This window comes from Leptosomus discolor, chromosome 2 (assembly GCF_034619465.1).
Source record: "Leptosomus discolor isolate bLepDis1 chromosome 2, bLepDis1.hap2, whole genome shotgun sequence".
Lineage (NCBI taxonomy): Eukaryota > Metazoa > Chordata > Aves > Leptosomiformes > Leptosomidae > Leptosomus > Leptosomus discolor.
Window position 1 is genome coordinate 122,394,675 of NC_141392.1, and position 102,165 is coordinate 122,496,839.

The following is a 102,165-nucleotide window of genomic DNA, read 5'->3' on the forward strand; positions in this document are numbered from 1 at the left end:
AACTGATTTCTCTCTCTCATGGAGGATGGCTAAGCATTTAGGACAAAGATGCCCTGAAAAGGCTGTGAGTGCTACTGAGCCCTGTGCTGTACGTGTTGTGTCGCATGTACTTGGTTGCTGAATTAAACTCCTCCAAGTCTTCAGTGAAGGGATCCTTACCCTGTAAATCTCAGACAGCTTCAGCAGGGAACAAGCACACAGACATGCAGCAAAGCCAAGGTGGCAACGTATCTGTGCATGGCCAGTGTTGCTTTCTGGTGAAACTCAAAACTTTTAAAGTCTTCCGATTCCTAAGGATTTCAGCATTTGGGCTGTTACTGCTATACTTAAGCACCTAAATTCCACCTGGATTGCACATGAGATGCCTACATGCTCTTGGGGATCTTAAAATTCCCTGTGTCTGAACAGAGTAAAATAGGCCAAGCAGAGAATGATGCTAATGCAGCTTAGCATATTCAGGTACTGGAATTAAATAATTTAGAATAGATCAGCTCTTCCATGTGCTGGCTGGGTGCTGCCCAGGCTAAAAGTCAAGTTTATGCCATTGCAACTACAGACCTGTAAACTGCATGCACCAAAATCAAGACCTGTGTATGTAAATTGGTAGAGGAGCCTGTAACATACATTTGGAGCCTGGAGCAAAACAGCATTTTTTGTAAAGGCTGAGAGAGCGTTATGATGATTTCAGGCCCAGATAATATAAGGAGAAGGTCAGCTTGGATGTGAGGTGTTGCTCTGGTTGCTTGCCAGGTGAAAACACTGGAGTGTCACTAGAGTGAACTCAGAGCTTGGTTCTGCTGTGGTGCTCTGCGGCTGTGTGTGCCTCAGACTGAGCATCCTCTGGTTCTGCCCTGGAGCGGCTCCAAAAGTCCTGCCTTCAGTGGGGTGACTCTGACCCTTCTGAACCCCTGCAGCAAACAGTTTTCCTCTAATACTTCAACACAGAGATCCCCCCACCCCAACCTCATATTTCCCATACACAGCATAAAGCTGGAAAACAAAACTCCCAACCTTCATTCCCCTGCCTGATCCTTCAGCCTGGATTTATTTCCCAAGGCTGCTGATGGTTGAACGACAATTGTTTTTGCTCAGCCGTGGCAGTCTGAAGGGATTTGCATTGTGAAGTCGCTTGACAAGCCAAGGAGCAGAGCGGTGTGAGAGGAGGGGGTGGGTGGAGAGATGCTCTGCCAGGCAGGCGGGATCGCTCTGGTACCAGCTCTGCCTGGCTTTCACTCTGTCTCCCCAGGGAGGGAGCCTTTCCCTCACTCCAGGCTTCTCCCCCACCACACCAGACAGAGGGAGAGAGGAGAAAGCAGAAGGGTCCCTCCTTCACACTGACAGCACCCAACTGCCTCGCTCACATCTGCAGCAGGCAAACCATGAGGAAGGGTTTCTTTGCCCCTACGGTCACTTCACCTTTGATTTAAAACTTCCACCCGCTTCCACAAGGGACAATGGAGGAGCACTACATTTCCAAACTCCACCCGGTAGTGGATTATGGAGCTGGGGTCTTTCTTCTGATCGTAGGTGAGTTCTGCCTTCACAGCCTGCTTGTTTGCTTCAAGCCCAGGAGTGGACATGCCGGGGCTGCCCTGTCTGTGCTGTGGTCAGCACTGGCAGCTCCAGAGGAAGCTGGAGGGAAATGATAGAAAACCTGTTTCCACACAGGTTCCTGCTTATTGCCTTCGAGTCGGTTGGATGCCAGGATTAATCTCCTCTCTCAGATTTGCAGCCTGTCTTTTTGATGCTGAAAACTTGCCAGCATAAGTTTGCCTCTGCAGTGTCACAAGTATTCAAAATCAGTTGTCTATCGCTTATCCTGGCATCTCAACCCTGTGAATTGAGAGACAAGGCAGCCTGTTTCGTGAGACTGATCGGGGGAGAGCAACTTTGGTCTGACCCTTGCTGGGGGAATGTTCATTATGCATGAAGAACAGCTGTGTCTTGGTGGGATAAAGTGGTATAAAATAGTGAAGGGTTTCCAAATAGCACTTCTGGTTTTTGGGAATGGCCTGTTTGCCCAGCTGAAGGCAGATATACAATGAAATACAAGTGGGGATCTGTACCAGTCTGCTCCAGCATGGCTTTAGCTAAGCGTTTTCTTCCTTGTCTCTTTGTTGCATGTACCCAGGTGATTTGCTTACTACTGATGTAGATTTGGAGAGGAGCTGAATAGGTTCAGGCATGCAGTCCAATTGAATTTTGCTAAGATGCAAATACCTCCCTCCCTTCAGCTCATTTGAAAAACCCTGGTTGCAATGCATTTAAGAAAGACAAACATACATTTTTATGTGCTTTAATAGAGAGCCTTCAGGCAGCAAAGGTGGGCTTTAGGCTTCACATCTCACCCCTGTTCCTGCACACTTTTCCTTGCACTGCACTGTGCTGTCCCCTCAGTTGTGCTGGCAGCAGAGGGTACAACTCAGGGTGAGAAAAATCACTATCTGCAAAGCAACGAAGGATTTTTCTTCTAATGCAAGCCAGGGCGCTAGCTGTTTCCTCACACACAAGTAAGTATATAGCTGCAGTTCTCAGTTCTGTCCCATGACATCCAGCAGCCTCACAGGCAGCAGGATGGAGTGCAACAGCATCTGTCAAAGTAAAAGAAAGGGTGGGCCTGGATGTCCACCCCGATGATGAGACTAAGAGCTACTTCCTACCTCTCACGCAGCGGCTAGAGCTCACACAGAAGAAAGTGAACTGGGTTAATTTTCCTCCTGAAGCCTGAGGACGCCCCAGTCATTTGGCAGCAGGGTGCTCTTCCCACCAAGCCTCAGGTTGCTATCTGTCAGCAAGCGGTCCCCTGCCAAGCCACCCCAAGGGGGCATCTCTGTGTGTGCAGCCGTACAGCTCCTGAGAGCTCAGGGAACTCTTCGAGCACACCCAGAGGCGCCAAGTGAATGCATGTGGTCAGAAAGTGAATGAATGAGTGATGTGGGGGCTCAGATTTGTACCTCTGTTCTCTTTAAGGCTTTCTCTTGGCGTCTCTGCCCGTTCTTGGATTTAGGCCGATGTATTTATTCCGTTTTGTTGCATTTGCCTTTATTAATTCCTCTGTGGGCGCTTTATAATGGGGTATCTGTGAGCGAATGCAGCCTTTCTGCTTTCACAGAGACAAGGGAACATGACAGAAGCTTTTTCTGCTTCCCTATTTCACTTCTGACTTCAGAGAACACCTTCTCAGGAAAACCTTTGATCAAAATGCAGCTCCAGCATGATGTTCACTCGAAAGAAAAGAGAACACGGGTTGTTTGCTACGTGTACTTTTGACACTGCTGTCATGAAGGCTTTGAAGCCCCGTCTGAATAATGTATGTCCAACAGGGCCTTTTGCAAAGCAATCTCTGGTCTGTTGCATGCCTCTGGCTACACCATGTCTGCGGTCTGTCTCGCTGCACTCAGAGACCACCAGAATAGTGGGGGGGTCTGAACAGCAGCACACAGTCATTCTCAGCTGCTTGACCAGCGAGGACGCTGAGCTGCCCGGCCAGCACATGTCGACTGTCAAGGCAGCTCAGAGTCCAGGAGGCTTGTGCTGGGGCTCCAGACACATTGTAAAGAGGGAAGACTTTGGGAAATAGAGGATGCCAGATGAGAGGAGGGAACAAGCAGGCAGGGCAGATGGAGTTCTTCAGTAGGAAGGAGAAGTAAGTGAGGATATTATTGGGGAAAAATGAAGGTGGATAGGCCCATTTTACTTGGTAGTGTGTTGTGCAAGATACTGTAAGAGAGGGGAGCGAATGGGTGCGGGCTATTCGGGAGGTAGGAGCCACAAGGGAATAGCTGTGCATGAGGAGGGAAGTGAAGAGCTATGGTGTCATGATACGAAGGGGCGAGATATGGTCTACTTTTCATCTGACAAACTTCCCCCCAGTGGGTAAGGCTGGCCAGCGCTACAGGAGGCTGTGAACAGAAACCTGCAGTGCTCTTTACTCTAGCAGGTCCATAGTGGAAACACAGCCTGACTGGGAAATCCCTGTCCAGCAGGGAGGTGGGAATTGACACCCAAAAGCTGGGTGAAGCCAAACAGTGGGTGCTGTGGTGAGGATGCTGAGCTGTGTAGAAGCTCTCAGAAATGCCATCCAGGTGGCATTTCCTATCTGCTATCTAAGAGCACAAGTTTCCTCACCATGAGCTGAAGAACAACGTTTCATAGCAGGGCTTAGCAGAATCAAACCGACATGTTTTCAAAGCATTAGCACAGTCCTGTGTTGGCTGGGAGGTGCTGAATTCTGGCTAGCCTCCCAGTCCGCCTCGTCTTCTAGACTTTAGTCCCAGGCTAACAACCGGCATTTTTCACATCCTTGGCATAGTCAACAGCTTTTACAGGTGTGTTTACTATGTGATGTTACTGTCTGTACTGATTCTTCTCTTTCAGCCATCCTGACAATCTTTGGAAATTCAGCCGTCCTTGCTACAGCTCTGAAACGCTCTTCCCTCCTGAAGTCACCGGAGCTGCTTACGGTCAACTTGGCGGTAGCAGACATTGGAATGGCAATCAGCATGTACCCGCTGGCCATTGCATCCGCCTGGAATCACGCTTGGCTGGGAGGAGATGCGTCCTGCATATATTATGCCCTGATGGGTTTTCTTTTTGGTGTCTGCAGCATGATGACACTGTGTGCCATGGCCGTGATTCGATTCCTTGTTACCAATTCATCCAAATCTAACAGTAAGTAATCATGTTTCGGGTAACCTTGTAGTGGTGCATTTGGGCTATCACGTTCAGAGAGGTAATCTGTGGAATATGGTGTGGAGTACCAGTTCAGTGACTGTAGGAATAAGCCTCAACTTTTAGTCCAGTATCATACCCTATTCTTCCTAGAAGGATCTGATCAAATTCCTTATTAAACAATGCGATTTCTTACTTCTCAGTAATACCAAGTGAAAATACCTGAGAGTGGAGAGCCCAAATGTTTTGCTGGACCAGACTGTCTTGTCTTCCTATTTGTGTGCAAGCAGACACACTGGAATTTGACAGGAAGGAGTATTCTCCTGGCATTCCTGGGCTGGGAGTACAGTACATTTGGAGTTAACTGGATCTTGTAAAGCTCCCTGACTCACTAAACTTTAGATCAGTACTGAGGGCAGCACTCAGGTCTCACCCAGTCCACGGACACTCTCTGTTATGTTTCTCAAGCAGACCAAAGGTTAGGGAAATGCAGCAGCAGCCCAGGCTGCCACCATCCTTCTGTTTGAGAAGAAGTTGTGGCAAAAACCGTGTGGCTGAGATGAGATCCATATATGAATGCTCTTTCTCTTTCTTGCAGGTAACAAAATCACCAAGAACACTGTTTGCATCTTGATTACTTTCATCTGGCTGTACTCTTTGGTCTGGGCCATTCTGCCTTTGGTAGGCTGGGGCTACTATGGCCCGGAGCCATTTGGCATCTCTTGTACAATAGCCTGGAGCAAGTTTCACAACTCCTCCAGTGGCTTTTCGTTCATCCTGAGCATGTTCCTTCTGTGCACAGTCCTGCCTGCACTGACCATCGTTGCCTGTTACTTGGGAATCGCCTGGAAGGTTCATAAAGCGTACCAAGAGATCCAGAATATTGACAGGATCCCTAACGCAGCTAAGCTGGAGAGGAAGCTGACATGGGTGAGTTATCCCAGTGGCGAGAAGACTCTGCAGTAACCAGGAGCTTGCAGAGAACTGGCTCTGCGCATGCGTGGCTCACGATGACCCTTCATTGCTTTTGTCTGGTATTGACCAAAGATGGAGATGTGGTTCCAGTCTTACCCATACTCTGCACTCCTCAGAGGGGCAGGGGGCTGCTGAAAACCTTGCCGTTTCAGTGGCTTGATCAGGATAATACAGCTTAGGTACAATGCAGGTTGTTAGGTGGTTGCATCCAAGATTTTCATGGACATACAGATTTCCAGTCATGCTGGAATTGCTTTTGAATCATTTCATGCTGTAGCTGGGGTGGAGGTCTTGTTCTGTCATCCTAGGTATCTTTAATTGACTGAGTAGCTGAGTGAGTGCTGCATAGAAATTCTGTATGGAAACAGGATTTTTTAATATCACATTTTTTCAAATAAGCCCTTCGATTTCCCATTTCTGTGGAAAAGCAGAACTGACCCAAGCTTTCTAGAGGCCAGACTATTGATAGGCTATACTGTCTGGTTGGGCTCTGTCTCCCGTGACATGTTGCAGCCAGAGCCAGGGAAGGAAATGAAAACAACTGCCTCACAAGAAACCCACAGTGTAGATCTGCTCGGTGGGAGTAAAAGCCCATGTGCACTGTGCAGTGTTACCTGTGCTCACATCACAACGTAGCAAGCATCCATTTTCAGGTATTTCAGCTGGTTCAGGTGGGGTTTCATCCACACGCCATGTGCCTGAGTATCAGACCCTGTCAGTGCAAGCTGAGAACTGAAGCCCTCTTTCCCTTTCAGATGGCTGTGCTCATCTCAGTCGGGTTCCTGAGCTCGTGGACACCGTACGCAGCAGCCAGCTTCTGGTCCATATTTAACTCCAGCGATTCCCTGCAGCCCGTTGTGACACTGCTGCCCTGTCTGTTTGCCAAATCTTCGACAGCGTATAACCCTGTTATCTACTACATCTTCAGCAAAACTTTCCGTCGTGAAATTAAACAATTGCAGTGCTGCTGGGGTGGCTGGCGAGTTCATTTCTTCGGCACCGACAACTCCACCGAAAATCCGGTGTCAATGATGTGGAGTGGGAGAGACAACGTGCGTCTCTCTTTGGCTGCAAAGGTGGAGAACCAGGGAGCTGCAGCTCGCTGAAGTGCACCGGTGGTTTCACAGCAGAGGTTGAAATTTGGGCTCACTCATGGGTCCAAATGAGTAGGAGTGCAGCACGCGGGGTTGTTACTGCGTATCTTATGTCAAATACAGAAGTTTAAGTATATATTTTTAAGCAACTCTCAAATATTGTCTTTAAGCTACACAACAAAAAAAACAACGCTATTTTTTTCAAGAATTTCCACTTTAGAGGAAATAATAGATAGATTTATGTATTAACCATAAAAACATGTAAACTATTTTCAGGGAAACAGTTATAGTTAAAAGAGGATTTATTATTTTTGTTGGGTTTTTTTTCTTATACTGTTGACTTTTTAGTGCAATCTATCTGCAAACTCTTGGCTCTATCAGTAAAACAGCCATCAGAGAAAACCATAGGTTGAACAGAAAATGTTACCAAATAAATGCAGCTGAGAGTGCAGCTTTCCAGCAATACAGACAGAAAACCATGTGGGTAGCAAGAAATATTCACTGCCAGGAAAAGATGATAAAGCGGCTGCTATCGAAACGTCTTGTAGAGATCTACAGTTCCTTGCTCTGTCTGAGGTATAGTTCCAACTCCTCAAAACACAACCTTGACAGGGAGTCGAGCAGCGTTAGCCTGAAGAGGTTAGGTGGGAATGTGGCAGGCAGGGAAGGATGCCTTCTGCATATCACAAACAGCACGATGAGAAGTGAAAAGAGCTCTTAGCAAAAGGAACCGGATGCTCGCTGAGCTATAACAGCTTTTCTACCGTGAAAGCTGTTGGAGCGTTTGTTTGCTGGCAGAGCACTCTGTGTAGCATGCCCAAAGGCTTCCCCAGGAGAACCTGCCCTGTGTCAGGAATCCTGCAGATGCAGTCCTGGCTCTCGTCACCTCAGTGGGAGCTCTTGAGATACGGAGTTCCCCCCCTGGCTGGAGCACTGACACTGCTGCAACTGGGAATTCAGCCTACGTATGTTTAAAGCAGAGAATTCCAGCATACGTTTAAAGCGTATGTACACTCGTGACATCATCATCCTGCTAGCCAGTTTTAACAAAAGAGATTCTGAGGCAGAAATGATGGGCTCCTACAGTTCAAATCTCTCTCTCTCTGACATACTATTTGTGATTTTAAAGGGCATAGACACGTATCTTTAGGGCTTGAAATGCTGTACAAAATCTGGCTTGATAGCTGCAGCAGTTCTTGCTTCCCCTGCTCGCTCAGCTGACCACATCTCCCTTTGCATTAGGTTTGGTGAAGACAAGAAGAGTGAAGTCACGGTCAGATTTGGCACAGATTTTAAATGACAATCTAAAACAATAGGAAATGGATTTTGAGTTCTTGAAAACCCTCAAACCCTAATAGCTTCATTTTATAAACTACAGCGAAGGCCAAGATCAGGACTAAAAGACAGGTTTAACCTCTTCTGTGGCTAAGAGAATTTCTGTTACTGTGGAGTGTGGATTACAAAAGAACAAACATAATGAGACACGAGCTGTAACATACGCCGAGGCACAAATTAATTACCAAGCCGGGGGTCAGGAGACTTTAAGGAGCTTGCCTTCCCCTGAACTCCTGCCACTGGCAGTGTTGGGAACTCTCATACATATTCCACTAGATTCAACTAGGTTTATTTGTAAAAAGTTGAATTGAAAAAATTGAAAAATTCCTAAATTAAGTTGGCCTCCAGGGTGACATTATCTTGTCCTGGCTTGTCACTCACAGATGCTCCACAATGAGCCTGTGCTCAGCCTGCTGTCCCAAATACAAACAGATGAAGCATCCTCTGGGAAACAGTCACCTCTTGACAGCCCGTGACCCAGGAAAAGAAGAAAAGAGGAAAGAAGCATGAGGAGCAGGAGAAAACACCAGTAACTGAGAGGGGAAAATATTTGGGAAGAGGAGAAGATGAAGGAGAACGTTATACAAGTGTGTTTGTGGGAGGTCGAGGAGATGGCAGAGGGAAATGCAAAAGGGACGGTAGTGTAAAACAAAAGAGGGGCCAGAGGAGTGTGTCAGTGGGTGGAGAAAACATTAACATGCTGGAAAGGGACTCGTTATGGTAAATGTCAATCAGCCTTTTTTCAGGTTTAAAAACTAATCTGATAGGGAAATTAAAAACTCTTTTCCAACCTGAGTGATTCTATGATTCTATGAATATTCTTCCACCTCAGAGTTTTTGCTTTCACTTGCTCAGCTGCTTCATCTTTAAAATAAATAGCAAAATATATATTCCCGTCTGCAAATTGCGATTTGTGAGCAGAACAATGAGGTGCACGTTAATAATGTAATGTAACACAAGCTTCCTCTGCGAAAAGCTTAGGAGCAGAACAGGTCCACATCCACTTGTAAATGCTTTTAAAGTGCATGCAATATGAAAAATATGCCACTCTACAATACAGACAAAATCTCTGTAAAACCAAAAGATCTGTATGCTGTTAATGTTTAAGTATAATGCTTTAATAGCCTCATTTATTACCTGTTTATGTACTTCATTTTTAAAAATCAAGGTCCAGGCCTTTGTGTACCAAATATGGCTCAGATTTCTTCTTCAGATTCAGTGAGAAGCAAACAAAACTTCCCCAGTAGAGACTCTGAATTTGAGGTGGTTTTATGTTATATACAGAAAATTTAAAAAGCAGGGCTGCCCTTGGCCGAAGAACTAGGACAGCAAGTATAGCATTAACGTCAGGGGACTAGTTGTTTTTTCTTAAGCTTCGTGAAGTTAATTTATGGTCAAATTATAACTCTAATTGCACAGTATTGCCTATCCAGCCCTGGACTGCGTTGTCAACTGAGTGATCTTCTGAGGCATCGAAGCAGAACGCAAGCACTCACCTCAGGAGTGAATCTGGGCATCTTATGTGTGCAAGCACCAGCGCAGTCATCCCCACACAAACAAGTATTTCGGGTACAAACTCCAGCAGCCTCTAACCCGCTCACATACTAGGAGTTATCTCACCAACCTGTGGAAGTTTACAGTGCAGACATCCACCTCTGAGCGAGCTACCTTCGGCCCCTGTCTTTCCATTGAGGCTAAATGGAGCTCCCTACTCAGATGGCGACATCATACAAATAACACAATGGGCGCCTGGATTTGCACTAAAATAAATTCGAATTTAGTGTCTTACTTTGAAAAACCTTCTAAGCAGTTTGTCCATCTCAGCACAGGAATAACTTACAGAACTAGATCACTTCTATTAACGGTCAATTCTCTGTCTGTAAAATTAAATGCCATTCATATCAGAACAAAGATTAATTAGTTGAGGGAGATCATCGTTCTAGCAGTTAGAGCATGAGGCTAACACTGCGGAGACCTGGGTTCCACCCCGTTACTCTGCCAGTATACTGGGCAGCCTTGGGGAAATCACTTAAACTTGCTTTTGGGTTCTTCTCTTATTCACACAGTAGAGATGGTCTTGCCGCTCATCACTGTAAAGCGCCGATGGTTTGATGAACAGCCTAATTCAGCTGCAAAAGCACCCACCCTGAAGGCTGTGAAACGCTCAGAACGGCAGAGGGATTGCCACTCCCTTACAGAAGTTTGTCCTCTGTAGGATCCATCTACCATGCTGGGGAGGTTCCTTTACAATGGAAACTCAAGTGGGAAGTTTTTTTCACAGTTTGGGCACTGGCCTGGGACTGGGTGCTATGCTCAAGTTCTTGCTTCAGCAAAGCTTCTTTCATGAAAGATAATGCATTGCAGGAAGTCAGCTCCTGCGCGTAAATCAGCATCTCCACATCTCCAGCCATCTGTCCTATCTGCATTCCTTGGGTCTTTGCAAAACAGAAACCGCCTCAAAGAAAAAAAAAAAAAAATCTACTATTTTGGAACTTCCCAAGGGAAATTAGTCATGCAGTAACCTGCTGCTACCTTGCTTGTTCCTGTTGGAAAGACCCAAGTGCCTAGTCCCACAGTTTATAGTTATCACTTTGTCCTGGAATGTATGAGGAAGATGGGGGCAATCTTTGCAGCAGGGCCTGTTGCAGTAAGACAAGGGGTAATGGCTGTAAACTAAAAGAGGGGAGATTTAGACTAGATATGTGGAAGAAATTCTTACAATGAGAGTGGTGAAACACTGGCACAAACTGCCCAGAGAGGTGGAAGATGCCCCATCCCTGGAAACATTCCAGGTCAGGTTGGACAGGGCTCTGAGCAACCTGATCGAGATGAAGATGTCCCTGCTCACTGCAGGGGGATTGGACTAGAGGACTTCTAAAGTCCCTTCTAACCCAAACTATTCTACGATTCTATGCAAAAAATACTCGAAACAAAATGTTTCAGTATATTTGCCGAGTACCTACTTGATTTCACACTAACCCAAGTTCTCACTAGCCCGCACAGCAGCGCAATTCCACAGCAGCCAGGATGGTGAGGAGCATGGGCAGGATCTGAGATTTTAGCTGGCAACCACTCAGCAGCGAGGGCTGACCACCTGCCATCACCTCGTCCGTAGGCACTACGCTCGTTGTCGTGTGCTGCGCCAGCAGCAGGGGACGTATGGGAAAAGTGTGTTTCATCTGAGCTTGCCATCCCACAAGACATCTCTGCTTAGGCAGTGCACTGACGATTCGCTTGGAGGAAAGTCTGTTTACTTGAGTATTTTCTTTCCTTAAAGGATGCTGGGCTGGAAAACCATTCTTTCCTTAGACTCACCATTTTGTTTTCCAAGCTTGACATGACAAGAGAGAATCAGTGTACATTAGGCAGTCCCAAGCTAGAGCTTTAAAGGGCTCGTCTTCAAGCATTAAAGGCCTGGAGCAATTCCAGTTGAAGTTGGAGGGGATTTTTTATTGAATTCAAAGGGACCAAGATGCAGATTTTAAAGATCATGAGAGTTAAAAAAAAAAAAAAAGAGGAATCTGTAAGGCAAACACAGGTAGATGACATACATTATCAAAGAGCAGAGAAACCACAGATAGAAATGAAATGATTGTCAACACAAAGTTTAGAGGTCACCGACACTTTGACTATGTATTTTCCCAGTTGGCAAGCAAGGCTTGTGTGGGAAAATAATGGAAGATTGGCAAGGAGGATTGTAAACAAGTGACTTGCAGCTGAGGTGTTGAAAAACACATCTGTCATTCTAACTGTTGTTTGGCTTTGTGTGTTGGACAAGCAGAACATCCGTGTTTAGATACCATAGGGCTGTGATAGACTTAGAGGCACCTGATGGAACGTGCTTGAGATTCCTGCCCCGCCGTGGGAAGATCCAAGCACGGTGGGACATGACGCCCGCGTGAATCCCTGATCAACAGGCAAAACCAGGAGGTTTGGCGATCCTCGAGCACAGCCCGAGCTCCGCAGTGCCTGTGTCCCCGCCGGGGTAACTCTGCCCTGGTGCTGCTTCGGGGATCCCTCGGTTCATGAGGTAATGAAAATAAATTTACTCTTTGTATTTCTTCCGTGGTTTTGTGGTTGCTCCTGCGGCCTGCCTGTGCCGGCTCACACACTTGTGAAAAGACATAAAGGAGTATTTTAATTGTTGTCACTTTCTGTATTTCCCGGTTTGAACCATACCAATGCTTCCAGGAGGGAATCAGATATTTATAAATAGTTGAGGATAAACCCCCAAGGACCTTTCAAGGCAAAGGTTTGGTTTGGGATCAGAATTTTAAACCTTGATTAAGAAAGAGAGAAGAAAACAGCAAGTCAGTTAACCTTGTTTCTAAGCAGTGTGAGACTACGGGCATGTGCCTCGTTAAACAAGCTTATTTTAAGTAAAGAGCTCATCAGCTGCCATCTCTGAAGTGAGGATACAACGCTGCTAGTTGGACCTGCGACTTCCAGCCAACTGCAGAAAATCTCATTTTGAATAAAGTACGACGGTGCTGAACATCTTAGAAGTGTGCTGCAGCCTCTTCCACCATGACACAGGCAGGAGCACTGTCCCAGGGAGGCTGTAGTCTCACCTTGTGATGGGATGCGATGAGCAGCAGGGATAGCGACGTGGGATAAGGCCATAATGGTAGAGACTGCCCCTCAAAACCCCTCCCACCCCATTTGCCCTGTATGGATTCCCCCAAGGACTTTTCACATGTATAAATCAAATTCCTTCTGGAAGGGAGAAAAAGTGGCGAGAGTTTAGCATAAATTTAGCTGAACAAAGTCCAACTCCTAAACAGACAGGGATAGCGAGAACAATACTGGACAAAAATACAGAACTAAGTGAGGGAGAAGGAGCACTGGAATGAACTTCATTTGAGAAGTAGTGGAGTATGGGGGAAGGGCAGTGATGTAGGGGTGCAGAGCTGCTCCCATACAAATCCTGTATCTGGCAGTAACCTCTATCTTATTAAACAAACCCTGAACTTTGAAAAATTATGTTTTATCTACTTCTGTGTTTCTAGAGTTAATCCAGATTAACGTTAACATCAACGTGCTGCTGGATTCAATCACATCTGTGCTGAACTGCAGCGATTTTGCCTAAAGACTTCTAGGTCTGAAAGGCCTGCCCAAAAATTCCAAAGAAGTCCTCTGCATGCGAAAGAGATCACCCGAAGAGCTGGAACGGCTATTTTATTTATCAGTGTATCTGAGAAAAAAACCCAATCCCACCTACAGCATTCCCTTCCTTCCCTGAAGCCACAGTTCGAGAGAGAAAATTTTCTTGTGGGTACATATATAAATAATCCTCAAACAGAACAAGCAGAGAATTTACAACTTTCTTAGAAAGCACAAAACACCAGGCCACAGGGCAGTGGAAGCCAAGGTGTGTGGCTGGCCACCCCTTCCTGATGATTGCGTTCTGTAAGCGATTAGTCTAAGGCTGGTGGCGGCGTGCGACATTTCAGCGTCACAGAGACTGCTGCCTCTTCTCCAGGCACTTCTCAATATCATCCAACACCTGGACAGCTGCTTTTGGAATACGAGTCCCCGGACCAAACACATTGGTCACGCCGGCTTCGTACAGGAAGTCGTAATCCTGTTTGGAAAGAAATTGAAGAGACGCAGTTAATAGTGCAACAGCAAACTGGTGACTGATTTGTAACTGGTGTATGCTGGGCCTGAGAAAGCATAGGCAACCAGGGTCAGAGAGAGGCAGCACAGCATCAAGGGAAATTGGAAAAATCTGGCAGTTAGGAGGTAAGAAAGAAATTAAAAAAAAGTCCATGGGAAAGGTTTTATTTCTTTAGAATCAGACTAATGTCAGATCCTTGGAAAATACGTTCAGAAGTCCACTGGATGTGACCCTGAATAACCTAATCTAAACTTGATCTAACTTCTAATCTTGAAAATACTGCTTTAAACAAGGGCTTGGACCAGATCACTGCCAGTGATCTCTTGCCATCTAAGTTACTCTAATTTTATGATTGTCCTGAAATTTCAAAAAGACCTGGCAAGTGGTTATGCAGTCTCTCTTACTTCTATACAGGATATACTATACCTTTTCCAACCACAGGCTAGCAGAGACTGGACAGAACACAATTTGTATCTTCAAAAAATACTACGAGTTTTGTTTGTTCACTTTAAAAGTCTGTCATTCCTCAACACTTACCTAATTGGCTAGAAAAGGAAGAAGTCTGGGAAAAGGGAGTTACCTAAAGGTAACAGAGCCAGGCACACTGTGGATGAACTAAGGAAACTTTAAAGACAAAAGGGCAGATCTGACTGCAAGGGAATTCAACAAACTGTCCCACAGTTTAGGAGAAACAGTCAAGCAGGGGGAGTGAGAGGCAACACTGAGGCCTGATGACAGGGAACATCGGGCTAAATGGGGATTGACAGATGTAGCCTATAGGTGTTGGGACCTGCCTCGTGTCTTAGTCACTAGCTGTGTCTCTTCCAAATTATTATTTGAAGTCACAAAGTCTCTGTGGAGCTAGCCTTTACCAGGAATATGCAAGGTACTGGTAATTGGAAACAACAGAGCATAAAGAACACCTCCCTTGAGGCTATTCTTTTCACAAAACAACTTAATATTCCATCCAAGAAACACAGCAAGTTAAACCAGAACAGGGTGCAGAGCAAATCAGATCAGTGAGCCCTGACAGCACTCTGCGACCATCCTGTGCTGACCCTGGTGACAGTACAAGTAGCCTCCAGCGCTGTAAATCACCTCTGACATCAGCAGAACACAGGAAACAGCTAAAAACCAGCACAGACAGAAACACAGCAGTCTCCTAGCCTTGATGGAAACGATGTTGACCCGTACCTGAGGTGGGATGACACCTCCACATATGACAAGGATGTCTGGCCGGTCAAGGGTGTTGAGTTCTTTGATGAGTTCAGGCACAAGAGTTTTGTGACCTGCTGCAAGCGTGCTCACACCAACGCAGTGCACATCCGCGTCGACCGCCTGCTGGGCCACCTCTTGAGGTGTCTATAGGGAAAAGAGGATTATGTGACAAGTAACAGCCCCAGCCTGGCTGCTCAACGAGCATTAGAGGGGAAAAGCGGTGCCTTTGGAATATCCTGGGCACGGCTCAATCCGTCATACCTGGAAGAGGGGACCTATGTCCACGTCAAAGCCAATGTCTGCAAATCCCGTCGCAATAACTTTGGCTCCTCTGTCATGGCCGTCTTGACCCATCTTTGCCACAAGTATACGCGGCCTGCGCCCCTCACGGTCCGTGAACTGGTTAACTCTGATTGAAAACACACAGTGTTATCACCGTGAGGCACTGAGATGCGCTAGAAGTTTTTCCACAAATAAAAAAAAGCACTAGCTGCAACTGTGGCATAATTTCTGTACATCAAATAACAAGATCTTCTAGAGTCTATGTAGTCTGCATGCTATGTTAGTATTCATGCTTTATGATTACTAACTGATTCCTTGTATTTACCAGACTCAACAATAAAAAGTTCCTTTTTAAAGAAAACCGCTCCACTACTTTTCTGCTTTGTAACGGACAAAGTACTGAATACTCCGAGGGTTTCATGAGCTGAATTACAACTAACTAAAACACCGTCTTTAGGTCTTAAGAAAAATTATGATGAATTATTTCAAAAGTACTTGCACGGCAAACAGGCTACAGAGGTGGGTCCTGGACATCACGCTGTGCCTCATCATTCCACTGGGCACAAGTCTGTCCAGAAAAGGATGACCGTATCCCCCGTTCTGAGCACTCGTTGCAGTGCCTCCCTTCTGGTTAGTGGCAGTTCCTAGTTCTGTTGTATTAAAGTGACTGCGTAACCACAGCCTCACCTATTAATCTTCCATCTTACCACCTTATCCACGTACCACCAGGATCTCTCTTGAAGTGGGACACTAAGATTACTGCATCTCAGAAATAAAAACTGGCTTTTTTTTTTTTTTTTTTAAATATTATACTGTTCTGAGCACTCTGTTAATGCTGGGAGTTGCATGGATTTGGTGTGCCTTTCACTGCATGAATCCAGTGGCTTAGTTTGGGGAAAAGAATGACTCCAGATAAAGTGTTTATCAGCACAGATTGGAACAGCCTCAGGAGACGATTCCAGGACACGAATACGTATCATGCAAATAATAACAAAAAGGAACTTGGACAGCTTAAAAAGGAATTACGTCAAGACAACCTGAAGCAGCAGATTGACAAAGCTTCTGCTCAAGGATGTACAGGAGCTGGGCCTGCCGTCTCTGTTCCTAAGGACTGCCGAGAGTATCAATGAAGTAGGCATCCGAATTGGTTTATGGTACCTTTAAATCCTTTTCTCTGTATCGTTTTCTAGTTACATACTCTTGTTTTCTTACTGCCCCACCCACAGGCTCCCTCCCAACAAGGACAGCTCTAGCTGCTCCAAGGCTGCCAGGCTGAGACCACCTGCGTCACTACAGCTCTCAGCTCAAGCGCAGGGCAAGTGTGAAATGACGCTTTTGAAGGCCCACGCCAAGGCGACACGTAGTAAATCCAGTTTCGTTACCGTGTTTACGAAGTGGCACATATGACCTTGGACATAAAGGCAGGTATGTAAAAAGGAATCAGTTCAGTTTCACGTAAATGCACAATTACAAACACTTAAACTTAAAAATAAATATTAAAAAAAAAAACAACGGTGACATCCCCCAGCACAACCACTTTCAAGTCAGGCTAAACATCACCATTCTGAAGCCATCAAGTAACTCCTTTCAAGAGAGTCTGTAACTCTTTCATGTGTCAGCCCCAACACAGCAGGGAGCATTGATTCATATTACGTCACCACCCACTACAGGAATTCAGTCTCTTCACCCAAGAGGACAGCAGCAAAGGCAGAAGCTGGCAAAAGGCACGGAGAGGCAACCGTTTTCACACATACTACCACCTTCTGAGGTTTTCTCCCTCGTGATATGAGTAAGTAACACCCAGAGGCTGGAAGCTGCATGTGGATATCCAGAGAGATTTTAGCCTTACAGTTCCAGAAACAGTAAGGGTGAAGTTGCAGGGACAACTTCTGGGCAGATCAAAGCTAGGTTTTGTAAATATGAATTGCTGGAAATATTTTAGAGACTACTATTACAGAGTCCTCAAAAGAAGCAATCCAACGTATGGGGATTTCAGGCAATGTTTCTCAGCTTCTTAATCCTAGGGCCGCATAGTCGATTTGAACCAAGTCCTCAAAACCTAACATCACCTCAGTGGTTTTTGTTTGCAAGCAAATATACGTTCAATTAAGTTTTGACCATCCTTTTATTGCACTTGATTCTTCTCATTCTGCTTACCGGCTTACAGGCATGAGAGTGCCTATGCAGGTCGTTGTGCCTATGCAGGTTGTTGTTTTGTCCTGGGGATGTCATTCAGATTTGTGAAACGCTTTTTTAGGGCGCCGTGAGTAGCACATGTATCTCATGGATTAAATGTGAGGCCGTGTTTGGCTTCCTGGGAAGCAGTTCTCACCTATGGATGGCGTGAAGAATTTCATCACTCTCTCCAAACTCCTGGCGATAAGCTCCGCTCACCATTCGGTCACTGGCTTTATGCTCCCCAAACACCTTCTTCATTGCATCAGTTATTTCTCCGACAGTGCACCTAAGACACAAACACCAACTATTAATACTACCAGGAGGCTTACACGAGGACAGAATACAGAAATCACGGGCAGTGGCACAACGATTTGCCTTGCTGCAGGACCAATTCATTTACACTCACGTCCCCTTTGGTGCTACAGCTCTGAACATCTGACTCACCCCGCTGCCATCCACTAAAAGAACATGCAAGAGAATTTTTAAGAAAATACCGTTTCGCTGACGTGAGAAGTGACTTTACAAGTGACAAGGCAATGGGGACCACTGCACAGCAAAATATTTCAGGAAGTTGTATCAAATTTTCTCAACTGGGAATTTTTTGGGCTCCAACTGCAAGATCTTGCATTTGGACTCGTACTAAAATTCAAATTATAAATCAAGAGGAAAAAAAGGGAAGAACACGCAGGAAAGACTGCAGCCTAACTTTTTAACTGGAATTTGTTTGCCTTTCCCTTGATGTTTATATTTTAGTGTTTATTCTTCTTTTCCTCTGCTCCTGACATAGCTCCTGTATCCACTGAGATGCAGAAGAATCTGGAAAATCCATTTACATGCAAGTTACAAGCTGTTTGCTACTGGAGACACTGTGCCTGTTCAAAATAATACACATTTTACTGCTGTAGCACAAGTGCTAGATGCAAACCAGGCTGTGCTGCTGTCTTGTACAAACATCAGAAATTACAGCGTTTGTCCCAAAGCATTTAAAATTCTCAGGCTGAATGGATCCCACCTTTCAGCATAAAATCTATAATGCAGGCTGTACCAAAAACCCCAATGCTCTGCTCTAATTACAGCTGAGCCCACAACCAAATACTTGATGAAAGGAACCCACTTAGAAGGGAAAAACAACTCCTATATGGAGGAAGGGCAGTTCAGCTAGTGGCTCCATCACAGCGAGCTTCTTACTTCTGGTGTGTAGTTCACTGGGATCCGGTACTGTGTAATGATTTTGAAGGTACGCTACTGAGCTCTTGATGAAATCTTTCAGCAAAAATATTTTTATGAAAATATTTCAGTTCATTCTTGAATAGGAAAAGACTAAAGAATTTGTGTATATTAAGAAATAAATACAACTTGCTGCAAGCTTTGTCAAAGAAAGAAAAATACTACTCTTATAAAACACTTCAAAAGTGACCTTACAAATACAAAGGCCAAACCCCATCCATTCAGCTACTGCTAAGCATATTTCAAACCCCTGGAATTCACATTTTCACCAGTCATAATTGCATTTCAGTGTAAGCTACTCAGGCAAAATTAGGTTAAGCATCCTCTAAAGCTTTTATATAAAATGCTCGAAGGATGTTTGGACAAGAAACAACTTCTTGTCCACATACTTTCAGAAGGGGGTGGCCAAATGAATTGTACTCAGCTTCCCTTCTGCTGTTTGCAGTTTCAGTAGTTATTATCTGAGCCCTACCTGATGCACTCTGCCATGCATCTGATGTAACAGAAGATGGGTTTCTGCTGTATTAATTGAGTCCTTCAGAGAATTTCAGAGATATATTTTACTTCCTGTGACCCCCCCAGCTAATTTGCTCTTTTGCTAGCTCATGTTTTTTACACTCAGAAACTCAACCGTAAACAGTAACTATGCTAATGTAAAATGGCAGAAGTCCTATCTTGAGCATATAGACAAGATCTGTATGATGTATACGCCTGAAGCCGGCCTCTTATCCCTAGGCATCTCCTTTCACAGTTAGCCTGCTTTCTCTAGAAGCATTACGCTGGAACACACATTTTTAACTCACATTATTGACACAGTTTTGGCCATTTTTTGTCACACCACATGCCCCTCCCCCCTCCAGCTTTCTGGAATTACATTTTTTAAGTTCTCTGCTTTCATGCATTTTCTTCCTCAGCACACTAAGGACTTCTTATCTGGATTTATGAGGATCACCGTCTAGAAAAGCAGGTAACGCAAAGTAATAGCAAATTTATAGTAATCTGTACGGATTATGTGTGAATGTGACTTAGCCTTGATACTGTCTTTGAATTTATTTATTAACAGTAATTTAAAAAGCACGAGTTATAAAGCAATCTGTCCACAGCTGCATCAGGACCCACTGACACCGCTATGCAATGGGCTTCAGTGTTACAGCGCCTGCAGGATCCCAGGAGGCTTGGCAAGCACTGCCTGGGTCACAGCAGTTCTCAGACTTTACTCACGGATATAACCAGGTTTTGTTTTTCAGGACACCTAAATGAACTCACTGATATTACTGCTACCTGATATTACTAACAAAAAGCTGAAAAGTAATCTGCAGAAGTGCCAGATTAAGTGGCTTCCCCAGGTTAAAAAGCAAGTTTGCAGCAGACTTAAAGTATCTCTGCATATCAACTCCCTCCCAGAGTGCCAGACATCACAGATTGCAGCCTGATGCAGATACATCCCATGCATAAACATGGACGACTTACTCCTGTGTAAACACTGGCAGTTTGGTGAAGGCTCACAGTGGCCTAACGTGTGTCTTTTCTCCTAGAGAAAACTGTAAGCTTAGATAAATCCTTCTCTTCCTTCTCCTTTGCAGGAGCAGCACCTGAGTATAACTTCAGTATTAAATCAAAGCACAGCACGTGTAGATGCAGTTGTGGTGTGCTCCTCTGTTCTTCCTATGTAAAAGCCTGAATGAAAGTTTCATGTAACAAGTGGAAAATAAATGGTTTGGACTATCAGTTCTTATTGAAGTACAATCTGGGATGAAGTTTTTTTGTGCGCTACACAAAGAAATGAAACGCGTTTCTTTCTTCTGTAAACACTGCTTCTGAAATCCCTTTAGAGTATCTTGAAAATTCTGCCTCAAGTCTCTGCAACCCTTTAAATCTAAAGTTCCTAAGGAATCCCTAATAGGAATTTTGCTTTTAAACTGCTCATAAATGCTTTCCTACTATTTACCAATAAACATGTCTTTTAAATCTCTGCGTAGTCCTTAGTCCTGCTGCATCGGTGGGTGCCATCTATGCACCCACGTTGGAATAGCTCTGTCTGGAGCCAGGACTACAGCTTCATTTCTTAACAGGAGAGGAAATCCATACTTTTCATGACAGTTACACTTTTCTTTAATCAGCTAGCCATAACATTGGACCCCTCCCATTTCTGTTTATCTTTGCAGCAAAATTTGGTTCTGGAGACAAAAAGTTTTCATCTCACTATTAGAAACTTGAGCAGTGTAAGCAACAATTCTTATCATTCACTTACAGTTTTCAGTGCATGCTGATAAAAAACTACTAGACAATTACACAGAATTGACGGAACAGAAGTCACTTTGCCTTTATTGTATAAACCTCTATTTCCTTCACAAGATTGTCGTTCACATGTGCCTTGTGCGGAACCGCATGTTTTGGCAGCACCCTTTGTTTTGATGAATAACAGGTATTTTATAACCTACTCTGATTTCAAGTAAACTTAAAATTTTGAAGTGGCGATCAAAAGATAGCTATATTCTCTGGTTTGTGTTTTATTAGCCTAGAGCACTTACGTGTCTTGTGGCAAGGACAGCACATTCGTACGTAAACTGTAGCCTGCACCCTGTGAACTTCTGCACGGCTCAGAATTACTGTTGGCTGCTCTATCAGAGCCCTCGACTGTCCAGAGATTCCCTGAGCTTCCTCAAAAGCTGGGTATTTCCACATAAGAGGAGCTTGGCTCTTCGCTAAGCTTCTGGGCAATTCAGCAAGGTCCGTGGGATAAAATCAAACCACAACTGCGATGGACAAGAGAGGATATCGTTCAATCCAGTGTGTCCTACCAGGCACAGGATCTATCCCCCTTAGCAGTTTGTGCTGTGACTCTCTCCCAGTGGTTCACAACTAGCTGTGGAGGCTGTGCTGCACAAATAGGAATTTGAAGAAGGAAAGTCAACGACCATAAAGTGCCTGTTAGGACTGTGACCTTCTGTCTGTTCAGTCTCACACTGCTCTCGCTGCCTCTCTGCATTTCACCAGTCACGAGCGGTAGCACGGTGTCATCAGGTGACAAAGCACCGCGAGGACAGGCTGGGCAGACAAAGAAGCAGCACGACATGCTACATCGCACTTCATGCCTGCCTTTTCCAGCACCGCCAGCTGGCACAGCAGGAACTGCAAGCCGGGAGAGGGACAGAAGAACAGCCCCGCAGATGAAGGAGACGAGAAGGAGCTCAGCACAGTCTGTCTCCCAGCCCTACCTCCCTACACCCATTCTCCTGCACCGTGGCTTCTCAGGAGAAGCGAGGCACAGAACGGAGGCAGTGCTGCTCCCATTCCCTACCACCTTTGGCCTGCCTTAGTGCTTTGGTTACAGTACTCCAATTACTTTTCTACTTGTGTTTGTCAGGACTGACATCTCCATGGAGTCTTTTCCATAGTCCAATGCTGAAAATTCTGCGCTAATCCTTTTATTTCAATTGAATTACATTACTTGCCTTTAGGATCAAACTCCACCATTCTCCATTCGGTGGGAGACAGGCATCTGTCACTAACATGCTGGTGATACTGGCCTACTTGTCTACTACTTCTGAAGGATTAACGGGCTCATTTGAATATCCTTTCCCATGTTGCCCCTAACAGAAGGGCTCCCCCTAAATGTTCACAGAGCTCACAATCCTCCTTCAAACACTTTACCAGATGCCACGACAACTTCTTTCTGAGGTCACGTCCCATATATAGTTTCGGGGCAGAGGTTAAGTTTCGTGTTTGCAACTCACAAGGTGGATCTGCAGTCCATTAGGGCTTTTACAAGTAATACAAATGAGGTCACCCAGGCCAGTTAACTAGCAGTTAAGTGGTCAGTTTTGGTACAGAAGACATGAAACCCTGGTAAATCTACACTTGTTCAAAGACAGGTGTAGACATGCCGCTGGCAGAGTTGTGACAAGCTCTGTGGGAGAAAATGTATTCAAAATATGGCTGTTAGGTGTTCAAGGAAAGGGAATGAAGGAATTTGAGACATCATAGTAAAAACAGGACAGTGCCTCAATAAGGAATGAATTTGGTTTCCTCATTTCTGTGGCATTTAGTTGATTAAGGAACAGACAGATGTGACCCTAGAGATTGATGCTTACTTTGAAGCAGGAAAAAAAACAGCCTTAAAAGCACCTTAGGTGAAAAAAGTAAATGTTCCTCTGGACTCTAAAGCATGCCTCACTGCTCTGCTCAAGAGCAGCTTTTACATCTTTGCCTGGCTAAGTAAACTTATTTCTCTTTCGACCAAAAAATGTTTTCACACCAATCTGTGGTGCAAGGAAGGATGAAGCAACAGACCATGATAAGATTGTGAATATCCATTTTCACATCTCAGACACTTCTTAAGCTCCCTGACCTATGAAACAGCAGGGTGACAGAGAAACCCAGTTACATCCTGAGACTGGTAAGAGTATGAGTTGTAAACAACACAATGTGTATGACCAACATCATTTCATATCAGAGTCTTTGTATCCATATTCTTTGCGAGAAATTAAAGCACAGCCTTAAGACACTGTAAAATGTAATGGTCTATCTTATGCCAAACTTCAGACATCTTTTACTTCCACCTTGGAAGAAAAACCTAAAACATCTCAAGACACCAACCTCACTCACACCATATCCAACAACAGCTGAAAGATGAGAATGAACCAGTGATTTTTAGACAGCAGCTGGATATTCGCCCCCACCCCCATACCTTGAACGTGCTGCTTCCACCGCAAGCTCTAGTAAGTTGCCTTCCCCAGTGGCCGCACACTGTGTCAGAGCAGCGAGACATCGCTGGGCTGCTGCTTGATCTCTACTAGCCTTCACCTAAAGTGGAGGACAAAAACGTTAAGTTAAAACAAACTGGAAGGTGAACTGGGAAGTCGAGTGTGTAAGACTTTCTCATTTCAAATAATTCTGGAGACATGCAATTGTCAATATATGCTATATATGCCAAAAAGATTGGAAGTAAAAAGCTGCCTCGGACCTTAAAACATGTGTAAAAGTCCATTAAATAACTCTAAAGCTATTTTATCTACATTTCTACTAATTATGAAAGTGGATGTTGATTACTGGTTCCCTAATGCTGTCCTTTAATAGCCCTTGGTGAGCTGCACCAAACAGTCTGAGCGATTAAGTAACACTACATACCTTCAGAGCAAAAACATTGCTGTTTTCTACCTTGTTTTCAGAAAATGTAAAGTTCTCAAAGGTTAGACATATTCATAAGACTATCTCAAATACAATGATTAAAACCAAATGAACGTATCAAAACCGGTTTTGTTTGGATTCTAAAACTGCATTTCTTGGGATTTTCCATCAGCCTTCACTGAAGTTGAACAGAAATCCAGCTTCTCCGCTAAAGACTACAGTGGTTTCTCAGAAATTTGAGAGTCAAGTTTCCGGAAGGCCACCTTTCCCCACTGTTACTCAAGTTCTATCTGCAATTACAAGAACTTCCATTTTTAAGAAGGTTGTTCCCACCTTATTAATCTTCTCGATCTGCTTGCTACGGACTGAAGTATTATCAATAGCCAGAACTTCAACTGTCTCCTCTTTTTCTAGCTGATGCTTGTTTACTCCAACAATTACTTCAGACCCTATTTCCAGTGGAAACACCAGAAACTCAGAATACATTTGCAAATTACTGTGGAAAGACACAACATTAACAGGACAAGAAAATGTCGAGCAATATAATGCAGCACTTTATAACTACATACATTTCAAATATTTAAAAATTGTTCTTATAGGAAGGACTTAAGACTGTATTTTCCATATTTTATGATGAGAGATGATTACACGCATCAACATTCAAGTCAGTGAACACTGGGCCAGAAAAGAGATTTGATATAGAACAAAATTTATCTTAGCAACTGATTCAGTAATGACTCACTAATATACATCAGCTATTTTTCTCTTTTTCAGGTTACATGACTGAATCTTACAGAATTAAGCAGAAGTGCTGGGATCCTGTGCTGCTTTGCATTTACTTTTCTGATTTACCAGATAAAGACGAAAGTGAAATTACTACCTAAAACTACTGTGAATAAAAATTAATTTATCATGTTATAAAACTGTATTTTAGCTTGCAGCCAGCGTGGGCCATTTTTATTTGCAGTGCCTGATAACATTACTGCACTCTTCAAAGCAATATGAAGTAATTTACCTTGGGAGAGAAAAGACAGAACTTTATTGATTATTCTTTATTGGTCTTAATTAAAGACCTGCTTCAAATTTATCTTCCAAATACAAAAGTTTATACGACTTCTTTCCTGTTTGAGTTATCCCTAGTTTTTCTTACTGGACTGCTGCTGGAATGCACACTACAAAAAGCAGAACAGAGCTATAAGCACACATGTATACACATCTCCACATATCCTTAATACGTGTGCCTATGTATATACATATGTATCTATATCACAAACAAAGAGCTGCATCATCCTCTAGTCTGAGAGGACTGCCTTTTTTCTGGTCTTTAGGAAAAACGGGCTGTTCTCAAGCAAAACCAGGAATTTGGTCAGATCATTCCCTATCGCCATCTGCTGGCAGTCATGCCTTTAAATTCAGGAATGGGAGTTTAAGGGTACTATGAGAAATTAAGAGAAATTAAGGCCCAAAATATTCCTTTAAAACAGCCTTTCTAATGCTTTGCTTAATCTAGTCTTAAATACGTCAAGGAAGACTGTTTTCTTACTGGTACTGCATTTCACACATATTGCTATCTCTTTCCAGAAGCTTTCACTGACGTGACTGTTACCATTTTATCACTCACGATTTGCTACTCCTAAACTAAGAAGGAAAAAAAAAAAAAAAAGAAAATGTATGTAATAAATCTTCATACAAAGGTATTCTATTGGCAGTTTTCCCTTCTTTCATCTCCCTGCTCCCTACCAGAGTCAATCCTGGCTTGTCTTCGGGCTGCACACTCTTCGATACGAAGTTTGGGAATCCCCTCAGCCACAGCTTTGGCCATTCCACCCATTTCTTCTACCTCCTCAACAAGCTGAGAAATGAAGAGGATTGAGAAAATGAGTAGTAGCAAGGTTGACAAAAGGAGCTTTGCGCTTGTACTACCATCCAAATTTTTATTATACCTATATATATAGTCCTGTGCCCTAAAAGTGCGTTTCCTATCTCTGTGTCTCTGGTTTTGGTATAAATTAAGACATCTCAAACAAAAAAGTATTTTTATTGCCAAAACTCCACGAATTCAATAACAGAGCATGGCATATAGTTCAATCAGTAACATCCATGGATGAATGAAAAGGATTAACATTTAAGACCTTGACTCTGCACTGACTTCTGCCTGCCAGCCAGCCTTTATGCACACACGTACACAAATACCGATAAATACACACGTACACACATACTAATGAACTGAAAAAACCCAGGGACAGTTCTCTGACCCTGAAGACAAGTGGCATGGCATGGGTCAGCTCTCACACAGCAGAAGCCTATTCAGCTCCAAAACAGAATCACAGAACGGTTTGGGTCAGAAGAGACCTTAAAGACCATCTAGTTCCAACGCCCCTGCTATGGCCAGGGACACCTCCCACTAGACCAGGTTGCTCCCAGCCCCATCCAGCCTGGCCTTGAACACTGCCAGGGAGGGGGCAGCCACAGCTTCTCTGGGCAACCTGGGCCAGTGTCTCACCACCCTCCCAGTGAAGAATTTCTTCCTAATATCTAATCTAAATCTATGCCCTTTTGGTTTGAAACCGTTACCCCTCATTCCATCTCTACCTTCCCTGTTAGACTTCAGCATGTTGACCTCACCACACAGCTTAGTGTCATCAGCAAACTTGCTGAGGCTGCACTCGATACCACTGTCCACACCGCTGACAAAGATGTTAAAGAGCACTGGTCCCAATACCGACCCCTGAGGAACTCCACTCACCACTGGTCTCCACTCAGACATCGAGCTGTTGACCGTGACTCTTTGGGTGCAACCATCCAGCCAATTCCTGATCCACAGAGTGGTCCAGACATCAAATCCATGTCTCTCTAGTTTAGAGAAAAGGATGTCATGCGGGACAGTGTCAAATGCTTTGCACAAATCCAGGTAGATGACATCAGTTGCTCTTCCCTTACCCTCCAATGCTGTAACCCTGTTGCAGAAGGCCAACAAATGTCAGGCACGACTTGCCCTTAGTGAAGCCACGTTGGCTGTCACCTATCACCTCCTTATTTTCCATGTGCCTTAGCATAGTGTCCAGGACGATGTTCTCCATGACCTTGCCAGGCACAGAGGTGAGACTGACTGGTCTGTAGTTCCCTGGGTCTTCCTTTTTTTTCCTTCTTAAAAACAGGCGTTGTGTTTCCCCTTTTCCAGTCATCGGGAACTTCACTGGACTGCCACGACTTCTCAAATATGATGGACAGCGGCTTAGACACTTCATTCGCCAGTTCTCTCAGGACTTGTAGTTTCACCTCATCAGGTCCCATGGACTTGTGCACCTTCAGGTTCCTCAGATGGTCTTGAACCTGATCCTCTCCTTCCTCTTCTACAGCGGGCAGTTCTTCATTCTGCCAGCCCCTGCCTTGGCCTTCTGCAACCTGGGAAGTGTGGCTGGAGCACTTGCCGGTGAAGACTGAGGCAGAAAAGTTGTTGAGTACCTCAGCCTTCTCCATATCCCAGGTAACCAGGTCTCCCGTTTCCTTCCAGAGAGGGCCCACATGGTGACCACATTCAAACTGCCTACTGAAAATGGCCATCAGTCCATGCCTGGCACTGGCTAGAAGCACCCTACTTGACAAGGAACTAAAAAACACACTTCAGACAATGTGCTAACAATGTCTGTACGGTCCCAGGCTTGTGTTTGGGCCTGTATTAGCTTATTAATCTGGGGCTTTGCATAAGAGGAATAAATTGCTGAACAGGAGAATCACTGGGTTTAGCTCTAGGCTAGACGTGTAGGCACATATCTTTATTCAGGATCGCCACCACTACTCCTGCGTAGTACTTTTCACATGCAAGTAATGACTGGCAGCTAAAAACATTATTAAAAAAAACCATTCCGCTCCAACAGAAAAATTTCTCCTAAATTCTGCGTAATACGCAACTATGGCCAGACAATCGTCTGCCTACATGCCTGGCTATGAAACTTTGCTTTCATTAACCCCTAGTTTTAAAGTCTCAAGCGTATCACCACAGGCATGAGTAGGCATGTGCCTAAGTAGGTTGGTTTGATATTTGAAAAGACATGGCAATCAGGTAAAGTCCCCGGTGACTGGGAAAAGGGAAACATTGCACCCATTTTTAAAAGAGCTAGAAAGGAGGATCCTGGGAACTACTGACCTGTCAGCCTCCCCTCTGTGCCTGGGAAGATCATGGAGCAGATCTCCTAGAAGCTATGCTAAGGCACATGGAGGACAGGAAGGTGATTCGAGACAGCCAGTATGGCTTCACCAAGGGCAAGTGCTGCCTGACCAACCTGGTGGCCTCCTATGATGGAGTGACTACATCAGTGGGCAAGGGAAGAGCTATGGATGTCATCTGGCTGGACTTCTGTAAGGCCTTTGACATGATTCCCCACAACATCCTTCTCTCTAAATTGGAGAGATATGGATTTGATGGGTGGGCTGTTTGGTGGATGATGAACTGGTTGGATGGTCACGTCCAGAGGGTAGTGGTCAACGGCTCAAAGTCCAGATGGAGATCAGTGACAAGTGGTGACCCTCAGGAGTCCATATTGGGCCAGTACTCTTTAATACCCTCATCAATGACATAGTGGAATTGAGTGCACCCTCAGCAAGCTTGCAGATGACTCCAAGCTGTGTGGTACGGTTGACACACTGGAGGGACAGGATGCCATCCAGAGGGCCTTGGACAAGCTTGAGAAGCGGGCCTGTGTGAATGTCATGAGGTTCAACAAGGCCAAGTGCAAGGTCCTGCACCCGGGCTGGGGCAACTCCCGGTATCAATACAGGCTGGGGGCTGAAGGGATAAAGAGCAGCCCTGTGGGGAAGGACTTGGGGGTGCGGGTGGATAAAAAGCTGTGCATGATCCAGCAACGTGCACTCGCAGCCCAGAAAGCCAACCATCCAAAGCACCGTGGCCAGCAGGTTGAGAGAGGTGATTCTCCCCCTCTACTCTGCTCTAGGGAGATCCCACCTGCAGTGCTGCGTCCAGCTCTGGAGCCCAAGCTCACGCAGGTCCAGAGGACAGACACAAAAATGATGGGGCTGGAGCACCTCCCCTGTGAGGACAGGCTGAGAGTTGGGGTTGTTCAGCCTGGAGAAGAGAAGGCTCTGGGGACACCTTATAGCGGCCTTCCAGTGCTGAAAGGGGGCTTATAAAAAAGAGGGAGACAGACTTTTTAGCAGGGTCTGTTGCAGTAAGACAAGGGGTAATGGTTCTAAACTAAAAGAGGGGAGATTGAGACTAGACATAAGGAAGAAATTTTTTATGATGAGGGTGGAGAAACACTGGCACAGGCTGCCCAGAGAGGTGGTAGAAGCCCCATCCCTGGAAACATTCCAGGTCAGGTTGGACAGGGCTCTGAGCAACCTGATCGAGCTGAAGATGTCCCTGCTCACTGCAGGGGGATTGGACTAGAGGACCTCTAAAGTCCCTTCCAACCCAAACTATTCTACGATTCTATGATTCTATGACTGTTTCTTCTGTTGAACTCTTTTTTTTCTTACGCAAAAAACAGAGATCCCGGCAAATTGGGAGTCTTCAGCGCGCAAGGGACTGGGCTTGATTATTTGTTGCACACTGGGATATTTCCCTTTTGAATGTAGTCTACTGGAAGGCTGAAGTCTCTCCTTCTGTAAATATACACTATGTTTTTGTAGAGTTTATTTACAAAGAAATCACTAAAGGGTAAGTGTAAAATAATTCTCTCTTTAGAAGTTACCAACTTATCAAATAGTGCCTTAAGGGACATTTCTCAAAACTGCTATACCTATGATTTTCCCACAAACCACAAAAGGTTATGCAAACTGACCTTCAAAGCAGCTTCATAGACATCGTTGGTGAGGCACTCCATGAGGTAAGATCCCCCCCAGGGGTCCGCCACTTTAGGAATACCTGACTCCTCTTGAATGATGATCTGCGTGTTCCGAGCAATGCGAGCACTCTTCACGGTAGGCAAACCCAAGGCTTCATCGTAGGAATTTGTATGCAAAGACTGTGTACCCCCAAAGACTGCAGCCATCGCTTCAATCGTAGTACGGATCACGTTGTTGAAGGGATCCTGGAAGGAAAAGGACAACTCGGAAGCTCAACGGTTCTGCCATGGGGCTGAGGCAGATTGGTCACACACATACTACTGCAGTGAAGTGCAGGAAAGATTCCCCACTGAATCACTGTAATCATAACAAAAGCTGAAAATAGAAACTGGTCAATAATAAGCACCCATTCAAACTGATACATTACTTATCAGTATCAATATGGACGAAAAGATTAATCTATAAAGCAGGCAAGAATTATCAACGTATGAGTAAACTGGTCACGATAATAAAGCAAAGCTTAACTTGTATTTAGAGGTGTTTCAAAGAACTTAACAAATCCAAGCTGGAGAGGATGGAACAAGTAGTCCCGATGCCCTCCATCCTCAGATTCCAGATTTCTCGGAGCAGTGCAGAGCACATCTGTCAAACAGGTTACCAGTCAACACTTGTTTTGGAACTAACTGGGCTTAACATTTTCAGTAATGACAGCACTACATGAAGGTAGGAGTTATAGTTGAAATTTGCTGGTGTTATAAAACGGAAAGATATTTATGGGAGAACTGGGCTATTAACCAAAACAAATGGATAATCTGGAGTGGAAGGTACAGAAACAGAGTCAGTATTACAGAATATAAACTCAGCCTTTAGGTCAAAATTTTACCTGCTTTTTTCAGACACCTAGAAAGTTGAATCGTATATATGTGCCTTCACAGTCAAAGAGCTGTTATCATGATCTCTAGGAGGTGACTCATGTTCTGAGATGAAGAATCACACACTGCAGCTGCCTGTCTTATTTAATGTGATTACTGAGGGAACTAACAGAAGTACTAACAGTGGCTCAGATTGCATACTTAATTCTTGACATGCTTAGATGGGATGAAATGTATCCAAAATAATTAAGAGCCCCAATGTAATAGGACCATGAAGAAGCTAAAACGAACATAAGATCTGTGAATTACACTATCTTCCATAAAGAAATGTAATTAATATCACTATTTTACAAGGACACAGTAATTCTACCTACACTGGATTCTATTTCTGGTTCAAGTATTCCATTTAAAGAATTACAGAAAACTGTGATTTGGATGAGCAAGAATGTACAATCTAATTTACAAGTGGACACCTATCTAAAGGCAGGCCAAAGGAAGATATATTTCCCCTCTGAAACCTATAAGGAGTAAACACTGGGCACTGAAGAGCTGTATTAAGACAAACAACAATGTTTAGACGGGAAAAAAGGGTGATGATCTGGCCAGAAATATATTTACCCTGGACACTAGAAGATGGTTGAACATATTTTTGGTAAAAAAAAAATAATATTTTTGCACTCATACAATACTTTTAATTGGAGGAGCCACAAAGGCCATAGTTCAGAAAATTCCATTGTTTCAGTTTTACTGCGTTTCTGTAATGTAAGCAAACATTACCTTCGCTTTGAAAAAAAGAATGAAACCAGGTACAGAAGCGAAATAACAATGTTTGCAATCGCACCCTAAAAATAACTCCCATCGCATGACTTTGATCGAGAAGCAGGGCTTGGACTAAGAGCAGGAACCCGGCTCTGACCTCACCTGGGAAACTATATCCAGCCCAACAATTTATTGTCTTGTTGTGATGCAACTCAACAGCAAGAGCAGACAGTGCACACCCAGTTTCAAAAGAGCAGATGAGCTGTAACCGTTACAAGTTAGGCACTGAGACTCTGCCTATCACCCTACTGGAATCCCTTCGTGAATACAGTCTCAAGTCTTCAGTTTCTGCCCTTTTAACTAAGCGTTCCAGGGCAGCCCAGAATACTGAGGGATTTCATAGACCAGCATTTTGGGAAGCAGTGGTGCTGGCACCCAACAAGATGTAAGCAAAAAGATGCACCCACTGCTAGTAAGTAAGACAGGCTGTCTCCTCCAGAAAGCTTTAGGAGTAAAACCAGCAGCCCCCTTTAAGACAGACACCATGAGAACATACATAAATGAGGAAGTTGATGACAGTCCAATTTCTAACCTGCTCAGTGAGTGACCAGCCCGAAGTCTGACAATGAGCTCTCAGCAGAAGAGATTTGGGATCCTTGGGCTGAAACATTTTCTCTATCAAGTGAGCCCACAGCCGCCTCCCAGCTCTCATCTTAGCTATTTCCATATAGAAGTTCATGCCAATTCCCCAGAAAAAGGAGAGCCTGTAATAAGAGCACATGAACAGGATAAAACATTAAACCATTCTAATAACTCTGTTTCAGTAAAGGAGAAGTCCTACAGCAAGGTCTCTGATTAATTCACTTTTAGATACAACCCAGACATAAGATGATGGGAATGTTCCCGGATACTGATGCCAGGTGTAACGGAATGATACGCATTTATGCCAATAAACTGACTTAGCCCCCAAACAAAGTGACTGCAGGCACACTGCCAGTGACAATGGCCACTGGAACTGCTAAACTGTCCCCAGAGACTGTTTTGGGGAAGGCCTAGGTCAAGCAGTGTTCCAGGAAGTCACTAATACAGACAGTGACACACTAGTGCCAGGGAATGCTCCAGTACACAATCTGCTAGTGTAGTTATGCTCCCAACTTACAATGAGAAGGCATTACATATTATAACCATGCTTTCACCCTTTTCCTGATGATTTTAATCCAAATCAAGTATCAGTTCAATACTGGATAGCATATCAGGGAACAGACTGACTGATCCACTTTTTCCTACTTACAGCTTCTATGATTTATAAACGTAAACATGCATCGTTAAAGCCAGTAGAACTCATTATACTAAAGATGCACTTTTTTAACAGTGAATTAGCTGCTGAAACAATCTGCCAATACAGATTCTCCATCACTAGAAAGTCTGAAAATATCTTTTTCCGTATCTTTTTCTACACGATTCACTTTGATTTTCCACAGATCTTAGGAACAGGTTAATTCAGCTGACTCCTGTACTTTGGATGTGCAACAAGCTACGTGAACCACGCCTTTAGTTTCTTAGACTCACTGTACAATTAGGGAATCTGTAAATCAACTAGATCACTGAAACTGTGATTCTGCTTCATTTGGCAGTAACTATACAAAGATATAATATTCTGCTTAAGATTAAATTTTATTTTTAGGAAATTTGCAACTGTAAATTGAACTACCTGAACTTTCCCTTGTTAAGCAATTTCCCCATATATTTCAAAATAGTACTAAAGAAAAAAAAATTCACTAGCACTACGACACAGAAGAACCGCAAGAGCTCTCGTGGCATTCTGCTGCCCTAAAACTACAACTGTATTAAGATATAACAGCTCAGAGATCCTCTTTCTGACCCAGAGACCAAGTGGAACAACAGACCTGGACAACGCTCGGGCTTGTGCATGAGCTTTGTCCAGTTTATTAGCGCAGATGTCATCTGTTGGACCAGATACATTTTCCTACTGCTGAAACTGTGTAACCAAACCAAACCAAAACCTGTCTGCAATGTGAGCATCACCAATATCGCCTGAGTGTGCAAAACCACTGAATTTGATATCAAACTCTACAGGTTTTACCAAAAGTGAGTTTATACTTGCAAATCTCTTTAGTTCACCTTGGTGCAAATTCATCAATGGTAAGGCCAGCTTTAAGTCCAGTCCTGCAGTACTCCAAGCCATCTGCTACAGTATAAGCTAATTCCAGAATGGTGTCAGCTCCTGCCTCTTGCATATGGTACCCGCTGATTGAAATGGAATTAAATTTTGGCATATGCTGGAAAAATAAAAGACAACAGGGTACAACAGCAGAAAGGGGTAGCAGATAATTTTTCTACCAACATTCACAAATAATCCATTCTTTGTAGACTGTGAATACAACCCACCTCTCTTAAGTGGTGTTTGCAGACGTTTACTGCACATGCTTTCACCTTTTTGCACTATTCATTGTGCTTAAGCTACCACTGATCAGGGTAAGCATGTTCCTCAGTTACAGGCTGTGTGCCACCTCTCCCAATGAAAATGCAACTAAGCAAGCAACTCGTAGTACTGAACTTCCAGTCTTCAGTTCAGGACTTCATTCTTTCATTACCTCCTTCTCACATTTAATTTTGCAGAAGCCCTTCAAGATTTCTTACCTCTTCACTCCTGCTTACAGCTGCATAATTTTTAACTACGGGGCTTCTTACTTCCTATGCAGAGAACAGCCTGTCTGTTCCTCATCTCCAAGCTTCCTGCCTTCCTTTCAGGCTCAGGCTCATCTTAATCTGACTTTGATTTGGACCGACTTAAAAATCTTAACATTTATGCCATCAGTGATTTGGGATTTTACCTTCTCCTCCCGGCCCTTTCCACTACCACATCATTCTTCACTATGACAGGTCTTCCTGTCTTCTGCTTTGTTCTCCAAAGTGCCTCATAAATAGTTAACCAGATGTAATAACAGAAGTAAATACATTTAAACAATGGATACCTTTGAGGTGTACTGGAAGATGTCAGCAATAATCCGCATCGATGGTTCTGGGGGGAAAATGTACGTATTTCGGACCATGAACTCCTTCAAGATGTCATTTTGGATTGTCCCTGTCAGCTTGGCCTGAGGCACTCCCTGTTCTTCTCCAGTTACAATGAATGTTGCCAGCACGGGAATGACTGCCCCGTTCATTGTCATAGACACTGACATTTTCTCTAAAGGAATTCCATCAAAAAGGATTTTGGTGTCTTCCACTGTATCAATGGCAACTCCAGCCATTCCAACGTCGCCTCGCACTCGTGGATTGTCTGAATCATAACCACGGTGGGTGGCCAAATCAAAAGCAACAGATAATCCCTGCTGGCCAGCTAAATGAAAAAGAAAAAAGAAAAAAAAAAAACAACAGAGAGAGATTCAGAAGCGTTGAACAGACTTGCATTAGAACTGGATCTAAATTTAGTAATTTTATTTCACGTGATCCAGGCTTGGATGAGACACTAATTTGTGATGTTAAACACTGTTGCCTTCCCAAACTTGTCCTAGGTCTTCTAGTCTTAAACTTTAAACGAAAAAGCTTTTAATTGAGGAAAAAAAAAATTGTAGTCCTAGCTCAGCCACACAATCAGCTTACCGTGCTTAACAAACTGCTGAGTAACAGCTTAGCCACAAGTTATAAATGTGCAGAGACAGACAGCATCAGGGCTTATACACAGAATTTCTACTTAGCTTAGCCGGACACAAACGTGTGACAAACTGTGACACATCACCTTGTCTTCATCACAAATTAAACACACAGATTGTTCCCCTGGCTCTAGTGACATATGCTGTTTATTCGCAAAGCTAAGCGATGCGTTACTAAACCTGCAGTAGGAGAGAATGATTCGTGTAAAGCAGTGAACGGGGCAGTTAGAGCTCTCGGCAGACTTGTTGCTGCAACCTGAAAGCGGTACCCGAAACTCTGCTACCCCCAGGCGTTCACCCTCTGACCAGCACTGCTCTTCCTGAAGTAACTGCATCGACTGCGCTCGCAGAGCAACTTCTCAGCATCAGCAGAGCTCGTCAGACACCAGCGATCGCCTTTGATCTAAAAAGCGAGGTGTCAGCTTGGAAGCACAATGGCAAAGTTTAAATTTCTGCCTAGTTTCAAGGAATAGAAATTTCAGCCATATGAGAACTAATAATTAATTCTTTTTCAGCATTCCTCTAATTAATTTAATTGAATTTTTAAAAATGTTTTACAAATAACGGGGTCAGATTCAGCATCTATGCTAAATGCTTCAATATTAACACAATCATTAACACAACATGATCAAATTACAGTATCACAATGTCAAAACTCAAATAAAGATGAAAAGTTTCAGGCAGCAAAATCTTGAGTACCTGAGCGGTGCTACCAGCTCCTTCCGCAACAACGTTCAGCCGTAAGGCAGAGAACACTCAGAACAATCTTTCTATTGAAAACTTTGTTTGCAAATCTCTAATACCCTGTATTTATGATTTCTTAATTTACTGAGTTTTCTAAATGGAAAGAATCAAGAAGACTCACACGGACACTGCAGCAGCTAATACTGCTTCATATTAGCTAACGGTGACATCGCAAGAGGTAAAAATCCCCAAACAACTCCTCCCCGCCACCCTAAACAGTTATATTTTGAGTAGGAGGGATTGTCAAGTGGGAAATAAAAGAGTCACAGATGTATTACTCAGAAGACAACTTTCAGTGTTCTGTTGTTTCGGCTGGTAAGGCTACAATTAGCTTCAAACAGAATCGCACAGAATGTGAGGGGTTGGAAGGGACCTCGAAAGATCTAGTCCAACCCCCCTGCCAGAGCAGGACCAACTGCTAAGATGTGTGGCTAGTGGAAAACTAATGCCTCAGTCTGTTAAGAACAACCTTTTAGTGGCGGCTTTACCATGTCTAACTCAATAGTGTATCACGATGATGCTCCAGCTATTAGCTAAACAAATCACTGCAAAGCACAAAACTCCACAGAGGGAAAACTGCTCTCAAACAAGGACGACACCAATACTTTTGGGAAGCTGGCTTTACTAATAAACCATGACTGACACTATTCACATGTATTTAGGAGTTCTTTAAAATTTGTCATATGAGATGGAAACCCAAAATGTCAGGATACACTAACATCAGAAGTTTAGCTAAGTGACAAAGTTCAACATTTTTTTCCACTACAATCTTTTCCCATGGTCACAAAATGTAAATAAAGTGCTCCATGATCTCTGCTGGTTGGACCCTGGGATGCAGCCAAATTATGTCTCTCTTAAGCATGAAGGCAGAATAACTAAAAATAGCAATTAACCATTCATTTTTCCATCTCGATAGCAAAATTACAGTTTCAGAAACGATCCAGTTTCCAGTAATAAAGAAATACAGTGCCACTGGGAAGACCCTGTCAGAAACAAAAGCTCATGAGGCAGAACAATCACATTGGCCGTGTAATTCACCATATGAACGTTCCCCACTGCTTTCAAGGGAATGCTGCTTCCCAAATCCGCTGTCCTACCTTTAATGTTGTCCTTGTAGAACTTATTGCTCTCCTCCACCGTACTGAAGCCGGCATACTGGCGGATAGTCCACGGCCTGTACGTGTACATGGTTGGGTAGGGTCCTCGAGTGAAGGGTTTCACCCCCGGCAGCTCCTCAGGGAGGTCCTTTGTGTCCCTTTTGGAGTACAAGGGCTTGATGTCGATCCCCTCTGGGGTGTGCCAAATCAAATCCTTTGGATTCTTGCCTTTCAGCTGCTTCTCAGCCAGGGCAGCCCACTCGGGGTGCAGCGGCTGCCTGTGCAGCCGCCGCCGCACGAGGCGGCACGGTGGAGGCTGCGCCAGGCATGTGCAGCGGCGCGGCTGCAGGCGCAGGAGAGCACCCTGGGCTCTCAGCATCTCTGTCCCACTGGTGGGCGAGTACGGGGTCAGCTGGAGAAAATAAACCCACATATTTTGCATTATCATATAAATCTGACATGGGAGAAATGCGCATGGAGAGCTCAAGCAGTTTGCTAAAGGCAAAAGAATTACTCAGGAAAAAATTAAGTGCATTTATTCACTTACTCATAGATAGACACTCCCTCCCCTTGCCTTTCAACCACAAAATGCATAAAACAGAGTTCAGGAAGAATCCTACACTTTCCTCCAGCTAAGGAAAACATTCCTACAACTCATCTACATCCACATATGAAATGTGTAACTTATTTCAGTCTCTAAGCAGCATCATCATTAATCAGTCACCGAAAAGTCAGTGTCAGACATGAAGACAGCATGCCTAGCTACCTTCTCACCTTCCCATCTCTCTCTCTCATCCACAAATTCCTTAATGTCGAAGAGAGTCTCTCAGCATCAAAGAGACACCCTGAAGGAAGTGGACCATCAGAAAATTGCTGACATATCACACCCTTTGGAAAGGGTGGCTTGGGCTGGATGAAAGCTAGAGCTATACTAAGAAAGAAAGGAGCAAAACTATGCAGTATGCAAGAACACAGGGATAACACAAGTTGCAGCAAAGCTCGTCTCACCATGCACGAGACTGAGATAGTGGATAAGCTCAGCAACTCCTGAAAGCTGTAAGCTTCTCTGCTTCTGCTCTCTGTACCCCACCCCTGCACTCTTTCCCCAAGGCAAAACCTTTACAGCTTGGCTCCACTGACCTCCTCTCTGCCTCATCCCCTTCACAACTCCCTGGAAACACACCCTTCCCTAACCTTTGTGAGAAAGTCTGCATAAAACTGGAAAGCATCGCTACCACTGTCACGACGCTGCAGCAACACGCTCCACACAAGTGCTTTAATAATATATATGCTATGTGTGGTGTACATATATAATCTGATGAGGACAAAAGGAGCACAGCAGGAGCACTCAGCTCCCTGCAGAGAGGTGGTCCTGCAGCCAGGACAGAAGGCAACCTCTGCCTCCGCGGCTGCACGGGTCCCAACGCCATCCTCCCGGCCCCGTATCACGAAGGAACCACAAACCAAACCCCCCTCCGCACCTCTCCCTCCGCACCTCTCCCTCCACCCCTCACACCACAGCCCCCACAGCCGGAGAGGGACAGGGCCCAGAGAGGGCTTCTCACCGCCTCGGCCTAGCGGCCCCTCACCGCCCGGACAGGCCTCCTGTGCGCAATGCCGAGCGCCCCGCACCCCCCGCCCCCAACACACCCCCTCGGCAGCCAATACGGACGGGGGGCCGGTATGGGGGCAGCCCCGGGGGGGTCGCGGCCCTGCCCGCCCGCGGGAGGGCGGCACGGAGCGGGCTGCGGGCTCAGGACAGGCCCCGGCCCCGCCGCCCCCCACCTACCCGCTGACAGCCCCTCCGCCGCCACCTACACCCAGTGGGCAAGGCGCATGCGCACAGCGCCGCCCCCGCTCCCCGCCCGCCTCGCAGGAGGCGGGAACTAGCAGTGCGCATGCGCCGGGTTGCGCGGGGAAAAGGGTTTGTAACGGCCGGGCGGTGGGACGCGGGAGCGGCGGGGAGGCGCTGAGGCGGTGAGTGCGGGGAGAGGCGGGCTGGGGGAGGGGGATTCGTGGAGGTTCCCCCTGCGTTACCCGGTGGCAGCGGGGAGCAGGATTTTGGGGGTGCGGGGGGGGCTCTGGGGTGTGAGCGGGGTGGACTACAACTCCCAGCGTGCCTTTCGCCCGGTGGGTGGTGGGGGAGGGGAGCGTGGCATGCTGGGAGTTGTAGTCCGCGCCTCGCACGCTGAGGTAGCATAACATCGTTAAGATTGGAAGAGACCTCTGAGATCATCAAGTCCAACCATCAACCCAACACCACCATGCCCACTAAACCGTGTCCCGAAGTGATGCATCTGCACTTTTTTTGAACATCTCCAGGGATGGTGACTCCACCACTTCCCTGGGCAGCCTGTGCCAATGTTTGACCACTCTTTCAGTAAAGAAATTTTTCCTAATGTCCAACCTAAACCTCCCCTGGTGCAACTTGAGGCCAGTTCCTCTTGTCCTGTCATTAGTTACTGGGGAGAAGAGACTGACCCCCACCTCACTACAACCTCCTTTCAGGTACTTGTAGAGAGCAATAAGGTCTCCCCTCAGCCTCCTCTTCTCCAGACTAAACACCTCCAGGTCCCTCAGCCACTCCTCACCAGACCTCTTCTCCAGACCCTTCCCCAGCTTCGCTGCCCTTCTCTGGACACTCTCCAGCCCCTCAATGCCCTTCTTGCAGTGAGGGACCCAAAACTGCCCACAGGATTCAAGGGGCGGCCTCACCAGTGCCAAGCACAGGGGCAGGATCACCTCCCTACTCCTGCTGGCCACCCCATGGCTGATACAGGCCAGGATGCTGTTGGCCTTCTTGGCCACCTGGGCACACTGCTGGCTCATGTTCAGCCGGCTGTCGACCAGCACCCCCAGGGCCTTTTCTGCCGGGCAGCTTTCCAGCCACTCCTCCCCAAGGCTGTAGTGTTGCAAATGCTGTCCCACAAAATGAGTAGTTACTGGTGGGGGAGAGACAGGGCTTATTTACCTGGTGTGAGTTGCCTGGTGAGCTGTGATGGGACCTCTGTGTGAGGGAAGAAGTGGCCTGAGAGGAGGAAAGAAAAATGGAATACTCCTGAGTTGTGCTTAGCAAAGAGAAGGCTGGTGGGGTGTAATGATTGCACTCTTCTCTGTGACTTCTTTTTCCTTCGTCCGTATGGTGAGTAAGAAAAGAAACTATAGGTTCAAACTGCAGCAAGGAGTGGCATAGGTAGGTGCTAGGGTAAAAAGTTCTGGGAATAGGGTGACTGCACTGAACTGCATCAGAAAGATAGAGAATTTCTGTTGCTGGGGGCCTTTAAGAGCAAATTAGACTGTTCTCAGTGCAGTTACTGTTGCGTTGCCATTGCTGCTGTTTGGCATACAGACATGCCAGCTTTTAAGTTGAGAAAGAGATGTGGAACAGGCAAAGACTTGTCTAAAAGGCAAACGGGGGATGCTTTTTTAGTGGTCCTGCACTTAGATAAATATGCAAGATTGAGGCTTTGGGTTAGCAAATATGCAAATATTTGGGCTTATTAGCACTGGGTGTTTCTGTTGTTTTGCTTGTTTGTGTGTGGTTTGTACTGTATGGATTATAATTGCTGGATTTTAATTTTGGTTTTGTTTCCTCCTATTCCATTTGGTTTACAGATAATGAAACGCTGCCGCACATCTTCTAGTAAAATGGAGGAGACCCCTGGTGGGGGATCAGCAAAAAAACCATTTAAATCACAAAATCAGCAAGGACCTTCTAGCAAAAAAAAAGGGACAAATGGAGAAGGAAGAAAACAAGGTCAAAACAGAAAGGTAATTGTTATTTTTGATCAAACAAATTTAAAAAGTTACTGAAGAAAAAAAAAGAGGCCTTTTTGCCCTGTTTTTTACTGGAATTTATAAAGAATATTTAATTAACCAAATGTAATCCTCTTGAGGAAATGTCCAGTGTGAACAGCTCTGTTGAAAAGCACTGCCTTAGCTGCTCCCTGGTTGCCAGAATTTCTAGTAGGGTGCTGCTGTGCCTGTGACCAGGGAAGCATGGCCTGATCATTAATGAAAAGGCAAGCTGGCTGTGTGGTTCTGCAGAGCGTCTGTTTGAACAGAGCGATAAAGTCAGAGTTCACTCAGCTCAGGGGACGTTTATTTAGCTCTGGAAAATGTTCTCTGTATGTCTCAGGATTGGCTTAGGCAGCTTTCTGTTGGAGAGAGCTTGCTTAACCGCTGGATTTGTGATGGCCTGATCTCAAGATGTGGCTGGATAGCCAAACTTCTTGTGCATTTCTTATTTCGTGGCCTCATGCTTGGGATGGGACGAATTAAGAAGACTGAATTGCTTTTCCTGACCTGCTTGAGATGAGTTACTGTTTCACAGTTCAAAAAGCCTTTTTTGTGGACACCGTGCTCTGTCAAGCCCTAACATGCTTTCATGGCCTTTTTATAGTGGGCTGCTGGTAGTAGATGAATGGCTGCACAGCAGAGGATGTTTCAAAATTACCATGTTTGCTGTAAATCCTTCTCTTCAGCAGGTCGCTCAGGCAGTGAAAAGGAAAGCTAAGGAAGACAAGGACTATTCCCCTGCAGGTAGGATTGTATTCTTTCCTTATGGTTGTCTCGTGCAAGTTCAGTGTTTTGAACAAACACTGAAAGTGAAGTGGGAACTGCTGTGTTGAAGTCCTAGATGTCTGAGATGTCACTGAAATGAGTTTCAAGGTTTTCTTTCTGAGCGTTGACAGGGAGTATTTACAGTACGGTCTTAGCCAGCGTGCATTCACATTATAGGTGTTGTATATGCACGTATTAATCATATGCTTTTGTTGGCAGATAGTGTTCTTCTCTTGTAAAATTCCACCACAAGCACCCAGAACATTTTAACTTTCTCTTCACGGGTCATTGTCTTCTCTGTTAACCTTCTGTCTTAAGACTGGAGTGTGTTGTATGGAACACGCAAATGAGATGAGGCCCCTGCTGCATTGAGTCCCTCGCTTACGTATATTCCTGCTCTTTTTTTTAAATCTTATTCTGGCTTTTCTCTCTTGTATCACCAATGATTTTGGGAAAGTATCTGTTTAGAATGAAACTGCTATAAGAACAAACCTTTTCTTTTTTGTGCTTTTTAATCAGCTTGTGACTTGCAAATAGTAAGTACCCCCTCGTGTGGATAAATTTGACCTGATAGTTTTGTGACATGGAAAAATCTGAACTGTTGCACCTTTGACTATGAGCTGACTGAATTGAGTCACAAGGCTCTCTATCCAGATTCGACAAATCGTATCTTTTCCTTTCTTCCTGTGTCTTAACAGGAGAAAAAGCTTCTTCAAAAAGGGTGAAGCTAACCAGTGCTAAAACAGGATCTTGGCAGCCTCTCTCTGAGAGCAGTAGGAAGTTTCTGGAAAGTGTAATGGATTCAGTAATACTGTAAGTGCCAAATATTCTCGTCTTTCTTCTTTGTTTCCACAAGGAATAAGGTAAAAATTGTAACATTGCTTGACCTGGAAAAGCTTTGGAGCTTTTTTGGGCAATGTGGCTGGCTGTGTATATTTTGTCTGGTATAACATATTATATTAATGTAAATATATTTTTATATAAATATAAATTTATATATATTTTAGTATATATATGAATTTATATAAGTATAAAATATTTCTTCTGAGGTTGGAAATTTTTAGCTAGAGAATTCTGACTATGTTCACTTCACTCTGTGTTCCCTGTGCTTGCAGGCTTTTGTGATGACCATGCTGCATTTTATTTTCTTTCCAGATCTGTTATGTGCCGACAAAATGAGAGAAAAGACGATGTTCAGAAGCACCTCAATTTACTGAAAGAAAGGTAAGGAAGTATAATTAGGAAAAAAAAAAAAAAGGAGGAGGAGAGAGGGGATTTAGTTTACCCAGTTGTTTTGTTCTAAGCTTACAGAATTGCTCGTGGGAGCAATCATGTTTAGGAAATCTTGGAAGGGAGAGTTGATGCAAAATCAAGGAGAGAAATGTCGTGATGGTACGCTGATCGACACAGACAAGCAAGAGTTTTACCACTTTAACCACTTCTGTATGAGTGATAGAACCTGGGAGGTATTCTTAGAGCTCCTTGAATCAGCTTTGTTCTCTCTATAGAGGGTTTAAATTTGTGGGCAGCTGTTTATTTTGTTACCGTTTTATGACGGTGGTGGGAGCAGTTAAAGCTAAATTTTCTTAAATGCTAATTCATTTTCTGACTGCTGAAGTTTCTTCAAAGAGAATTGAAATTTCGTGTTGGGCCATAACTTGTAGCCTTTTTATGTCACTGTGGGAGTAATTACATATGCTTGAGTGTCTGACAGTTTTTGTGTGCATGTGTGTCAGTATACCAGGCTCTTAGAAACATGGAGCCTGAGCCTGTATGTTACTTTCTTTGTTCTTACAGTTCCTCGAGATTGAAATGCAAGGAGCTAGTTTTTCATAAATATTTTGTTGTTTGTTTTTTTACTGTTTAATTTCTGAGTTGCCAAACTCCTGCAATCTCATCTGAGGTGCATGGAAATTGTGGCAGTTTGGTGTATCTAACAGACAGATCCAACTTGGAAGAATTCAAGTCTTCCTCCAAATCAGAAGGACCTTTGAGAGCAAGCTAAATGTCTTCCTCTGGCAGAAAACTATATGTCATGTTTCACAAAAGCACTTACAGATTTTACTAAAATGGTCTTTGGAAGCAGTTAAAAATGCTGCTTTTAGAACTTGGTCTCACTTTGAAAAGCAGAAAGGTAGAACTGGGAAAATATTAGTTAATGTCAGTTCACAGTCAGGGAGCGTGCAGGCCAATGGGGTAGAAACCACACACGTCAGTGTGTTAGCAAGGGTTAGAAAGGTGAGATTTTTTGTTCCTGGTTCCTTCCCGAAACATCTATTCCACATGATTTTGCAAAAAATTCAAGACAGCTTTTCTTCCTGTCTGGATCCTTTTACTTCAGTGGCAGCATTGGACTAAATTGTGTTTAGTTTTTCCCCAGAGAAGTCATTAGCGAGTTTTCTTTTTGCGTTGCAAAGACCTCCAAACAAGTCATGCTTTCCTCTTTCTCTGATAAAGGGTGCTGAGACTTTTCAGGACTTTAAAGGTGCCTCCAGGGAAGCTGAGCAATGTGAAGAATGTCCTGAGCCTTCAAATGGCGGAGAAACAAATGCTGGAGACAAATGAGGAGTCTTTGCTACAATTGCAGGTATGAAAGCCAAGAAAGGGAAGAAGTATCTGACCCGTCTGATGCTGCTCAGTGCGTTGTAACTTCTTAGTAGACGGGCTGCTGGCTACGCCTGTGCTGTTGTGCTGCCCACTGGTCATCCTTGTCTCCAGAACAGTGTATCTTTTTGGGTGGTTTTTCAGTGACTGAGCTGATGCTGATTATCAGTACCTCACCATCTCTAGAGTAAGTTTTGTTCTGGTTTTGTGTCCGTTTTGTCTTAGGAAGAAATAACTGAAGCTGAGCGATCAGCAGAACGCATTGAAGAAAACATAAAGCAACTGCAGTACAAAATCCAGGTGCTCAAGAACCGGTTAGAGGGAGATGAAGAAAAGGCCAGGAAGGTATTTCCAGTAGATGTTGCTGCACGTCTCTAACCTGGAGGAGCGGGCTGGCTTCCAGAGCTGTCCCATACAAGCTGTTTCTGCAGAGGGTGTCATATAGGGAAGGCCTTACTTGCCTTTGGGAGTGTCTCTTTTCACTCTTTCCGGCTGCAGTTGCAAAACTAAGAAGTTTAATTTGCAGGAGTTGGATAATGACAGTCAGGTTATTTTCCTACTTGTGTGCCTGATGTTTGGTTTTGGCTTATTTTTGTTTTCTCTGGTTTTTTTTGCCTTTCTAGGTATTCCAGGTAAATGGCAGTGGAGTGCTCCACCTTCCAGAACTCCCCGAGCGCAGTTTCCAGGCACCCATTTTGCAGGTGAGCATGGAATGTATTTTCAGAGACACCTTTGGCTGTGAGAAGGAAAGTGACAGAATGTGCTTTTATCTCTTAACCTCTACTGGAGGGGGCAATTCTGAAGTTCTCTTTTCAATTTTCCTCTTTTTTTTTTTTTTCTTTTCCCTGGGAGCTATATGTTTACATTATAAAAGCAGAACAAAACCCTAGAGAACCTGCCTTTTAAAGGATCACGTGTCTTTTCCTAGGAACCCTATGGCCCTAGGGAACCTGTAATCATTTGTGAAATACATCTCTCTGTAAGTGATGGAAGGAAGACTGTCTCATTCTGTGTCTTTGAATCATTTTTTATTTTAGCTGTATTTAGGTCCAGTTAGGCTGCATGAAAGTGAAATTTCTGTTGAACGCAATGAAAGCAATTTGTTATTTGTTGCCTACTATTCTTTCTTTCCTTCCTTAGGAGGAAATTTTGAAGGTAAAAAATCAGAAAGGCCTTTTAGAGGACATGAACACTATTCAACAGTCAGATGACTTGAAGGACATGTTGACCCTCATTGAAAAGACTTACGAGAAGGTGGATTTCCTTTGAGAAACTGAAATATGTGGAGTCTCCTTTGAAGAAGATATCCTGGGCCAGCACTCTGTGCTAATGTAGAGCAGTGGGATGCTGACCGTGGAAGAAGTGTTTTCTTCCTGATGGCTTTACTGTTGTGAGTGCTGGATTTCTGTTAAAACGTGCTCTGTGACTATTGGCATATAAATCTGTAGGTGCATTCTGGGACTCCAGTGGTTAAGTGATCAGCTCAGTTTTTTGGGGTTGGTTTTTTTTTTTTTTTTTTTTGGACCTGCATTAGAAGTGATGACTTCTAATGATGATCTATACTGTCTTGGGAGAAGGGAGGGAAATGGGTGCTGGGTTTATTGGGGCGCTTCTGTCGAATAAGGCATTGTATTCCATTCTATTTAGACTTTTATGTCACATTTGTAAATCAGTGAAGGTTTTTTACCCAACTAACTTCTGTTTTGGAGCTAAATCCTGTTTAAACCTGAAACATGTAGTAAAATATGATTATCTAACGCTTAGTTGCAAATCCTCTGTTCAACATTCTTACCATTTTATAATAAAAACACCTCCCTGGCAGTAAATTGAATCATTTTTATCAAATGTACAGGATTGTTTTTACTTTTTAAGTGGTGAATATGAAAAAGACATTCACACCCATTCAACGGTTAGTTGGGGAAAGCAGAAAAGAACTTTGCAGAGCAAAGCTCTAATCTCAGAGTTGTGTACTCACCTCATATTCCACTGTCAGATATTCTTCAGCTTCAGAGGGAGAAAATTGAGTCAAAAGTCTGTTTTCCCATGCACTTTAATCTCTCCTCTATTTTTTCAGTGCTAGAGCTTCTCCCTTAGAAGATTCAGTTATTATAAAGCGCTTTCTCCCATCAAATTATCTGCTAGAAAACATCAGTGCTCTTTACATTGACTTGCCACACAAACACTTGTTCTTTTGTGGACAAGCTGCTGGTACTCTTAATGAGACACGAGCTAATTATCTCTATTCTCCTAGTAGAGATTAAAAGCCTCCCTGCTGCATGTAGGATCAGGAAAACCAGACTAAGTACTTGCTTGCTTTGTTCTGAATCACATGGAAGAAATATGTAAGTATTTAGAAATATTTCTCCAGATTTTTGATCACTCGACAAGGGAAGCACTTACTGACATAACCACTACCCCGAAGTAATTTAATCCGGATTATGAGTTAATGGTTTCCCTTCATGCCAGCTACTTTAATTTTTGTCAAGTAAAGATAGACTCCTTTGCGTTCATTAAGGGTGATCTGCTTATGAGCAACCTACTCTGTGGGTTTTGAACTTTATGAACCACATAGATACTGTTGTTCTTTTTATAAAAAAAAAAAAAAAGTGTGGCAAAGGGCAGTAAGTAGGAGAGGTATGATAGAGCTTTCATACAAGGAAAGTTGAAACAGCAGTAACTGAAGAAGGAAATAATAAAGATGTAAAGCATTTTATGAAAGCATTGAGTAGGGATTGGTTGCTCGCAGCTTTTTACAGCCTAGGAATGAGGGAGCAGCTGGTTTCGTGGCTAGACAGCAAGTTCTTAAAGTACTCTGTGTAAAAGCGCCAGAAGGTTCTGTGTAAACCAAAGTGTACAAATAGGGGTGAAAAAGAAATAAACAAATTGATGAAGCATGAGTTCATCAGAGACAATTAAATGGTTTGGACAAGGTAGTGATAGGTTGTAGATGTACTTTTAATCGTGCATACTGACTTTGAAAGACAGGCTACCAAAGTAGGATGGATTTTTTTCTTACCTATTTGCAGCATTTCTTATGTTTCCCTAAGAAAGGCTGTAAGCACAAGGCCTTTTGCAGTTATTCCTCTGTGCTCAGCTCCTGGAATTGAGATTTGCCGTCTCTTCTCTTCCTTCCAAATCTGGTTGTTCAGATTGCAGAGTGCTATGCTCAATATAGTGTTCATATGCAAAGAGGAAGCGCTCCTTAGGAAGGGGGTATAATGCCTCTTATGTGTGTTAAATGCTATTTCTTTGTTACTCCTAAAACCAGTTTTGTCCAGCTCTTGGTCTGTATTTCCTGAGCTGATCATTGGTGAGTTCCTTGTAGCTGAGAGGCCTCCTGTGCCAAGCCTCCTCTTATCATCCTTGTGGCTCTCCTCTGTCCCATCACTTATCACCCTGTACCTGTACTTCTCAGCACCGCATCCCGTATCTCCATTTCTCAAGGCCTCTGCTATCATTCTCTGCCTGTATGTCTCTATACTGCGTCATTTTATTACTCATAAATATCTCATTTGACATAGAATAACTGCTTGTTACTGCTGTCTGTATAAAATCGTGGTTGTACCATACAAAGATGACTAAACTAAACTATTTATTCATAGACACCTGGTCAACTAAAGGAAATGCTAGATTACATAGCTAAGGAAAACATTCAGAAAGGTTAACCTCAATCCTGAGGCTTTGTAACGGCAGTGCAAAGCTGTCACTAGCTATGGAGGTACTGCATCACAAGGCTAGGTAATTAGCAAGCCATGATTATTTTAATTGATTTTTTTTTTTTCCTGACATTGGGTGATTTCCTTAGGCTGGCTGGCTGTGGATGTTGTTCCTTTGGGGTTGTCATGCACATGTGACAGGACAACATAAAACAGGAACCGAAATCCAGACTTTTAGGAGGTGGTCTTATCTCAACTTATCTGGTGGTGGATACTCTTGGGCAGAGTTGCAGAATGATCAGATTGGGGTTTCTGATGAGATTAGAGGACTCTTCTAGGAGAAGGCTCGCTGTGGATCAGTGTGCGTGGAGCTGTGTGATTTGTGAACTTGTGTGGTTTGACCTGGGAGCACCTGAAACGTCAATTTCACAAAGCTTGGCTTCAGGTAGGTAAGTTACAAGCCACCGATTTCTTAAGATGTAGCAGGAATATCAATCTGTATACCATATCAGCCCTTCCTCACGTTCAAGTGCTGTCCTGTAGCACTTCAATGTTCCTTCCCTGTTGACCCTTCTGCCTTGTGCTATAGATGATCAAGTCCAAATCAAAAGGACAATATGGGTCGTCATCATCAAACTGGACTGACAGGGAGAACCGAAAACTCAGTCAAAGGGTGAACAGGGCTGGCACCTCAAAATGATGCTTGAGGCTGCTTAGCTGGGTTGATTTTCTCTTTGGCAGAATGTGTCGCAGTTTATCTCTGGCTCTTCGTTCCCTCATGATATGAAGCTTGGCACTGAGAATGAGAATTGCCTACTTTCAATGCAGTGAGAAGAAAAAGGATAGTTATAAGTGTGTGCAAAGCAGATCATTCACTGGTATGAATGCAAAGAGATTAAATGCCTAAAAAAAAGGAAAGGTTCTTGCTAGAGCTTATACTCTTGAACAAGCCTTTTGACACTTTATTAACTGCTTACAGGGTCCCTCCTCCTGTGAAAGTGGGGCTGGCTCTGGCTTTGGTTTCCGTGCTTCCCAAAAGAAAGAAAGAATAAAGCTTTTAGGAACAGTGTACCAGTTTATAACAATTTGGACCAATAAAATTAGAGTTTTAAGATTCTAGGACAAGGACTCCCGGCATTCTTCACGCAGAAGCAGCCACAAAGCAGGTGCATTTTATCGTCTCAAGTTTATCACTGTGCTTTGGAAGGACAAGCTGCAAGACTGAAAGCCGGTAAGCAGCCAGGTGGTCTTCTGGTGCAATATTTGATTTCGGTCTGAAAGTACTTCCAAGGCATGAGGTGTGAGAACTATCCTTAAGTAAAAGTAGCTGTATATTCATACACGTATCAGTGCTGCCTTTGGTCATAGCTGCATGTATGCTGATGTGCTGTGACACAGAGGCAATTTTCCCCTTGAAAATGGTGAGAAAATGGAGTATAAGCTTCAAGAAAGGTAAATATGCCCATGTGATCATAGAATGGGCTAGTTTTTAAATTTTTTTCTGTTTGGTGAAGCAAGACAAGGAATAAGGGAAGGGCTTGAGACTGATGGTAGATCACATGGATACTGGAACGGGCATGAGTGTCTTAGTGGGGCAGGCTGGGCTTCACCATCTTGCTCTGTTCACATATCTCCACCCTGCCCTGGGGAGCAGATTGCCTGTGTTAAGTGTGTTGCTTAATGCTATGGTTTATTGGACCCTTAACCTGTCTGCTGTGGTCAAGAAGAGGCAATTAGTGCTGACAATTGTGTCGTTTCTCTGTTAAACAAAGCCCTGTCACTTGGAAACTGGACTAAATGTTTGAAACCTAAACATAACTTGAATCTTCCTTCCAGGCTATGAGATGCAAAAGCCTTTAGAAAAAAATCCATGCTGTGCAATCTTTAGAATTAAACAAAATAAGAAAATAGCCAGATTACGTTAAGAAGAAGTGAATAGAAACCTTTTTCTATGGGTAACAGGTCAGCCATAGCAGTAATCTTGGAGACTCCTTGGCTAACTTGCAGTAGATGATCAACTATAAGGTTAATACATCATGCTGACGAGGTAAGTCATCAATGCTAAGACTCTTCAACTTTTGTAGTATGAAGGTGCTTTTTATTCCCTTTACAAACAGGAAAATCAAATTGAGTAACACCTGATTGTTGTCTCACTTGCAACCTGTCTGTTGGATCAATACCTTTGTAGTAGCCATATAGCGTCTAATAAGTAACATAGGAGTTGAGGATGGATGACCACCTAGGCCCTTGCTACAGGATTTACTGTTCTGTCTGTAATCCCAGGAGGTCACTGCTTATAAGATGTTCATTAGTAGTAAGATGGATACTTGATGGCTCCAATAATTTGTAAGGTATGTTGATTTATAGCGAACTGCAGGAGTCCTTTCTTAGGACGAGAGGAACTGGCCTCAAGTTGCACCAGGGGAGGTTTAGGTTGGACATCAGGAAAAATATCTTTACTGAAAGAGTGGTCAAACATTGGCACAGGCTGCCCAGGGAAGTGGTGGAGTCACCATCCCTGGAGGTGTTCAGAAAACATGTAGATGTGGCACTTGGGCACGTGGTTTAGTGGGCATGATGGTGTCGGATTGATGGTTGGACTTGGTGATCTCAGAGGTCTTTTTCAACCTAACAATTCTGTGAAATGGAAATGCTTTTGAGATTAATTGGTGCACACTTAAGAGGTAAAAGAGAGGATGAAGGATGTGGTACTTCTGAGAAACCTTAGGATTCGAATTCTTTCCTTGGACTTTTTAAGTGAAGATACATTTTTATTGCTTCTCAGGGTTTTTTTGGTTTTGTGGTTTTTTTTTGGCAGAGCATAACTGTGTTTGGATTTACAGCAAAGGTGGAAAGAAAAAAAAATTACCAAGACAAGACAGCTGTTTCACAAATAAGATTTGTGACTGTCATTCTCGCAGTAACTCCTGCGTTGAAGAAGTTACCCTGGGGGATGAACTGCGCCAAATTATAGCCTAAAAAGTTAAAGGCTGAATTAACGTAGTACAAATGCCTTGTTAGCAACCAGTAAGAGGTTGTATCTAGGCTTAAAGAGTTTGGTGGTAAGAAATTTTTTTTACAGTTTTTACCAGCAAGAACTAATATGATTTTCTGAGGCAGTCATGGGAAACCCCTTTTTTTGAACCTAACTGTAAATGACCTGCCCAATGTTGCACAAGAAACCTGGGGTGAAATAACAAATTAAGCCTATGATTTTCTGACTCCAACTTGGTCTGCCAAACACCATCCCATCTTGCTGTTCCCTGCACATCCATCTATTGAAAGAAAATTATTCCCAAAACACTTTCCATAGGAAAATGCTGAAACAGGGCACTAAGTTCGGAGCTATTGTATTTTATGAAACTAGGAATTATGCCACTCAGTTCCTCCACGTTGCTGCTTTTCTGAGTGACTGTTTACACCTTGTGTGTGTGTGTGTATGTGTTCTCAGCAAGGAAGATACTGGTGCTCAACTGCTCCAGGAAGCTGCAGATGCTGGAAAAAATGCTACGATGGAGTTTCCCTGAGTCCCTCAAGGTAACACAGTGCTGACCTGTCATTTTCTGTGGTATTTCCATCAGTGAATCAGGACATTTGTCAGGGAATCAAAGTTGTGGGGAGAGGGTTGTTCGTCTGGACTGACTGATGTTTGCTGTTTAGATGACTATATCTGAAATACTCGTTTGGCCCTGCTTACTAACCCAAATCTACATACTTCAGAAAAGAAAGAAGCAAGCTGGTCCACCTCCTCTCCAAAGTAATTAAGGTTGGCGTAATGACACAACGGTTTGCCCTCATGGTAATAGGCCTTACTGATGAGCATGTAGGTATCAACCTATGTGATGTGTGTGTGTGTGTGTGTGCAGGAAAATCTAAACGTGTGCTTTCAGCTCTGTGTGAATGGTTCACTGGTTTATAACACAAGTGCCATGTTAACATGTCTCAAACTGTCTTTCTGCTCTTGGCTCTTCATCCTGCCGGTTTATGGAGCTGTGATGAACATCAACCGAGGAAACCCCTTCAGGAAGGAGGTGGTGGTGGACTTGTGGCCAGACTTCAAGGCTGCTGTCACCTGGCTGCAGAGAGAAGTAGATTGGCGTGGTTTTTTTATTTTTTCTTCTGAGACATGGATCCGATGTGACTGGGGCCTTCCTCTTCGCTCTCTGAGAGCTTTGCAGATGGGGCTAGCTTTATCTCGTAAGCGTGTAACAGAGGGAGGAGGGAATTGTAAAATACAACAGAACATCCCAGTGGGTGCCACAGAGAAGCTGTGGCTGCCCCCTCCCTGGCAGTGTTCAAGGCCCGGTTGGATGGGGCTTGGAGCAACCTGGTGTAGTGGAAGATGTCCCTGGTGAATTTACTGTGTGTCTCTAGTATTTTGTGGACACCTCTGTGCAAACACGTACCCGGCACTGCTAGTAAGGTTCCTCACAAACCTGAATTAAATGCTTATTGGGTACTCTTAAGATTTAGCCTTAAGCTGGTGTTTATCTACTGGACTGAAAGGGGCCATGATTGCAGCACCTCACAGGAGTCAGGTCCAGAATGAAAGGAGTCCTGTTTCCTTTTGACAGGGAGATTAACTAAAACCTGAACGAGAACTGGTTTTGGCAGTCTGGTCTGACAAAGGAAGGAGTGCCCTGGTGAGTCTGGGTGGCACCCTGAGGATGCTGGGCCTGAACCAAGAGTACCACTCAACTCCCACGCTGCCTACGGGGAGAGAGCAGACGTGGAGGCTTGAAGCGTATTGATCGAGAGCTATTTTGGCGCTCAGTCAATTTTAACTTCCTCTTACTGTGGCTAGGAGGTGGAAGCCCTCTGCCAGCTGGAATTTGCAGACAATGTTTATGCAATGTTTAATAACAAGTCAGAAGGTTCATTACAAAAGCGCCAGCTATTTTGCTGCGAATGCGTTCTTTATTTGCTGAGGAAAAATCTTAATGACCCTCTGGACTCAGGTCAGTTTGGCTTGAGGTTTTTCCTGAGAAGCGATCTGCTTCTCAGGAAAAGGACAAAAGTGTTATTTCTTTGCGTATGGTAGGCTGTGGCAGATATATTTGCGAAATAAATTTTCAGGGCTGTTTGTCTTTCTTGTAGCATTCCATCATTGGGACAGAAAATAGCAGGGAAATGAGAGTGAAATAACAATTAAAGAAGAATTTGCCACTTTACAGGTGTAAGTGTCACATGGTGGAGAGAGAGTTTCTGGTTCTTCTCAGGGTGAGATGCAGTCAGTCAGCAGTCCAAGGCAACTGGACAGACCAACAGACTAAATACTCTTGTGATTATAACCGTGGGCCTTTCTGGTGAACATTAGATGTGAATGAATGTCCTGTTTCTAGTACAACTGGGTTCTGCCTTCTTCTGAAGCCTGTGGTTCTTGCCTGGAGGAGTATTGGCCTCTGAGACATTGTTCATCCTGGAGATCTTGCAAACCCCGCAACTATGCTGTAACTGACACACAATCTGATATTGTTATCTTTCAGATGACGTCCCCCTTCTGAATTAGAACAAATCTAGAAATGGAGATTTAGCCTCTCTAGGGCTGGTGGCAACTGCTGCCAAGAAGTAGTGTAAATAACAGGGAGCTATTTTGCTCATGAAACAATAATTTCTTTTCATAATTTTGTCTCCAATCCCCCAAGTAAAAAACCAGTGTTTAAACTGAGTGGTTTTTTTTCTGAAAAGTTAGAGCTGGAAACAGACTGAAAAATCAGGTTTGATCTGGTTCTATCTTTGAAGATAAATATGTGGAAAAGCCTCAGATAGCAGGTCAATGGAGGTTGTATGAATCAATATGTACAAAGATGGTTACATGAGATTAGCTGTTTTTACAAACAGAAACTCTCTCAGGGAAACACAGTGCAATGGTATCACCTCCCACCTCTTCATGCACTGCGGTCATGCTTTCAATTATCACATTCTTTCTCTGGCTTCAGAATCTTTGTAAGATAGATGCAAGACTTCGTGTTGATTTCTTACATTACTGAGATAAATATGTATTATTTAAAGGTTAATAGGAGCAAGAAACAATCATCTGATTTGTTTTGAGTACTTTGATGATAGGAGAAAGAACAGCTTCACAAAATGAAACATGATCACTAACTTCTAAGACCTTTTCTTACAGTGATTCTCTTTTTTCAAAGCTTGCCTTCAGTGGAACACCCTTGTATTTTCATAAATGTTCTTAACACTTAAAATTCAGGGGCAGAGAATTAAAAGAAAAAAGTTTTAATTCCTGATAAAGATAACTAATTGTAATTTTCACAGATATCAGCTAATTGATGAAAAGCATCACCTTCTCCAAGTGCAAACATAGCTCAGAAGGCAGACACACATAAGATTGCAATGGAAATGCCCTATAAGCTACGTTAGTTTTTCTCACAGGAGCCCTGGGCTAAATAGCAACAGAGGCTGTGAGGATCTGGAGTACTACAACTTCCAGTTCAGCAACTCTGATTTTTTTTTATTCCCTCTGAGATACCAAATAATGAGTCTGTACAGTTAGCAGAGTTGGCACTTCAGAGAGGATAACAACTGAGGTTATACAGCTCCATGAGCACAAGGAAGATGTGTAGGAGTGTTCTCCTGTTGTATTTAGTAAGTTTGACCATTCTGCATTGTTTTTCCTGCTCTGTCCTCTACTGGAAGTGGAGACAACTGTGTATTGTTTAAAATGGCCAAGCTGAAGGATGGATTTGGAGACATTTATGAATGTTTAGAAGAAATGGGAAAAAAATAGACTTCTGCCACTATTACACCTGTACAATCCTCTGTGGTGACAGGAGAGTGTTAAGTTACGTATTAGCAAAAAAAGACTATCAAATCATAGGTCAGATCCTAAAATGTCTACTGAAAGGCCAGTGCACATTATTGTGATCAGACCTGAAATGGGTGCTCCATGGGCAGGAAGAAACATGAACCTTTGTAGGACTCCTGTAAAGAACAGGGAGAACTCCATGTTGGCAAAGTTTTCACCTGCACTTTCTCTGCAGCCTGGTTTGGAAAGTAGGAGCAACATGAGTTTTAAAACTCTTTGCCTCCTGAAATTTGGAAACAAATAAAAATCCCAGGCTAAATTTCCTTTGTATTTAACACCTTTGTGAATCCAGGTCTAAGTTACAAGTTTACTACTCCTTTGTAAAAATTTTCCTTAAAATTCAAAGGAAATTATTACATTAGAAGAATTCAAGAGGAGGGCAAATTTGCTCCTGAAAATTAAATGGTGGAACCACTCATGCAATTTTTGGCTTCTCATACTATTTTCACTTTGGAGTCTTTAATCACTAGTCTCTATCTAGCTGTCTACATTTGAACACTCATAGATATTTGAAGTATCTACATTATCTGAAACAAACATGCACATGGGGCTTATATGGCACGGAACCTGTTTCCCTCATCCTGGCAGCTGAAGGCCAAGCAAAAGATCTAAGGGTATCTAAAATTGTGCGAGAGGCTTGGGATTAAAGCAGTTGAATTGTGCTTTGTATACCAACTTTAAAGTGGATTGAGTGTCCTAATAATTATCTAATTATTTACAGCCTAATGATTGGAATCTTTTTTGGGTAAGGAGACAAAGGCACATGGAGAAGTGTTGATATGAAACCCCCCAAACCAAGGGAATGAGATCAAATGAAAGGGAATGTTCAGAGGAGTGACTCCTCCTAGAAGAAGGAATGAGTGTCTTGTTTCATCACCTACTTTCAGGAGAAACGGTAGAACAAAGAATATCATCCTTCTAGGACCAAGAGCAATAGCCTGCCTAAGAGAAACTGGCTTTAAGGCATACCACAGAGGGTCAGCACTAATTACTGCCCAAGCAGAGGTAGGGACTGAATGCTCCTGAAGAGGGGAAGGGTTAGGGAGAAGAATCAAAGGGAGAAGCTGCAATGAGGTATTGGGGAACATTGGTATATCCGACCCAGCTTCAAACCCATCTGCCTTCCAAGACCAAACAGCCCTTCTGTTCTGAAGACCTGAAGCTCTGAACATCCCACATTCACCACAGAGGCTCTGCAGTGCTTATCTTTAAGCAGGGCATTACAAACTAGGCACAGCTCCGTTGTCTATATGTCTCTTTGGAGAAACCTAGACTGGTGAGCATTCCTGCGGGACGTGCTTTCAACAAACATACATTACCAAGTGAAAATTGAAGAATGAATGTGAAAGCTGAGGGTCTATATTGTTTAGCCCAAATTAAGTGATCTAATGGGTTGATCCGTGAGTCATCAGTTAGTGCACACTTCTGGATAAAGAATAAATAAAATAAATAAAAAATAAAAGAACACCACTCTGTTTTAGAAGTACTGGAAAACTTCATTAAGATGTAAAGTTGTGAATTATTTTGGCCAAAGAATTAAGAAAGCAGATATCATGAGAAAGTAATTTAAACATTTTTTAAAACAAACTGGTGCTGATTAGAGCTCTAGGAACGTGCTACAGCACACATTTCATATGGTTTGGGGACGATGTTAAATGAAATACCAGGGCTGAGGTCCAGGTCTGAGATAGAAACTCCAGGGGGAGGGTGGAAGGTGAACTTCTGCAGGAGACTGGTGAAGAAGAGGAAGAGCTCCATTTTGGCAAGAGTCTCACCGGCGCAGATCCTCCGGCCTGGAACGATATGCAGAATGGCCATAGAAGAGTCAGTGGGAGATGCTTCTTCAACAGTTGGAAGAAATAAAAACCTCTGAGCAGGTTTTATTCTGAGGAAGACCAGTGGGAATGCAGAACCCTTGAAATGTCATACCCTAGCTATGAATAAAGAACAGAGTAGCTCTTAAAAGTCTATTCAAGAATCACCTGAGAGAGAGGATACTTGGTCTTCAGAGTTATGATAACAAAGCCTCCTGGTGATACATTTTCTTTTCCTTTGTCTAAATGCTTACATTTAGGGAGAAATGTGTGGAAATGCAATCTCAATTCCTTAATCCCAATTTTCAATAAAATTCATATTTTTCTTAATTTTCAGATTTTTACGCTACTTTCTTCAGTTTTTGGATCCCAGACCACTTTGTCTGGTTTAGTCTAGACTTTGGTTCTGTTAGTCTAGTCAGAGACAACTTTTATATTAAAATTTGTCAGAAAAGACCTTGGAGACTCACAAACGCTGGTTAGAGTTGGACTAGGGAGGAAGGTGGGGTAGATGTTCTGTGGAACCCTAACATAAGCCTATAAGCCTTTCTGCAAAACCTCTGTAAATATAAATTTTTGTCAGTCCTGGTCAAATTAAGCAGCTTGTAAACTACCTTAATAAGAGCGTGATAATTTGAGGCCAGAACTAACAAAAACCTGGACTAAGATTAGATTTTAACTCCCTTGTATGACAGAAAGCGGAAAATGAAGAATTATTGCATGTCTGTGCTGTGAAATAAACCCTCCAGGAAATGCCCAGATCCCTGGATGTCCTTTCAGCTAGGACCTTTAGACTTAAATGTGAAAAAGGAGGCTTGTAAATTGGAAGTATCATAAGTCCTTCTATGAAAAATAATTATTTAATGTATGTTGGATGGTGAGTATGACAAAAAAACCTTATTCATACATCATGCAGAATTTCAAATACACAAACAGGGTTTCTAAAAAATGCATTGTGGATATGACGGATACATAGCCAGAGGCTAAAGTGTAGGAATTTAATTGAGCACTGACAGAGCCTGCAAAACAGGAGAAATGCCAGCGAAGGAGCAGTCATCATGGAGGTCAGAGTCCCCCATTCTGTGGCAAACCGTGCAGGTGTATAAGCCTAGGTGAATGGCATGCTATGTGGAAGCCTCAAAAGGCAACCCCTTTCTGTTCTTTGATGTACACAGAATTGGGGGTTTTATGTAAGGCAACTCCTCTTTGCTGGCACAGTATGTGGAGTCTTGATCCCAGCTGACGTTATTTGTTACTTTTTAAGAGGGACGTGCAAAAATGAAACATGGTTCCCCAGGTAAGACACAGAAGCCACCTTTCCTGCGTGCTTTGCGTGTGGTCATAAACATGCAGCTGGGTATGGTAAGAGTCAGAGGCAAAGAAGTCGAGACCATAGAACAGCTGTGGGCTATAAATTATAATGCAGAAATGTGTTATTTAAACCATCACGGAATTTGCTGGAAACTTCCCTCATATTTAAGAAGGCACTACAAATTCTCATTTATAAAACTGAGAAACCAATAACATCCAGAGGCTGGAGGTATGAGCAGAGATTTGTGAGTACTGTCTCTTATCAGAAGTGTCCTGAGAAATATGTGAAATATGGGTTGTGAAATGGTCCCATGAAAAAGACAGTGTGCAGGCCAGGCTTTGGTAACAAAAAACACCGGTATAAGTAGTTCTTGTCTAAGATTTGTACTTGCAATAGCAGTAAATGGAAAAGAAAAGGCACCTGCTGAAAAAGGCATGAAAGCATCTTTCTTCACAAATTTTCCGTTGGCATCAAGAAAGTGCTCAGGATAGAACATGTCTGGTTTCTCCCACTGCGATTCGTCTTGCAGGACAGAGGTCAATAAGGGGATGATGTAGGTTCCCTGTAAAATAAGACAGTGGAATTAATCTGTGGACAAATACTGTGGTGGCAGTAACAGCGATGAGACTTCAATATCATCAGCCTGAAGAAAAAAGTTATTCTGACTGCTGTTATGTGACTTCATTAGAGAGTTCATGTTTATCACATTAACCAGGTTTGAGAAAGAAGAAATGCTAAAAGAAACAATCCTGTAGGCATCTCACCTTGGGAATGAAAAAGCCTTTGAGAGTAACATCTGCAGCAGTTTCATGAGGCAAGTCCAATGGCAAGATATTAGCGAACCTCTGAATTTCATGGATGACAGCATCCGTATATGGCATCCGAGTTCGATGCTCGATCCGTGGGGGGTTTGACCCTATCACTCTCTCTATCTCTTCTTGGACCTTTCCTGAGGAAAGAATCAACTCTAAGAAAGTGACAAGGACTCATTGATCCCTGAGACATACTGTGCTTTACTGATGTAACGTAGAAAAGACCTTGAGTGAAAACCACAAATTCTCCCAAAATCTTTTTTTTTCCTTTCAGAAGTAATGGGAGGTGGAGAGAACTACAGCGTTTGATAATTTCTTTACCAGTAAGAAACCTAAAAGCTCATATTTTTCTGCCCTCTCTTTTGCCTGAAGTTTCTTGCTCTAAGAGTTATCTCCAAAACCCCACTTCACTCCTAACAACCCTGTATCATAAACTCGAATGGACGTGTCAGTCATATACTTGGCTGTATGAACTCTGTTTATAATCTACTGGTAGGCTGACTAGTGTGCCCCTCACTGGGTCTGAACCACAAGACATAGTGATACCAAGATAATAATTAGCTGGAAGCTTGGCTTTCTGTAACTTAGCGTATTAACCGATATGTTGACCCACAAGGTTCCCGTTCAGTTCCTAGTGCGCTGAAAGTAGCGGCATCTGGCATAAAACCACTTACTCTGAATATCAGGGTACTTTAGCATCAGCAGAAAGCCCCAGTTTAGTGTGCTGGTAATTGTCTCAACACCGGCAGTAAACAAATTGCTCATCAAGCTTAGCAAGTTGCCATTATGGAAATACCCATTGGTAGTGGTTTTCTCCTGAAAGACATGGTTGAGGTAAAAGGATGAAAACTTAAAGCTTTCCATATGAAAATGCAATTTACATAGGTAAATATTTACTAAGAAATAAATCCTATATTTTAAAAAAGTTGTGAAAGACAAAGGAATAGCTTTGGGCTTGTACCTGGGGAAGGGTGTTGACATATAGGTTTTATGTTTTGCATGATCTCTGCATTTACTGGGGCCAGCTGCAAAGAGATATGGTTTCTCTGTGAAGAAAGTAACCCAGATATATCAGAGACTCCAAGTAAGGATCCTAGTGAAGCCCAGGTAGCGCTTTTGTTCTGTAGTGCTTTTGAAAGAGACAGAAAGGCTAGGACAACAGAGTGAGCAGCTGAAAAGGTGCAGCCTCTGTAAATAAATTGATACAGTCTGAAGAACGGCATAAATAAAGATAAATGTTTGCTGACTAAAAGGGGGGTTTGGAACGGCAAGAGAGCAAAATATCTGTTCAACTCTACCAGTTTGTTATATGTGTTTTGTCAAAGATAGGTTCCCTGAAGAAATATAGCTATAATTGTAAGGACTGGAAGGAAATTGTAAATGGCTTCATATAACAGTAAAAGTTGGAATAAATGAGAAAAGATTCAGTTACCTCCTGCTGTTTAACCAGGAAAGCATCAATAAAACTTCTTTGATCATTTTTGTCCAGAGTTTTGAGGTGTTCCAGAAAAGTAGCTTTTACATAATCTTGGAATTCGTTTCTGTTTCGGAGAAGAGTCTTGTTAGCCCTTAGGAGGAGCCCAAGACATGGGAAGGTGTTGTACACCTGCAAGAGTGAAAGATGTTAGGGAGAATTTACAGCCAGAGGTCTGAAAACACTGCAGAAACAAATCAATAATACTGTGCCTGTTTTGCAGATACAAAGACAAAGACTTAACATGAATATTTTGTTCTTTAGAACATGAAAAAGTAACTGGACTTGGTAGAAAATCTACCAAGAGCCACTGAACTTATGGAAAACTCTCAGCCCCAAATTACTATTTTGCAGGAGTAGTGTAGATGTCAGACTCAAACACCTGAACTTGACACCAGGGAGATGGAAATGTTGGCCAGCAATGTGTTTTTATTGGTTTAGCCAGCTCTTCCACTGACTTTTTTTTGGTATTGTTTCAAAGCCTAAAGGAACAGAAGTGAATTGCATGCGAATATCAGAGAGTATTTATTATTCATTGAGACATCTCAGTGTACTGGAAGCATGGGAAAATAGATTTTCTTTCAGGGCTCCTTGTACAGATAGACCACATACTCTATAGCTTCTCCCTGCCCCATGTTCTGGCTGTGCACTCTTTTATCTGGTCACTTTATGCGTGTCAACCACATTTTTGGGGAATGCTGAGCTTGCTGTTCATGCGCTATGCAGTCCAATTTTTTTCAGTTCAGATTTAACACTTTTCAGACTAAAGCTCAAGTATGGTTTTAAGAGACTGGGAGTTTGACTGTTGGCTTCAAGATTCCCAGACAGTAAACCTATTATCTCTCAGAGTCTCAGATTTTTCTGTTTAATAGAAAAAATTGACTACTAGTATTACTATGTTCCTATGGCATCCAGTGGAACAGCAACATAAAAACATTTATCATTACCGCAATCAAAGGTTTCCCAGCAAGTCTTATGTTTTCATTGGTCAACTGTAGCAGTCTCACGAATCTGGAGTCTTTGTAATCAAACCGTTTTCCGAGTAATATTGACACAATTATGTTAGCAACTGCTCCATTAATTATTTTACTAATATCAAAGGGCTTTCCTATACAATAAACAAAAGGATATATTACATTGTGGCAAGAGGTGTAATTTGTAAATGTAAATTTAATATTAATTATTGCCATTTATTTGTTATGATTAATTACTATTATTGATTATTATTCAGTGTTAGAATACCATGGCAAGACACAAAAATGCCAGAGAAGCCAAATTCATCAAATCAATTCAGCCTGAAGTACATTTCTTAAGAAGGTCTGAACTTGAGAAGGTTACTGGCAAGCCTCTGGGTATTTGAACAAAACCTTAGAGGCTTTGAAGAATAAATCGTCTACCCACTTTCCTGTGAGGCAATGGCGTCTGCGAGGTACCCATACTCCTCCACAATGCGCTCCTCAATGGCTCTTTTTCCCATTCCAAAGTCTCGTAAGGTTGTGAGAGTAAATCTTCGCATCACCTTCCAGTTTTCCCCATGAGCAAAAACAACCCCTGATGCAAAGAGAACATTTCAAGGTGGCAGAAGATTTTAAATAACTACTTTGCGGACAAGCAATGTAGATATTTTAAAACAAATTAAATTGTATCTGCCTGAGGAAAACCCCCAAACTTTCCCTTAAGTGTTTTCAGGCCTCAACAATAAGTTTATTGCACAAAAAAAAGGAGGATAAACTATTTAAGAGGTGTTTAATAAAATCTTAAGAATATATGTCTCTGAGAGACACTTGTCACTGAAAGAAAGAGAGCCTTGGAAATCCAGATTCAATCTGCTGATCATCATACTTTAGAAGTGGAATTGAACTGAGATCTCACGTCTCTGATGATTGCAGGAGAAACCTGACTAGGCACAAATGCCTTTAAAATTTAAGTAGCATCTTAAAACCTCCTCCATCAGTTTTTCACTGAAATTGTTACACTATGTAACGAATTACTTTAGTTACATTTTTTAAAAGCAAAAAATTGTTTCAAGAAAGCTTACATGCAATAATGTGATTAAAAGGTGCAACTCTTAAAATGTTCACAGATTTATTCCTGAATTTGTCCAAGGGTCTTTGGAGACGTAAATATGAAACTTTCATGCAAAATTAGAATGAAGTTTGGGTGTGAAATTCTCATTTGGAAACCCAGTTCAGTATACAGTTTTTCCCTTATTAAAGTGAATCCCCAATTCTGTATGTGTTCCGTTCTATTGTCACATTCAGATTTTAAAAGCACTATTCACCACTTAAAATGAGAAGTAGCAGTATAATACTCATTTCAGGAAAAAGAGCTTGTATGATAAACCCGAAACAGAAGTCCAGAACCATACCATGAGAGCTAGAAATCCCCTGACACGCATACCCCTGTTCTAGAACCTGAAAGTGTGATGCTACCCATTATCTGTTGCTGTGGTTATTGTTAGACTTATGGTTGTTTTGCTGTCACTGTCAGTATTTTCAAATTTGAATAACTGCACTGAAGTAAATGAAATTGCTCCCTATTTCCAATGCCTTATATGGTCTGTGATCCGAAGTGATGTGCCAGCTTCTGCTTCATTTGCAGGAAAAACTTTTTTAATAAGTCAAGGAAAAATAAAACCAACTTACCATTTCCTTCAGTCAAATCTTCAAAGATTGGGATTTTAGGTCTCTCTGCAAATGCATCTGCCTGGTTTACGAGAGCTTCCTTCACTGTCTCATATCCAGAGATCACTACTATTTTCCTCTGTCCTATCTGAACACTGAAGACTGGACCATATACTTTTGACAGCTGTCAGAAGAAGAAAACGGTGATTTACAGGTTTTACAGCTTACAAAGAAATTCACCACCCTTTCAGCACTGCTTATTTTCCTGTCCTGCCTCTAAGTTACTAAAATGTTAAATGTTTTCCTAAGTATAAAGAAAGAGAATTGATTTAAATAATGTGAATGTGCCAGGCATTATGATGGCTAATGACTACATGGCACAGCCAGGAGTGGAGTCCCATTGTGCTAAACAGCAGAAGTGTTAACAGCTGAAACCCCAAGTCCATCCAGGGTTGGGCTGACAGCTCTGCCTTCCCTCAGGAACCCCTGGAAATTCAGTTTTTGACTCCTGTTTTCACACTGATCTCCATGTTATCGTGTTTCTTTTGTTTACAGGCTAAACCTGTTCAAATCTTTGCTATCATTTTGTATAAAAACCCCAGTGTATTTCTGGGACAGGAACTACCATTAGGTAAATTCTCAGTTTTTATACATGACTACATCCACCATGAATCTGTCTCAGAGACCATATTTGGCCTAAGCTGGTACCTTTTTAGCTTGTACAGGCAGATTTATTTTCATATAACTCAATGTTTCTGATTCTTTTGACAATAGGAAGGGGTTTTCCTGACTGCACTTATTTTCTAGTGTGTTTGCATAGAGAAACAGAAAGCAACTATTCAGCATCGACATGGAAAATGTTCAGCAACAGGTAAGCAAGTCCAGCCCACTATACGAAATAACATAGCAGCAGTGACACGTCTGAAATAAGAGTTTCTTCTTTGATGGTGGTACTGTTATTCCAGACTGCTCTGGCTGTGGCAGAATATCATCTTTTCAGAGGGTGTTCTCCAGTGAGGACATTCCAAGGATGCTCAAGATGAGCATATGGTCTCCAGTTGTGTTCACACACCAAGAATGGGTGAATATTAAATCGTGAGCTAAGATCAAGTCAGAGAACCAACCTCCTCCATTAGAATGGGTTCACTGATTTACAGCAGAGACGTGTTGGTCCTGTTGGCCTGAAAAAAGGTGGAACCTGTTTTTGCCAACACAATTAGGCTACATTGGATAGCTATAGTGATTTTCCAGATACTGTGTCTGAGGGGTATGATGTGGATGTAACATACATACAGATATGTAGGTGCAAATATCCCTTAAATATCATTGACAAGGAGGATGTGTAATTTCAATGTTTAAAAGTAGAAAAAATTCTAAGAAAGGAGTAGATTCATGGAAGACTTCTGACTCAGAATCAGGGAAGTCCTACAATAACCTAGGTAAAAAAAGCACTAGAAGAAAACCCGAAGATTTAGTACTTTGATTTGTTTAGATTCCGGCAAGTGTTGTCCCTGAATATTAATATAGTTATCTTCAGCTTTAGGGGAAGAAAGGAAGGAACGGGAGATGAGAAGGGTTGCTAAATCAGTGAAGGCAGGAAGCTGCAGTCACTACCCCAGACACATCACCAATCAGTGGAAAGCGAAGGGAGTTAGACCATACATCAAAATCACTCCTTGCTCAGTTACCTTTTTCTCAAAATTATCACAAAAATAAGGTGAGCACTTGCTGTTAATCTGAAAGTTGTTTGAGACTGAAATTTAGATGCATGATTTTGCACAGAGAAAGCATAACAGTAAGGAACAAATCTTGCTGCATTCAGTTTTCTGCTCAAATAACCATCTCCTGTCTCTTGCTGAGGGTCATCCGTAGATGCAATATATCAAGTGCAATAGGAGAAACTCTCTGACATCTTGGACTATGGGGCTTGGTGACAGGTGCAGTTGTGGGACCAACAGAAAAGATAATGACTACCTGTAGATAAGTCTTGTAGGGTCTCTTCAAATCAAACATGTGCAGATTTCCAATGATAGGTAGTGCTCTTGGTCCTGGGGGAAAATTCTTTTTCCGGTGGTTATTCCAGAAACCTCCAATTTTCAAAATGTACAGAACACTCAGGATGAACATCAAACCAACGGAAATGCAGCTGCTCCATTCCATCTCTATTCTGTTGCTACAGAAAAGAAAAGAGAAAATGTGGACTCTGGATCTCTGTCCTCCTTCAAAAATTTCCTGTGAGAGATCCTTATACCAGTCTATAAGCTTCTTGCCCAGTGAAGGGTATCTTTTTCTTGTGACTGGTGACTGGTTTTGTTCTCTTCCCTGTGCTTACTAATGAATCCTCAGCACAGTACAGAGGCAGGTAAATGTTTGCTAGCCAAGTGTGTGTAACTGGGTGAACATGTAGATCACTGTCCAAGAATGAAAGTCCAAGAACATGGAAAATCACAGGTCATCAACCTGGTGTTTGGTATAAAGGTCATAAATTCTGCATGCACTTCAGGTTACTGATTAGTTATATTTTCTTCATTAGTACAGGCATAGCCTTGATACCCTGAGAACTGAAATCAGAAATGCCATTGCCCAAGTGATTAGTTGCACAAAATTGTTTTGGTTTGGTTTGGTTTTTTTAAATGCTTAGATATTGGTCTAATTCTGTTTCAATTGAATTCGTTGGGAATTTCCAATCACAGAATCAGAGAATGGTTAAGGTTGGAAGGGACCTCTGGAGGTCACCTGGTCCAATGCCCCCGCTCAAGCAGGGCCACCTAAAGCCAGGTGCCCAAGATCATGTCCATACAGTTTTTGAATATCTCGAAGGAGGGAGACTGCACTGCCTGCCTGTGCAACCTGTGCCAGTGCTTGGTCACTCTCACAGTAAGAAAGCATTCCCTGATGTTCACAGGGAATGTCCTGTGTTTCAGTTTGTGCCACTGGCCCCTTTTTCTGTCACTGGGCACCACTGAAAACAGCCTGATCTGTCCTCTTTGTACCATTCCTTCAGGTATTTATATACATTGATAAGTCCCCTCTGAGTCTTCTTTTCTCCAGGCTAAACAGTCCCAGCTCTCTCAGCTTTTCCTCATAGGAGAAATGTTCCAGTCCCTTATCATCTTCATGATCCTTTGCTGGACTCTCTCCAGTATGTCCATATCTCTTTTGTACTGGGGACCCAAGAAATAGACACAGCACCCCAGGTGTGACCTCACTACTTGCCGCAGATGCACCTGCCCTGCTGAAGACCTGACAAAGATCAGGTCTTTCAGGAGACCAGACAAAGACCACAAAAACGGGGACTTGCTGGCTGCTAAAACCTGATGCTTTGCTTACCTTGTCTTTTTCCTTCAGCACCAACTAATTGGAACTGACCACAGGTCAGACTCAACTTGGGTATGAACGGAGCCTGCCAGAGAGCTGATGGGAGTCAGTCCTTCTGGGAACAGTGGGGCTGCAGCTGGAGACTCTCCCCTGAGGTCGGGATGCTGCTTGAGGAAATTGCCTGAGGTTGAGCGCTCTCACTCCAACACCTTTGGTGAGTGACTGCTTCTGCTGGGTCTGTCCTTGAGTGAGCCCTCGCCCCTTTTGAGTGAGTGATTTGAGTTTCTGGATACCCTTGAGCGGGAGGTTTTCCTGCTTCTGCCTGGCACCCGGGCTTGTGGTTTACATTGCTTGGTCAGAGTGTTTTGAGTGACTGCTCTGTTTTGAGTGTGCCTCTGCCCAGTGCTGAGTAGAGGCGAAGGATCACCTCCCTTGACCTGCTAACAATGCTCCTCCTAGCACCCTCTAGTACCATCCTCTCTGCTCTAAGACAGAGAATCAAATGCCACTGATACCTGATTAGGGTAAATAACGTTAGAAGAAATGAATCATACACTTCAAGGGCAGAACCACCTTGAAAAGAAAGTAATGTTTAAAGGTCTGATTAAACACAGGTTATCTAGAAAGCCAACAAGTGCTGTATTTCATTTCCTGATGATACTATCACAGACACCTTTGTGCATCATCTTGCACAGAGAATCTATTAGGGGCGAAGAGCAGGCTGAAACATGCTGGAAAAATACTGAAACATGCTGTGTCCAATCTTTTCATATAAGGTAGACAAACCATAAGGCCTGGATTCATCTGTCTTGAGCCGAGACACTTATCTGACCATAGGCAATGAATGAATTTTGGGTTGTGCATCATCATCATCTCCACCATAGCAAGATGGAGATCACAGAAGGAAATCAAACATGTGTGGATGATCAAAACAAGAGATTTGATTTATTGTCTTGCTCCAGGCTGCAGTGATCTGTCTCAGGACTGCCTGACAGATACCCCAGACAGCCCCCATTGCAGGTGTTTTCTCATGCCTCGTTGTCCCTTTTCCTATTTCTTTGCTTTCCCCATCTTTGCCCGCTACTAATTAAATTTGCTGCATCTGTACCTGAGGTGGGTATTTCAGCTGTGCTTACAGGGACACTGCTGGCCTTTCAAGGTTATGCTTCCCAGAAGGTCCCCAATTCTCCCCTACAATTGTCTGTGCTATTAGGCTATTTCTTATGTAATTCCCTTTTCATTTCTCACGGTGTTATCTGTAATTCTTATCAGTGTTACACTGTTTCCTGTCACATCCAGAAATTTTCTCTTATAATGATCTGTAGTTTCTCATATCGTGTTCATTTAGTTTAACTGCACGTGAAGGTTTAGTCATCCGACTGCACCACCTTGTTCAAGAGATCGCTTCTAGTCCTATTTCTTGTTCGATGTTTTTACAACATCAGCTTTTTGCATTTCTAATTGTCCTAATGCTTTTTCTCTATTATTTGCTAGTTTTTAAGTATTGTGAACATCAGAATGGAACTATTGAAGTATTTTTCACAGATGCGTTTGTAATCCCTCTTCCAGTTGTTAAAATCATATACTCCTCAAATGGCTTCAGCCATTTAAAATATAGTTTCCAAGGCTAAGCTAGACTTAGAAGCATGGAATCAATGAATGGTTTGGGTTGGAAGGGACCTTTGAAGGTCATGTAGTCCAACACTCTTGCAATGAGCAGGGATATCTTTAGCTAGATCAGGTTGCTCAGAGCCCTTGAATGTTTACAGGGATGGGGCTTCTGCTGCCTCTCTGGGCAACCTGTTCCAGTGTTTCACCATCCCCATTTTAAATTTTTTTTCCTTATATCCAGTCTGAATCTACCCCTTTTTAGTTTAAAACCACTACTCCTTGTCCTGTCACTACAGGCCCTACTTCTAAGGTCCTTCTTTGTCAAAAAGGAAACAAAGAATTTCCCGAAAATGATAGCTAGGTTAGGTGGAAAAAAATTCCATATAAAACAATACATCTCCCTGCTCTGTTTTTTTGATAGAACCTGTAGGACTGATTTATCTTGGGCAGTAATATTCTGAAAAAAGACAGAGAACAATAATGGGCACTCAGTGGATGAGGGTCTGGGTTACTATTGAAAGATTACAAGGAGAACTGGAGAAAAAAACAGTATAGTTTATTTTTCCCCTTTTCATTTTAGGGAACTAAAGGTAGTTATTGAGGGCATAATTCTGAAAGATTTACTCATAGTGAATGGTATGTCCTCACTCAGGTCTTCCTTTGTGGTCAACACTTACAATGAGTGATATTACAGCTGTAGGTGAATGAAAGACCCTCTGAGTCCTCAAGTAGGATTTTGAGGGGTGAGCTTCATGGATTGAGGATAAGATTTTTGCAGTCTGTCTACATACAGAGTCTTTTTCAAGTACTTCAATACTTTTTATTTGTAAATTGTTCACAAAATACTTCTAAAATCTTTACATATGCAATATTTACATTGTTAAATGCCTTCTCAGTTTTTACAAAAACGATTGTTTGAAAGGATAAAAGATGTCTTCTAGCCAACAATGTAGAAAAGAGTCAGTCGTTGAGTATCTGCAAAAGAGCATCACTGAACTAAAGTGTGTTACCACAAATGTATTTTCATTCATAGATAGGAATCTGACATATATAGCAGTATACAGCTGATACAACACACAGGACAGCCCTGCCTAGTATCTTTCTAAAGTTTTTCAAGGAAAAATACATCAGCAGAACCAAAAATATCTGCTATTTTGTATCAGAGGAATTTTCCCCTTAAATCTGATAAATAAAATGCTAATACAAAAACGTCTTGAAAGTTCATCCACTGTAGCTTGTCCTTCTGAGATATCAGTGGTAGCTTTCTGCGTCCGAATAATGCTTAGAGACACTGTGATCCTTCTGCTAGATTTTCATATCCTATCCATTGTCTCTCAATTGCTTACCCCATGTAGGTAGGCACAGATGTGTGACTGTTCCCAGCTACTGTCATCTCATAGAGTTCCTTCAGATACCTCAATTTTTGCCTCTCTTAATTGAGCAGCCGTTATCATAACTTCTCAGGTGGAGTTAATTTACCTTCATTTAGCTTCAATTCTCTTCTTCCTGCTTTCTCTTGTTTTAGGAGGCAGTGACTTCAAAAGAAACGACTCACCACACAGTTCTCCACTGAGTCTTCTATAGGTTGAACATAGTTGCTTTCCAATCAGTTCCTAACAACTTATGATTTTTCCTGGAGCTAACATTTCATTCAGTTTATATCTATTAACACTCACAGTGCTACCATCCACTTGCTACTGTTGGATGTAATAAGACATATTATGTAATTACCTGTTTTTCACAGCTCCTACCCAATTTCCTTATCGTGTCCTTGAAAGTCTAAATAAATCTGTGCCAATAATGAAATTTTTCACCATTTTGCTTTCTTCTCCCTTTCCATAGACGTTAACAAGAATCTTGATATTCATATTGCCACTTAGTATACCTCATCAAACACTATATTCTGTGCTTTGCCATGGAAATAATTTCAACATTTTGTTTCCTGTCACAACCAGTGTTCAAAGTACAGCACATTTTCTCCCCTATACAAAAATAGGACAACACACTTTCTTAAAAAGTTAATCTGGGATGGTTTGGTGAAAACTTATTAGAATCCAAATTAACAATATCAATCCATTTCTTCTTGATTACCCCTACACAGTTGAAGGATGTGACAGTGACTCAGAAATCTTGCAGTTAAATATGGTATCCTGTAATAGGCTTGAAACACAAAGGCTGTTTCAATGTCTGTGTTAACTCAGTGACAACAAAAGGTAAAATACAGATAATTTTGTTGAGTAGTTTGTAGTAGGTTTTTCTGATGAACAAATTTGTTGGAAGTATCTAATTAATTCACCTGAGCTTGACATAATGACTATGTATTCTAAAATTAAGCTTGTTTTATATTTCAAAGATATAGCTATTTACATCCCCTTCTTGAAAACCTAGTGTGGTTAGGACAATACTCAGATGTTGTTTTTTAGCATTAGAAACTGAAAAGAGCATCATTAGGACAAATATTGCAAATTAATTGTTTTTCTACATGGTGGCTTCAAATCCGCTGTGCTCATCATAGTTGTTGGAGTGAATTTCATGTCGTTTCTCCTCTTCTGGAACCTGCCATGAAAATCAGAGAAGAGTTCAGTTAATGAGGTATAGACTTCCTGTTGCCATAAAAGGAGACTAAAGTGCACTGAGAATGTCATTCTGTTTGTATATATTATGTTACTATTTATTAACATTGACCCAGACTGACATGAACCATCAGTTCCGAATTCTGAGGGACGAATTCAGGGTTCTCTTAACGGTAAAATTCCTGGGATTTTCAAAGAGCTCTAAAGAAATAAGGTGACTGTCTCTAATGAAATGTAAATGATGTTGTATGCCAAATACCAGTGTCCCTTCCCATCACCTGATAAAGCTCACTTAGAATAGAATGTTTCCGAGCAGTTCTACTGATACTACAGGACCTTCAATTGAGCAGGGCTGTATTATTATCACTGGTCAACACAGGCTGTGAATTCTTCAGCCACACTTTAAAACTTGCTTTTTCCTGACATTTTTTATCATTTATATATGACAGCCTATTTCAAGTCTTGCAAAAAACCAGTGCTTTGACTTTCCCAAGGTCGAACAGTGAATGGCTTGCAGAGCTGTCATTAGAAGTGTTTTTTTTTTGATTGTTGCTGCAACAGCTGGTCTTTTGGCTTAGAACTTCCCCTTAGACTGCAAACTTCCTCTCACCAAAAGCCAAATAGTGTGGTTCATACTGAAGCTTAATTCATTATAAAAGTAACAAAATATTCTTTTGAGTTCACAACATTTTATTTACAAGGAATACATATCATGCATTTCTTCTTGTTTTGCCTTTTTGAGTTTGTCCTGGTATAAAGGATGAAATTCAGATTGACTAAATGAAGATTCTGTCATCAGTCTCTAATGAATGGAGATGCAGAAAGCCTACAAACAGTACAGGGAGCTTCTTAGGTTAGCCAAGAGGAAAGGTATGTCTGAGTTTTTGCTGCGCACTTTATTGTAGGCATCCAACTCAGAGATGTATGTGGGATTCAAATGATCAAATCTAGGTCTCTACAGTATAGAGATCTACATTTGAGATAGGCAATGAAAGGTCTTTCACTATCAGTGGCGAGTATAGAGACTTTCAAGGTTCTAATTCATGTAACCTAACAGGATCTCGAAGGACTCAAATGAACTGCAATCTAGAGCCATCTCTTTGTTGAGCGTGAAGGAAGCCTAGCAAGGCTGTTTCAGATATACTTGTTTCTCATCTGAATTGTCTGTCTTCACACATAAAACAATAGTGCCAGGAGGCCCCTTCTTCTGATAAGCTCACTCGTCAGATCATCCAACCAGGAAGCAGAAGAGCTTCTGCTCAGCCTAAGGGACACTGACCCTACAAATACTGAAGAAGTGCTCTAAATTTCATTCAGGTTGAAATTCTAGATGTCACTAGAAAAGAAGCACCATTTAGCCAAAAATGCAAATATCATGTGTCTAAACTACAAGAAGGAAGAGGATACTTGACACAGCAAGCACTTAAAAGAGAGATAAAGAGCTCCACTGAGGTTTCAGTTTGTTGGCTCTATTTCTGCTTCTTGTTCAAGGTTAGTCCAATGTAAATAGCACAACTAGCTAGCAAGTCCAAAGAAGATCCTGAAGGTGGCCTTGTTAAATCCACAGCCTGAGGTAGAGCAACATTTTTGAAAGTAAACTCGTGCAAGCAAACCACAAACCGCAGGAGAGCAGGACTGCAGTGTGCTGTGCATCTTCCAATACAATGAAAATAAAGGGAGGTTGTATCTTACCTCCCAATAAACAGAGTCGTCGAAGCAGTTCTGGTCAGATACTTGTCCCAAGAAGGGCAGCTTTAGAATACCGCCTGCAGGAAAAACAGCATCAGAGGTTAAAAAATGGACAAAATTGCCCAAATAAGTGTTCCTCGATGTACCTTGAGGAGTCGTCTCAGTTTGCTGACTCGTTTTCTAGTCTATGGAAATGCCCAACCACCTTGGGACACCAGGTCACTCATTACAAGAGGTGACACATGTTTCTTCATGTTGACACAAATAAAAGCTGTTTTTTAATTGCTCAAACCTTTCCCAGATTTCAGACTGGAATTTTCTATTTCAGCCTGAATTTTTGTTTGGAAAGTATCCACAATCACATGGAAACATGTGACAGGTAAATGAATATGTGTTAATCTCAAACTAGTTTCTGTTCAGAATTTTAAGTGTCTTAATCTAGAGAAGAATTCCATCCAGAACATCTTACTATTCCTATGTGTACAACTCAGTATCTTTGAAGCATGTATTCAGTAAGATATCTAGAACATTATTAGAAAACTGCATTTGCATATTTAAATTTCTGTCAGTGTGCCATCATGAGTTATATCTCTTTTTCTATTTTGTATTATTCACAGGAAATTGTTGATATATTGAAATTCTCCACGGGCAAACCTCTAAATTCGCACGTGTTTCATTTGCATCATACTGACCTGTCAATGCTCCGCCTACTAGTGCAATTCCAATTGTACTGCCCAGGGCAGCAGCCTGCATGCCAGGAGTAAGGCGGACACCTTCTCTGAAACGGGCAGAAAAATAAGCCATTGACAAAAAATTGTTACACTTTGAGACTGGTAATTGGTCTTACAACATTGTACTTGCTGTCTGCTGGGCAAGATGGTTCATAAGGAAAATAATCTGCCATTGCTGTGTACAAGACAGAAATCATAATTTTATTTTGGTTTTGTCTTAGACTACAGATGAAAACAAGTTCTTTGAAAAAGTTATTAGTATTTTGTAAGCCTTTAAAGAATGCCCCCCTTTTTCAAAAAGACCAGCATTTCATCTCCTTGGAGCCTTTTGAGAGAGTGGAAATAGACCATTTTGCCCATTTTCTTGGAAATCTTATAGTTACCAGCAGTGTAATTGTAGAATCATATTATTCTTCTATCTTTGAATGGTTCTGTATGCTCTTTTTTATGTTGTTTTTAATATGTTTATTTTTACTTGAGCTTTTAATTTGGAACAAGCTTGGCATATAAATGGTGTGTTAAAGGCAGGATATCAAGAAGAGTCCTATTTAAACCAGAACATGGTGTCTGACATCAAATCAAAGATGCATTTTCTGAAAAAAATCGTAATTAGATCCAAGGAAGGCGGAAAATCAGGATAGACTTTCAAAAATCGATAAAGTCCTTTCTGTCTTCTCTCTATAACTCACCTAACTTCATTTTTTATTGCAGTTACTATGATGCCAGCAATACCTCCCAGTATTCCAGGTAAACCATGCAAATTATGAACTCCACAAGTGTCTTGAATATTCAACTTGGATGCCAACAAAGGCTGAAATGAGGGGAAATAATAGGAAGTTTTTAGTGAGTTTATAGTCTTCCATTATCTCTAGAATGGAATGCAAAAGAAAGTAGTGCAAAAGTACAAGAAACAATTTAACATCTTCAATGTACACAAAGTCTAGCTATAAAATCTGCTATATTTCCCTTCACTGTGAAATCATTATATGCAGAGAAAAGCAAATATGTACATATAATGGTACAAATGTCTAAGCTGCCCTAATTAATATAATGGTACAAAACATACAACAGTCCACTGATATTCCTAATCCTTTCAGCCACTGCAGCAAAGATTGAAAGGGTTGGCTAAATCACACACCAACGCCTGTTCTGAGTCTGCTAGTCAGATATTTTCTTCCAGAATGTTTCTCCATCAGGAAATGCCAGTTTTAAACAGTTTTAGTTAGAATATTTTTTTCTACAGTTTTCACATGAAAGAGTTCCATTTCATACTTCAGAAGTATTTTTTGATTACAGATCTATTTAGAAATTTTGGAAGACTGAAATGTAATTAGACCTATTTCACTGAAACATGGACTTGGAGCAAAATTCTGGCAGCTTCTTGAATGCAAATCGCAGCTTTAATGAACTCTAATATCTTTATGATCCTTCTCTGTTCTTAGCTAGGTGATGGACTGAAGTTAGCTCATAAGCCTATATGTAAATCACACTGATTTAAAAATAACCATTACCTAGAGCTTACTCTCAATACTGTACCCGGCAGTTTCTAAACTCCCTTTCTAGCAAACCAAGGGAGCTTCAGTAAAACCAATGAAGCAATAAGTAAATGGGAGCAGAGGTGGGTCCTCAATACTTACAGTCAGGAAGTGGAACCCAAGGACAGAGATGATTCCAGCAACGCTCCCAATGCACATGGCGGCAAAAGGGGGGATTGACAGGTCAGCACAGGTACCCACTGCTACTCCTCCTGCCAGAGTGGCATTTTGAATGAGAACCTGCAAAGAGTATGCAGAGGTGGAGATGAATCATGTGGTACAGAGGCTTGTTTTAGGGATGAGTGACTTTGAAGCTTTTCTGAATAGAGAAGTTTTCCTTTTCTTCAGGCGGGATTTTTCCAGCGAAGAATGAACAGGAATTTAAACCAGGGTTCCCTGTTACGTATTCAGAGCGTTGGTTCAAAGCTGCTCTAAGCCATTTCAACTGCAGCCAGTTTAATGAAGTCCAACTTTTGCAAACTCATCTAATCTCTCCAGAAGCCAGGTGGAGCCAGTGAGAGCTGCCTTCTACAGCAGCAGCAGCAGATTCTGCAAGCTCATTGAACTGGGCCTGCTTACGCTGGGCTTAGATAAACACTGCAACTGCTGGAAAGAAGTGGGTGAAAACATAGGGCTGGATTTTAGGGCAAGGAGATGAAAGGTTGGCAGCCTGGAGGCCCCAACCTAGTTTGGCTTTGCCTATTGTGCAGCTACACTGTGAGACTGACAGGGAACAGCTCGTTGCCTGGAGAGGCTTATTTTGGCTATTAGAATACAGTCACTCATACAGGAATTTCTTTGGAATAAGACCCAAAAGGATACCTGAACATTGGACTAATGTCTCTATGGTGCAGCAGGTTCTGTGGACAAGAGAGAACAAGGGAGCAGGACCATCACTATGATGTCCAAGAGCTTTTCACTCTCCAGATGCAGTGATCCCCCTGAGGAATAACCACATGTCTAAAGCAGGGTGGGTTGCCTCAGGGCTCAATCTTACATTATAGTTTTTAGAAGTAGAATAGCTCTAATTTTGCCCACAGTATGAGCAAAGGCTCCACATAGCTCATGGACATTGGGAATCTGCCTAATCATCCTTATTATAGAGGATTTAACAGAGGTTGTGATGTGATTCTTACCATACTGAATTTGCCTCTTTGATCCACCAGGCTGGAGAGGGCAAATGTTACGACAGCACATGCAGCCAAGGAATAGTAAGTGTTGGCAATTGCTTTAACCTGGGAAATTGGTTGAGCTGTAATGGCAGAGTTAAAACTGGGCCAAAAAAGCCAAAGGAACAGGGTACCTGGATGAATAGAAGTCAAAACAAAACAAAGACTCTTCAGTCACAAGGGATTTTCCAAAGTCAAAGATCCAACACAACAGAACTAGCTACAAGAAATGAGGATGATCAATAAGAAACATAAAATGGCCAAAATGCTGGAAGAAATAATAGATTCTGCAGAAGCTTTTGACACCGGCCGCTAAGATTTTCACACATGGCCTCTGTCAAATCTTACTGGAAGACTTCAACACATTGTGACCCTTGTCATGCCCCTCTCACTGCCAGAGTTCACCACCACTGTGAAAACCATACAGAATCAGCAAGGCAGTTTGCATGCAAATCCTTTGTCATCTATTGATATAACTGATAGTTTTACCTGGTAAATTGAGCTATGAATAGATCTCATGGACAGATAGATGTATGGTTTCTAACATTTATTAGCAGGACAGGCACAGCTCAATACTTCTAATTATGGCCAATTTCTATGGAAAAGGTGCTTATAGCAGAAGATTTAGCAAAAAGGGAGCCATCATTAATATGCAGTGAAAACGCATCTTTAATTTGATCTTTGCTTTTTTTAACCAAGGAGAAGTAAAAGTATGTGTGTCACTGAAAGCATTGTACATCCATCAGACAAAAAAGTATATGCCTTTAGGAGTGTACCTGAGAAAATGGATGCAGCGTAATCATTAAAACATAGGAATGAAAGTGGGATGAACAACTGATCAGCACTCACTATTACTTCACTTACCAATCATGGCAGATATGTCTGAATGATAGGTAGATTCTTCATTTTCATGTTTGTTTTTCAAACCAGGACGATACAAGACTAGGGTTACAGCCAAGCCAAAATAAGCTCCAAAAGCATGGATAGTCATTGAAGCGCCAACATCTGTGGCCTGTAATAGGGACCCAAAATAATGCCACAATTTATACAGCATAAAGAAGAGGATTTGATGAAGGAGAAGTCTGGATGACTTTAATGGTTTATTTTCTATGGTAGAAACTAGAACCTAGAAAATGTAAACTGGAAGTATTATGAAGTGAAAGCATTTGTTATTAACAGAAAAAAAAATATTAAATGCTTGTACCTGAAGTATTTCTGTAACTAGATGTTCATTGCATGCAAAAATTGTGACCTCCAGAATCGTCAAGATCAGCATCTGAACAGGACTTGTTTTCCCCAGGACTGCTCCAAATGAAATCAAAGCAGCTGCTGTACTGAAGTCTGCATTTATCATGCTGAAATTAAGAAAACAAATAAGAACAGAATAAAGCAAAACAAAAACACAGGAAAAAAGAAGATCAGTTTAAAGAGACCTGAAATAAGGCTGAAATATCAAACCTGTCATGTCATTAAAATGATAGAGCTTTAATTCTTCAGATATAAAATTATCAACATCATCTTTGTGGATAAAAATTAAATCAAACCTTTCCAGCTGGGTTTTCTAGTGATTTTACCATCTACTGAGGAAAAATTGTGGGAATATTACCTCCTGCATATAGCATATATGTGCTTAACTGGTTGAAATTATAGTGAAAAGTCAGATGGGATGTGTGTTGAGGATGTGCGGGGACATTTCCAGCTCTGACTGTCACTTGAACTCCAAAGATGACAGGGAGCTCTTAGCTTCATTCAGATGGTTTATCTCATTTCAAAAGCCTTTATGCCTTTCTATCACTGTGCATCATGTTTGATTAGCTCTCAGGAAGGACCAGTGTTAATAGCTTATGAGACAAGGCAAAAATAAATAAAACCATGAATTGTCCAAAAACTTGCAGCATAGAGGGTCACTAGCTTATAGATTCCCCTACAAATGCCTGTCTGTAAGCATTAAAGAGCTACTTATATTATTTCTACTTATCCCTCAGTAACATTTGGAAGCTGTTCCTTTCAAATTTGTCTACAAGTTGTCTCAGAAGACAGAACTGCAGATGTGGAAAACACTCTGAGACCTTGGCAGAAGCCAGACAGATGAATGGGAAGGGTATTAAAAGTATCTAGAGACATTGCTCATGAGGTCTCTTATTCTATGACTGGGGTCCAAAACTACTGCAGCAAGGTGCTCATGCAAATCATTCCTTGAGAAGCAGAATGAAACATCATGAGTGGATAGACACACTGTTCCAGCCTTTCTTCTGTGACCCCATGTGTCACAGAAGGACAGATCCTTTCATGCCTGCTGGATGCAAGAGCTGCTACTGCCGGAAATCTTCCAGCTTCCACATCTCCAGTGATTCAAATCAGTCTCTCTGCACGACCTGTGGACCACATGTAATGTAGCACCTAAGATTTCATCCCACTCTTTGGTTCCCTTAGCCCAGTGCACCAGATGTTGCCCCTTTAGAGGTGAAAGGCAGTCGGATGTTGAGAGGTAGACAGTAAGGCTCAATCAGATTTCAGTGAACTTAGAAGTCTGATCCCACAGATGTTGTAGTTTATGGCTTCTCTAATATCTTAAGGGATAAAAATGTGAAGTTTGGTAAATTCATAGATACCTTTTGATATTAACATGAATTTTCCCTTGTTTCAGGTGCCAAAATCCTTGCATCAGGGTTCCCCACTGGAGACCGAAGGCAGCAATGAGCATATTGATACCAACACTGCTGAATCCATATTTCTTCAGAAAGGTCATCAGGAAACCAAATCCAACAAATATCATCACATGGACATCCTGAAAGACTGAAGTAAAAACATGTTTGTGTGGTGACTATGATGGGAGGAAAGCTAGGGACAAATGAGGATCTAATAGAAAAGAAGAGTTCTAAACTCATGTCATCAATGTGATCCACCCTTCCCCACTCCATGGCCTGTCTACTAGTTGAAGATTGAGTGTCTGGAAAACACAAGACCCAATTATTGATTGTATTCCTTGCTATACCATTATGGAAAGAACACTAGATCTCTATACTAGCAAATTTAATGTGTCTGGAACTGTTCTCTGCGTGTGAAGCTACCTGAAACATTAAAGCTCCATGTCCTTACAGGAAAGTTCTCTTCCCCCACAAATAAAGCTCGTCACATCCAGTATGCTCTGGCTAACTTCAAAATTATACATAGGGATTTTTTGGTAGAGTCCTGGTTGTCCCAGTGCAAATGTATGCTTGTGATCTCTAAAAATTTACTGCACAAGAGATTGATTTCTTTACCTGGGTAAAAGAAAAAGGCATTTAAGGTAATGTCTAAACTAGTAAATTAATATTGCTGATCAACATATACTTAGCCCACCTTCAAATATGCTTTTTTTTTTAAAAAATATGGATTTTGTTAAAAGATAGATAGTTCATTTTTCTATTTTTTTTTGATTTTTAAATATTATTTCCTTTTATAGGCTCTTTAATACAAACTAAATTTATCATCATGACATAGATATTTTATATTCTAAATTTTTTTATTGCTCTGAAGTATTTGATGTGATTTAATGGACTCTACCCTTAACAGGTTTGAGTTCCATAATTAAAGCTTTTTCTCTGATTTTGTGGTTAGTAAGAACCTCAGAATCACAGAATGTGGGGGGTTGGAAGGGATCTTGAAAGACCATTTAGTCCCACTCCCTGCCAGAGCAGGACCACCCAGAGTAGGTCACACAGGAACGTGTCCAGGCGGGTTTTGAATGTCTCCAGAGAAGGAGACTCCACACCCTCTCTGGGCAGCCTGTTCCAGGGCTCTGTCACCCTCACAGTGAAAAAGTTTTGCCTTATGTTCATGTGGAACCTCCTGTGCTCCAGCTTGCACCCATTGCCCCTTGTCCTGTCATTGGCCATCACCGAGAAGAGCCCGGCTCCATCCTCCTGACACTCGCCCTTTACGTATTTATAAACATTGATGAGGTCACCCCTCAGTCTCCTCTTCCCCAAGCTAAAGAGACCCAGCTCCTTCAGCCTTTCCTCAGAAGGGAGATGTTCCACCTCCTCAATCACCTTTGTGGCTCTGTGCTGGGCTTTTCCAGCAGTTCCCTGACCTTCTTGAACTGAGGGGCCCAGAACTGGACACACTATTCCAGATGGGGTCTCACCAGGGCAGAGCAGAGGGGGAGGAGAACCTCTCTCGACCTAATGACCGTACCCCTTCTAATAGACCCCAGGATGCCATTGGCCTTCTTGGCCACCAGGGCACATTGCTGGCTCATGGTCATCCTGCTGCCCACCAGGACCCCCAGGTCCCTTTCCCCTACGCTGCTCTCTAACAGCTCAGTCCCCAGTCTAGACTGGGACCTGGGGTTGTTCTTTCCCAGATGCAAGACTTGACACTTGCCCTTGTTGTATCTCATTACATTTCTCCCTGCCCAGCTCTCCAGCCTGTCCAGGTCTCTCTGAAGGGCAGCACAGCCTTCTGGCGTGTCAGCCACTCCTCCTAGTTTTGTGTCATCAGCAAACTTGCTGACAGTGCACTATATTCCCTTGTCCAGATCATTGATGAATATATTGAATAGCACTGGTCCCAGTACCAACCCCTGAGGGACTCCACTAGATACAGGCCTCCAACTGGACTCTGTCTGATTGACCACGACTCTCTGACCTCTTTCCTTCAACCAGTTCACGATCCACCTCACTACCCGATCATCCAGACCACACTTGCTCAGTTTAGCTGCGAGGATGCTGTGGGAGGCGGTGTCAAATGCTTTACTGAAATCAAGATAAACCATATCCACTGCACTACCGTCATCTATCCACCGGGTTATGTCTTCATAATAGAGAAACTATTTTCATTTCTGTTTCATTGCCTCTTACATGCAAATATGTAGGAAACACTTGAGACATTGACCTAGTTAGTATAGCATTTGGCTTGAAGTTATGTTTCCCGGTCACGTACTTTCAGCAATCCTAGTTTTGCTATATGCATTACCATGTTTAGCCAAAAGAGGGCCCAGAAGTATAACAACTTACTGAAGAGTCCTAATAATCTCTACTATGTTTGCACTGTCATATTCCAGTCCTGACCTCGCACTGAAATATATACATGCATGTAGTGAGATGTAGTAACACATTAGGCTACACACATCTAAGATACAGCATAGAAATGCAGGTGGTTTGCAGACATCCCCAACCCTTTTGCTTCCCTTTAGGTTGGACACTTTCACATTTATTTTCTGACTTCAATAATAGCCAGTGATGGGATTCTGAGGCCCCCGCAGTCCTTTGGGAGCTTCCCATTTTCGTCCATATTACTCAATTTCCAGAACTACTATCCAAACTCCAGTGTTGTGCTTGCTACTTATTTTAAAAGATACACAACCAACTTAGCTTCCCCATTTAGGCTTCTGCTTTTGATATAGTTGGATATTTTGCATTGCAATTACATGTGAAAATAACTGTCATGTTTAGAGCTCAACACCACCCTGATGATCTCAGGTACGGATGATCACCCACCTTTTTTTTTTTTAAGTGGGACAAAAATACCAACACAGGTCACGTGACAAAGTTCTTCTCAGATAAGGGAAGGAGTAACCCAAGATCTCTTTCCCTCTTTTTTGAGGGTAAATGGAAACTGGATGAAGAACAAGCCTTTTTCTCCCCTTTTAAAAACAAATTTTCTACAAGTGACCATTCACCCAGTAACCTGTGGGATCAGCACCTTCGCATTTGAGAAGTAGCTCAGGTTATTTGTATGAATCTTGTAAAATTACATTATTAAAAGCTTGTTAATGTTACCAAAACCCCACAGAACTAGAGGGCAAATCCATAAAAGCTGTACAGCAATATCTACATAAGTAGCATTTTTGTTTGACTTTAGTAGAAGAAAATGGAAATGTATTTAATAAATGCTTAGCATGACAAGTCAGTTCACGACTTCAACCTTTTTCAGTTGTACTACTTTTGAGCTTCATGCACAAAATGAGGGGTACATTTGAAAATGACCTACTTCTGCTCCTTATGTTATTTAATCAGCCTATGCCATGGACTTTCCAATTATGTTTTCGTTTTGCCCATTCAGGTTAGTCAGCTCCAAGTAAGAAAATTTTTCCAGTCTCCCAGGGAAGATTATGGTTTGTTAGCATTCAGCATATTACTTGCCCTTGTTTGCAATCTCCTGGTTAAATCATTGCAGACAAAGCAAGTAAATTGTTCTCATCAAAACAATTCCATTCATGTGTACAATGTCTCAGTAAATCATGTCTAGATCAGCAAATGATACTTTACTGTTTCAGTAATTTGACTCTACATGTTAGCAAAAAAACAGGTTTCAAAGTTGATGCACTGGGGAGTTTAATTTTCAGTGCCAATCAACAGGGCTTCTGCATGCTCAAGTCTCTTTTCAAAACAGTGCTTTTTGAAATCTTACCCCAGCCCTGAAGATTAGAAGCAATTCTGTTTGAAGCAAGCAGCTGGTTGACATACAATCCTGGATCCTCCTAAGGGCTAGCCAGGGTTCATATAAATGTTTAAAAGCTGCCTGGACTTATTTACACAACAGTTTAAGAGTCCTGGTTAAAACTAGGTTAATTTATGGATGTTGAGGACAAATTTCAAATAGTTTAGCCTAGCTTATATCTTGAGCTTTAACTACCTCTTGCACATCCTTTTAAAGAAGAGTAAGTCTGGAATGATTTCAAATGATGGAGAAAACAGCATGATTTGAACTGTTTCAGCAGCTAGTTATGTTTAACAAGACGTAGTACTTCTATTCTGTGAGATAGGAAAATAAAGATTGGGAAAACCTCTCCAGCAGATCCTGAACAAAGCCACTGAACACAAATCTGCAAGGCTGCCCAAGACCAACATTAATTTCACTTCAGTGTCTCTGCATGGTTGTCAGTCTCAACACAAAGATGCTTGTAGCATCTAGGTTTGTACTAAAACTGTGATTTTGCTCTGCCTAAATGAGCAAACCATAGAACCCTGAACAAGAGAGGTGCATAAGTTTTCCTAAGTCATGAGTCATGGATCAATCACAGGACATTACATACAGGATACCAGTACTAAAGAAATCCTCTAGGAGTGCTTGCAAGACCATCACACGCCCCTGTCCTCCCATTCTGGTGACATGACAAACCTGAAGTTGTCCATCCAATTAATCACGCCTGTACTTGCATCCACCAGAAACAGATATAATGCAAAGCTATGCTTTGGGAATGATCTCAGCTCAGCCCCGCTTGCCTGAGTGCAAAACTGTGGTGATTCACAATTATTACTTTTATCTTTCTTCAGTCCAAAAATACTGAAACAACTTGTATTCATAGTGCTCAGGTATTTAAGGCATACAAAACCAGGCCCTGCACTGCAGTTCTGGGAATATAAATATAAATATAAATATAAATATAAATATAAATATAAATATAAATATAAATATAAATATAAATATAAATTTGCCCCTGGATGAAACAACTACATCTACGAGGTACAGATGGGTTAACATCACTGGGGATAGCATGGGAAGTAGTTTGAACACTCCAGTTTGTGAACTCAGGAGAAGCTCTGGCTCAGGATAAGTCCTGACACATCTATACAACCATAGCGTTAATTTTTCTGCTGGGTCCTCAGGCAAACTGTGCTCTTGTGTGTACTTTGTAGACAGGGAAGTTTGAAAGGAAGAGGGTCTAAAAGTGGAAACACAGATATTAGGAAATCCTGCTTTGATCCCACTTCTTTATTGTGAATGAGATCCATCAACTCTTAGGTCATCATCTGAAAGTCCAACATGACATCTACAGTGTTTGCTTAGTTTATATCTCTACTGGTAAACTGAACAGGCTGGCCAAAAGGCAGATGGCAGAGGACTCACATCTGTACAGCTACATGCTCTTCTCCCCCAAAACACTGTTCCCACCTGCCCTACTTGCTGAGAATAGTCCCTTATCTGCAATATGCCTAAAGCCATACCTAGGAGGAGGTTTGTGGCTGTATTTGTTGTTGTCATGTTGTTTTGGGGTGGAGTCAGAGAAGAGGTAGGTGGACAGGTGTTTTAGGCAATAGCTATGTTAATAAAATTTCAGTGCCAGAATTATCTGTGCTGTCAAATTATTAGTGTGGTCTCTGGCATAGTTTTTTGCCTAGGCCAGCTATCACCTCCTGGGTGACAGTGGACCAAGGGTCATTCCCAATATACCACCTAGATAAGGCCACCTAATTTAGGAGCTGGGGTAGTTCAATATCATGGACATGATCAAGCTGTGTCTCAGAAAGAGAGTGGGCTCTGGCATACCCTAAGTTACTTTCTCTCGTGGATGCTGCATCTCAGCAAAGTCAACCCAAATGAGAGTAATTAGCCCCTGGTGTTCATCAGCTGACTTGCTCCTGGAGCTGAATAATACCATGCATTCACTATTCTCTCAATCGGGCAACACTCTGTGTGAGAATACGCCACCCAAGACTACTAGGGAGTGAAGTGACCCCGAGATCGCATTCTCCTCTAACGGTCACTGAAAGGCCAGTTGGAATGAGACAAAAAGATGGATGCGTTCAAACTTACGTAAGGTACCACATACAGGCAAGGAGCTCTGTACTGCTATGACCATCATTAAGAGGACTGCAGTCAGGGCTGCATGTTAAGACATCAGAGCCAAGAAGACAAACAACAAGCCTTCAATACTGCCAGCAAGGCACAGGCTCCTCCTCTGCGGACTTATTTTTCTATTTAGAACAGTCTGATCTTTGAATGAGGAGGAGGAGGAGAGTGGGAGAAGTCAGCAACTACTCAGGCCAAAAGCTTTCTCCCTGAACTTCATCAAGCATTTGCAGAACAACAAATCAACAGAAACACTTGCAGGCTGAACCACTACTGTCTACAACTGAGCCACTGCTTTGGAAGATAGGAGAGGGTTATCCACCTTGTGGCAAAAAACACTGTCCTTTGTGGAGTCCAGTTTCTGCAAACATATTTTGTAACGATGATGAATACGCTGCCCAATTCCCGTGTTGTCGTAAGACAGCCGTTTGAAACCTGGATCATAGTAAAGAAACGGTCTGTTCATTTTCATTGTTTGATACAGTAATCAGGACAGAAGGTTTGGCAAGAAGCAGCACCATCCATCGCCGGAAAATATTAGAAATGTTCAAAGCAATTCACATTTCTCCAAGTTTTAACTTGCTATGCAAACACTAGAACTATTTTCAGGACTATTCTCTCCCAGAACTGCTAACTTCTCAGCAGTTAGGTACTTTCAGAATTTTATATGTGCTCAGCTTGAATCTGTCTTTGAAGCCTGCTGCTTTCACACCTCAGAAAAAGTTTGTTTGCCCCAAAGCATGACTTTCTTTTCTGGCTGTATCGCTAGGTCTCATAAGTTATTCAGAAATCTTGCTTAGGATTAGTTTAAAGAAATTCTATAAATCTTACACAGCAACACTTACGTGGGTATAAATTTTCAGAAGGATCACTGTTGTCGTATTCCACAAATATCCCAAACAAAACAATGATGATCACTTCCAGAAGAAGAGCCGTGATCGAGAACTTGAACCTCATGTTGGTGTCAAGGGCTGAAGGCATTGAAGGAGAGCAGGCGGCTGTGAGAGCCTGATAAAGGACGCTTGCCTTCAGTGGAGCTGCCTAATTCAGTGGATCTGGGTGATATAGCAAAAAAAAAAAAAAGAAACAGGGAGACAGGCAAAAACACTGTCACACCCACTATGGGAGGGAAACAGTAAAACACTATGGGTCAATATAGTGACTTCTATTTCCCAGGCTATTTCAGTGCATGAAATGCTGCCTTACATATTTTTCCAGTTTGTTATGCAAACCGGCTCATTTAGCCACAGATGTGCTTTTCGACGTGCTTTTCAATATCTTACACGTATTTTAAAAAAGAAATAGCCTACGAGAAAATCTCACAGAGCCTGGTTTGCTGCACATAATAAGGAACACAGAGACAGTCAATTGTGTTTCCTGTAGTCAATAATTTCTTCAAGTTGTAGCTATCATTTTAGAAGGTAAATGATTTTTTGTTTTATATGAAACATATCTCCTGTCTCTTCCTGTAGGATATGGTAAGCAAAGAGAATGGCTTTCAGTAGACTGAAGAAATACTTGTTCTTATTTCACAGTGAATGAAGTACTCAGAGCACATGTTCTTATTGTGAACTCTTATTTATAAAGAAAATAATTATACTTCTTCAAAAGAAAAAAGGATATTCCTAGTTGATAAAAAATAAAGCGGTAGATTATTAAAAAGAGGGATTTGAGAAAACAGCTCAATTTTTCAAATTTAATTGTTGCTTTTTGTATTTCCCTTAGCTAAGACAATGAAAATATGTCACAGATTGAATCTCTTAAATAGTTTTAAAAAGCTCGTGAATGAAGGAGCAAATTAAAGTTCACTCAGATTACTGTTGGATGATGACTTGTTCTTGAGATTCACATCGCTTGTAAAAATTTATCTTGACTTCTAAAAGTTTTGTGGATAAAATATTTTTTTGATGTGATACTAAGTAACTTGGCCTCTGTTAGCCAAGTTCAGAAGATAGGCCAAATTGTATGGTGGGAGCCTTTATTCAATGAAAAATTTTGTCTATTAAAAAAAGGGATGATACTGCAGTAGTAGATTAATTAGTCATTAAGTCGTAGTGCTAGGATACAGCAATAAAGTGCCGTGTTGGTCCTTGGGTATCAGAATTGGCAGATTCTGTAGATGCTGGGAGGTGATGCTACATCAGGCTGCTGTCCTAGTGAGACTATTGTTGGAAAACTGCTCACATGCTACAAGATTTAAAGAACTCAGGGGGTTTTTGGGTGTCTATACTGGTGTACAAGGCAGTGCCATGGCCTTTTCTCTGATCCTGAGGCCATTTTATGTATTTGTCAATCATTAGCTTTCCAAGCAGGATGTCTGACACCAGGCACCTTTCAGGAATGGTGCCCTGTTCATGGTAATTCCTGGACTAAGTCTGCTTGACACTGCTGTTGTAATCTCATGGAGGCTAATAGCCCTGGCACTGTTCAGTTTTCTAGTATAAAGGTAGAATTAGACCACTGTCCAAACGAAGTTTACAATGATCTCAGCTTTTTTGCCTTAAAAATGAGTCTGTGGATTTGGAATGGAAATCAAATTATTTAGCAAGAAGAACGTACCAGTCTATCACAGAATCAAACTTGCAAGTGGGAAAGCTAAAATAAGCATAGAGTTTCTTTTTTTCTTTGTAGCAACTGTATTTCATTTGAACAGCTCAAAGAGAGGAAGCAGATCTTTGTTCAAAACCTATTGCTTATCCTTGCTGTACCACAGGATAAGACAGACTGCAAAGTTTGATTGTAAGGACCCGTGAGCTCCTTCATTTGCACAGGAAGTGATTAAAAAAGAAAAAAAAATCACAAATAATGTGCATTGTTTTTTACCCATAGCTCAGCCATGAGTATCTTGTGTTATACATTACATAACGTTTTCCCCAGGGAATACCTCACATGCCATATATGTAATCCTTTTATTAAGTTCTTTCAGGGTTACAGAAAAGGGTCCTTGTTGAAATGTTGTTGGGCAAAGTGCCTTTTAACAAATGTTTAAATTTTAAAATGGGTCAAGTCTAGTTTGTTCAAGCAGGACTTTCTCTAAGATTATTACTTTATATCTTAAATTGCATGCAGTTACATGAACACAAACACACAGACACACAATTTAGATTGAAAGAATGTTCATGCACATCTTAGTGGGTCACACTATACTGCCTTCGTAGTTAATGTGAAATTATGTACATCTCAAGAAAATGATGCAGCTTAACTCTCTCAAACAGTTGTCTTAGGAAAATATGCATAACATTTCAGAGATTCTCATGGCCCTTCATTGATTTTAACACAAGCCTTCGGTGAGTAGTTCAGATTTAAGCACCCAAACTCTAGAAACCTAACTTAGGAACAGGCTTTTCAGCCAAGATTTTCGAGGACTTGACAAATGTACTCGTTTTCTCTGCTGTAATTCATGTGGCCTGTGCAGTGCATGAGCTGGGGAACTGTTACCTGAGAGTACAAACGAAAGTTGTGCTCCACCATGTATATGCCAGAAAGCTGATCTACCACTGTAACTGGAATACACAGTCCTTAAGAATTACATTTAGCAAGCCTCGCATTGCCTTCTCAGCACTCTACCCAAAGCCCAGCTTTCCCTCTGTCTGTTCCCCCTTTTTCTTTTCTCTTTTTTTTTTTCTGGCCTGAAAAAGCAACTTAGCTATTTTCCTGGTGGAGCGAACTAATGTCCAGCAGCCACAGATAAATGGCCACTATACATATGCAGGGGATTTATATGCTAATATGGATTCTGAAGAAATCATATTCCAGTATTTATGCACTCCAATATTTGTTCTAAATAAATTAAACACTTCTCTCTCACCATTAACGAGGCTTAATCCATCAACATTTAACTTCAGATATTACCAATCTGAAGCAAAAAAAGGACTGACAACACTAGCTGCCAGAAGGAAGAAGATGCTTTATCCAGAGGTAGAGTTGGGCTACTTTGCTCACTTGCCCTTTAAGATAGGCTTTGGCTTGTATCATATTTGGATCTGGGGCCTGCTTCAGGGAATGGCAGGTCTTTTAGATATTGTCCTCAAGCCTTTCCAAGGGAAGAAGGGTAAATAGCCATACCCTGAGTTTGAAGCAGTGGTGGCAAGGAGAGCAGTTTCAGCTTTCCTCTGCAAAAGCTTGGACTGCTCTTTGTGACTGTGACAAGATGCTTCTCTGCCCTGAGCACTGAAAAGGACAGTTTTAAACTCCTCATAGCTTGTCCAAACCTGATTAAAATTTCACAGGAGAGGAAAAAGACAAATTTGCAGCTTGTGGACTCCACTGTTTGCCAGATCTGTTGTGCACTGGGCAGTTTTCTCAAAGAAAAGAGTGAAATGAAATCACAGGAAGCATTAGGCACTGACAGTGATCTGTAAACATTGTCCTCTGTATACTCAAAACAGAAACATCTTCATTTCCCTAGAGGAAAATAGATTATTCCCACTCTTTTAGGTAATATGTTTATGAATGAAGTTCCCTATTAAATAGAATAAATTCTACAGATGGCTGTGGGCACTTGATCATAACGTCTGTGGAAAGTACAAGAAGTTTACCATGTTAAATCATGAAAACAAGGCCTTGATCCTGCAGCCCTACATCCCAGTGGAAACTTTGTGCATAGGAGAAAGTCAGTAGGTCCTGCATTCTGGCCTGATATATTTCCCAGCTGAAGCAACTGCCATGTCAGTGGCTGTCTGTCTTTCCCATCTTTTATTTCTGATTATCTTGTTTCTGATATAAGCTTGCCAGGTGACAGGGAATGGCCACCTGCAACATTACATTTCAAAACCCAGCAGTCCAGGTGCTGCACAGAGAGTTGCACACACCTTGAGCTGCCGGTCGTTAGTGTCTGAGAAATTCCCTTGTGTCTCCTTATTAGCTTCAGCGAATGGCTATAAATACAATGGAAGAAGTGAGGATGTTCTTTGATGAATATTGTTGCACACCTGAACCTACTAACTTTGAATATTTGTCTTTTAAATGGCCGTTGGGTTTTCCATCCCACCTTTCCATCTCATCCTAAAGAACGAGGAGGAAGCTGCGTTTAATAATCTTCTTACAGAATACTCTCAAACATCATTAGGAGCGGCACTCACCTGAGCAGTCACATGCTATACATTTCTGTGTCTGATCTAACCAGTAATGCTCCCCTTTTAAGTCAGAAGAGAGAAACAGACACTTCCAAGAACAATTGTTTTCATCTTAAAGGACGATACCTAAAACAGGCTGAACAGACCAGGTTTATGCAAGGACCTGGCACTCAGTGCCTGTTTGGTCATGTTTGTTGGCTGACACATGCTCAAGTCAGCTTCAGGACGAGAACTGATGCGGTCCGCTGAAAAGGCTGATGTTACTTGAAAATGATTTCGGTTCACTGAAGTCTAAGCTACGGGTATCCCTCAGCCAGCGACGTGTATTTACAGAGCATGACTTGGGTGTGCGCCAATCTTTAAGCTTCTTCTTGCTGTGTGCTCTTGTGGACGTAGCTACAGAGACCAGAAAGCTAGGGTAAGGTGTAACTTGCCTGCACACTGTGGCAGAAATAGTTCTTAGATCTCCTGAACTTTGAGCTGAATAAGTTTTTCTGAGAACATTGACATTTATCCCATTTCTGTGGTGTCACAGTAGAAGAATTTTTTCATTAAACATTAATGCTTTGAGTCAGCAAACACCTATCTCACCTCAAGTTGAAAGTTCAGACAAGTAAATGCAGTTCGTCCATGCAGTCCTTAAATAGCCGCCTTCACCTTGAAGAGGGAAGTAACAGTTGGTGTGTTTTATGACTCTTTGGATAGCAACAATAAAATTATCCTGACTGGCTCCACATCACCCCCACCAGTCTCTTACCTGATTTCTTAGAAATGCAGGGAAAATAAGGTCACTAATGCACCACTAAAAATTTATTATGGAGAACACTAAGTTGTCCATCAGAAGGAGGAAACACAATGGAAAAAACAGCAATCACAGCTTAATAGATAGATGCTGGTTTAGTTTACCTTGTTATTACAAGGTTTCTTGCTGTCTTTTATTTTTCCATTTGAAATCACACAGAGTTTCTCCTCTATGGAAGATGTTGCTTGATTACTATACAATGCTTTTCCTCTCTCCAGTACACAAAGAACTTATAGAGGTTAAGAGTAGAAGGAATTACTCAGTCTTTTTGATCCTTCCTGTAAATAAAATAGGCCAGAGAATTACATCCAGTTAGGCTGTGTTCAGCTAAAGTGTACCTTGTTGAAGAGGAGCATGATGTGCTTAAAAACTTCACGCTTTCATGTACTGCTTTTATTGCAGGAGCATTGCAAAGAAGGAATAAAATGCAGAAGCAGAAGTTTTTGGTTGAGGTGTATCCCAAAGTTGCAGGAAAGCTGTTTACAAGAGATAACGGGGTTTGTTCTCCCTTACACAAGGGCTAGTTTGTACAGCTCTTGTGATAAAAAGGGGACTACCACAGAGAAGATGGATGCTTTACATACACCGAAATAGTATATATGAGATGAATGTTTTAAGTGTCAGATACTACTTGCAAAAGATGTTAGTGATAAGTCATGTATGTCTATTGTCCTTTGTTGTGTTAGTGTGTTTCTCTTGGTCCCCATCAGTCCTCTGTGCTTAATTGTATCTGGGTGCTCGAGGTGGTTCTTACAGAGATGCTGCTCCTGCCAGTGTGAAGACCCTTAGTTAAGTCTTGCTGTAAAGGCAGGCAGGTATTAAGCTTCTGAAAAAGCACGAGGAGATGATCTCAGTCATGACAATCTACCATCTTCAGTTGTCTTTCCTTACTGAGGACAGCCTCTAGGTTTCAGAATCCAGTCTGGAGCTACAAATACACCTGTATTTGTGTTCACTCTACTCTTTGCATCCTCCCAGAAGGACATTAGGAAAGGGCACTTCTCAGGGAAGTTAAGAAGTCACCTTTTGTCCCTCACTGAACTTTCATGATGCTGCTTTCTTTACTGGCATCAGCAAATGCAAGTGTGTGTCCATTTGAGAGGTCTCCATTTCTCTTGGGTTGCAGCTACTCTACAGCATCACTTGATATAGATTTGTTGCCTTCAATGTACTCTTGTTGCATTCATGTTAATCAAAACAAATGTTCCTCCAAACAAAAATTTCCCAAAACACAGGACAAGATTTAAATGGAAACAGAGAGTTTTATTCTACAAAAGCAAAGCCTTTGGAGAAAGCTCCGTAGTGGAGATGTTGTTAAAAAAGCAAAGTGGAAAGATGCACCTAAAAATACTTAATTTTCAATGTTGTTTAAAGGATTTCTTAGCTGTGCTAGCTATAGAGTTATTGGCAGCATGGAATATGGAGGATTGTTTTCCGGTGTCAAGGAAGTTATTTATTCTTCTGAATTACCTTTTACCTGAAGATCACATTATGCACAAAGGAGTTTTCAAAACACTTTCTAACAATCCTTTCTATGTTCAACTAGCAGTTGAGATAAAATTTAAGTGGACTTTCAGCTCTGGGTCAAAGTCCTGGTCACCTGTGAATCTGCACAGATTCTGTAACATGCTGATTTCCCTTAGTAGTTTCAATCTTCCTAGCAAGTAATATGAATTTTCTCTACCAATTCTTTGCTTCACTAACAGTTCCATTGACATAGCAGCTTCTTCCCCCACCCCCTTGCTTCCAAATGCCACATTGTAGAAAGTATTTTCTAGACATACACATGTTATTTTTCTGGGCTTATGCGCCGATCACACGTATCACTTTAATAATATAAACAATCAGTTTAGGTGCCTCAGTTTGCACATGGGTGAGGATCTGTTTTCCTCTTAGGAATAATGGCAAAAAAAGTGCTTTTGAGAAATAACGAATTTAGAGAACTATGAGATTAGGTGATGTAAGTACAATGGTAAATGTATTCATCTCTTTACCTTGTCTGTGACAAGATGATTTACTTGTGGCCCAGGAACTTTTGTTCCTCATAAGCTTTTTACAACTTTTCAATGTTTCTGTGTTTTAAGGTGTCTATTCTGTTATCTATAAAGGTTGTGTTAATTTCCATTTCCCTGTTTGCTGAAAACTAAATAAACCCTTTTCAGCTTTGGAAATCCTCTTCTTTTTTTTTTCCCCCGATGGTCTTTTACAGCTACAATTTTGCTCAGTACAAAGCTGTGCTATTCCTGCAAAGGTGCTGCGTGCTCCATTTACTGTAAGGAAAGGCCACATCACCAGAGTGATGACTACAGGAAAACTGGCATGCTTTCTGTTTCAGCAAGAGGGCCTTTTCCCATCTCTTCAACTTCATCGTGCCCTCCTATTGAGAAGGTTAAGTGCTTCTCTCTCCACTAAATCTTGCAGAGTACTCAAGTGGTATAGAAGTCTTAAGTGAGCTACACAATGCTGAGTTTGCTGCAATAATTGCAACGCATGCATGAAGAATCAAAGAGGGTGGTTAGGGATTATTCCTCAATGAAAAGATGTGTTAGCTTCCATTTCCCTAGCTAATATAGCTCCCAGTGCTACTTTTGTACAACAATCCATCCATAGCACCCAGATTTGAGAGGGTGTGCGTAGACTGAGACTGTAGCAAACAACCTCCAGGAGGCTGATCCCAGAAGACCTCCTGCTATGTGTGGCACTTCTGTCATTTATACAAACATCAGCGTCTCAGAGGCCAAACTGTCGTGTTCTTAGTGGCACAGCAGCAAGGTACTGTTTAATGGCAATGCATGAAATAATTGGTCTGACCTACTCAAGGATTTGTCAAGACAGATAGTAAGCATCTGATTTTGATGACTCAGTGGGTACTGCAAACTCTGAGCCACACCACAAATTAAAACCCAACATAAACTGTTCATTTTGTACATATGTTTGCACTGATCCACAAGTTCTAATCAGCACAACCGTGGCACAAGTCACAAATGCAGTTAAAACAATCAGTACATAAAAAATTCCTACAGGAAACTCCTTTTTTTTTTTTTTTTTCCCTACATACAACTCACATTACCTTCGGTTGTCTGAATATTAGGCAAGTAGAGACCTTTTTCTTTGTAGCTTGAACACTGACAAAATAGAAGACATGATTTGTGACCTTCATAATTAATTTACATGACTGTTTTTTGGTTACCAGGAAGTAGGTACTAAATCACTGAATACGCAGAAGTAGTCCTGTGCTATTGAACTGACAAGGTAAATTTACTATTTCCTTGCATTAGGCCAAGCACAAATTCAATGAACAACTGCAGCTACCTACCTAAAATACAACACCCCTTCCGGTACAAGTCAACACTGGAGGTACTACAATGAATTGAGAGCAAATAAATATGCACATATAAGGAAAAATAATTTCAATGGAAAAGTCCAGTCTCTGAATTGTTCATACCAACCTGTGAATGATACAAGTTTTCATGCCATGGCTCATTAGATGCCACATTTTTCTTAGACACTTTCCAGGTACATCCAAAACGTATGCTTACCAGCATTAAATAACACATATAGGGCTGGATAAAAATCTTTTATACTGGTTTATTCAACTGATCAGTCTAGCTACATCTGCAATGACTATTATTTGAGGCTACTGGAATGATCTAAGCTCCAAAGATTTAAGCTTGGTTTATAACATGTTATGGTAAATATTATGTCAAAATTGATTGGATTGTTGTTGTGTTTCCAAAGCATTCATCATTACATTTACTGATCGCATAAAGCATGGTCCAAGGCCCCCCTAGGAGGCAGGCAAAAAATAAGACTAGAGACAGGTACGCTGAGATGAGACAGGCTGAGCTGAAATGAGGCTCCTGAGACTGTGGGCAGGCGGTGGGAGGGATTTCAAGAGAGGCTTCTCAGGGTCATTAAAGCCTGTGAGTGCTCTTAGTGCCCTAAAACCTCCTTGATGCCCATTACTAAATACTACACCTGGATAGTCATTCATATTTCTGGTGATTTTTGCCTGTCCAGCAAACTTTCTGCATTTTTGGATGGCATCTCCCTTACCTCATGGTTTAATTCTCTGCTTTCTCATTCTACTGCTTGCTTTCATTTAACTTTTCCCTCCTGGTTCTTTATACATCTTTTTTTTTTTTTTTTTTTTTTTTTTCCCTTTCTGCTGTCTGCTCTCTCCTTTCCCATTTATAAGCTGATTTCCTCATGAACACTCAGCTGCTACAATCTGTGGAAGAATCACGATGGTTGCTTCCAACAAGTTATTTATTACAACTGACATTTTTTACCTCTTCAGTCGCACAGTATTTGTCTGTTTAGGAGCACAGGGAATTTTTAGGTCATTGAGGACTTTTCCTGGAATTGTAGCTAGGTTATCACATAATCCCTTCCATAAATGTTTTACCCTCCATTTGTAAAGCTTTTACGCCCTTCAGTTGGAAGGCTGCTGCTGACCAAAAGAATGCTTAGAAACTGATTTCTTCACTAAATTTATTAACACAGTGTAGATTATCTTGTTCTTGTGAATAAAAATATCTGGTACCTCAAGCAGCTTTTACTTTTTTTTTAACACTTCTAATGTTTATAAAGAGCAATCATATTCTCTTTCAGCTTTTGCTTCTACTAATCAAGTGTGTCTTTGGTTTTCTCTGATATTGCAGACTGTCTGTTTTCCTGAGTATATGAATATCTCTTCTTTTGGGGCTCAATTTCAGCTCACTTAATGGCAAACAACTAGAGCTGTAAACAGAATTTCAAATAAATTCTCAGGAAAATCACGTAAGATAACATTAGCTCTTCTGTTTTCTGGGAATACGTGCTACATCCTAAGGTGACATTTGATTACAACTTCCCTTTTATAGTTAGCAGTCATCCTCTAATTAATATATGCAGATTTTCCCTTGTAAAGTTGGTTCATGTTGACTGCCTCCCATATTATTACAGAAAACTGAGTAAATATTAAGCGTCTGGTCTAAACTAACCATCATGACTCCCTTTATGGCCTGAGGCTTTTCCAGGCCTATGCTTCATCCTACTAGTTTTGGACTATTTTCTCCTCTTCCCCATCAACCACAAAAAGCTCCAGACTGAGCTGCTTAGAACTGGATAAACAACATATCACTGTCTAAAGAAGGTACATTACCCAGCTGCAGCATAGCTGCCTTCTACCCAATGAACCAGAAGGAACAATTGAAAGTTCTCTTTTTATTTAGAACAAGAGAACACTAAGAGAACACGTAATAGCACACTTCAAATGCCTTTAAGGTTTCTGCAAAAATATGTTTCTTATGTTACTAAAAGGGAGACAGGGGAGTTTCTAGCTTCTAATTCCATGTCGTATCTGCAGAAATGAACATCTACATTGTAGATGTCTACCTTTATCTCAGTGATCTGGTGCCCACTTTATAAGAGATAAGGGAAATAGCTACTTAAGGGGTGCAATTAAACATACCCTAGTATAGATTCCCAAAGCAGGCAAAAATTACTTATTTCTCTCTCACTCTTTCATTCTCTCTGCCTCTCTCTCAAATATAAAAAGGATTAACTGTACAGGCCTTTGAAGTTTGGTAAAATTAATCCCACCTGAAATTCTCACAGACTTTGCCTTGTTTATCTGCATAACAGAGTATTAATTTGAGAAAACAATTTCTGTCCCAGTAATGAGGAATTGAAGCAAAGAATCCTCCACAGTCTGAGGATCAGGCCCTGTCTTATTCCAGGATCCATACCAGGGGAGACTCAAGAAATCTGGCATCAGGACTCATGTCTGCTATGGTCCAGCACCACTGCCTTAACTGCAAACATTGTCCTCAACTGGTTGAGATTAGGGTGATATGAAGAGACGTCAAAGCACCAATCTGTCTTTTGAGACGTCTCCTTTCGGACTGCAGGACACCTGGTTAGGTTACTCTTATGTTTTCAATATCAAGTACCGTTGTTCTTAAAATAGCAAGGACACTTGTCAGAAAATTCACTGTGAATGGCAGCGAGAAGTTTGGGTGTATTTTTGGCAAACAAAACATGTCCTGGCTTTTTTGTCACTGAAAGGCGTCAATCAGACCCACTCATTCCATTGTTTTGAATGGGCTTTGGAAAAAGATTTTTAGGGATGACTACTCCTAGCACAACCTGAGGATAATGACATGATCCTGTGCCTGTTATTTATAGCTAAAGGTAAATACGGAATAAAAACAGATATCTTAAACAAGGGCTGCTTTAATTTCTCCTAGGAACAGGGTTAGCTGAGACAACAGTGTATTAGATGATAGCACCCTTTCTACAAGCAAACAATCCACTCAGCATAGGTGGCTGAGGAAGGAGAGAGGGTAAAGAGTTGAGCTTCCTCCTCTGGGTACATAAAATGGTAAATAAAACTCTTTAACCTACAACAGTAGTTCTCCAGACAGTCATGAACCCACAGAATTCCAGGAAAGCCTGCCAGATAACCACCAAGTCAAAATAATAGTGCCTGCTTTGGAAAAAAATAGCAGGGAGGAGACTCAAACCTGATTTTGATCTGGAAAGGCTTGCGAGCAAGAAGTGTCCAGATTTACCAAACTTTCGGACGTGAGGTATTTGCCTCATTTCCTGCCATTGTCAGATACCCAGATTTTGCCTTGAACCAAGAGAAAGAACACTGTCCTTACACTTCCAGAAAGAGTTAGAGCATATGTAAACTAGGTGCTTCATCTGGATCTTGCCAGATATTCACCGACTTGCTCTGACACACACTGTTGTCACAATAAATTAGTAGGCTTTTCTACTTACTGGAATTTATGGCTAGAATCTCGTATCATTAGACTTTCATCGCCTTATGGAGCAAGGTGGTGGAAACAGAACTTGACTTTGAGTTAGTCTATCTGTAGATGAGGAGTCTGTATTCATATACCAATGGAGCATCCTGCCAACTCCTTCCTAGCTTGATACACAGCTTTCAGTAGTGAAAGAGCTTTTTTGGTAACATTTCCAATATTAAAAAAAAAGGACATGTTTTGCTGCTACAAGCTTCTGTGCAGTAGAACTTCTGCCAGCACAGAAATGTTGGAAGGTGAGGATTCTTTGCACCTCTGAGTTGACAAAAATATTCCTACAAACCATTCAAACAATTGGACTGCATTTGAATATTATTGTATTTTGAGCTCCCCGTGAGGCTGAGGAAGTATGTATGGAGTCAAACATAGGAGTGAAAGAAATTTCAAGGGGGCTTGCCTATAAGCCATAAATTGTGAGTGAATGCTGCAAAGGACATCTAGAACTTGGGGTTAAACTGAGTTAACTGTTCCATGTGATAGATTTCCAGGATATTAATTGTTCTAGTGAAAGCTCAATTCTCCATCAAATTTATTCTTTTTAATCAAACACAATTTTTTACAATAAAAAAGGAAGGGGAAAAAAAAGCAGTTTTGTCACTTGTGGTAATGAATACATTGAGAAACATCTCCTGACATAAGAAATACATATATAAGACATATATAAGCACATATAAGAAATACACTTGCACTGGGATCACTCCTAAAAACAAAGCACTAACTCAGGACTCTACTTTAAAAAAAAAATAGAAAACATTTTGTTATTTCTGATACATTCTTGGGTGGGGGAGGAAAGTCTCCTCCGTCATATGACCACAGTTGCACAGCCACATCTGCACAGATGTATCCATTCTTGCTTTAAAATTACCACATTTTTCTGGGCTTCAGAAGCAGTAGTGCTTAGAAACTGTCCCTTCCTCCCCAGTGTTTCAATCCTGTGCAAAAGTCACAAAGGCTACATTTCAACTTTTGCCAAAATAAATTTTGGCCAAAATTTTGACCCTTCAGGAATCACTTTGTGGGAAATTTGAGTTATATGTGCCTGCACAAAGAATGCTGTATACCACTAAATAAAAATAACATGATTTAACATATACTTCCTTTGTCACCTTCAGTATAGGTTTTTGGAATATGTTTACATTGGGAAAGGACTTTTTAAAGAAAATAGGTGAGTGGTTATGCATGCCTAAAATAAAAACTGGTAGTTTAAAGTCAATGAATAAAATAGAATATTTTGTGTTTCATTCCAGATTTGTCAACAAGACAAATAAAACCCTTTATTTTATTTTAGTTTGACAGCTTGGATTTTCCTCCTTTACTTCCGTCTCTTTATGCAGCAGTAGGACATGAGAAGAAAGTAGAGGAGTGTTAATGATGCAAAACAGAAAGATAAAAGTGCCATTTGATTTGAAATGATCATTTCTGTTACTGTGGAAAAAAAACCCCAAATCTGATGACAAGTATTTTCAAGAGTTATTTTTGGTTACATGTGCGTTGAGCATTGGGTTGCCCATCAGTAACAAAATGAACAGTCAATATAAGACGCTTCCTTAATGTATGAGAGAGTATTTCCACGCCAATCTGTTACCTCAGCTTTTCCTAGACCTTTCTTTGAGACTTGTTACTGATGCTGGTGTGAGTATATCTTTGTTAGTCCCAGGGAACAACCCCACGGCTGCATTGCACAGACCCAAGAGCAGATGACCGAGCCCAGTGACCAGCCCACGAACCTTCAGACATCACTGGCGGGTCAGCACAGGAGGGAGTGTCATTTCCTCACTTGTATCTCCTGGTGCCCTGTGTCCCCTTGACTTGTGGTTAAACTGAGATATAATTATACTGGAGGTGTGGCTACCAAATGTGTTATTATAATTAGCAAGTCTTAGTGCTTCACAGGCTCTTTCTTAGCGTTCACTAATTAATCTTCCTTGCCCCGACTATGTCAGTTTATCTCTGTGTTGCAGTCGGTGAGACTGAAGCATGGAGGTTAAATGTCTTGCTTGCAGCCTGGAGCGGAGACAGTAGCTGTCAAGTAACTGCTTGATGAGAAAAATCCATCTCCTGTATTTCACAGTTTAACTGTGGCTCTTACACAGTTCTTTTTGGCAGCCTGACAAAGAAGAGTGAGGAGCAGCCCAGGGGTGGGGAACATCCTTGTCCTGTCCCTGCCCTGTTGGCCCTTTGATGCTTGGTCTTGCTCAAGCATCTTGCTACATTTTTGTTTCTTGGATATTAATTGAATATTCTGACAACACAAATTTCTAATGGAATGTCAAGGTTTCCGACCCTTGCTTTCCATTTAGTGTAAAGTCTTAGCTTTAGCTGCTTAATGTGTTGTTACTGTAGGTGTAGTACGCTAAGGACATGAGTGAGGCAAGACTTATGGAAGTGTTGTTCTCTCTATCATAGAATGATAGAATCACGGAATGGTTTGGGTTAGAAGGGACCTTAAAGACCATCTAGTTCCAATCCCCCTGCCGTGGGCAGGGACAACTTCCACTACATCAGGTCGCTCCAAGCCCCATCCAGCCTGGCCTTGAACACTGCCAGGGAGGGGGCAGCCACAGCTGCTCTGAGCAACCTGCACCAGTGCCTCACCACCCTCATAGTAAAGAACTTTTTCCTAATATTTAATCTAAATCTCCCCTCTTTCAGTTTGAAATTGTAACCCCTCATCCTATCGCTACCCTCCCTGATCAAGAGTCCCTCTCCACCTCCCCTGCAACCCCCTTTCAGCGCTGGAAGGCCGCTCTAAGGTCTCCCTAGAGCCTTCTCTTCTCCAGGTTGAACAGCCTCAACTCTCTCAGCCTGTCCTCACAGGGGAGGGGCTTCAGCCCCCTGAGCATCTTCGTAGCCTCCTCTGGACCCTCTCAAGCAGGCCCATGTCTTTCTTGTGCTGAGGGCCCCAGAGCTGGGTGCAGCACTGCAGGTGGGGTCTCCCCAAAGCAGAGGGGGAGAATCACCTCCCTCGACTTTTTGGCCAAATTTCTTTTGATATCTTACCAATAAGTGGAGAAAACTAGGGAAGATTTAGGCCTATGACTCTCATCAAGACTTTATTATACTGAAAGACCTTCCATTTTGCTTAGCCCAGAGGCTGATTCTCAGATGGCCGAATTGGATAACGTGACTACTGCTGGTGGCACATTTTAAATATGTTCTTCCTTCACAAGCCATAAGACTGTTAAAGTTGCTTCTTAACATTTGTTCAAAACTCTGTGTTTAAAGTCCTTGTCATACAAGTTAGCTGCTGAAGAGCTCTTACATCATTCTCCACAGATAAGACTTAGACTTGTACCATAGTAGTTGCTCTTATCATCTCTCAGCATATGTAAAAGTATCTTCAACCGTAATAGAAATTGTGAGAAATTCTCAGTGTTACTAGCTTCTTACCTGAACTACACTTAAAATGTAGCACAACTCTGGAGATGCAACTTCAGCACATACCAAAAAGCATACACTAGTACCGCAAAGGAAACAACTCAGGGCATTGGTACAAAAACCAATTTTGTGAAACTACAGTTGGAGCATGGAGAAAAATGTTATTTGACATGCTAGATCTCACTGACTGCCATATTACTTTTACCTAACCTGTATAAGGGAGACTCATATTCAGAAGCACCTGAGCCTTTCCAGGGACATGAACAACTAAGTGAAGTGACCTAAGCTCTCCTTGAAGTCTGTGTTGAGAAGCAAGATCATCTAGGTTGCATTTCATCTCATGCTATTTCTTCTATTCCACATCAACAGAGATGCAGAATCTTTTGAAAACCACTATGAAAGTAAGAAGGTTAATGTCTGGATACCCTGCAGTAGCCCAGCAGGGTGCATGATGCTCCAGGGAGGCAATTCATGATGCAGATCTCTTCCAGCTCCTGCTGCTGCCATGCTCAAACACCATAGCTGGATATCCAGAGCACAAGAGCTGGCTCTTCAGGGAGGGAGCACTCTCAGAAGTCTCTGATAATAAAATCATTCCTCTTTAAATATTCATTGGCCCAGAGAGAAAGGGACGAAAGAGAGAGTGTGCATGGAGTTTCAACACCCACCTCCTTGGTTGTAAGCAGAAATTAAATCTTGGAAAATATCACAGAAAACACCTGAGAGTTTTACCAAAATTATGTATCCTCCTGCAAGAGAACTGGGGTCATATAGAGTAGTATTTTCTGAGGAAAACATAGGTTTCTCAGAATATTGTCACCCATCTTTGGTTTGAATTATACTTTCTACAAATATTGCTGTGGTTGTAGGAGCCTTGAACGGTGGCACACAGTCATGATATTGAAACTGAGCTTCATGCAAGCAGAAAATCAAGGCTACCAGCTTTAGTCATTGACATCCTGGAAACCATAAATTGCCTTAATTTGATGATATGCATTGCTTTAATATGACAGTAATTTGGCCAACAGAGACAGGATGAAACAATGGAGGGGAAGAAACCACTACCAAACTGTTTCTATATGTAGTGATTATGTATTCATCCAGTATTAGCTAAGAAATGCTGTGCAAGCAAGTGTTAAAATCAGGCCAGGATAGGCCCACAACTTTAATATCTTGTAAAAGGAGGAGCCCTTTATACAGGCAGCAAAATGAAAAACTGATGCAGCTGAATGTCTGGGTATGGTTCACCCTCTTGTGTTTTTCACCAGAATTGCAGTCCTATGGAGAAAAATATTTTTACTGATCTAAAATAGGGAGGGAAGGTGATAAGTAGGATCAGTCCTGCTCAGGACTGGTGTATGTGACTCAAGACCTACGGGAGACCAGCACCCATCTTGAGGAGCTGCTGGGGGTCTGGTGGGACACCCAAGTGCATCCTGCATGGGACCAGGGTGTACCACTTGGGAGAAGTGTCAGGAGGAAGGTTAGCAGGAAGGAGCTTCTCTGTTTAGTGACAAGATGCTGTTGCAGATGTTTGCTCATTTTTTAACATCTATCAAAGTTTATAAACTGTAAGCAAAGAGCTTCTATTTCCTCTGTACCTTTTTTTACTAAAGTTTGATTTACTAAATGTCAGATAAAAGCTGTAACATGTAAAAGAATAAAAAAATCTGTAAGATAATCCTGGAATACTGTTTTATCAATGTAGTAATACTGACAATGTCTAAATAGGCATGATTGTGATAATGCCTCTCACTAAATGGATCAGAAATTTTCTCCAGGTAACCAATGCCACCGACAGGTAACAAATCTAAGTCCTCAGTTCTGGGTCAATACAGATACGCAGACCTTTGAAGTCATGGCCTGTATTGTAAAGGGCCTGTGAAGGTATGAAATGAAAACTTTTACCCCAGGAAGTGTATCATTTGAAGCAATACAGAAACTACCATGGCACTCTGACCATCTGCAGCAGATCCAGCTAAACTTCCCCCTATCCAGGAGCTGGTGACTTATCTGCAAATAGACGTGGGAGAAGGCACGTCTAAGGCCTTGAGCTGAACTTAATCCTCTTGCAGACATCCTAAAGGTGTGCACTGCTAGGAATTTGCAGTAAGACGGTTCCAGGGAAATTCTGGAGAAAATCAGATATTTTGATGTGGATTTGGGGGGACTTGGATCTACAGTTTTTCTTTTTTGAGAAGCAATTTTTTCTACATGCTCCAATATGAATTCCAAGCGAGTGTGGGACTTGAAAATATCAAGTATCAAATATCTCAAAAGATCCTTGAAATATCCATAAGGAATTTTCCAAATGAAAAAATTAAATTATAAATAATTTCAATGAAAAGCTCTGTTTGTGAACGAATTGTAAATCATGTATTTATTGACCAGGACTACATTCCATTGATAATCAAAGAGAAGATAACAGAAGCAAGTCAAGTGGCATTTAACATATTTTTCAAAGGAAAAAAACCAAAAACATTTTGAAAGTGTGTTTCCCATTAAAAACCAATGAATTGGTGGAAGCTCCACTGGAAGGAAAACCAC

At 42.0% G+C, this 102,165-nt stretch overlaps 5 protein-coding genes across 6 annotated transcripts; 2 read left to right on the forward strand and 3 right to left on the reverse strand.

The window, feature by feature from the left end:
* The first annotated feature begins 1,454 nt into the window (after window positions 1-1,454).
* Window positions 1,455-6,752, forward strand: LOC104344809 (opsin-5). The gene is made up of 4 exons (XM_009949044.2): window positions 1,455-1,527; window positions 4,378-4,671; window positions 5,270-5,601; window positions 6,402-6,752. Exons 1-4 carry the CDS (start codon window positions 1,455-1,457, stop codon window positions 6,750-6,752), a joined length of 1,050 nt encoding a protein of 349 aa, XP_009947346.2.
* Window positions 6,753-13,227: 6,475 nt separating this feature from the next.
* MMUT (methylmalonyl-CoA mutase) lies at window positions 13,228-37,063 on the reverse strand. The gene is made up of 12 exons (XM_086461664.1): window positions 36,685-37,063; window positions 34,163-34,530; window positions 33,309-33,466; window positions 31,759-31,930; window positions 29,532-29,780; window positions 25,471-25,582; window positions 24,064-24,179; window positions 23,291-23,406; window positions 17,528-17,659; window positions 15,175-15,322; window positions 14,890-15,057; window positions 13,228-13,659 (listed from the first exon to the last, which is right to left on the reverse strand). The coding sequence occupies exons 1-12, from the start codon at window positions 37,061-37,063 to the stop codon at window positions 13,531-13,533; spliced, it is 2,247 nt and encodes a 748-aa protein (XP_086317790.1). The 3' UTR covers window positions 13,228-13,530.
* Window positions 37,064-38,639: 1,576 nt separating this feature from the next.
* Window positions 38,640-45,225, forward strand: CENPQ (centromere protein Q). Its single transcript, XM_086461665.1, has 9 exons — window positions 38,640-38,661; window positions 40,300-40,455; window positions 41,169-41,226; window positions 41,946-42,060; window positions 42,403-42,471; window positions 43,705-43,834; window positions 44,077-44,196; window positions 44,475-44,552; window positions 44,992-45,225. The coding sequence occupies exons 2-9, from the start codon at window positions 40,303-40,305 to the stop codon at window positions 45,118-45,120; spliced, it is 852 nt and encodes a 283-aa protein (XP_086317791.1). The 5' UTR covers window positions 38,640-38,661; window positions 40,300-40,302; the 3' UTR covers window positions 45,121-45,225.
* Window positions 45,226-55,932: 10,707 nt separating this feature from the next.
* Window positions 55,933-64,523, reverse strand: LOC104339861 (cytochrome P450 2K1). Its single transcript, XM_009948952.1, has 9 exons — window positions 64,338-64,523; window positions 62,385-62,547; window positions 61,141-61,290; window positions 60,687-60,847; window positions 59,698-59,871; window positions 58,940-59,081; window positions 58,218-58,402; window positions 57,874-58,015; window positions 55,933-56,120 (listed from the first exon to the last, which is right to left on the reverse strand). Exons 1-9 carry the CDS (start codon window positions 64,521-64,523, stop codon window positions 55,933-55,935), a joined length of 1,491 nt encoding a protein of 496 aa, XP_009947254.1.
* Window positions 64,524-69,093: 4,570 nt separating this feature from the next.
* On the reverse strand, window positions 69,094-84,584 carry RHAG (Rh associated glycoprotein). 2 transcript variants are annotated; one of them, XM_086460349.1, is made up of 10 exons: window positions 84,394-84,584; window positions 77,602-77,785; window positions 76,194-76,344; window positions 75,854-76,001; window positions 74,957-75,123; window positions 73,923-74,060; window positions 72,975-73,096; window positions 72,247-72,332; window positions 71,558-71,631; window positions 69,094-69,848 (listed from the first exon to the last, which is right to left on the reverse strand). In XM_086460349.1, exons 1-10 carry the CDS (start codon window positions 84,527-84,529, stop codon window positions 69,771-69,773), a joined length of 1,284 nt encoding a protein of 427 aa, XP_086316475.1. In that variant the 5' UTR covers window positions 84,530-84,584; the 3' UTR covers window positions 69,094-69,770. The 2 variants fall into 2 exon arrangements, with proteins under 2 accessions (XP_086316475.1, XP_086316476.1); XM_086460350.1 differs by having other exon boundaries at window positions 84,388-84,584.
* Between the last annotated feature and the right edge of the window lie 17,581 nt (window positions 84,585-102,165).

What these genes read in the sequence shown, in the direction of transcription:
- LOC104344809 (XM_009949044.2), top strand. Translation starts at nt 1,455, where the DNA reads ATGGAGGAGCACTACATTTCCAAACTCCACCCGGTAGTGGATTATGGA. An exon ending in GGTCTTTCTTCTGATCGTAG is followed by an intron (nt 1,528 to 4,377) that starts GTGAGTTCTGCC and finishes CTTCTCTTTCAG; the next exon opens with CCATCCTGACAATCTTTGGA. An exon ending in CAATTCATCCAAATCTAACA is followed by an intron (nt 4,672 to 5,269) that starts GTAAGTAATCAT and finishes TCTTTCTTGCAG; the next exon opens with GTAACAAAATCACCAAGAAC.
- MMUT (XM_086461664.1), bottom strand. Translation starts at nt 37,063, where the DNA reads ATGCTGAGAGCCCAGGGTGCTCTCCTGCGCCTGCAGCCGCGCCGCTGC. An exon ending in CTACAAGGACAACATTAAAG is followed by an intron (nt 34,531 to 36,684) that starts GTAGGACAGCGG and finishes TTTTTCATTTAG; the next exon opens with CTGGCCAGCAGGGATTATCT. An exon ending in TCTTCCAGTACACCTCAAAG is followed by an intron (nt 33,467 to 34,162) that starts GTATCCATTGTT and finishes TTATTTTTCCAG; the next exon opens with CATATGCCAAAATTTAATTC.
- CENPQ (XM_086461665.1), top strand. Translation starts at nt 40,303, where the DNA reads ATGAAACGCTGCCGCACATCTTCTAGTAAAATGGAGGAGACCCCTGGT. An exon ending in CAAGGACTATTCCCCTGCAG is followed by an intron (nt 41,227 to 41,945) that starts GTAGGATTGTAT and finishes GTGTCTTAACAG; the next exon opens with GAGAAAAAGCTTCTTCAAAA. An exon ending in CTCAATTTACTGAAAGAAAG is followed by an intron (nt 42,472 to 43,704) that starts GTAAGGAAGTAT and finishes TCTCTGATAAAG; the next exon opens with GGTGCTGAGACTTTTCAGGA.
- LOC104339861 (XM_009948952.1), bottom strand. Translation starts at nt 64,523, where the DNA reads ATGGAATGGAGCAGCTGCATTTCCGTTGGTTTGATGTTCATCCTGAGT. An exon ending in AAGGCTTTTTCATTCCCAAG is followed by an intron (nt 58,016 to 58,217) that starts GTGAGATGCCTA and finishes CTTATTTTACAG; the next exon opens with GGAACCTACATCATCCCCTT. An exon ending in TTTCATGCCTTTTTCAGCAG is followed by an intron (nt 56,121 to 57,873) that starts GTGCCTTTTCTT and finishes ATATCGTTCCAG; the next exon opens with GCCGGAGGATCTGCGCCGGT.
- RHAG (XM_086460350.1), bottom strand. Translation starts at nt 84,529, where the DNA reads ATGCCTTCAGCCCTTGACACCAACATGAGGTTCAAGTTCTCGATCACG. An exon ending in ATTCATGTTAATATCAAAAG is followed by an intron (nt 76,345 to 77,601) that starts GTATCTATGAAT and finishes TCTTAATTTCAG; the next exon opens with CATGATAAATGCAGACTTCA. An exon ending in GCAATAAAAAATGAAGTTAG is followed by an intron (nt 72,333 to 72,974) that starts GTGAGTTATAGA and finishes TGCCCGTTTCAG; the next exon opens with AGAAGGTGTCCGCCTTACTC.